Raw genomic sequence first — 144179 nt, 5'->3', positions numbered from 1 at the left:
ACAGTAAATAATTGCAGGAATTTTGGCAGGTTTGTAGACCTTCTCCCTCACACATGCTTTTTCAGTTTAACCCATAAATCTTCTACAGTATTGAGGTCAGGGCTTTGTCATGGTCACTCCAGTACCTTTATTTTGTTGTGCTTAAGCCTTAAGCCACACTATGATTGGGCTCATTGTCCATTTGAAAAACCCATTTGTGCTCAAGCTTTAACTTTCTGGTTGATGTTCTGAGATGTTGCTTTAGAATCTTCACATATTTTTCCTTCCTCATAATGCCATCTATTTTTTTAAATTGCATCGGTTCATACATAATGATGGACATTATGACCAAACAGTTTCATTTTTCATTTTATCAGACCAGAGGATTTTTTTTTCCTAAAAAGTAAGATCTTTGTCCCCATGTGCAGCTGCAAATTGTAACCTGGCTTTTTATGGTGGTTTTGGAAGAGTGGCTTTCGCCTTGCTGCAGTTGATACAGATACACTTTCTGTACGGCCAGTCAAGTTCTTCCACACCAATCTCACCCAACCATGCCTGTATCGACCTTACTTTGTACACTGGGGCACAGCCATGCCTGTATGGACCTTGCTTTGTGCACTGGGGCACAGTCAAGCTGGGGCACAGACAAAGCTGAAAGCATACAATTGTTCAAAATGTTCCGGTATGATAAAGCATTAATATTTTACTGACCTTAACAGTCACCACATTTAAACATCATTAAAGCTTTGTATAAAGTTTGTCATGTATAGTAAATGTGTACCCTTGAATGGACAATTTAATTTTTTTTCCAATGGTGCTCTTCATTTAGGATCCATACGGATTAAAGCTGTTCTAGAGGCCTTAACCCTTATTAGCTGAGCTGATCCTCAACTGACAGAACCAAACACTCAACACCCTTGAAGCCACATCTCATTCTGTACCACTGTTATTAATTTAGCGCATCCAACATATCCAACTGAGAGTCATAATAAGAGCTCTGTGCAGGGTCAGAAGATGGTCAGGAGAGTATCTTATTCTAACATTTGTAATAAGAATAGCACTTTTTTTTCTCAGAGAAATGGAAATGGCTGTTTATGCCTTTGCCAGAAAAAAAACAAGAATATTAGTTTTCACAAACAAAGTCTGAAGATGAACAAACACTGGCTCTCAGACGCCCTGTTCTTATTCAGCTGGTCTGAACTTGTTGGCCAAAACTGTGTTTCCATTTGCAGGTTATTCAAATGTAAATAAAGCCCTCTCAGAAGAGCAGTGTAGATACATTATTCATTGGATTTTGTTTAAAAAAAATACTAATAGCTTTGCTTTTGGAAATAGTCAAAATGGCTTTATTTTATGTTATGTTTTCAACTACTAAAAATGTACTTTATCCTACAGGTAGTTATGACCATGCAATCTGTTAGCTGTTCGTTTGATTGAAACGCTTTTCCGCCAAATAAGGTAGTCAAAACTACCTGCAGTATGACACACATTAACATAATACCGTGTGACAGTTGCAAACTTTATTTATTTATTTTACCAAATATTACATTAGTAATGGTAATGACATTTGCGGCTTTACAGTGGAACCATCTATTTAGCAGTACAACTTGCAGTGTCAAAAAACATTTTGGCAGGCTACAGTACAGGCTACAGTCTTGTTTTTTTTGCATTTTTCCCAATTTTCCTCCCAATCTACTGTAGTCGTATCCAATTACCCAATTGCATTATGCTTCCTCTCTACTGATGCTGATCCCCACTTCTGATTAAGGTGAGCGAGACTGTCACACACCCCTCTGACACGTGTGCAGTAGCCGACTGCTTTTTTTTACCTGCACGAGGCGAGTTCATATGCGGATCAGCTTTGTGTACAGAGAGCCACACCCTGCATTATCCGGCATTATCCCTCAACTCTGTGCAGGCGCCATCAATCAGCCAGCAGAGGTCATAATTGCATCAGTTATGAGGAGTCTCTATCCGGCTTCCCACCCTGTATGAACAACAGCGAATCGTTGTTCATGTAGCTGCCCAGCCCAGTTGGATGGCAGAGCAACGACTTCGAAATGTCAGCTCTGGTGTGCTAGCGTGTTTTACCGCTGTGCCACCTGAGTGGCCAGGCTACAGTCTTTTTAGGCCTTTTTTTAAATTTGTAGTTCAGACACTGACCAAAATAATAAGCAATTATTATTAGTAGCAGTTACACACTGTTTTAATGGCTCCATTCAACACAGTGATGCAAAGTGTGTCAAGAATGCAGAGAAAATATCTCAAATAGGCAGAATCAAGGTGGAAAAGCAGGTAGTCTTTGCTACCTTGGTACTGCCTATTTGAGATATTTTCTCTGCATTCTTGACACACTTTGCATCACTGTGTTAAATGAAGCCATGATTTGTATGGTTGCACACGGAGACTTTTTATTACTCTCTGGAACCTCTGCACAAGTCAGCACTGTTTTATAATAGAAAAGTCCTAAACATTCACACTAGCTGACTTGCATAAAAGTTTAGTAAGGCCGGGGTAAGGAAATCCCATTAGCAGTTGTAGAATTTTTTTTACAAAGCATTTCTACTAAACCTGGCAAATCTGCTTTCAACAGTTGGCACAGGTAAAGTAATAATTTGGCAAAGCCAGAAATGATAATAAGCAATCATCTCGTATTTGCCTGTAACTAAATGAATTTTATACAGTGGCAAGGTAAAAAAGGGAAGCTGCCAGAATACTGACGCTGTCTAATTAAAAACAAACCCTATATGTGGGATTAACAGAGTTGGGATTAGGATCCTCAGTCCAAGGGTTTTTCTTCCTGTTCCTGTCCACCTGATATCCTTTTGCGGCTCAAACCACACTTCTGGAAAAGTAAGCACATTTTGTAAAATGCATTAAAAACAAAAATGTTTGATTTGTTCATTCTTTTGAGCATTTATTTACATGACAAAAGTACAAATAATATATTTCCACTGTTGTCACTGACCAACTTAATTCTATTTTGCAAATATAAACAAATTAAGAATGCGATGCCTGCAACACTAAAAATGAGTGAAATTGCCGCACAGGTTGCGCAGCGGTAATTACGCTAGCACACCAGAGCTGGGATTTTAAATACAACATATCGAATCTCAGCTCTGCCATCTGACTGGGCTGGGCAGCTACATGAACAAGACTGATCCGCATATGAACCTCGTGCAGGTAAAAAGATGCAGTCGGTACTGCACATGTGTCGGAGGGGGTGTGTGTCAGTTGCAAAGCTCCTCAGTCAGTAGTGGAGGGTTGTACTGGTAGAGGTGAAGCGTAACACAATCAGGGTAATTGGTTACGACTAGATTAGGGGAGAAAATTGGGGGGAAAAATTCAAGTGAAACAAAATATTTAAGTTGCTCTATTTTGGTAAATGAATTGTGATTTGGTAACAGGTGAGGGTGTCATGATGGGTATACAAAAAATCCAGTAAAAATTCACTTCTTGCAAGCAAAGATGGAAAGACGTTTTTGAGAGAACTGCCAATCAACTCAAACATTTCTTAATGCAAGACTGCAAATAATTGAATTCCTTCACCATACATAATATTGTAAAAAGATTCAGGCCAAAAACCTTAAAGTACTCAGATGGCATCACATAAAAACTGTCAAGCTTCAGTGTTTAATATTGCCACATGGTCTCAGAAGGGTTTTGGAAAACCGTTGTTAATTAACTTTACCGCCACATTAAAAAAAATGCAACCTGAAACCCTATTACACAAAGTCATACATCAATTCTATGCAGAAACTCTGGGGCCAAGCTAATCTCAGATGGTATGCAAGATAGTGAATTGTGGTCAGATGAGTCCAGATTTCAGCTTGTTTCAGGAAAATTGGACTATCCATACTGTTATAAGCAAAAGTTGCAAAAGCCAGTATCTGTCATGGTATGGGGTGGAAATCTGAGGGTTATTTTTTAGTTAAATGGGGCTCAAATTTACAGATTCTTGTTTTTCTAACTTTTCTGAAACTGGGGACTTAATATTCGTAATTGTATTTGACCCCTTCTGATTTCTTTGTTATCGCATAGCTTTCATAGTAATTTATACCAGCATGTTCATACTGTAGAAAGCCATGTTGCTGAGTTTGCTCTAGATTTCTGCTGCAGTGCAATGCCAGCACACTTACCTCTTTCTGGGAACTCACCCAGTGTTGCTGTGTTTTGGGCCACCCTGGGGGTGCAAATAGCCCCATAGACAACGTGACACAGGTGTGGACCCTGTTGGTAAATCCACATTATAAGGAGGGTTCACCAGTTCCCTGTGTTTCTTTTTTCCAATAACTGAGTAGTCAGAGATAGCTAGAGCAGCCTGTTATATTATGACAACAGATCTGCACTGTCCCTGTTCTGTCCACTTTCTCTGATTTTAGCACGTCCAATTTCCCAATTAATAACCCAATTGCGTTATGCTTCCTCTCTACTGGTGCTGACCCCCACCCCGATTAAGGAGAACGAACTGATACACACCCCCTCCGACACATGCGCAGTAGCCGACTGCATCTATACACCTGCACGAGGCGAGTTCATATGCGGATCAGCCTTGTGCGCGGAGAGCCACACCCTGATCGCATTATTCCTCTACTCTGTGCAGACGGCATCAATCAGCCAGCAGAGGTCATAATTGCATCAGTTATGAGATCCCTATCCGGCTCCCTTCCTGGATGAAAAACAGCCAAACGTTGTTCATATAGCCACCCAGCCCAGCCGGATGGCAGAGCTGAGATTCCATACGATGTATTCGAAATCCCAGCTCTGGTGTGCTAGCGTATTTTACCGCTGCGCCTCCTGAGCGGCTTGTTAGTGGCTTTTAAACTACAGTTTTGTTTTACCTTGGTTAAATAATCTGCAGATTTTTTCCATTTCTGCAGGAGTGGGGCTTCATCTTGCCCTTTCACTCATGAGGCACAACCCACCTCGTTACAAGTTTTACAGATTACATTACGAACACAAGCTTTATAGGTGTTAAATTCATATTAAAATACACTACAGTAATCCTACAGTATTTTTAAGTTTTTGTTTTTTTTAAAGCTTTTATCTTACATTTTTTCTCATTTTTTATATATTTGAAGATAACGTGTTAATGATTGTTTTATTCTAATTTTTATTTACCACTCCATCCTTTAAAATGGTTTTATTATTGTTATTATTATTATAAATAATTATAATAAACACATCACCCTGAATGTTTGAATCTAATTTGGGTAATTAAATCTAAAAGCTAGGTAAAGATAAATTCAAATGAATGTACTAAATAAGCATTTGATTTTAAGAAATGAGCCGCTCGTCCTAAAGAAACTGATTTAAGATATTACCTTGTTCTGTATTTTTGTCCCCCGGTTAGATTTTGTTAAGTACAGTGCCTGGCGTAGATGATTACTTAAAGGTCTGTGCTGACACAAGCGAGGTGTACCCATCCGCATCTGTACATTAGAGACTCTCCCCCTGTTTTCCCCCCACAGTAAATTATTAAGGTAGGGGGGGTAGGGGTAGGGGTTGGACGACACAGAAGGATGTGTCAGTATAAAGAGAGCTGAGCAACAGCATCCTCTTCAAATCCAAGCAGGAGAAGAGAAACAGAGTTCTGCCAGTTTTCATTTCACACATTATCTCAGGACAGGTGCCTGATCTGCACTCAGCACAGGTACGTGTGGGGTACAGCAGGGAGGCCAAAAGTGGCTGATTTAGTTCTGGTTATATCCAAAAAAAAAAGCATGTAACAATGTAATTCTAATTAATTTATATTTATAGAATATTTGACTTTAGGTGTTTATTTAATAAAATGTGATAGCTGTTCTGTGATTTTTACACCTGTTATTTGAAAAGTCTTTTCATAACATGGTTCAGATGATAAGCAGACTTGCTTAAGGTCTTCTTAATTATGATACTTTTATTATCATTTTAATGAATTTGTTCATGTGAATTTTAAGTGGATTCATGCATGGCTCATTACCTCTTCATTTACCTCATTTGGTGCCTTTATTTACTTTCTGCCAGTAATTTCTGATCTATCGATTGTTTCAAACTGAGGAGAAAAACATTACTGCTTATTGTCTTTCCTATATTGCCTTTATGCCTACATTAGATTTTTAGGAATGTGCACCAGTTAGTTTAAATAACGCATCATTATTTAATGACTGATGCACACTTTCAAAAGAACCATTTCAATTTGGTATGCACAGGATAAATTTTAGTTTAATACCAATTACTGCCTAGTTGTCATTAACGCTATTGTGTTTTGGGTTTTTTAAGCTGATCATGATTTACTAGTTCATTTTTCTTTGTGTATTCATCACTGACATCTAAACAGACTTTTGCCAAGTCAAACAATATAATGCTTTTGCTGGTCAAGTGAGAGCCGTAAAACAGCATGGGTCAAAGGGAAGTCAGTTTGTCGCTGAGCTTTATTTTTGCATATTCTCCATTTCTGCATGGTTTCCTCCGGATACCTTAGTTTCCTCCCACCTCCCCAAAACATGCAGAAGGTAGATTGGCTGCTCTAAATCATCTGTGTGTATAAGTGAAGGTCAGTGCAAGTTGTTCTGCAATGGATTGGCATACTGTACAGGGTGTATTCCTGCCTTGCATCCACTGTTTTTTGGTGGCACTTGACTGGACTGGAGCCACATGAAGCAGTAAAAAATCACACTGATGTAAAACAGCAAACTCTTAAACTTCTCAGATGTAACCATATTTATTGTAAATTAAGTTATAATAGATGCATAAGCCAACATTGCAAACAACAATGTTCTTTAGTGTGCTGACAGAAAAAATCAACTTTTAAATACTTTCACTTATAAGGCTTTTTGTTGTCTAGTACCATGATTCTAACATTTGTAATAATGGTACAATTAGCAAAATGGTAGGAGTGAAAAATTAAATATAGTCTGATAGTGTCACTAATCAGCCTGAGGCTAATTGTTTTCATGCTAATCCAGTACAGCTGTGGGAGCTGAGGAATAATTGTTGTTGAGCTGTGCAAACAGAAATACTGGCGGATTTATCAAGTGAATCTAAATGAATGCTTTTGTAATTAACGCTATTTGTACTAAACGTCTGCAGTGTGTATATACTGTATGTTGCAGGCTGTGTTACTAAGCTAGCAAAAAGCACTATAAACTAAAACTAAAAACACTACAAAAAAATACAAAATACAAAATTAGACATTAGACAAAAATACATTGTTCATACAATTGAGCACATTGTTTATGAAAACTATTCATACTGTTAAAAGCAAAAGGTGCAAAAGCCAACATCGGTCATGATATGGGGTGGAAAATGATTCAGTTAAATGATGGTTCAAAATCAAAGATTCTTGTTTTTTTGCAAAAGCAACTTTTCTGGAATTGGGGTTGTATTTAACCCCTTCTGATTTCTTTGTTATTGCATAGCTTTCATAGCATAGTGACCATGTCACTAAAATGTTTATCAGAATAATGTCTAACATGTACAGTATGTTAAAGCAGTCCTAGGATTTTAATGATTCCTGCAAGCATTAATTTTCCATTTCTGATAAATAGGTCACATATTTATTTGTCAAACAGAAAGAAATTGCTTTTAATTGTTTTAAGTACTTTCAGTAATTTGTTAGAGGTTTTACATAAACAACTTGGGTCAAAAATATACATATTAACTTATTATTATTATTATTTTGGTGGTCTCAAAAGTTTAATATCAGTAAACTTTATGGCAGTCTCATATTTCTTAAGAGAACAGGTTGTACATTCCCTGTGTCCATATCACTAAGAACTGTATTGATAAAAATTTTGACTGCACAGGACAAATCAGCCAAAGATAGAAAAAAGGAGGAAAAAGTTTTGTATGGTTAGGCATGATACAAAAAAAATTCACAATTAAATTTTCATTGGCTAAAACGGGGATTTTTTTCTTCCAAAGCAGCTTTAAAGCTAATGCAGGACTAAAGCTCGCTGGTTTCATAGCAGACCTGCATTTTGGTGGTTCTTGGAATACATCTCACAATCTAGACAATTTTTTTCTTAGCCTAAGGTCACAGTTTGGATTTTCTTCCAGGCCTTAGCAGGAGACAACTATATCTATTCAGAGAATCAATCATAATTACTAACAAGGAAGGTAGGAGGTAATTTCGCCATTGCAAAACTTTTCCCCCAAACAGTAATCTTTGCTTCTGTTTGTAAAATGTTAGACTCATCATATAAAAAACAATAAACTTCTGAAATCATGAAAAGTTACAATCATTTACTAGCACAGGTCACATGGCTTTGTTGGCTGCTTATTTTGGTTAATGGTGCTTCATCAAGCCAGTACTGACAAATGTCCTTTTATACTTGCATCACCACAACACTCATTACTATGTCACCACCACTCATATAACATGTGTTCAGTGGTGATTCTGTGGTGATTCATTATAAATGACAGCATAGAGTGGGCTGACCAATTATGCAATAGGAACAGATAAGCCAGTAAGTATAGGTTCCACGCAGATGAATTTATTATACTGGCAATTAACTGATTAGTGGTAAAAAATCAAACAGCAGCAGGATTTGAGACAATGTCAATTGTAAAAGTAATATACAAATAAATAAACTTGACAATATGAAACATAAAATAATCCAGCAGTGTGCAGACCAAAATCATTCATTAAATTACCTTTTCTTTGTTTTACATCTGTTTCAAAATTAACCTGCTCCAGTCCAAGTAGTTCTGGACAAGGCTGTGGTGGGCCGAGTGCCACTACAAAACACCATGCAGAAACCCATGCAGACACAAAAAAACATGCAATACTCAAAATTAACAGATGCAAGAATTTGTGCATGTTTCCTTTGTGGCACCAATTTTAACACTTTAACTGGGCGGCATGGTGGCTCAGTGTGTGGCACTGTCGCCTCACAGCAAGAAGGTCCTGGGTTCAATCCCCAGGTGGGGCGGTCCAGGTCCTTTCTGTGTGGAGTTTGTATGTTCTCCCCATGTCTGTGAGGGTTTCCTCTTGGAAATAATGCATTATCTATATGAAAAAAGGTTGCAAAATGAAAACGTTTATAAGCTTATATAAAATAAGGAGTGAACGTAAGACATACAGTGTATCACAAAAGTGAGTACACCCCTCACTTTTCTGCAAATATTTCATTATATCTTTTCATGGGACAACACTATAGACATGAAACTTGGATATAACTTAGAGTAGTCAGTGTACAGCTTGTATAGCAGTGTAGATTTACTGTCTTCTGATAATAACTCAACACACAGCCATTAATGTCTAAATAGCTGGCAACATAAGTGAGTACACCCCACAGTGAACATGTCCAAATTGTGCCCAAATGTGTCGTTGTCCCTCCCTGGTGTCATGTGTCAAGGTCCCAGGTGTAAATGGGGAGCAGGGCTGTTAAATTTGGTGTTTTGGGTACAATTCTCTCATACTGGCCACTGGATATTCAACATGGCACCTCATGGCAAATAACTCTCTGAGGATGTGAGAAATAGAATTGTTGCTCTCCACAAAGATGGCCTGGGCTATAAGAAGATTGCTAACACCCTGAAACTGAGCTACAGCATGGTGGCCAAGGTCATACAGCGGTTTTCCAGGACAGGTTCCACTCGGAACAGGCTTCGCCAGGGTCGACCAAAGAAGTTGAGTCCACGTGTTCGGTGTCATATCCAGAGGTTGGCTTTAAAAAATAGACACATGAGTGCTGCCAGCATTGCTGCAGAGGTTGAAGACGTGGGAGGTCAGCCGGTCAGTGCTCAGACCATACGCCGCACACTGCATCGACTCGGTCTGCATGGTCGTCATCCCAGAAGGAAGCTGACGCACAAGAAAGCCCGCAAACAGTTTGCTGAAGACAAGCAGTCCAAGAACATGGATTACTGGAATGCCCTGTGGTCTGACGAGACCAAGATAAACTTTTTTGGCTCAGATGGTGTCCAGCATGTGTGGCGGCGCCCTGGTGAGAAGTACCAAGACAACTGTATCTTGCCTACCGTCATGCATGGTGGTAGTAGCATCATGGTCTTGGGCTGCATGAGTGTTGCTGGCACTGGGGAGCTGCAGTTCATTGAGGGAAACATGAATTCCAACATGTACTGGGACATTCTGAAACAGAGCATGATCCCCCCCCCTTTCCAACAGGATAACGACCCCAAACACAACCTCCAAGATGACAACTGCCTTGCTGAGGAAGCTGAAGGTAAAGGTGATGGACTAAACCCAATTGAGCACCTGTGGCGCATCCTCAAGTGGAAGGTGGAGTTCAAGGTGTCTAACATCCACCAGCTCCGTGATGTCATCATGGAGGAGTGGAAGAGGATTCCAGTAGCAACCTGTGCAGCTCTGGTGAATTCCATGCCCAGGAGGGTTAAGGCAGTGCTGGATAATAATGGTGGTCACACAAAATATTGACACTTTGGGCACAATTTGCACATGTTCACTGTGGGGTGTACTCACTTATGTTGCCAGCCATTTAGACATTAATGGCTGTGTGTTGAGTTATTTTCAGAAGACAGTAAATCTACACTGCTATACAAGTTGTACACTGACTACTCTAAGTTATATCCAAGTTTTAGTTCTATAGTGTTGTCCCATGAAAAGATATAATAAAATATTTGCAGAAATGTGAGGGGTGTACTCACTTTTGTGATACACTGTACATGATACTTTGAAGTTAACAAGTAAAAACAGTTATGATAAAAAAATAGATTTTTATTATTATTCCTAAATTTGACTGTTTATTAGTTTATTAAAACTGAAAAGTGAATAAGCTTTTTCAGAGCTTTTTTATACTGCTTCAAAATGCATATGTACTCCTCAATATTTATGATGTCTTCACAGATGTGTAATTTACCCTTGCAGTTGGAACTCACATATACTAACCATACCATGACAGGTGATAGATTTTGAACTTTGCATTGATAACACCTGGGATGGTCCTTTAACCGTTTGACCTGCAGAGTTGACAACGTTCATTATTTCTAAAAGTAATGTGATAGGTGGACATGTTGGACCACTGCCCACATGCATCAGTCTATCGTAGTCCAGCTTGGACCCAGATACATCAGTGATGTTTCTATGTGTTGTTGATATATGGTCTTCACTCTGTGTAGTACAGTTTTAATTTGCATTTGTAGATGCAGAGATGAAGTGTGTTTACTGACAAGAGTTTTCCAAAATATTCCTTAGCCCATGTGGTTATATTTATTACAGAGCTATGTCAGTTTTTATTGATGTGCAATATGAGGGATCAATGGTCATAGACATTCAACATTGGTTTTCGGCCCTGACCTTTATGCACTGAAATTTTGCTGAATTCTATGAATCTATTGATAATTGTATGGACTGTAGATGGTGAAATCCTCAAATTCTGTGCAAGTATGTTCCTAAATTTTGGTGAATCTCTGCCCATTCCTGATCAAAAACGACTGACCCTATTCTTAATATTCCTTTGACAGTCAATCGTGAAAGCATCATACGTGATTATTCAACAAACTATTGCTCCTGTCTGAACTTTTTTGGAATTTATTCCAGCATTACATTTACGGCAGTTAGATGACATTTTTCATAGAAAAAAAAAACTTGACTGTCTACAACAGTCAAAATTAACCTGCTTGCTCAGTGGAAATTTGGAAGTGATGGAACTTGAACCAGCAATTTTTTTTGTAATTGGGGTGATACATAAACTATATAGTCAAGTGTGTTTCCTAATTAATACGTTTGTGTATTTCAGCAAGAGCCATTGCAAAGAGCTGTATAAAATCAATACATAAAATAATTTATATCATTTCAACTTTGTGGCAACAGTTTGGGGAAGGGCCTTACCTGCTCCAGCGTGACTGTCCCCCTGTGCACAAAACATAAACACCGTCAGGCCTGCACAGCCCTGACCTTAAACCCGCCATGTTTTAAAATTTGCAACACATGTCTTTTTGTCAAACATCAGAGTCTGACTTTACAAATGTCCTATATGTAAATGGGCACAAATTCTGATAGAGAGACTCCAAAATTCAGGGGAAAGCTTTTTAAGAAAAATAGATGCTGTTGTAGTTGCATAGGTGGGGCCTACATTGAAAGTCTATGTAGCTTGTGGCTTGTCCACATACTTTTGGCATTATAACATACACTTTGCATGACTAAGTGAAAATCACATAAAAAATGTGATATTCATGTCAGAAATAAAATTCTTTGTTTACGTCTACGTGCATCACAGGTATGTGAAAGACCGAAGCCCTTTCTAATGCGATGGATGTAATTTATTTCTCAATTTCACCTGCTTATTACAGTCCTCCAAAGCTTTTCTTTTTAAAAGGTCAGGAACATTTAAAGTGTACGAGGTCATTTTTGATACTGTTCAAGGCATCTATAAGTGAACGTGTGTTTGACCTTAATAAAATGATGTGAGGTGAGGGTGGTCACCACAGTTCACTACACAGCCCATTTCCTCATCGGTTTCATGTATGACTTTACCCCCTGCCTGGACGAATTTATCCGAATCAGTTTTGTCACGTCCCTCGTCCGTGACGCATGCAGTGACGCATATACACCTCATTACACTACAAAACGACCTGCAGTGATTTCAGTTATATTATCGATCACATGCAGAAAGCATGTTTACAGCCAACATTAATGGTGAATATAAATCATAGGGTAAAGCGGTCAGTGTTGCTACATAGCTGACAGTGACTTTCATTGATTGATTTTTTTTTTTTTTTGCTATTATCTAATGTGAGGTAATGATTGGTTTGGGACAGAGGACCCGGGCCGGGGACATCCTACATCTTTTACAACACTCCTTTTCTCTATATGCCTCCATAAGAACCTTTCACCTTGAAAGTGTAAAATAATCAAACTGCAAAAATCTGATTTTCTCAGTTATTTAATCACTGCATTTCCATGCACTCTACTCAGATGATGAAAAGGAGTTTACATGTATTTTTTATTCATTTATCATTCATTTTTAGTCTGTCCACTGCCTACTCAGAAACCCTGGACAGGGTGTTTTACACACCTACCTATCCACTCACTCACGAGAGTAAATCGTTATGACAATACACTTACAATCATCTTTATAACATAAGAAAGGAAACAAGACCTCTTTTTCTTTCTTTTGCTCCCATTTATAAGGGTTGCTACAGCAATTCTGGTCTGCATACTTTTCCAGTTTTTACGCCGAATGCCCTTTCTGACAAAACCCTCCTGTTTCTATCCGGGCTTGGAACCGGCATTAAGAGCGCACCAATGAGTATTTCTAAGATAGCATTTCTGAAAGCTCCTGGCTCATCATGATCAATTTTGATGTCATTTTGATGACAAAAAGGTAGTCTCTATTTAACAGCAAAGGATTCCCGACTAGTCAGATTTATTATGTTGGGGAAGAAATTTGAAAGTCTCATTATCAGTCACTGAGAATCAATTAGGTATTTCTGATTGATTATTAAATCGTTACAATAAATGTTATATTTAACTGTTATGATTCTTGATTTAAAATTCTTTGAGAACAATCATAATTTTCTCTGTGATCAGTTTCTAGGGCTATGTGAACCCTTAGTTATGTGAACCTTTAGTTCTTCTCTTAGTGTCACACGGACTTAGGTCTATGTGATTCATACCCCTTTCTCTTCACTATGGACAGTGGTAGCCTAGTGGCTATGCAGCCACTGTTGGGTGCTTGAGCAAGGCCCTTAACCCTGTACGATGGCTGACCCTGCGCTCTGACCCCAGCTTCCCAACTAACTGGGATATGCGAAGAAAGAATTTCATTTTATTGTACAACTGTATATCTATATATGACAAATAAAGTATATCTTCTTCTTCTATATATTTGCATGTTTGTCTAATAAACTTTAAATCATTTAAAAAAAGACAACATGTTTGTCCCTTCTTATGATCTCCTGGTACCAGACAGAGGGAATCACGACGGATGACATCATTTAAAACTACTTAATCAGGATTTGAACCTAACGATCTGGGGGCTCAACCAGTCGTCCACAGGTGAGTTCAATTTTTTTAAATGAATTCTCTTACCTGTTGACGATCCTGATAGTTATGGTACAACAGCCTTGCACAAAAAAGTCTTGTCTGCACTTATTGTATTGGTTACCTGTGAGAACTTAGGTCTCACAAAGGTGATCTGTGGGTAGAGCTAGATCCTCTATTTTGACACAGACAAGTGGTTAGAGGTGGAGAGCCCATCATTTCTGATTATCTTGTGGATAGGGTAAAACCCCTATTTTGACTCGGCCACAAACATCTGACAGGTCAATTTCTTGCAACTATACAAGCGCAGATACAGATCCGTCTTGGTTCCCTCCCAATTAAAATCAAAAAGTGGTAGAAAACGTCCTATCCTAAGCCACTAGCAGACAAAATTTTGAAAAACTGGATATATAGATGTGGTTTTGGACCTAATACAGATCCATCTTTGGAGAATCTGGCTGGTTGTCTGATGCTTTAGGACTTATATTCTAAATGTCCTAGAAAAGGTTATGCTTTTATAAAATGGATCTGTATTAGACTCAAAACCACATCTGTATACCCAATTTTCCAACATCTTATCTTTTTTACCATTTTATCTTCTTCTTGTTTCTACACTCACTGTCCATTTTATCAGCTCCACTTACCATATAGAAGCACTGTCTAGTTCTACAATTACTGACTGTAGTCCATCTGTTTCTCTACATATTTTTTAACCTGGTTTCACCCTGTTCTTCAATGGTCAGGGCCCCCACAGGACCACCACATAGCAGGTATTATTTAGGTGGTGGATCATTCTCAGCACTGCAGTGACACTGACATGGTGGTGGTGTGTTAGTGTGTGTTTATGCGTGGATCAGACACAGCAGCACTGCTGGAGTTTTTAAATACCATGTCCACTCACTGTCCACTCTATTAAGACACTCCCACCTGGTTGGTCCACCTTGTAGATGTAAAGTCATAGACGATCGCTCATCTATTGCTGCTGTTTGAGTTGGTCATTTTCTAGTCCTTTATCAGTGGTCACAGGACGCTGCCCACGGGGCGCTGTTGGCTGGATATTTTATTGGTTGGTGGACTATTCTCAGTACAGCAGTGACAGTGAGGTGTTTAAAAACTCCATCAGCATTGCTGTGTCTGATCCACTCATACCAGCACAACACACACTAACACACCACCACCATGTCAGTGTCACTGCAGTGCTGAGAATGATCCACCACCTAAATAATACCTTCTCTGTGGTGGTCCTGGGAGAGTCCTGACCATTGAAGAACAGCATGAAAGGGGGCTAACAAAGCATGCAGAGAAACAGATGGACTACAGTCAGTAATTGTAGAACTACAAAGTGCTTCTATATGGTAAGTGGAGCTGATAAAATGGACAGTGAGTGTAGAAACAAGGAGGTGGTTTTAATGTTATGGCTGATCGGTGTATACTCCAGTTGCTTCGTTTTTGTCCTACCCCCTAAAACACGCCTGTGGGCGGATACACTACTCAAAAGAGCATGCCTCGTGATGGATTTATGTCCTGTTAAGGCTGTATTTACTTAGTGTTATTTTTCATGTGTTTCAAGAAAGTTATTGATTAATAAATTATGGATAGAAGAATGAATGATTATCGTTTATGCATTAATCTCTCTTCTAAAGGTTCAGAGGGAAATTCAAGGAATTTATGCTTGGATAGGCTCAAATAGATTTCCTTGGACATGCAGTTTTATCTTTTAAGGCTGAAAGTCGTGCACGTAGGCCTGTGTGTGAGAGGCCATGTAAGCACATAATCTATGAGTGGGATGAAAGTGGAATCTCCAAGAAAATCAATAAAATTTAATCAGGTGACTGAAATTACAGCACCAATGATTAGCTGCCCTCACCTACACTTGCAGTTCATTTTCACAGTTCATGTTTTGTGGATAGTGTGTCTGGAATTAACTTAGCTGCCTTATAATTACTCACCTGGCTTTGCCTTGGATGTTGCATTGGCTGTTTCAGAGAAGTATTGATTATCAATAAATTACATAATTACTTTTGTTTTTGCTTGAAGAAAAAAACTGTCTGCAAGTTCATAGATTTACAGTGATCGTTATCTGTCCTCAAAGATCCAGCCTTTTTTTTACCATTTTATCTTTTAGATCGACCTACAGCTTAAGTGACTTTGGCTTTGCTATAGTAGTCAATGTCATTAAGCCATGAATCTAAAAGTCTATTTTCAATTCAGGTCAATCCTGCCACCAGAACTAATGTATTGCTTTATATATAAACCATGATGAGTTTTGTTAATGTCGTGTTTGCCAGTTGTTAATTTTTTCATATGCATGTATACACTCAGGTATTTCAGGCCTCCTTGATCATAAACTCAAGTCAATAGTTTTTTTTTTGTTTTTATTTACTTTTCTGCTTCTTAGATGGCGCATGGGTAAAACGTGATAGCACACCAGAGCTGGGATTTCGAATACATCATACATCGGGCTGGGCGGCTGCATGAACAACGATTGGCTGTTGTTCATAGGGTAGGATGAGCCGGACCGGGTTTCTCATAACTGAGCGAATTATGACCTCTGCTGGCTGATTGATGGCGCCTGATCAATAATGCTGATCATGGCTCTCCGTGCACAAAGCTGATCCGCATATAAACTTGCCTCATGCAGGTGAAAAAATGCATGCAAATGTCTCACTCTCCTCAGTCGGGGCGGGGGACAGCTACAGTAGAGAGGAAGCATAACGCAATTCGGTAAAAATTGGACGTGCCAAAATCAGGAGAAATAGGGAGAAAATGCATAAAAAAAACTTTTATAGAACTAAGCAACTAATAGACACTCACTACCTTTAAATTGGACTACACAGCTGATTGTATGAATTTTCGCTAGTTCACAATGCTGAAGCCTTTATTAATTTTTATTTAGCTATCTATTCTGACTACAAAGTCAATTTAATTCCATATAACAGCATATCTTACTGATCTCCTGAGTCAGTACAGCCTATAATAAGGCCCTCTCTTAATAACTAGAATAACTCACAGCAAAGCAGGTGAAGAAAATGTTTTCTCTTCTGCATCCTAACTCTGTGTATATTTTTAGGTGACATTAGGAATGTATATGGTTGTTACATGTAATAATTTGGTAGATTCTCTGTTCAAACTGTAACACACTTAAACTGAGAGGTTTATGGTTAATGCATTTGCTGAAGTACAAAACAGCAGCAGTTTAGAACAGCTATGGTGCAACTTACTGATTACTAGTCCAGAGCCTAACCGAAGATATTTATTTATTATTTATTATTACTTTTATTGATTAATCTTGGAATATCCAAACTGATATTAATCAGTGATCATACGTCAAGTAACATTTTATTCTTGTTTCTGGTTTGGTAAGTCATATTAATTTGAATGATAAAATCAGCATTTAATTTTAATTGCATCCGTTTTGTCTCCCTGGCTTGTGTGTCCAGCATTACAGCAATCAGATCAGTGTATAATGAAGACGCCACTGTGGACTCTGCTGCTGATGGGACTGTGTGTCCCCGGGCGCAGTGACTGTCAGGGAGACTGTCTCACCTGCAGTCAAATTCTGCCTAAAGACTACGGCTTTGATACTCTGGTGAGATGCTTAATCTTTCACGTTCACTCCATAGTAATGACCATTGGTTGTGAAATAGAAAGTCATTTACATCATTTAACAGACACTTTTATCCAAAGCTATTTACAATTGTGACTCAATACAATACAAGCAATTGGGGGTTAAGGGCTTTACTCAGGCGCCCTAACGTTCTGCTAAAGTTAGAGTGCAACTTTGATTTATTTGTTGTGTGTGACCTACTGGGAAATGTAAAACAGAAAAATATCAGATGTGCCATGAATTGTGAGCACTCGGGTGGTGCGGTGGTCTGATGCAGAGCCCACCAACTGGATGAGTCTGAAAGACAGTCAGATGGGGTATCACCCCCTTGCAATTGCAACAGCAACCACTATGGTCTGGGCCAGGTGCTGGCATGAGAGGCGGAGGAATACGGATGGAGTAGCGTGGTCCTCTGTATGTTCTTTGTATGAATTCGCTGGAGGCTTTACACGTTTCTAAGAAGGCATATGCTAGCCTACAGCCATCCTCAGTCTGCAAGGGTGCCAACTGTTTGCATATGCACTCATCTGACTTAAAATTCCATAAAATGGTTTAACAAAGACAAGTTTTAATTAGTTAATGCAAAACCAGTAGCAACCTGGCAGTGGTGGGGCTTGAACTTGCAACCTTCTGATCATCAGTCATATACCTTCACCACTGAGCTTCCACTAACCAATGCTGACCAAGCTAATGGTTGTGAATTCCCAAACTTTTGTCAAAAGGGTGTATTTATGATAAAACATTGATTGATTCATTCATTGTCTGTTTTACCTCTGCGTTATCCTGGTCAGGGTAGCTGTAGGTTTGACTCATTAGGTAAAAGGCAGGAAACAACACAGACAAGTCTCACAGACAGCCAGACAGCCAGACAGCCAGAAAGCCAGAAAGCCAGACAACTCACTCACTCACTCACTCACTCACTCACTCACTCACTCACTCACTCACTCACTCACTCACTCACTCACTCACTCACTCACTCACTCACTCACTCACTCACTCACTCACTCACTCACTCACTCACTCACTCACTCACTCACTCACTCACTCACTCACTCACTCACTCACTCACTCGGCAATTTGTAGTAGGTTGGTTGACCAGACTGCATGTCTTTGGACTTGTGGGAGGAAACCGGATCACCCAGAGAAAACCCACACAAGGACAGGAAGAACATGCAAACTCCACACAAAAAGAACCATGGCCACTTGGCCAGGGAATCAAACCCAGGCCCTTTTTGCTAGGAGGCAACAGAGATACCCACTGCGCCACCATGCTGCCTTTATTAAAATATGAATTAGTGAAAACTTTTATAATGTCTTGGGGCAGTTGTAGCCTAGTGGTTTAAGGTTTTGGACTAGTAATCGAAAGGATGCTGGTTCAAGCCCCACCACTGCCAGGTTGCCACTGTTGGACAATTCAGCAAGGCCCTTAACCCTTGATTGCTTAGACTGTATTGTGCCATAGTACTGTAAGTTGCTTTGGATAAAAGTGTCTGCTAAATGCCAAAAAAGGAAATGTAAATGTTACCACTGGTTGGTACACATGTAATGGAGCAGTGGGATTTTGTCTGGTTCAAAACTTGATGGCTGGCTAAAACCCCACTAAGCACTCAGAACGATTTGACAACTACTTTGTGCAATGACATTTTTGGCTTTCCATAATCCACACTTGCAACCCAGTCCAGTGAATATCAAACTTTAACATGAAAATGTAAAAAGCTGGAAACATCCAAAGGCATATGGTAAGTAAACTTGCATGAGGTGTGTGTGTGTGTGTGTGTGTGTGTGTGTGTGTGTGTGTGTGTGTGTGTGTGTGTGTGTGTGTGTGTGCAACGTAGTGCAAACTATCACTATCACTGTCCATAAACATGCACAACAATTTTGTATAATGACCATATACTGTAGACTTACAAACCAGCAATATAAGACATAAGAGTTTGTTTAACCACTAATAATTACAGTCACAGAATAAACATAATCACTTCTATAAACACAAACATCTGCAAACAAATAACAATATGTAATTAATTCACAGAAAACGAGAATAAATAAAATACTCTGCAAAACAAACTGCACTAACAACAGAAAACTTCAACTACTTTTTTACAAAAGAAGTAAGAAATTAAGTTACTCACTTATTGATGGGCGAACACACACAAGCTCCATCTTTTATTTAAACTTCTTATTTACAAACCAGTTCCAGTCCGCTCCCCACCACAACAAACCCAGTGTGTCCTGGATGACGTCACTTCCCACATTTAGCCTTTTGTACAGGTGCAGTAGCCTTTAAGGGGGTAACACTGTTCCTGTCTAAAAAAGGGCTCACTTAATGTCATTGTTTGCCATCAAACTATTGGGTCACGTTCAAACATAAAAAGGTATCATGTTTTATTTAAAACACTTTTGTAACATGTGATGACCAATTGCTCTTTATTATAAAGAATTCACATCTCTGGAAAAAAAAGCAATAGTAGAGATTTTAGTCCTTATAACTTTCACCAGATCACCACATCAGCATTATGGTTGGCGTCAAAGGGCCGGTTGTAAATGTAAGACTGTATAAATGTAACTACTCCTTAACATATTGTTAAATATCCTAGAAACCAAATCACACACGATCATCATCTATTCATCATTTTCTGAAAATAACAACAAACCCAAAGTAAAATGCAAGCTCAAGGATTAAATTGCACACATAATAAACTGTTCTTATTTTGTTTTCTGGCTGGATGTCTGACACCGTTTTACCGGCCATGAAAATTGCGTGAAATTATCCATTTTCCATGTAATATGTAATTTAAGGATTGTGTTTAGCGATTTATCATTTTTCATTTGTGTAGCGTATGCAATATGAGGCCGTCCTAGCAATCATATGGCAATTAAGTAACTTTTCTGCGATATAGTGTGCTGACAATGTTTGCTGTATGTGTTTACATGTTGAGTGCATTTTGTCCTTTTGAGGATTCTATCATCAACATAAAAGTGTGCTTCTCTACACACATGATCATCTCTCTGTAGTCTGTGCTGTGCCTCAAAAGAACAAGCCAGTAAAGTATTATGCTCCCGATAGTTTGTCTATGTACAGTTTATTTCTTATAGTAAAAACTCTAAAGATGCTCGACCTTGAGTTTGACACATGTGCTCTACAGGGAATGGACAAAAATATGTCACTTTCTGCTAGCATTAGAGCACAAATTCCATTTATTTAATATGTGTAACCTGCTGGGAAATGTAAAACAGAAAAATATTAAATGAACTATAAATTTTAAGTGCTCAGGTGGAGCAGCGGTCTGATGCACTAGCCCACCAATTGGATGTGTCTGAAAGACAACCGAAAAGGAGGTGGAGGAATACGGAGGGAGTAGCGTGGCCCTATGTATGTTTTTTGTATGAATTCGCTTGAGACTTCACACGTTTTTGAGAAAGCATATGCTAGCCTATGACCCTCCTTAGCCTGCAAGCTCATTTGACTTAAAAATTCATAAAACAGTTTAACAAAAACAAATTTTATTTAGTTAATGCAACACCAGCAATTAGAACCCCACTAAAGTAAAGCTTAAGTAAATGGGGTTTCATGGTTTTTTGGGTTTTTTTTTGGGGGGGGGGGGGGGGGGGGGGGGGTTAAAGTAGTTACTCAAGCAGTGCTTATCTTTACACCTCTTCTTGATTTTAATAGGAAGTGTTAGAGGGGACAGAATGCTAATTTGTCATTTGACTTCTAACAGATGTAGACATTCAATTAAATCGATGCATAATTGAATAGGAACAAAACAACATCATCTGGCAAAGCTGGTGGCACAATGCCTGATGGGGTCTAGTTCTCTCATTTTAAGTTTAGTGGAATCTCCCTGGGCTCTTCTTGATTACTTTGCAGCATGAGTGAGCAGAATAGGGCATATCCCTCTCTTCTAAACCTCCACCCTTCTCTACTGATGAGTCAGAAGCTTCCCCGGCACCCCACATTTAATTTATATTTGCTAATTGATTTTTTCAGATGAAGAGAAATGAAAGGGTTTCCCACTTCCAATTCTTAACGCACCATTTGATGCGTCGTGACTTTAAACTTGAACCTCCTAACAAAAGCCATCATTAAACTCTGTGCATGCTAATTAAAAGGAAATGCTTTAGGAGTACAGAATTGTACACGGAAACTTTAATCCCTAGTATGTCATGTCAAAACATGACATAGCATGTCATGTCATATGTACTGACATAACGAGCTGTGCCTCCATGCTACCCATGAAAAAAAAAAAAAGTAGTCTTAAATATTCACACCCCCCCCCCCCCCCCCCCCCCCCACACACAAAAAGGATATAAGCTATAGACCTTTCTGCTGAGACAGATTTTTTTGTAAATCAAGTCTTTATTAGTTGAATGATACAGCAGATCAACAAAAAAGAATACTGTCCCCTCTTTAATTCATTAGTATTACCAGATGCTACAACCAGATGCTCTTCCTTAATCTATTAGCCCCAGTGCAATTGTGCCCTGACATAACCAATAGTATCAAAATAATTGTGTATGCAAAAACAATACAATTATAGAACTATAGAATGCTTGTTAATGGACTGACCATAACCCAGTTTTAATTCATAGACAAGCATCAGCTGGTTGCAGGTCTAAGCTGGTGTCTACTGGTTTATGCCAGACTGTTTGGTGTGTGGGCTCTAGTTTATGCAGGTTAGTCATGGGATAGCAATGTAGGCTTGGTGCCCTAATTACATTTATTAACATAATAATAATAATAATTTTCAATATTTTAGTATTTTCTCAGGATGGTACCCCCATTTAAAAAGTCATCATAGGTAACCCTATGCTGCTAATGACAAGGGCTGTAACCATTGTGGCTGCAGCTTTTAACAGCAAATAGACAAATGTTTCACCAATTGATGAGTAGTTTGAAAATTAACTGATTACATGAGAAGACTCCATTGTAACTACACCGATCAGCCATAACATTAAAACCACCTCCTTGTTTCTACACACTGTCCATTTTATCAGCTCCACTTTGCACTTTGTACTTCTACAATTACTGACTGTAGTCCATCTGTTTCTTTGCATGCTTTGTTTTCCCCCTTTCATGCTGTTCTTCAATGGTCAGGACCCCCACAGGACCACCACAGAGTAGGTATTATTTAGGTGGTGGATGATTCTCAGCACTGCAGTGATACTGACATGGTGGTGGTGAGGTTCTATGTAGTAAGTGGAGCTGATAAAATGGACAGTGTGTGTAGAAACAAGGAGGTGGTTTTAATGTTATGGCTGATCAATGTATGTTGGATTGGTATAAAGCTGTAGCTTAATTAGCCCATTGTTAAAAAGATTTAGTACCATGGCTGTAGGGCATGAACAAACAGCATAACATAGGTAACCTGCTTTTATTTATATTTTTGTATAATCACAGGTCTGCATGGTTGAATGTCACAGCAAAGTTTCTTTGGGCCTCACATGGGAGATGTGCCAGTCCACCATAAAAGAAGCACCCTTGACCACCCTCTTAATAGGAAACTCAATGCTAAGGAGAGCAGAGGAGGAGGTGGAAACCATTCTGCCTGTGGATCAGTCTGATGGAGGCCTGATGTATTCTGGAGCACTGCAGAGGTTTGACCATGTGGCAAGGGATTTGGGTCTGGATGAACTGGACCAGGAGAGCCAAACTACCCAGGTTAGCACAGCCTACCGGTCCCAGCAGTCTCAGTCTGGACTGGAAGACAAGGAAGACCTGGACAGAGACAGGGCGTTGAAGAGCAATCAAGGTGGCACTCCAGTCAACCTATCCAAACGCTTTGGAGGGTTTCTCAAGAGCAAGTATGGCTACAGGAAGTTCGTTGATCCTGGTAGGCCTTTTCAGAAGAGATATGGTGGCTTTATAGGGGTTCGAAAGGCTGCCCGCAAGTGGAACAATCAGAAACGTTTCAGTGAAATTCTGAAGCAGTACTTGGGCATGACCAATCGAGCAAGTGAGTTCAACAGTGTGTCAACTGATATTGCACAGCAGAATGAGGTGTGAACCTCCTCAGTAGTGGAGCATTTACCCAGCAAGCCTTCATCTGCAACATATACTAGATTATTAGTTCATCTCAACTTTCTTTAACTTGACTATAGAAAAGCATCTACAATAAGGATTAAATGTCCAAGTTCTCTACCTAGAACCATTTATTCTGTCATTTTCACAAAGTGCTTCATCTTAGTCGGGGCTGCAAATGGTGCCAGACAAAAACACTGGATGCAAAACGATACACCCTGTACAGGGCACCAGTCCATTGCAAAGGAACATACACTTAAACATTCGCTTACCCACTCACATTTAGGGGCATTTTAGAGTGGTTTTTGGGAGGTTAGAAGAAAGTTGGAGTACCAGGAGGAAACACAAACGAAACAAAACACACAAAACTTCCAACAGACAGTGAGCAGAGGCAAGGACTGAACCCAGGTCCCCACATTCCAAATTACTGTGCACCACACATCATGCCACCTTCTACCTAGAACATTTTATATTATTTTATTAGTCATTATCCATTAAATGATTAATATGTTTGTTCGTTTATTTTTGTATCTGCTATCCTGGTCAGGGCTGCAATGGTTCTAGAGCTATGCCACAAATACTAGGCATATATAGGGGCATCTCACAAATACCCAGTTACCCAGTTAGAAGATGAAAGGAGTATACAGCACCATCATGTAGGTTTTTCTCTGGGTACTCCAAGTCTTCTTCTACCTTCCAAAAAAACATGTTAATAGGTGATCTGGCTATTTTAACCTGCACCTATGTGAATACCAATAACTAAGTAAATATGTAAGCCCTGAAACCTTGTGTATTTCCAGCTTTTGCCCACTATTTCTAAAATAGCTTCCATATTAACAGTGACTCTGACAGGATAAAGTGGTGACTTGAATGAAGAACTGAAAGTGAAAGAAAGAGAAGGGGCAACCACAATTCCAAGATTCCTGAGTAGATGCCTGAGGAGTGGAGAAGAAGCGTAATGGTTCAGAATTTTAAGAGTAAGGATGGTGTTCAGGGCTGCAGCAACCAGAGAGACATAAAGTTGATCAGCCACAGCATGAAGGTCAGGAAAAGAGCAGTGGAAGCTAGAATTTGTGAGCAGCAATATGGTTTTATGCTGGCAAAGTGCACCACAGATGCAATGTTTGCTTTGAGAATGTTGATGGAAAAGTATAAGGAAGGCCAGAAAGTGTTGCATTATGTGTTTGTAGATCAAGAGAAAGCTTATGATAGGGTGCAGAGAGAAGAGCAGTTGTAGTGTGTGAGGAAATTGGGAGTGGCAGAGAAGTATGTGAGGGTAGTGCAAGATATGTATGAGGACAGTGTGACAGTGATGACGTGCAATAGGAATGACAGACGGATTTAAAGTGGATGTGGGACTGCATCGAGGATCAGCTCTGAGTATTTTCTTGTTTGCAATGGTCTTGGTCAGGGTGACGGAGAAGGTTACGTACGAGTTTCCATAGAATATGTTGAGTGGGGAGCAGTCTGGAGAGACTGAGGTATATATTGGTGAGAGGAGGAATAAAGATTAGAAGGGGAAAAACTGAGTACTTGAGTGACTAAAGGTTAAGTTGCAAGGAGCTGAGTTGATAAAAATGGACAAGTTCAAAAACTTGGGGTTGTTTGTACAAAGTAATGGAGAATGAGGTAGAAAGGTGAAGGAGAGAGTGTAGTGTGTCAGGGGTCAGGGTTCCAGGAGAGATCCTTCAATAACCTCTTGTGTCAAAGGAAAAACAGCAGAGTGATAGGGGCTCATACCTGCAACCCCCAATTTCTGTTGCATATGATCAAGGAGAATAACGTGACACGCTGTGTCGAATGCAGCAGATAAATCTAATAAAACTAAAGCGAAATCTGGCCAGAATCAGCAGCACATAGCAAGTCATCAACCACGTTTGCTAATGCTGTTTCCGTACTATGAAGAGCACAAAAACCAGACTAAAACGACGGTTCAACTACTTCGTCCGATCACCTGGAGCCAGCCTAATCAGCACACAAAACCCCGGGTAAACCTTTAAACCAGGCCAACCTGATCAGCTGAGAATGTTGCCAGTTAAAATCTAATTTGTTTGCCCAAGTTGTTGATTTCAGAATGATGCATTTAGAGAAGTATACCACACTGACATCAAGAGATCAATAAAACATAATGTAATTAATTATGTATTGAAGTAAGTAACCATAAATAAACAATACTATTACTTACAATAAGCAGGCAAAAGAACACATGCATTCATGCCTTATGTAGATGTAAAAACATCTACATTGCAGCATTGACTCTTTAAAAAAAAAATTTCATTATAACAATAGAAAACCAAATGCTTGTAATTTAAATAAAAATAATAAGGAAATGTATTTATGTAAATGGCCATTTACACTTATTTTGATTTTTGTAATAAACCATTATATTGCTAACATTATAAAATGTACATAGAAAAAAATTATCTATCAATAAAAAGTTTGTTATTTCTTTTGTGGCTTGTCATGAAGCAAATAATTGTGTTGTGATGTATTTTTTTCTCTATCTGGTCATTCAGCGGCCATTTATTGGTCATTTATTCAAATAAAATAAATTGTTATTTAAGCATAAAACAGAAATGTTAAAAAGTAATGGAATTAAATACTATTTAATGAAACCATCAAACAACCATTTAACCACATAGTGGAAGGCCTTGGTTTGTTTGTTTATTAGGATTTTAACGTCATGTTTTACACTTTGGTTACATTCATAACAGGAATGGTAGTTACTCATTACACAAGATTCATCAGTTCACAAGGTTATACTGAACACAGTCATGGACAATTTACTATCTCCAGTTCACCTCACTTGCATGTCTTTGGACTGTGGGAGGAAACCGAAGCACCCGAAGTAAACCCATGCAGACACGGGGAGAACATGCAAACTCCACACAGAAAGGACCTGGACCGCCCCACCTGGGGATCGAACCCAGGACCGGAAGGCCTTGTTTTAGCTTAAGTCCATCTTTAGATCACATTACATCGCATTAGTAGTGATTACCATTTTTTTCATTTCTTCATTTTTCATTCCTTCATTTTCCAACTTGAATTTGTAGTGTAGCAGTTGATACGGAGCCACCAAGAAACCCTGTGTGCAAGGCAGGAAAACACCTTGAACAAAGCGCAAGTTCGTCTTACGTTATAATTTTGTTTACTTACCCGCACCTAAAGGCAATACAGAGCAGCCAATCCACCAGCGCCCCCTGGCGACAATCGGTCCAAAGCACAGATCCTTCTGATTCATAAACCAGTGGTGGATATACCGTAAGTACAACACACATACACCGATGAGGCATAACATTATGACCACTTTCCTAATATTGTGTTGGTCCCTCTTTTGCTGCCAAAACATCCCTGTAACTGTGCTGCACTGTGTATTCTGACACCTTTCTATCAGAACCAGCATTAACTTCTTCAGCAATTTGAGCTACAGTAGCTCGTCTGTTGGATTGGACCACAAGGGCCAGACTTCACTCCCCACATGCATCAGTGAGGCTTGGTCGCCCATGACCCTGTCACCAGTTAACCACTGTTCCTTCCTTGGACCACTTTTGACTGACCACTGCAGACCGGGAACACCCCACAAGAGCTGCAGTTTTGGAGATGCTCTGATCCTGTCGTCTAGCCATCACAATTTGGCCCTTGTCAAACTCGCTCAAATCCTTACACTCACCCATTTGTCCTGCTTCTCACACATCAACTTTGAGGATAAAATGTTCACTTGCTGCCTAATATATCCCACCCCTAACAGGTGTCGTGATGAAGAGATAATCAGTGTTATTCACTTCACCTGTCAGTGGTCATAACAATATGCCTGGTCTACATTCAGATGTAAATGATCGCTGTCATACAGAAACTGTTCAGCCATCTAATGACATCACAAACAAAGCAGCACTTTATGTGATGTGAAACTATGAGCTCAAAATTAATAAAACAGCACATTTAAAGCTTGGAAACATCAATTTAACTAATCATCAAGAGTGTAAGAGTGCTGCTTTTAACTGAGGTTCTCTACAGATAGAATCCAGACTTCACATACTAGGATAGATATATGGGTCAATGACAAAATAGATCTAATCCAAATTAATTTGCCTTTTAAAGCCCAAAAATGTATTTAGTCCTTGTTCCATTGTTGTAAAATAATATAGTTTTCTTATAAACAGAACATATTTGCCTTAAATAAAAATTATAAGATTACTAGTTCAGTAGATTTGTGTCCCTACTGAATAAATATTTAAACTAATCCAAATAGTATAACATTGTGTGCCTACATTGCAAAAATTGTTTCTAATATTTCACAACTCCAAAATGTTCAATATTGGAGAAGTGAAAAGAGCCACTGACCTTTTTCACTGCACCACACTGGTCACGTTTTTTTTATATATGAGACTATAGCTTTTAACTGTACTCTCTGCTTTATTCTGCTTTTTTCTCTTTTTAATCTACAAAGCATATCAAAATTATTGTCTCCTGCCAGTCATGGGGGAATGAAGCAAGGATTCAATCTTTTCTTCCAATTACTATCTGTAAGGAGTTAACATTATAATATAGGAAGCCTTAAACTACCTTTAGTTGTAAGCAAGTTAAATGAGTCCTGTGGTTTCAGTCGTCTCAGACCCACAGCAGACCTAACCTGTCTCAAGTGGTTGAAATTGAATGAATAATATGAATAAATGAATAAATAAAAACAAAAGCATGCGGTCATCTGTGTGCTTTTGTGTGTCATCAGTTTTTTTGGATTGGAATATTTTTAAAGCTGCCATAGTCTGCACCATAAAAACATAAGGAGGCATATTATGCATATAATCATTTTTATAAAACATTTCTTTTTAGAATTATATTTATCCAACTAAATTGCAATTAATAGTTTATTTTATTTTTATCTGCATAGGTGGTCAGATGTAGTGCTATAAAAATGAATACATGTAATAAAGTAAATTCCTTTTTAATGTAGAATAACAGAATTAACAATGCACATTGTCAATTACCAATAATCTATGCTAGTAAAAGTGGTTAAATGAGGTCTAGAGCAAAATTAAAAAACTGAATGTAAAAAATAAATGAAAGCAGTTGTTACATTTTCAGCATATGATAAAAATTCATTAGTGTTCTTGTAAGCTACAAAAACCTTTATTGGTTCCCAGTCAGGCTGCAATATAATTGGTCACATTTTAAAAGCCTGTTATACCAGAACATAAAAGGAAAAGATCTCTTGCACACAAATAAGATGTGATAAAAATACTTGGATCATGTTAATAAAACGATGCACGTTAATGAACATCTTAATACAAAAACTTTTTTTGCTCTTGTTCTCATTATAAAGCACCTACGTAACAGCACATTTGCTGGTATACATGGCATACATATACATAAAGAACTGGATGATTTTAAAGCATTTACATAAACACTTACCAAAAAGCTGCCGTTTATTTTTTCCCCTGAAAACGTGTTTTTGTCTCATGTTACTACAACTTCACTTTTCTGGAATGACAGTCATCTTTGTCACAAAGTAAAAACATCATCTGTTTGATCATCTGGAGTGCCTTATTAAATCAGAGACTTAACAAAACATATGGCTGTTTATTAAAAGTAAGTAACTTCAAAAAACAAAAGGCCATACTTCATGATGATGAATGGCCAAGGAAGACCAAAAAACAGAAGTCCTCTTCCAGTTATAAATCTCTGACGAGGCTTTTTAATGCGCTGCACCTTTTAATAAAACGTTATATTGTTTAAAAAAGCTGAATAAAAATCTTGTTCATCTGTTGTTTTCTTCTCCGTCACAGTTCCAGCTATTGTCATTTGAGTCTCTGTCTCATTTTTGGCTGGTGTGCTTTATCCTGGTCAGCAATGTTTCAGTCCAAGAATCTCTGACAGGCTTTTTTCCAGCGGCAGGCCGTGCACCACATGTCCCGATGTTCGATGCCGTACACCTTCCGACACTTCTTAGCCTCCCCTCGAATCCTCCTGTCAAAGCAAAGAATGACAGATTAAGGTAACACTCAGGTATTTAATATTATAGTAAACAGGCTTCAAACTGTGGACAAAACATTATACATGCATTTGTATTTTTCTCATTCTAGGCATAACACTGACATCTGAATTAATACAGACAGTAAGTAAGTCACCATTCTACACGTTTGTGTGGCCAAACTATGGAAAATATCAAAAGCACGATGGTGTCAGGCTTTTTTAGTGTTATGTCAGCAAACTCAACACAGGTTCACTGTGCAACAATTTTATTTACACAGTTTTCACTGGCCAACACTGTGCTCACAAACATGTCAAGTTGCCCATTTTGTTCCAGATCTGTCTCTTAAGGGTTAAAGAGGTGTTACTATCATCAATTCAAGTCAAATTTATTTGTATAGCACTTTTTACAATGGACATTGTCCCAAAGCAAGGGACCTCCATCCTTCTTGGGTGAAAGGGTGATGCTTATGGCCAAATATGTACCAATTACCCTTAATTACCTTCAGGATTAATAAAGTACCTACCTACAGTGGTGTTCAAAAAAATAGCAGTGATTTAAAAAAAGCAAATAAAGCACAAAATCATTATAATAACTTTTATTTCCATAAATGCAAATGTACTGAAAATACTACACTTTCAATTCTAAATCAAAACATTAACAACATTTAGTCAGTTTGTGTTAATCCTTTACAGAAAATTAAGAAAAATGAATATTAGGCTGTTCAAAATATTAAATTGTGTTAATCCTTTACAGAAAATTAAGAAAAATGAATATTAGGCTGTTCAAAATAATAGCAGTGCCAGCATTTTTCTTTAAAAACTCAAAAAATGTATCTATACCATGAAAAAATGTTCGAGGTTTCACTTTACTTCAAATTACTGAACTAATATTTAGTGGCAGAACAATTGTTTCCGAGATCTGTGTTGCATGGAGTCGACCAACTTCTGGCACCTCTGAACAGGTATTCCAGTCCAGGATGATTAGACGACATTCCACAGTTCTTCTGCAATTTTGGGTTTTGCCTCAAAAAAACACGTTTCAGATATCAGAACACAAGTTCTCTATGGGATTGAAGTCAGGGGATTGTGCTGGCCACTCTATTACCTCAATCTTGTTTGTCTGTAACCAAGATGTTTTGGGTCATTGTCATGTTGAAACACCCATTTTAAGGACATTTCTTCTTCAACATAGAGCAACATGATCTGCTCAAGTATTCTGATATATTTAAACTGATCCATGATCCCTCGTATGCGATAAATAGGCGTAACACCATGGTATGATAAACATCCCCATATCATCATTTTGTACCACCGTGCTTTACTACCTTCACAGTGAACTTTGGCTTGAATTCAGTCATCGAGGGTCGTCTGACATACTGTCTACGGCCACTAGACCCAAATAGAACAATTTTGCTTTCACCAGTCCACAAAATGTTGAGCCATTTCTCTTTGGACCAGTCAATGTGTTCCTTGGCAAATTTGAACCCATTCAGGACACGTCTTTTTCTTAACAACGGGACTTTGCAAGGAGTTCTTGCTGGTAAATTGGCTTCATTTAATCATCTTCTGTACTCACTGATAAATTTAGATGTTCCTTGATCTTTCTGGAGGTGATCACTGACTGAGTATTTGCTATTTTGGCTAATCTTCGATCCAATTGAACAGTAGTTCCACGCTTCCTTCCGTATCTTTCAGGTTTTGGTTGTCACTTCAAGGCATTTGAGATCATTTTAGCTGAGCAGGCTATAATTTGCTGCACTTCTCTGTATGTTTTTTCTCTCTACAATCAACTTTTTTAATAAAAGTACGCTGTTCATCAGAACAATGTCTGGAACAACTCATTTTCCCCAGTATTTCAAAAGGAAATGTGCTATGACCAACCTGTGCAACATTTGCCCTCACCCTCCTACCTTAAATAAGGGCCAAAACTGACACCCGTTCTTCTGCAGAATGAATGACTTCACCAATTGAACTCCTCACTGCTATTATTTTGAACAACCCCCTTTCAATCAATGCTTCGATTACTCAGAATGAGTGGGATGTATGTCCTAATTGTTGGGTTTGTTTTGTTTTCATTACTCTACTACACTTTCAAGTCAATTTTTTGCTATGTAGAAATATCATTTCTACTAAAAACAGTGATTTATCAGGTTAATGGTGTTGGACTGCTATTATTTTGAACACTACTGAACCTACCTACCTACCTATATATCTATCTATCTATCTATCTACTATTATACACTATGACCGCTTACCATCAGCCCAATATTTTTCTGACAGTGACATGCATGATTAGTATGAAACAGGTGTTTCCATTTACATTTTAAGAGGGTGGTTATAATGTTACAAATCATCAGTGTATAATTCTTATGGAACAGACTAGAGCCAGTAAGTGAAATATGTCATTTTACCATACCAAATTACATAAAAATTAAGAAAACCTTAACCTAATGCAAAAGTCAACGCTTGTCTCTTTGTTACATGCTGCTATTGCACAAATTAATGCTTTAAGTTGTGCATTTACCCACAAAATAAATGGTCATCTGGCGTTCATTACTTTCTAGTGTAAAGACGGGGTACATCTGTAATTTATACAAGATCTACAAATCAAAGGCTGAAGGCTCAAGCAACATCACCAAGCAGATTAACATGCCTGTAGAAAAGAACCCACTGTAGGAAACAGCCCCCTACTGCACATATGAGCTTAGAGATGAACACCATGCCTCTTTGAGAGCAGGGCCAGATATGATCTACAGGGCCCCCAGTCAGGGGTGATTATAGCATGGTTGCTCAACAATAAAAGTGAGAATAAGTACCAACCGTGTGACACAGTGGCTTCTTGGAGGTGAAACACTGCCAAGTTGAGGCTTGGACTGGACACTGTGGTTCTGGAGCCACTGTTCTCCTACACTGACTGAGCGCCGACGGAAAGGTGTGACCTGCAGAGGAACGGATTATCATTAGATATAAACTGTGGAAATGAATTGGGGTAAAATCAACCATTTGCTTTCAAAAGTCTAGTGAAGTCAAAGCAGAGGTTGTCAAAAAAAATAAACAATCACAGAAAGATATACTAAAGTGCAATAATAAAGTGTATACTTAATAACTATACACAACTGTACAGTACAAATAATAAATACATAGCAGCATGTTTACGCAAAATGCCTGTAATTCTCCTCTTTAATCACTAGATGGCCCTGCTGCACTACATTCACTGAGGAACCGCACAAGGGTAAAAGCAAAACATATGTAAGTCTGTGGATAACAAAGCTTTGTCTCTATTGACCCAATTATTATATTTATATAAAACTAATAGCGTCATAAACCAGTTTGTGGTCTATACTGCACCTCACCAGCCGAAACACAAAAATAAACCCCTTTCACACACCTGGACTATAAATAAAATGGACATATTCTATAAAATAGTAAGATAATGTGTTATAACCAGACCTGTTTGCTCTGGTGCACAGTGACGGGCGGAGTCCAGCGAGAGGTGACAGGAACACACACAGACTTACACTGGGGTAACACAACTGGAGTGGGAGCCTGAACCAAAAACACAAATCAACAATCAGGAAAAATGTATTTACTGCTTTAAAGCCTGCCATGTAACATGATCAATCACAGTCGTCAGGGTAAACCTGTAATCCTTTACATGCATTCTACCTGGTATGAGTGCTCCGAGTGGACCTGCCAGAAGCTGCTGGGGGCCGACTGGCTGAGCTCGCTGGGCTGAAGGGGCTCCGGTGTGGGAGGAGACGATCTCTGATGGATGGGACTGGAAGGATTAGCGGTCATAACGGCTGATGACTGCTCCAGATCCTGGTAAATTTCTGTGTAGTAGAAATCTTCTTCTCTTTGGCAGCGCTCCTGTTCGTTTTGTCTGCTAATAAAGACATGACGTACAGTGAGATCAATTACTGAATTTCAAGGGGCTCTGAATAAGTAATCAATAGTTGTTTAGCAGCTTTTAATTTATGGCCACTTGTGGTAGAACTGTTTTCTAACAGTTCTATTTCAGTTCACACTTAATCATTAGACAAAAAGCTCTTTAGGATACAGTGACATTTTGGGTTTCCATTATAAACTTTGCAAATTTGGCTAAGTAAGAAACAACTGATCTGTGTAGTATGTAATGAGTGCAAACTAGCGATGTGTTAATGAGCACAGGAACCACCAACTGTAGTCAACTATGAACACTAACAAGGAATTCGGAGGCCATTCCTTAAATTTAAATAATATGGAAATCACGTAGAACTTTTTACATCACCAATTTAATCTAAGTATGTTTTGACCCAGCAAAACTTTGATAAAAAAATCTAACTTTAAAACTTAACATTCAATAACAATAAAACACAGTACAGAAATCATTGAAGTGCCAAGACTGCCATGAAGTATACGTCAACTCTTTTTTTATTTAAATATTTACAAGACACACTATTTCATTCAGATTACTTCTCCTACTGATGATTTTGTAATGACTAAGCAGGTGTAAATTTGCCAATTAGCAAATTTATTTATTGATTAGGATTTTAACGTCATGTTTTACACACTTTGGTTACATTCATGACAGGACAGGTAGTTACAGGTTACACAAGATTCATCAGTTCACAAGTTTAATGTCAAACACAGTCATGGACAATTTTGTATCTCCAATTCACCTCACTTGCACGTCTTTGGACTGTCGGAAGAAAGCGGACCTTCCGGAGGAAACCCACACAGACACGGGGAGAACATGCAAACTCCACACCAAAGGACCCGGACCGCCCCACCTGGTAATCAAACCCAGGACCTTCTTGCTGTGAGACGACAGTGCTACCCATCAAGCCACCTACTTAGCTCGTACCAGCAGATGGAATTATGTTTTAAAACTAATAAACATGCTTTTCTAGGACATACAAATTTACTTTTTGAGTTTGCCATCTATGGTTTATATACATAGACATTTTCTCAACCTACATAAATTAAACCACTGACCTGAGCCACAAATATAGGGAAGGGGGAACTTTTTGATTGCCACTCTAGATTTTACACCATTTGGCCACCAGTCATGAACTAAAGCCAACTAACTTTATGTGCTGACAGCGCTTGCATTTCGCCTGGGTATTTTCTATTTGTCAAATTGTGCTATTCTGGAACTAATTTTCATTGGCCAATTCTTAAATCTCTTAATCAACAAGCTTTTTAAAAAAAAAAAAAAAAAAAAAAACCCAAATGTCATTTTAAGAAATCATGTAAATTTAAGCTCTTTCTTCATAATAACATTTTCTTCCATGACGTTTTCCTTTCGTGCAGTATTTTACTATCAAGGTACTTACCCCAGGTGAAGTGTGCGAATGTGACGTTTCATGCCTACAATGGTGGTAAGAATCTTGCCACAGTTTGGCCACAAGCATCTGTATGCCAGCTTTACCGAGTTCTGTTTAAAATAAAGCAGAAAGCATGAATAAGATTGAGCCTGAATAGAAATCGAAAGACCAGACTTCAGACCAACTCAAACCGTCACAACATGGTTTCATGCTCACCTTGCGTTTTCTTGGTGCTGGTTCATCAAACAACACATGCTCCATTTCCATGTCAAGACCATCATCACCAACGGGAGTCCTGTCTTCCTGTCCACTAGGTGGAGATGGTGCTGGGCTTCCATTTCCATGATCACAACTCCAGTAACCTCCATCAGACACTTCACTACCACCACAATCTGTCCCAGTCAACACTGTCAACAGAGCAATGTGATTATTAGAAACATGTCTGATAAAGGGTGGAATGATCTTTACACAGAATAGATTTTAGGCAGCTTACCTGGTCCTGGTTCCCCTTGAATGGGGCTTTGAATCATAGGGCTGCAGGACAGACTACTCAGGACCATTGCAGCCATCATTTCATCCATGTCCACACTTACAGCACTCCTACAGAAGAAACAAGGACAGTCAGATAAAAAGAAAAACCCAGCAGATCACTTAATTATCAATAGTTAACCAGTAAACTAGTGGTAATTAATGACACTAGACACCTTTGTGTTCAGTCCATTATATTATTAGTCACTATGTTAGTAAATTGTCATCATAAATAATTGTAATAAATATGTGTGCTTTATGTCACGTATACATCTTCTGTCATGTCAAATCTGTAGTGTTGATATAATAAGTAATACTGTTCTGGTAGACTACCTCTTTGGCACATCGATGGAGGAGGAAATCGAGTGAGGGACGTTGGCTGTGGGTGTCATCCACACATCTTCCAGTTTACGATGAACCTGCTGATTGAGCTGTGGCAAGAATATAGACACCTCGTTGTCCACGTGGTTATGCTGCTCCACTACACCACTACACTCTTTTCCTCCACAATGCACATAAACCTGAGACATAGCCCAAACATTCAAATTAGATCAAGCATACAACAATATCAAATCCCACATACATTTAAGTCAAAAATTCCCTGTTCATGCTTACCCTCTGTCCTGGGTACAGCTTAACCCTGTGGGTACTGTGGACTCCTACTCCAGTCACATGAGCTCCGTTGGCGACTCCAAGTGCTCCAACATCCACGGGACCCTCTGCAAAAGAGCTGCAGACCAAAGCTCCCAGAGGAGAGCGCTTCCCTAACCTGCTTCTGGGTAGCATCGTGGTTGCCAGGACTTTCTCCATTTTCACCCTTACAGGAGATTCGCAGCACTAACCAAAGTACAGAGCGAAAAGCTGTGAAGCGAAAACACAAGATTCAATTAGTGGCTGTAGTTGCTATAATTATATACTTATAAGCCTTGACCGTTTATTAAAGCGCTGATATCTTGATATACTTGTATCTGTAGCATTCAAAAGCAGTGCAATTACTTAACCACATTATTTATGCTATTTAACCAAACATATGTGAGCACCCCTCCTAATTAGTTTAATGTTCAGTTACACCTACCCAGGTGTACATAATATAAATTATACGCCTCCTGTCTGCGCATGACTGTGCCTCAGTAACAAAACAAGATCAATAACGACAAGGTTCTTCAAATGACTTTTTTTTTTTCTACCCATTACTGTTTTAATGATTGCAAAGTTTACCCTGGTTTAAATTCACTGTACTTATCAAGAAACTCAAGAAATGATCTTGGCGAGTAGTCGAAACTCCACACAATGTCCTAATTACAGACTACCTGTACACCACCCCAACACATCGACCTGCCCTGCCTATTATTACAATCTGATGTAACAGAGCATAGCGATTAGACATGCCACCATTTAATGACCAAGTTTAGACATCCATGATGACAGCGAATGATGCAAAACCCTGAAACACCAAGAATGTAGCAGTGATTCATCCAAATCAAACCAGTTGAAACTGCCTAAAGTCACAACTACAGATTGAGTAAAATTCAAACCATGACTTTTAACAGTGGTTAAAATAGTATAAAAAAGCTATTTTCTTCACTTTTATTTTTATTGCTCAAAACATGCAGATTTTCTGCTGCAAAAGTGTCATAATGCCCAACAGACTAAGATAAGTAAATCCTGCAGCTGTCTGGCTAGAACTATATTCAGACAAACAGCTTAAATCTGATTACATTGGAGCTAGACAGATTTTCTGCAGTCTAAACTGCCAAGAAACAAATAAACTATTTTTCCCAATCTAATTTTAACCAAAATTCTGTGGTTTTAAATCTTAAATCAGAAGAGCATTAAGTGGTCAAATATAAATCCATGTGGCTTTTGCTATTGTATAGCTTTTGAAAACACCTATATGACGTGTCACTCACTTCAACCCTCTTTTTTTCTCAACTATTCGCTTCATATATGTTTGTTTGTTTGTTTATTAGGATTTTAACGTCATGTTTTACACTTTGGTTACATTAATGACAGGAACGGTAGTTATTCATTACACAAGTTTCATCAGTTCACAAGGTTATATCGAACACAGTCATGGACAATTTAGTGTCTCCAATTGACCTCACTTGCATGTCTTTGGACTGTGGGAGTAAACCCACACAGACACGGGGAGTACATGCAAACTCCACACAGAAAGGACCCGGACCGCCCCACCTGGGGATCAAACCCAGGACCTTCTTGCTGTGAGGCGACAGTGCTACCCACTTGGCCACCGTGCCCGCTTCATATATGTAAAATAAACATACTGAAATCTAGGGGTAAGGTTTTGGGCATATGCATGGACAAAAAAATTACACCAATGTACCTTGAAAAATCCAAATTATTACAGCTTCTGAGTTTATGGTTATCTCCAATGTCATTCCAATTACGTAGACAAGCTCACCTATATGCAATGCTGGAAGCAAAACCTTTCAAATTGACATGACTATAGGAACGTTTCATTTTCTGACTAAAAGTATGTTGTCAACATCATATTTTTTCAATCTAAGGGTGCTTGGGTGACGCTGTGCACGATATGGATCCCCATATGAACCCGCCTCGTACGGGTCATAAGAAGCAGCCGGCTACTGCACGTGTGGCCATCTCTATGTCTTGGGCACAAAAAAGCAGTGAGCATATATTATGTACAGACAGCTGGTTAAATGTAAAGAGAATTGTTTTTGCTTAAAACACCTGTCCACACAGTTAAGACTCATTTAGACTTTTTGCATCACAAGTGAACATTATGTTTACACATTAAGGAACAGCTGAAATATCAAAACAGTTCAATGTGCCAGTAAAATCATACACAACCTAAACAGATTACATTAGAAAAAAAACTTACAAAAACTGGCCTAAATGCTGAACAGTAAAAATAAAGAAATGCATTTTATATTTCTATATTTCTAAAAATGCCAATTTTCTCTTACTGACAGAACATAAACAACTTCAACAACTAATCAAGAAGATTAATCAAAACTGGCAAATAGAATAATTGGTAATTAATTTCATTGGTGATACATTTAAGGACAACCAACAACAGCTTAAACATCAAAACCATCTAATTAATTCATTCATTCTTCAGATAGATTTCAAATCAGCAGTAACATTAAGCTGTAACAATAAATTACACTATAAAATGTAACTATTAGACAGCGCCCAGTTCTATCATGTAAGATTTAAGGAAAGATAAAGATTTCCCTGATTGCTTGGCCTTTTACAACAGCTGAACATGCCCAGACTTGTGGCCACTTATCGGCCAAGTATTTAGATATGATGACACAAAATCATGCAAACTCCTGAAAGACCAAGCATGGGATACTGACTCACCATACCAATACAAACCAGTCAAAACCACCATAATTGCAAAGTCAGGGGAATTCACATGAGATGACTTGCGCATTAACCTTTAAATGTAAGTCAATGAACAGGGTTAGGAGACTTGCTTTTTTGTATTACTATATTTGTTTATTTGAGTATTTTTTATTTGTGTCAATCACTTTATCCTGATCAGGATCGTGGCGAGTCGGTTCCACTGGGCGCAAGGTAGAAATACATTGTATAGTGCGCCAATCCATTACAGAGCTTCGGCCATCCGCCCACCCAACACACATTAACACACGTTGTCTCAAAGCTTGTTGCCATCACATGTGAAATTTTTACATAACTTGGCAAGTAAAGCTTGCAGAAAGCCCACTTGTTTGTATGTTATGTATCTAATATTGGCACATAACTTTAATATCAGAGTTGAATCGCAAAAGATTAAGTGGATCATACTATGTATTAATTTTCCTTAAAAAACAGGCTGCAAGTTGCTCATCCTCATTCCATGCCTTGTGTGGTGTGGGTCTTTTTATAGTCAGTATGGGCACAGAAATAATGTTTACCCTGAAAAAACTTTATAAAAAATGCACTGGTCAAACCATGATGAGAGGCTGGATTTAAGTTTCCGAAATTCCAGTAAACGCTGATTCAAAAGTAAAAGTAATTGGAGTAGGACTTTCCAATTCTTTTCAATCTTCACATTTCTGCTTTTGCACCAGTTAAGCCCAGTGGTTCCCCGTCCTAGTTTTAAATTACCCATACAGTGTACATTTTTATTTTCGTAATCTAGTACACCCATGTCAATTTAAGGGTATTATACTGCGCTGGGTCATTAAATATGGTAAATTAGAGCAAAAAAATATATAATGCAGTAGCATAATTGTGAACAACTAATTTAAACAGTGGGTTTGAATGATTTTACTAGGGCCGGGCAATATGACAACATGATCGTTTACTGCACAAAACAATTTCTGTGTGGAAATCGTCTACTATAGCAAGATTGTATTGTGCTCCACTGATCTTACAGAGATTTACCTTCACACATGTACATGTTTAATATTCATTTATACTTCTTTTGCATTATACCTTCCCCTCATACCACATCTCTAAATGAATACATTTTTGTCTTTATTTTTGTATTTTTTCTCTATTTTTGTATGTTTTATATTCTAGTAATATGTTTCTGTAAAAGTCTAAACGCTATTACTCTACTTATTTTGTTTTTTATGGAAATAAATTTCTTAGTGTTTTATTTTTTAACTGAGGCACTATTCTTTTGCGAGTGCATTGAAAGCAAACTAAATACTGGAGAAAATCATATTGTGTACTATAAATTTGCCTCCAGATAACAATTTATTTTCCCTCATGTTACCCAAACATTGATTACATATAACTTCTGACAACGTGTCTTAGTCCTATTTACAATTAATTTGAATGAATTATGATGCCATATTATTTTTTTGTTAAACAGAAAGACTCGTTCTTAGGACATGGGGTTATCACTTATATTAACCATGATAGGGTCAGAGTATATATATATTTAATGATCTTTTGGGATGCAGATTTTCTGCATCATAAAATTCTGATGATTGTTTTGTCAAAGACGTTCTTTTTCCATTCTGTCCATTTTTATGGTACCATATCGAACACATGATTGTCAGATGATCTGAACTTATCATGTGATCACATAATCTCAAATATTTTGTCTGTGGTGTGCTTTAGGATTCACAGAGATGATCATTATACATCTAGCATTTTATATATTTTCAGCATCATGCTCATAATAAAGACTTACATAACATAAAGTGCTTCATATGTATGCTTTAAGGCATTACATTCATCAGAGGATTAATGTTGCAGTTCACTAAAAAATAAGAGATTTAGACAAGGATCAACCATAATAGCAGTTAGGGCTGGGCGATATGGATTAAAAATAATATCTCGATATTTTTTGCTGAACGGCGATATACGATATATATCTCGATATTTTTTTTATCCCATAAGGTATTAACAAAAAGACACTTCTGAGACAAAGCTACATGTTCCAATTTTTTTACAGGCACTTTTATTAATATTCATGCTGGGGAAGCTTTACACAAGAACTATTTTTCCTTAAAAAAAAGAAAAAAAGAACTATTCTAAGAAAAACAAAGTTGTTTTCTAAGACATCTCCTGTTGTATAATGTGAATTACAAATATATTGTCTGGCCCTTTAAGAATGTTAAGTGTACTATAGGCTGCAGGGAGCGAGTGTGTAGGGAAGATGTCGGAATGACGGTTTCCGGCTTAGCTTGTGTGACATTAAAAGTAAAACCCCGTTAAAGTAAACCCCTCGTTAACCCCCCACCCCCACATGTTTGGACTTTATACATTATTTTATGTATATGTCGCCATAACATTTACATTAATATTTTTTTACCGTATAGAACTCAGTTCTGTAATCCAGGCAGAACTAATCGTTCATGTTACTGTGTAACTATTACAACATTTAATGCATTTTAATCAGCGTTCTGCTTCATGCACTTTATTATTATTTAACAGCTTTATTTGTTGTTTAATTGCTGTTTGCTCCTTGTTTACTGCAGAGTTAGTTCATGCAATTTAATAATGTTTGGTTGTTTATTGGCCGACAACAAGAAATACTATAATAGAAGATAAATAAATAAATGACGTGTCGGACGTCGGGCGATCATCCAGTATAAACTAACACAACCACGTACAACATCCAGTACAAAAATCCCCATAATGTTTGTATTTACAGATAGAGCAAGTACAGTATATGCACATCACATATACAAACACAAGAGTCAGAACAACAGGAGACGCACCGTTACGTTATTATTACTTTCTCAACACTTAATGTGAAGTAAATACGTGCATGTCAGCGCGTGCATGCCCTTGTGTTGGTTTTTGAAACGAATAACGACTCGTTTTCTTGTTTTTTAACTTTGGGATTTGAAGTGAAAAACGAATGAAGGTACACGGAGCTGGAACCTTTTGTCTGGACTTGTTTTCGGCGTTCTCTACAGAATACATTATTCTGCTGCTCATCTGACTCTTTGAATTCGAACCATCTCCAAATAATTCCAAAAAGAGTCATTATTTTTCTTTTTAGTAAGCAGCTCCTCTTCGATAGCTTCTGTCATGTCTTGATCCGTCTCCATGCTATCGCTGCCTGCAGGACTTACTGGTGAAGCGGTGGGGAGGGGCGAGTTGTGTTCAGTGAGGGAGAGGGGCGGGGCAGGTGAACATGTGCAGAGACAAACTGGGAGAAGAGAAAGACGAACTGTCTGATCTAACTGGAACGCAACATCTATATCGATATATGCGATATTGTCTTATCTTATATCGCGTATGAAAATATATCGATATTTTATAAAATCTCGATATATCGCCCAGCCCTAATAGCAGTACTTCAGATTGGGTGTGTACACTCAATATCACTCAATGGTGAAAAATTAAATAGATTATAATTCAATAATGGATACTGTACCTATACATTTGACAAATATTTCACAAATACAGAAGGTAATAAGTTATATGCTAAGAGTATTTTATGCTGCTTCATCCTAGTTGGGTACCCGGTGGGTCACCTAAATCACTGGGTGCAATACATTGACACACCCAAGCCACAGGGTCTCTGCTATCCCCATCCCAAGCCAATCATGTTTATATGTAGATGCCCGACCGGCCAATATCACTGTGGTTATAGTGGGCTAGCGTACTTTATGACTGTGTCACCTGAGCGCTCCGCTAAGATTAATAAAAAATTTAAACATTAGATGGATTCTATACATTCCCTCTGTATTATGAGAATGGTTAGTGTTAAATATCATAGAATGGTAAAACAACATCAGCTGTGTGTTTGTTTGGATTTTTGAATGTTTAACACATTTGAGTTTAACACATTTTATGGCATTATCAGTATCATGTTTGAATCTGCTTATTGTATCTTGTCTTTATATTTTGGGTCAATTTCATATTTTTCATCAGCGTTTTATGTGCGTACTTCAGTTCATTTGATTGTTATTCCTGGTGGCGTCATCCATATGCAGGTGACAGCAGCCCAAGTGCCTCTAATCAAGCAGCCAACTAAGATTAATGACCATACTTTGAGATTATTTTTACACTTCTACCATTTATTTCTCATTATAACACAATGGCATTATTACATAATTACATCATTCGTGTATCCTCTAGTAACAATTCCATCATGATCTGGCTTGTTATGGCTTCAGAGCCTACCCAGAAACACTGGGTTCAAGGGTACACCTATTAATTCACTCACGCCTAGGGGTAGCCAGTAGTAGCCTATCTACCGACAGGCATTGGAAGGTTGGCAGTCGGGGAACATGCCAATGTACGCACAAATAGCAACCAGAGCAGAGGATCGGACCCAGGTTACTAATACGCCGTAGCTGTGCAGTATAGACATCTCCTTGCTTATATCACCAACATAAGGCTTTGACACCACTCTTATTTCCAACTTATTTTAAAGAATTGGGGATTTCCAATCCAATCTTTGGTATTTAGACATTTTCTGGCTGAAATTACTGTCCATCTTTTGAACCATTTAACATGTCATTATCACCTCTTCAACTTTTTGCTTGCAGTAAAACAGCTTTGTTACTGTGAGGCTATTAGTATTGTATCAATATTAATATGAGTCAGTACTCACAGCTTTAATGCTTAGTTTTAGTATTGAGAATGAAAATAATGGGACCAGAACATCACTATTAATAACAGCAAACTATGTGTGTGTTATTTACAGTTATTAGTAACAAATTCCATTATAAATGTTACCTATGCACAATTTTAAGCTATGTGATTTATTTGGAGGTGCATAACAGACTGAACTTGGTTTGATTGAATCAAACAGCAGATTTAACTGTTTACTGCATAAAAAGCATGACTACTGTTCTGATACAAAAGAGTTTTAATCTCTCTTCTCTTTACATAAAACATTATATTACTGCCATGAATCTGGACTACTACATAGCCCTCTATCGACCATAGTTTAATTAAGGAGTTGCTCACTATTTATTCAGCACATTTTGTATCTGTACAGAAGTTGCTGTTCTGTCTCTTAGTGAGGAAAGTTTACTGTATCAGTCTTCTGATATATTGGTCTTCTTTGGTGTTTGTATATACAAACATACAAATGATCCATTTTTCACAAAGTATTTTAAAGTGCTATGCACGGCCCCCTTGGAAACGTTTAGTTTAGCCATGATTCAACGACGAGAAAGCCCTTCACTGACTTCTGACACATTCTCTTAATTTCGTTGCCATATTTCCCACGGTAACAATGCTACTTAGTATTCAATTTCATAAACTTAACCAATTCTGATGACAATCAAAGATTTGATTGTCAGGCAGTGATAGCTCAGTGGTTAAGATACTGGACTAGTAATCAGAAAGTTGCCGGTTTAAGCCCAATGGCTGCAAAGTTGCCACTGTTGGGCCCTGAGCAAGGCCCTTAATCCTCAATTGCTCAAAACTGTGTTCAGTCGTAATTGTAAATCGCTTTGGATAAAAGCGTGTGCTAAATGCCGAAAATGTAAAATTACATGATTTTTGAGCATGTGCTTCAATAGATATAATATGTCTGAGCTTGGTACAAATGAACTGACATGAGCATACTCGCTTTCAGTAGTGCTAAATACTAAATTCCAAAATCCATGTTTTTGTTTTTTTTTCAAATAATAAATCAAATTGTTATGCTATTTATTTTGCTTGTATAATAACTGTATTAAAATCAAGACAAATGCATAAAAGAAACCTTCTCACTAGTGGTCTCATACTGCTGGCTCTCTCTCAAATCAATTCAATCTGATTTGATTCGATGAGCTTTATTAGCATGACTGTTGTAGTAGTTACAGTTTTGCCAAAGCATTAAATATAAAGAAAAATAATTTTAGAGACAGTATAATGTATAATAACGAAAACAGATGTATATATGGAACACTGTCTCTGTGTAGGTCCACCAGGGCTGCAATCCACCAATGCAACATCACCGGCTTTGTTGACCATGCACTGAAATGTTATCCTTGGTGACGTCGTGTGTGCATGCATGACGTCAGCCAGTATGGACAAGCCCCCAGTGCAGCAGCAAACACATGCATAACCCTGGATTAAAGTTTCACTCCAAATTTCACCCCATCTCGTTTATTTTCTTAATAACAGAACTCCAGTACAATCATTATCTCGATGTTATGTTTAGGTTTTGCAAAACAGTTGCGAAAAAGTTTTTTTTTTTTAAACATCAATATAAAATGTCTCTTTTTTGAATGGGCTATAAATATAACATGTAAACTACATGTTTCCAACCTAATTACTAAACAAATGCGCTTGTTTGCGTTTGCTTAGTCTCATAGAAATGTACAGATCATCGCGGATCAACATGAAGCCAAACCCACCATGCCGAGTCGCGCAAACAACCCAGCAAATCGCATTTGTTATTTAACGCTTTAGATTAAAATAAATACACACGTGTACAAACACGCACTCTTCCACAATCAAACACTGCACTGTCGAGTGCACAGTAACTGCTTACAATTAATGAATGAAAGATTTTGAATGAACACAGCATACCTGTATCTGCTCCAGTCTGCTTCACTAACGCTCCCCCTTCTCTCAGAACTTGCTCTGACCGGCTTCGACTCACAAATCTCTCCAAACGCGCACTGGGAACGCGCAAAAACCCGAACTGGAGCCACTACAGCAAATCAGGATTACAGGGGGTTGTGGCCAGAGGATAGCCTCGCACATGCGCGTTTAGACTCGAAACTTTGGAGCTTTGGGGGGGAAAAGTGCTTAAGTGGCAGGCGTGTTAGGTTGACACCGTGTCCTCATGACCTGGATTCGTGACCAGGGGTTCACACTGGGTAAGCGGTTAGGCAATACACGGGTTCCTTTAGGATACTTCTTCCAGAAACATACAGAGGGTGGACTGGCAACTTTACATTACCTCTTAGTGTAGGTGAAAAAATATATAAGTGCAGTGTGCCCTGTGATCTTATTTATTTATTTATTTTATAAGGATTTTTAGGATGTTTTACACACTTTGGTTACATTCATGACAGCAGGTAGTTACAGGTTACACAAGATTCATCAGTTTAAGTCTTTAATGTCAAACACAGTCAGACAACTTTGTATCCCCAAATCACCTCACTTGCACATCTTTGGACTGTGGGAGGAAACCCACACAGACACGGGGAGAACACGCAAACTCCACACAGAAAGGACCCGGACCACCCCACCTGGGGATCAAATTCAGGACCTTCTTGCTGTGAGGCGACAGTGCTACAAACTGAGCCACTCACCCTGTGATCAACTGGCACCCTCTGTCCAGAGTGCACTCCTTGCTTTCAGTGTTTTAGCTTGGCAACCCTAATCATAACAAAGCAGTAACTGACAATGAATAAATACAGATAAAAAAAGCCCAGGGGTTTGAGCTTGATTAGACATGTAAAAAAAAAAAAAAAAACACACACAAGCCTTTAAAACAGCTTCACTGTGTCTCTGGAACTGACGGAGGTGATAGAACTTTATTCATTTGATGAAAATGGTGGTGGATCGAGTTGATTTTTAAATGGGTTAAGATACAATGATTGGAAAAGCCACTGCGTACATTTTACATTATGTTTGCATTCATTAAATGTCTTAAGCTATGGAAAAGAAAATGATTTCATATCTCATCAGGACAGAATTGTTCTATCACCAGTAAAAACTTATTTCTGGTTTGCAGCAACAGTTTTCTCTAGGACCTCCAAACATCACCCACTATAACTGCAAACAAAACCATGAATGATTTTCATTTACCTTGATGTGGTTGTTGCAGGTTGAACTTTCTGTAGCCCTGTTTAAGTTTATTATGTTTTCCACAACACCAATATTTTAATAAAGCGGTGACATAACATTTTTAATTATTATAATGTAGTATTAAATATAAAGAAAATACTAGATGCTTAAGTCTGGGGCCGCAGGTCTAGTGTTATTGTGCAGTACAGCGACTTTGTTACATGGTAGGAAAAGTAAAATAGGGAGTGTATACAGTATACTGTATAAGAAGCCGTAAGTAAGTGACATTTCTGGTGTAATTCTTCTAGTTCAACTTCTGTTGCTACATAACCCATTAATATTCTGATGCAAATCCAAAAACTTTGGGGCCCACCAACCTGGGTTTGATCCTTGCCTTTGATCACTGTGTGTGTTTTCTCAGGTTACACCAGCCCCCCAAACAAACTGTTCTCGAATGCTTTTTGCTGCTTTAAATTGCCCCTAGATTTGAGTGAATGAGTGTTGATGTAAATGTTGAATTTCAATTGATTCTCATAAAGTCAGAGGGTGTATTCACCCAGTGTTACACCCAAAACATGAATATTTCAATATCTATTTTTATTTAATTATTGGTTAATTTTATGTAAAATTGCATGAATTAATTCACTTCTCTGTGGCAATGCAAAAATTCAGAAGCTCATTCATGTATCCTCTAGTAACAATTTCATCCTGATCTGGCTTGTTATGGCTTCAGCAACTTACCCAGAGTTCAAGGGTACACACCTAAGATAGGGCACCGGTCTATTGTAGACTCACCTATTAATTTACTCACGCCTAGGAATAGCCAGTAGTAGCCTATCCACCTACAGGCATTGGAAGGTTGGCTGTGGGGGAACATGCCAAAGTACGCACAAATAGTAACCAGAGCAGAGCATCAGACCCAGGTCACTAACACCCTGTAGCTGTACAGTACAGACATTTCCTTGCCAACCCTCTGTATTATGACATTTTCTGGCTGAAATTACTGTCCATCTTTTGAATCCTACAACATGCCATTATCACTTGACTATTTGCCTGCAGTGAAACAGCTTAATTACTGTGAGGCTTTTAGTATTGTATCAATATTAATATGAGTCAGTACTCACAGCTTTAATGCTTAGCTTTTGTATTGAAAATGAAAATAATGGGACCAGAACATCACTATTAATAACAGCAAACTATTATACTATCTTTGTGTTATTTACAGATATTAATCATGAATTTTATTATTAATGTCAAATATGCACATTTTTAAGCTATGTGAATTATTGGGAGGTGCATAACAGACTTAACTGTAATATACTTTTATATTTTAAGCATTAATTTTATGTAAAATTGCATGAATTAATTCACTTTTCTGTGGCTAAAGTACGTTTAGCAATAGGTACTAGTGAAGTCTAGATCAGTCTGAGTCAGTGCCGGGGTTTAACTGAAGCTCACTGTAGCTTTTGTAGTAAACAACCAGGCCATGTGGGCAGGATGTTGGTTCTGATTGGCCTTCTAACGCACACGCCCTACAATCCAGACCTGTTTACACCACAGTACAGCCTATGGTTGCCAGATTGGGCTTGCCCAAAATGTCTATTTTGAGCATTTTGGCACCCGGATCATGTGAAATCGAATTTCGCCTGTTGATTGTTGATCGACCTGACAAGCATTGTGAAAGATTAAAGTCCAACTTGGTGTGGTTTGGAGCGGATATTTAAAAAAAATATATGTTTCAATAATCCAACCATGCAATGTGGCAACCCAGCTGCATGCACGCGCACAGTGGGACACGATTAAAGTGGGCATTTTGGGATTGTTCTTAAAAACAGCATTTCCTAATATAATGTGTAACTTTCTGCAGACCTCAGAGTAATGTGCATATTTAATTGCACCAGTAATTCGAGGCATGGAGATCCACTTTCAAGCCAAAAAAGCCATTCTGCTATTTTTTGTAACTTTTGCATTTTTTAACTTCTGCAAAAAATGTGGGTTAAATGGGTTAAATTGGGTCTGTTTTGAGCAAATGTGTACACAGTAGATACATGGCCTGCACTGCACTGTACACAGCAGCAAACTTCCTGAGTGAAAGTGATTACATAATAACAGCTTCCATATCTCACACAGTTAGCTGATACTGCTGCAGAGGCTTTTAATTGTATACACAACATGTAACACCCATAATAACAGCAACCCCAAAATGTACCTGCTCAAACAGATATCCTTTAAAGGAAATTGTATCTAGAGTGATTATACAATGGAGCAATATAATTATTTAGATTTTTAGATTTTTAAATGCCATGCATTTGTTTACTTTAATTTTCTTTTACATTCTTTATAGTGCAGTGTTTGTTGTTTTGTGTTTGTTTTATACACACGTCTTTATATTGCTCACTTGTAGGCACTTTTTATTTTGTAAGAAATGCAGTCAAACTAGCCCTATTTAAAAAGTGAGGAGCAGTGGTCAGTCTTAACGCTAATGATGAATAAGCTATCCAGCTTACTTACTATACCACTAAATTAATATAACGAATTAATAATAATTAAGAATACATTCCTGTAGCCTCATATTATTCAGTCACAGAAAATAATAGTTGCAGAAACAAGTAAATGGCCATTCATGACAATTTCCAGTGTAAACTTAGTATAGCTAAGTTTTAACTTAGTATAGCTTATATCAAGACAGCACACAGTCACTAGATTATATTTTATGTTTTTATCCTAGTGTTTACCAGGTTTAGTCCATATGAAGTATGCAACGCAGAATTGACACCTACTTTAAATGCATCAGTGAATCATTTTTCAGTATTTAAAACATACAAACTAAACCAACCTGTAACCTGAACTGTACCAAGTAAGGGCAGTTGTAGCCTAGTGGTTAAGGTACTGGACTAGTAATCAAAAGGTCGCTGGTTCAAGCCCTGCCACTGCCAGGTTGCGACTGTTGGGCCCTTGAGCAAGGTCCTTAACCCTTAATTGCTTAGACAATATACTGTCACAGTACTGTAAGTCGCTTTGGATAAAAAAGTGTCTGCTAAATGCCGAAAATGTAAATGTAAGTAATATTTGTATGCATTGTATACAATTTTAGGAACTGCAATACAATCAGATTTTTTATATATTCAGGTTGGTTTTTCTTTAGTGTTTATGTGTAACTTATAGATGTAATATATGTTTTAGAGCATCCAGCAAAGACTACTAATAGCCTGGAAATGTTTTAAAAGGCGGTTAAGGTACTAGACTAGTAATTAAAAGGTGTCTGGTTCAAGCCCCACCACTACCAGGTTGCTGTCGTTGGGGCCTTGAGCAAAGCCCTTAACCCTCATTTGCTCATACTGTATACTGTCACAGTACTGTAAGTTGCTTTGGATAAAGGTATCTGCTAAATGCAGAAAATGTAAATGCATCTCTTTATTCATTCTCATGCATGCATTTCTTCATTTTCATTTCTTTCTCATATCTGGTGATATGCACACACCCAGTTCTTGTAGTGTACGTGCATACTGATGAATAAGTCCAGAGGCCGTGAATGTGTAATGCAATGTGTTTAAATGTGAGTAAATAAGCAACATGCAGTGCACTCAGCGTGCTGGTGATTCAGGACTAGAGGCTCTACGTGAGTGCGTACGTGCGCTGGAACACGTGGCTCGCGCTGCCTCTCTAAGCTCGTGCTGCACGTCGCCCCACAACCCCTCCGTCGGTTTCGCGCATGCGCGCTACATACCGGCTTTTACTTCACACTTGCTAAAACCGTCTGTTTGAAAAAGGTTAGCTAGTGCTAAAGCATACATATCACTTTATAATCTCTCTAAAAGTCCATCTACAAAATTAATTAAGCAAAAGCTCTTCTAAGAGATGTCATTTAATACGTTATTATGCTTTCACACAAATTTAGGCTGTATTTAAATTAACTTTCATTGGGCTGTCGTGTTTCATACCTGTTGTAACAGTGTTTATCTAAAATAATTAACATTTTTAATTAAGTTTTGTTATGATTGAGAAAACTGTAGCACAAATATAATAAACATGCCATAAAGTCATGATGCAAAGCATTACGTGACCAACTGAAAAAAAAAACCCAGAATATTAAGATTAGTTACTTATTGCTAACATTAATCAGCATTAATAAAGTGGTGCAGAAGCGTATTAGTTTATAAAAGTCAGTTTGTTGTTTAACTTTCCTCTGCAATCATTCATTTGCCTCACCCTGAAACACTGGACGCAATGCAGGACAACACCCTGGACAATGTTCCAAACCGTTGCATGGCGTCACACACATTCATTCACTAATACACAGCCAGGGGCAAAGTAGTGCAGTCAATTCACATTTTGCACTTTTCATTGGAGGTAGGAGTTGAAACCCTTATTTACACAGGGAGAAAGTGCACAACCCCCATACACACTGACCACAGAAGCAAGGATTGATGTTGCTTTGGTGCACCCACTTTGCTCGCTGCACTATCATGTTGCTAAGTAGTATAACTAGCTCTTAAATCTATTTGATTTGTAGGAATTGTATGAAAAAGCTGTGTGGGTATCCAACAACTTGTAACTGACATCATGGGGTGTATTCAGTTCTGGTAAATTTCCATTAAAATGCTTATGTTGGATACCCTTACAGCTTTTTCATGCAATTCCTACAAATCAAATGGATTTACGAGCTAGTTATATTACTAATCACACCAGCACAACAATAATGTATATATTGTATATTATCTGCTATACTTATATAAACGATTCATTTTCATTCATTTAGCCACTGTAGTTACTGTAACTATATACTAGTCTATACACTGGACAATCATTGTCTGTTTACTGTTTTTAATATATTTTTACTTATCTGGTCACTACTGCACTTTAACTGTAATATATGTAAATAATCTCTATCTTGCACTTCTGGTTAGATGCTACTGCATTTCGTTGGCTCTGTACTTGTACTCTGCACAATGAGAATAAAGTTGAATCTAAGCAAATCTAATTTTATGTACAAGGTGTTACAATAAGTGTTTAATTCCTGAAACCTCTAACTTTGAGTTAAATTACGGTACCAACTTGTAAAACAAGGCTTTACTATTCCAGTCTTTACACAAAAGTGCACTGGTTCATATTCAGTTTATTGTAATATCCTATTACAAATAAGATCACACTAGCTGGATGAAACAAAATTGTCAAAATTATATAACCAAAGCAAGTGTATTAAAGGACTCAGTAGATGGCCTCTGAAAAAATACAGAGCTAGACTATCTTGTTACATTTCTCCTGCTTTTTCTGTCACAGAAATATCCCAAATGCCTTCACACAATCTTTAATGGAGTTATAAAATAACTATGTTACTTGAAGAGAAAGGACACAGCTGAAACTCCTTACCCACCATTTCCTTCTTCCTTTCTTTATGGATCCCTGCACTAACCTCTTATTCATTTCCTACACAGCTCTTCACTTTCTTGTTTTCCTAAATTAAAGGGGAAGGGGGGTTTGTTCAGCTGCCCAGTACAAAGAGTGAGCCACCCTGATCTTCTGCCCAACACTCTAATACCCCTTTTCCACCAAAAAAAACCATGGTTCTTGAACCAGTTCTGTTCAGGTTTCTCAGAACCTTGGTGTTCTGTAGAGAATCGACGCGCGTTTCCACCAGTTTTTAAGAACCAAGCTGCGTCATCAATGGTGGGCATTTCTTAACGAAAGTTTGGAGTAGTAATATCATGGCGGAGTGTGTAGATTATGTGCGAGCATTTGTGCTGCTGTTACAGATGTTTGTTTTTATGTAAAAAGCATCGATCTAACAATCGGTGATAAGAAGACATGACGTGTTTGTCGCAGTTGTTGTTTTCCTTAGTTCATTGACGTGAGAAGCGTTTTGCGCTTCGCTTTCACCGCGACTCTCGGCTCAAATAGCCGATTTACTCAGCGCTCGACTCGAGCGGTGAAACATCACTAAAGTTCCACGACACGAACATCCATCTGTGTGAAATAACCATCAAATCTACTCTAAAATACAACATGTATCTGTGTTTAGCTGGATTTAATTCACGTGTGGTGTTGATGCAGCTCGGGGAGTTGAAAAAGCTTCGCGCTTTATTTTTCACGTTAAGCATTTTCCGTTCTGTCCGGGTCACTTTTATCACATAATATCACACAATTCACCTTTTTAAAGGCGCTTTTAAAATATCAGCGGCAAACTGGCTCAAAATGTAATCAGGTGAACTTTAAAAGATAAAAATGCAGCATTAAGCTCCATACGAGACACCAGCTGACGCCATTGTTGCTAACGCTATGCTGTACAACATGACATGCCCACAGGTTACGTCGCGGTTCGGGCTGAAAAACCAAGTATTCTGTGGTGCCAGATTGACCCGCTAGTTCGCTGTCTGGAACCTCTTTTTTTCGGTGGAAACACGTGGAACCGGTTCAAAGTCAAGTTCGGGAACCAGAACAGGCTCCGTGCTGCGTCGGTGGAAAAGGGGTATAAGAGTCTGCCCCTCTCACCCCTGTTTCCCTCACTGTCTTATAATCACTTCTTATCCATTACAGTGGAAGGCGTGGCCTGCACTCGTAAACTGCTCTTAAATAAAAACATGACAGTTTCCATTGCCTAATAGCTAGCATTTTATGATACTGTGGTTGTGGGGGGATAATGCAAGAAGAACTGTCTTAATTTAGTTTGCACTGCCAAACCAGCTTTCCCTCTGCAAGATTTCAGTGAAACTGCTCTGCACTGACAAACAAAATAAACACACACACACACACACACACAAGCATAAAAGACATACAGCTGCTACCGTGTGCTACAAAACATTATCTAACAGAACAATCAGTTTTCAATCCAAGCAGTTGAGGGTTAACAGTGGCAATCTGGCAGTTTGGGGCTTGAACCAGTTATGTTGCAATCACTAGGCACTAATGCAGAACTTTAACCACAAAGCTACTTGTGTAGCTAGAAGAGTTTGCCTTTTTATATTTGTTTGTTCCTAACCTATATGTAAGACTCACAGCCCATGCAAGTGTCTTGATATTCCAAAATTTGGACTCTTGACCATGAGCATGTTGGACATCCCATTTCAAAAACAAATAGTATTAAACTAGAGTGACCTCTGTGTGATATTTTCAGCTATAACAACAGCCACTCTTCTGAAAACGCTTCTCACAAGAAGTATGTCTCTGGAAATTTGTGCCTATACAGTTAAAAGAGCATTCGTATAGCTGGACAATGATATTAGTCAAGGATACCTCAATTAATGTTTCAGTTCATTCCAAAGCTGTTCAGTGGGGCGGAGATCAGGGCACTGTGCAGGTCACTAGAGTTCTGTTATGTCTTTATAGAAAACATATAATTTCCTTCATGTAATTGATTCATTACATGTTAGCAATTGTTGTGTCTGAAACACATGAATGCAAAATTGGGGTGGCCCAGTGCTTTTGTCCATGTAGTGTATGTTGTCAGTTGTCAGGAATCACACTGATGCAGGCGGCTGGTGTGTTTGAGTTTATATTTTCACATCACTGAAAAATACTACATAATAGATATGAGACTAATGCGGGTTACTAATTTGTTATGTAGTTAATACATGTTTAGGATGAGCTACCTGCTTTTCTTTATACAGGATATCTTGAAATATAAAATATATGCAAAACATTAAAACTGATTTACCTGGATTGGGCAGTTTTGAAAAAGAGCTATGTATAATTACGCTAGCCCACAACCACTGGAATCCAAGGTCCAAATCCCCAGTGATACTATCAGCCGGATGGACATCTATAAACAGACACAATTGGCTATATCTAAAGAGGGGGTAACACATACAAATAAACTGGAAATGGAATTAATGTACAGTGCTGGATTGGGCCGTTTGTTTCTTTTTTACAGGTGTGAATGAGTTTGGTTTGATTGATAGGTGCACAAGTACGTCAAGATGTGTTCTGTCAAAAGATGTCAAAAGATCTGGTGAACTTTTTTAACAGATGACAGAAAGTTATCTTGACACATGTCCATGTGTCAATGCTTATTGTCTGTTTAAATTTATAGCAGCTGTGTGTTTTTGATGGATTAAAAAATGTCTAAGTGCTAAATTTTATTTATTGCAATTTAAAATCCTTTTTGTTCTGTACTGAACTCATGCAAGTTAATACCAAAAACAAATGGTCCAGAGTTCAGGGACATATGACACTGAAACAGCTGTGACCCCAGGACAAGCATTTGACTCCTGAGCCAAGGGCTACTAAGTGTGCATTACTGCTTCCCAAACTGGTCCTGAGGGACCACCAGACTATCCACATTTTTTCAAGCTTTCACCACACCTAAAACAAGCAACCAAGAATGCCAAGTACCGGTATTATCATGTTACTGTCCTATGTCAGTATACCTATCATACATGACACTCTGCTGTTACTTAAATCTAACAGATTATTTAGGAAGTCACACACACCACTGCATTTTCCTCTACATAAAATGTATATGACTAATGCACTCATTACTGCACTCGTAGGGGAGACTGGGTTCAAGGCATGCTTATTCAATTCTGTTGCTATTTTGGTGGTTGCGCTTTTCGTCGAAGCTTTGTTGCTTGTATTTTTTGCTTACAGTTTCATGTTTCTAGTTTATTTGTCATTTGTACAAGTGTTAGGAGCAATTGTACAGTACATTAAAATGTGTGTTTGAAGGCTTGGGAACTCTACAAATGTACAAACCAAAGTGAGAAAAGAAAGAGAATAGAGAGAATAAAATGGGGGATAGGGTAATTAAAAATAATAATAAATAAAAAGTTATAACTATATACATACATTTAAACATTGTAAAGTTCAGAGATGATTATTATTAAATGTCAACAATCACTAAGAATTAAACAGCTATTTGTGCAATTATTTCTCTAGTGTGACTGATGAATAATACTGCAGAAGAGGTTATAGTCCAACTGTAGTCTGAAGTGATATGATAATGATATTGCACCGCTGTTAACTCGCTGGAGGGCCTTGTGATTGTGGAGAGAGCAGCTGCCAAACCAGACAGTCATGCAGCCTGTCAGTATACTCTCAATGGTACACTTATAGAAGCTTAGCAGAATTGTGGATGGGAGCCAGACTTTCTAAGCCTGTGCAGGAAGTATAGTGGCTGATGAGCAGATTTCAGTACTGCCTTGGTGGGAAGGGACCAGGTCAGATCTTTAGTGAGGTGCACCCCGAGGAATGTTGTAGACCTAACTCAGTCAAGTACAATGGACCATTTACTTACTTTAAGTCTTGTGGTTAACATTTAGTCCCATAGATATTTGTTATGCATGTAAAAACTCAGGTTAAACCACTATGTCCTAAAAGGTTTGCTTTTCACTTACATTTCACACTATATATAAGACATTTCATTGTGGGGTTCTCGTGCTGCAGAGGTTAAATAGAATGCGATTTGAGATCAAGATTAAATTACTGTGTCTAATTAGCACATGTTGAAAATAATGAACTAGTAATTAGTAACTACTTTCTAAATATTTATTTATAATTTTGATGGCCTTGGATAAATATTAATTGAAGCATAACCTTTTCTTATTAGTTTTGGCTATAAAGTAGATTAACAGCAACACACTAAATCAGAAAATCACAAGAATTGTTTCAGGTAATACTATGAGATTTAAGTAATAATTCATTTTTAATGGTTTACTAAAGCATATTGTTTATTATGCAGCACAAACTTAAATGTCCCATTAACGCAAGACACACCATTTATAAACATCTACCAAAACCAGTGGTTAATTGTAACACATTAAAATTGTGCTATTAACCGGGCAGATGCCCACACACAGACATGATTTGCTGTGACTGTATGAAGGGAATTTTTTTCCACTGTACAATAGCGGCCTCTGCTGTCTTGTTGAGGCACTTGCACTAGCAATGAACGATCTGGAGAACTCGGTGAGTTCATTGTGTGCAGAGGAACAGTTTAGGAGAATGCTGTAGGATGCAGAAACTGTATCAAAGAGAAGAAGTCAACCATCAAGAATCAAGATTTTGGCATAAACCATAACAGATGCAAAGGCAGTCTGGAAAGTTAAGAAAATAACATATTGCACTTATTTATATTAATTGTTATTGTCTTTAAATTATTAGCTGTCAATTTTAACATACAGTTGAAATATAAACATAAACAAAATACAAAACGTTTCGAAATAAAAAAAAAACCCCATTGTAATTACATTTTAAAATGTGCAGCTTTATGTTTTATGCAGCTTAGTAAACTTAAATAACTGAAAACACTGGGTGCAGGGCAGAACACCATAAACATGGCACCAATCCACTGAAGATCTTCAGCCATCCACATTTCATGTCTGGTGTGTGTGTGTGTATGTGTGTGTGTATGTGTGTGTGTGTGTGTGTGTGTGTGTGTGTGTGTGTGAGTGTGTGAGTGTGTGTGTGAGCGTTTGCTCTGTGATGGATCAGACCCACCGAGACCCGTGGGGGTTCTCTAATTAGCACATGTTAAAATAATTTACTAGTAATGTCACATACTGGTTTGTTTTTCTAAATATTTATTTATGATACGTTATGGTCTTTTATTAGTTTTCACTATAAAATACAGTAACAGCAACACAATAAATCAGACTGAAGCAGAAAATCTTAAAAGATTTACGTAATACTATGAGATTTAAGTAATCATTCATTTTTAATGGTTTACAATTGTGTATTGTTTATTGTGTAGCACAGACTTAAATTTCCCATTAACCAAGACACAACTTCTGATAGGATGTATCTTTTATTTATACATTCTACATAATCAAACACACCATTTAAAAAGCTTTACCAAAACCAGTGGTTAATTCTTACACATTAAAATTGTAATCTTATTTGTGCTATTAACCGGACAGGCGCCCACACACAGGCATGATTGGCTGTGAGTGTATGAAGGGAATTTTTTTCGCTGTACAATAGCGGCCTCTGCTGTCATGTTGAGGCACTTGCAAGTCATCAACCATTAAGAATCAACACTTGGGCATAAACCAAAACAGATGCAAAGACAGTCTAAAAAATTAAGAAAGTAGCATATTGTAATTATTAATCGTTATTGTAAATTATTAAAATTCATACAAAAACAAAATACAAAACTTCAAAATAAAAAAAACAACACATTATTACATTTTAAATGTGCAGCTTCTTTTAAAAGTACTTTTAGTGCACAGAATTATTCTTAGTAAACTTCAAATAACTGGGAAACACTGGGTGCAGGGCAGGAACCCTGTATACAGGGCGCCAATTCAAGCTATTCAGCTACCCACACAATCAATCATGATCCAGATAAGTTTCTTCTGGGAGCTTCAGTCCAAATACATGCACATTGCCCTGTGTGTGTGCCCTGTGATGGACTGGCAACCTTTTAGAGGTATTTTCTACCCCTTTCATTCAATGAATCAGACCCAACGAAAGAATAAATACATATACTAATAGGCACAATTACCGAAGTAATAAAGAACTTGGCCGGTCTCTTTGACTTGATTTTGACTATTTCTACTTGAGGGTGTAAAATATTAAGCTACCAAGCAGTGTAACTTTTTTATTTTCATTTCATCAACTGCTTTATCATGATCAGGGTGTTTAAAAATTCTCTTTACAGAGTTTTTATTGCATTCATCAAAATGACCAAACTTCTGGAAGTTCCTCTATAGCTTATTGTAATATTTGGATTTTTGTCTGTTCTTGATTCACAATTTATTTTCCAAATGTGTGAATGATTACGTGGAAAACTAAGAAAATCCATTCTAGTAACAAAGTCTTAGTTACTAATCATTCAGTAAATGTCATATATTTTACCTAAGCCTGCAGATTAAAACATATTATCCAAGCTTTGACTGGTTGCTAGGGTAACTGAAATAATATATAAATTAGTTATATGATTGATAAAACAACCATTTTTACTTAAAATAGTCAATATTAAAAAAAAGTGTTAGCAGTTTGCACGCAGGCTATATTTGAACTCGCCGAGGGCTATTAAAAACAAATCAATAAAATGTCATGTACAAACTGGTTTTACATTTTTTGCATGTGTGTTGTGCTCTGGTTGTCAAAGTTAGATGCTCCTGACAAACTAAACGTTGTAAATAATGGTTGTAATAAATGTATTACAATTAATATTAATGACTAATTAAAAGAATGGATGCAGAAGCAGACTAGAGTCTTTCAGCTGTTTAGCTTCTTTCTGGCAAAGGTGGAGCCAGTTCCTCTATGTCGTCCTCACAAGGCACATCCAATGGTGCATCAGAACCCTTGATCTTGTAGACTGTTGCATATGTGGCATTGATGTTAGTACCACCAAGCCCATCACCCAGTTCTTCTGCTAAAATTGCTGGTGTCTGTACATTTAACACATTCCGCTCTGGGTTGCTGGCCAAAATGGACTGATATGTAGTAAATTGATTCATCTGTATCGTAGTTTGATCATTACTTACAAACATTTCTCGCCCTTTATTATCTCTAAAGGTTTCATACAGGTGCTCAGTAGGTATATATGGTAACACCAAATTGTGAGATCCATTATTGATGTCTGTTGTCTGAGTTTCCAGAGAAATGGGAAGAGAATCAGGTGATTGTGAGTAGGAAAAGGTTTGGTCTGTTTTTAAGAAAACATTCTGAGAGTATGCAGACAAAGTTGAAGACTCAGGCTGACTTGATTCCAGGACTGAAGGTGTCACTACTGCTGGGTTGGAGTTAAACTTGTGGATCATGATACTATTTAGGTCACCTGTTGGAAACAAAAGCATTTTATAATGTTGTTGGAACCTGGCAATAAAATGGAAGTACTTATTAAGTGTTATTATGAGTTGCAAATTGTTGTTAGAGATTATTGATATATATATATTATTGTTAGAGTGTTAGAGATAATTGTTATATATACATCGATCAGCCATAACATTAAAACCACCTCCTTGTTTCTACACTCATTGTCTATTTTATCAGCTTCACTTACCATATAGAAGCACTTTGAAGTTCTACAATTATTGACTGTAGTTCATCCATTTCTCTACATACCTTTTTAACCTGCTTTCACCCTGTTCTTCAATGGTCAGGGCCCCCACAGGACCCCCACAGAGCCACCACAGAGCAGGTATTATTTAGGTGGTGGATCATTCTCAGCACTGCAGTGACACTGACATGGTGGTGGTGTGTTAGTGTGTGTTGTGCTGGTATGAGTGGATCAGACACAGCAGCACTGCTGGAGTTTTTAAATACCGTGTCCACTTACTGCCCACTCTATTAGACACTCCTACCTAGTTGGTCCACCTTGTAGATGTAAAGTCAGAGACGATTGCTCATCTATTGCTGCTGTTTGAGTTGGTCATCTTCTAGACCTTCATCAGTGGTCACAGGACGCTGCTGGATATATTTTTGGTTGGTGGACTATTCTCAGTCCAGCAGTGACAGTGATGTGTTTAAAACTCCAGCAGCACTGCTGTGTCTGATCCACTCATACCAGCACAACACACACTAACACACCACCACCATGTCAGTGTCACTGCAGTGCTGCGAATGATCCACCACCTAAATAATACCTACTCTGTGGTGGTCCTGGGAGAGTCCTGACCATTGAAGAACAGCATGAAAGTGAGCTAACAAAGCCTGCAGAGAAACAGATGGACTACAGTCAGTAATTGTAGAACTACAAAGTGCTTCTATATGGTAAGTGAGGCTGATAAAATGGACAGTGAGTGTAGAAACAAGGAGGTGGTTTTAATGTTATGGCTGATCGATGTATATACTGTATATACAGTATATATACTGTATATATATATATATATATATATATATATATATATATATATATATATATATATATATATATATATATATATATAATTGTTAGTGCTGTTATACATATGACTGTTACAGATTGTTGTTAGATTGCTGTTACAGATTATTGTTACAAACTGTTTAATACATTTTGTTAAATTGTTTACAAATAATTTTCACAGACAGTCTAGTCTGTCAGACTGCTTACAGATTGTTGTTACTGGTTGGTTTGGTAACTTGGCTAATTTAAAGATAAAGTTGCATTCCTTCTGCATTTAGTACTGAATTGTAATGATATCATTGCTAACTTATTCAGTACAGTTGTGTGCAGTATAGGAGGCAGCCAAAATGATGGATGTTCTGGTTTATTTTAGCACTTCTGTATGTCCTAATTAGATGGTTTATTTATATTAAGAACTATAAATATAAATGTATTTTGACATTTTTGACTACTATCAAACTACTATGAATATTACAGTAAATACTTGAATACTAAAATCTCACTTAGTTTCCACCTAGTATACTTGTTTCTCTGATAAATGTGAGGCAGCCAGAGAGCCTGCTGTTATGGGATGGTAGCAGGACATTTCCAATAAAATATTTATTTATATTATTAGATTTTAGTATTTTATTGTGGGTAAAGATGGAGGGATTTTTGGTTAAGTTATTTATTGTTTAAAGGAGAGTTATTAATGTACTTCTATACAATGACTAGTTCAGATGTAATTAATTCCATGACCATAAGTAATAAACTGAGGCATCTGAGGCAACCGAGTTCTATAGTTAGTAATTTCTGTTTTCCAGTAATTCCAGGCATTTTCATATCATTTGGAAGTATATAAGATTTAGAAGTACTGTATATGCACTTAGAGACAGAAAACAGCAAAAAAAAAGGTAAAATTTTATTTTTGTTTGAAACACTGCGATACAATGCAGCCAATATTTTTATTTCTGTCATAGTATTCTATAATAAAGTTTCCTATATTATAGCAAAATCAGTGTTTTGCTAGCTGACTGCAGTTTAGCTAGTTTAAAATGCTTCAGCTTGTACGTGATTTCTGTTCGTTTGGGGTATTGTAGTTATCATTTGGGACTGTAGGTATCAGTATTGTAGTTAGTATTTTGGTATTGTGACAATCCTACTGTAGATGGAAATTAATTGTATCAATTGTTTTAGCTTTTTACAATTTTTACAATTCTATTAAATGTAAAGAATTGATGTAGAATAAAAAAATCAAAGCATGTCCAGTGTGCATACACTATGTCAAACCCCCTAAGGAATCGCCGGCGCTGTACCATTTGTCATCCTCTCAGGGTTGCGCTCTGCAGAGTACAAAGAAATATATTAATATTACATAGCATATATTATAGATTTTTGCATCACATCAGATCTAAAGTAATTAGTTGTTAATTAGCTGGGCATTACTAATTGCTATATGACTGTATGTCTCTATTAGCTTTGTGAAGCTCACTAAATCAATCAATTATTTTATTTTTTTATCCATGGTACTTGTATCATGGGGTGATTTGTCTTGACATGTTTCCCTGCACTGAGAAAATAACAGAAAATGTATTAACTTAAAATTGTTGGGGCAGCTGATAAGTGTTTATGTAAAACATATACAGTGGTACCTTGTAACTCCACGTCCCCTAAACTCAAAATCTTTGAAGCTCGACGCCCTCCGCCAAGAAATCTGTATCCTTAAACTCAGCGTTTCCCTTAAACTCGACGTGTGTGCGACTGCCACTTTGCTCAGTGCTTGACTGGAGCGGTGTGGTAAAACGTCATTAAAGTGAGACAAATATGCATTTGTGTGGAGTAACCATCAAATTCACTCTGAAAGCTCCACATGTATCTGTGTTTAGATGGATTTTTCTCCTGTTTCACTTCAAAACTTGTGTTATAGCTTAAGGTTCTGAGAAATTGTAAGAGTCAGCTTTTCCTAATGAGTCTAAAGCGCTTATTGGTAAAAAAGCTTAATGTGACTTAATGACTTAATGTTTTTAGTACAATAAGTCACGTTAAGCTCCATAGAAAAAATTGCACAGTCAGCGCAAAAAGGATTTTGCCGCTTCTCATGTGAATGTGTTCTTACTGAACTCGCTAGGGAAAACGGTATTCCAGGATCAAGCATCTCCACGATAAGAAGCATTAGGAAAAAATAAAGAAGTAAAGGTAAAGTGCAAGTTTTATTGTATTGAACTGTTTTTCGATTGTATTTCAGTGTTTTATATTATATTTGTGTTATTTTTAGTGTATACAGTGCCTTGCAAAAGTATTCAGCCCCCTTGAACTTTTCAACCTTTTGCCACATTTCAGGCTTCAAACATAACGATATGAAATTGTAATTTTTTGTGAAGAATCAACAACAAGTGGGACACAATCGTGAAGTGGAACGAAATTTATTGGATATTTTAAACTTTTTTTAGAAATAAAAAACTGAAAAGTGGGGCGTGCAATATTATTCAGCCCCCTTGCGTTAATACTTTGTAGCGCCACCTTTTGCTGCGATTACAGCTGCAAGTCGCTTGGGGTATGTCTCTATCAGTTTTGCACATCGAGAGACAGAAATTTTTGCCCATTCTTCCTTGCAAAACAGCTCGAGCTCAGTGAGGTTGGATGGAGAGCGTTTGTGAACAGCAGTTTTCAGCTCTTTCCACAGATTCTCGATGGGATTCAGGTCTGGACTTTGACTTGGCCATTCTAACACCTGGATACGTTTATTTGTGAACCATTCCATTGTAGATTTTGCTTTATGTTTTGGATCATTGTCTTGTTGGAAGATAAATCTCCGTCCCAGTCTCAGGTCTTTTGCAGACTGCAACAGGTTTTCTTCCAGAATGGTCCTGTATTTGGCTCCATCCATCTTCCCATCAATTTTAACCATCTTCCCTGTCCCTGCTGAAGAAAAGCAGGCCCAAACCATGATGCTGCCACCATCATGTTTGACAGTGGGGATGGTGTGTTCAGGGTGATGAGCTGTGTTGCTTTTACGCCAAACATAACGTTTTGCATTGTGGCCAAAAAGTTCGATTTTGGTTTCATCTGACCAGAGCACCTTCTTTCACATGTTTGGTGTGTCTCCCAGGTGACTTTTTATAGATATCTTTGAGAAATGACTTTCTTCTTGCCACTCTTCCATAAAGGCCAGATTTGTGCAGTGTACGACTGATTGTGTCCTATGGACAGAGTCTCCCACCTCAGCTGTAGATCTCTGCAGTTCATTCAGAGTGATCATGGGCCTCTTGGCTGCATCTCTGATCAGTCTTCTCCTTGTTTGAGCTGAAAGTTTAGAGGGACGGCCGGGTCTTGGTAGATTTGCAGTGGTCTGATACTCCTTCCATTTCAATATGATCGCTTGCACAGTGCTCCTTGAGATGTTTAAAGCTTGGGAAATCTTTTTGTATCCAAATCCGGCTTTAAACTTCTCCACAACAGTATCTCGGACCTGCCTGGTGTGTTCCTTGGTCTTCATGATGCTCTCTGCGCTTTAAACAGAACTCTGAGACTGTCACAGAGCAGGTGCATTTATACGGAGACTTGATTACACACAGGTGGATTCTATTTATCACCATCAGTCATTTAGGTCAACATTGGATCATTCAGAGATCCTCACTGAACTTCTGGAGTGAGTTTGCTGCACTGAAAGTAAAGGGGCTGAATAATATTGCACGCCCCACTTTTTAGTTTTTTATTTCTAAAAAAAGTTTAAAATATCCAATAAATTTCGTTCTACTTCACGATTGTGTCCCACTTGTTGTTGATTCTTCACAAAAAATTACAATTTCATATCGTTATGTTTGAAGCCTGAAATGTGGCAAAAGGTTGAAAAGTTCAAGGGGGCTGAATACTTTTGCAAGGCACTGTAAATGTCAAAAACACCCCCATTATTTTACATTAGCCTAAAATACATGCAGTTCCACAGGACCATGGAACACATGAACAGGTTTACCATACATCCTCATACCTTGAAACTCAACGCCTTTTAAACTCGACACCACTCCCAGAACTAAGTAACGTCGAGTTTAAAGGTACCACTGTATATGTACAACCCTTTTAAATTTTTAAATATAAAAGTATTTGTAAATCTGTTTATCCGTTCAGACATGACAGGTTTTAGGCTACAACAATTCTAGTCCTCTGTCCCCACTCCAGTACACTAAGCACATGGGCTCATAGTTTTTGTTATTGTCACACACCCCCTCTGCCTCCGCCCCTTCCTTATGAATAGAATTCATATTAATTAGCCATACACTACAATCTATATGTTCACATTCTGTAAGATTTGAATTTTTTCTTATTGTGCTTTGTTTTAAAAGGAAAAAGAAATCTACCTAGCGTGTGACTCCTCCAGGGTCTAAGCTCTTGATTAGGGCCGAGCACCGCAGCCAAATCCTCAGGTGTAATGACATCTGGTTAGATAAGGAATAAAGAGTTTGGTGAGTTGTTGTTTAGTGTGGTAAGGAGTGATAGAATTACATTAAGGATTGTACAGCTCTAATATGTGTAATCATCACATAGCTCACTCGTTTCGTTTTTGTTCATGGTAGCAGCAGTGGGGTTATCTGAGCCTAGTCCAGCTTTCTCCAGTGGTACCTGTTTAGAATGGAGTTAAACGTTTACAAATGTTTTGTTAACTGCATACTGCATGTGATTTTAAAATAAGAATGAAAAAAACTATTTGCTTACAACTCGGACTAGGGTGGATGTACTTCTTTCCACTGGAGCACTCTGATTCATATCAAATGAGTGTCTATAAAACATAGAAGAGCTTCTATTAACTTAAAGTCAAGTAAGACACCATCAGGAATGCAACTGTTGGCTAGTTGACTGTAGCCAGTGTTCAGTTATCAAACAATCTAAAATCCATTAAAGTGTCAAAAGTATTTGTTTCTACTGAATTTATCTCCAAAGACAGAGCAATGAAGCAAATGCATCTGTGGACAGATTTCAACTGATTCACATGTTTCACTCCTGGAAACACTTGTAGGTGACCCACAATAATTATTTATTTATATATGGCTCTCCTGTAAATTCTGTAGAGTTAAATAATCTTATTAAGAGAAGATATATTTCATTTGTACATATACAAATGTACAGTACAATGAAATTCTTTCTTCGCATATCCCAGCTTGTTTGGAAGCTTTGGTCAGAGTGCAGGGTCAGCCATTGTACGGCACCCCTGGAGCAGACAGGGTTAAGGGCCTTGCTTAAGGACCCAACAGTGGCTGCATAGCAGATTCTGGATTTGAACCGCCAATCTTCCGGTTGATAGCCCAAAGCTCTACCCACTAGGCCACCACTGTCCCACTACCACCGTCCCACTATTAAGAAGGAGCGCTACCGCAGGTCCTTCATTCCTGCAGCCATCAGGGCTTACAATAATAATATGTAATATATACACTTACATGTCTATAGTGCAATAAAAAAGTGCAATATGGAATATATTATATTTTAATGTATATATTATATTTCACAATAATAAATGTACATCACTTTTTTCCCCTTTTTTTCTCCCGATTTTAGCGCGTCTGGTGCTGACCCCCACCCCGACTAAGGAGAGCGAACTGACATACCCTCCCTTTGTATTTTTTCTGTTTCTACCTCCTTTTTCATACTGCTGTAACAAGTTAATTTTCCCAAGGGGATCAATAAAGTCTTATCTTATAAACTAAACACAAAGGCTACTAGTTTAACCTAGTTTAGTAGCTGTGTTTAATCATTTAGAAGCAAAAGTTTACATAGCAAACAGTGACGTAACATGTTTTTATTGCTAGGTGTGGCATTGCTAGTTTTAATCAATAATGTTCAAAATCAAATGTTTTTTTTTTTTTTTTTTTTTTTTTACAAAGATATGATATACAGTATTTGTTTTTGCCCGAAAGACTTTGACACCTTTTCCTTGATGTTTTAAAATGAATGCAGTTATTAATAACAATCACATACAAACTAAAGGGCGTCTACTCTATCTCAGTAAAAACCAAATCAATATTTACATGAACATTCATTTATCTTATCTATGTAGTGCAAGGCAATGAAAATATAAGCAGCATTTCACTGAGCACATTCACACACCTAATGTTTTTCCCCATCCTAACAACAGTTGCGATGTAAAACTGGCATTTTATTGTATGTAAGTGTCAAATATTTACAGAATTCTTTTACAACTGTGTTTGATAAGTTGCTGCCCTGTATGGGGTGTGGAACTAGTACTGTGTGGTGATATTAATCATTTCAATTCATAGTGATTAAATTAATTAACTATTAGATCAGAATAGCCGTCTCATTATTTACAAACCAAATATTATTCTGTTTAAAGATACAACATTCACAATGACTGCCATCTATTAGTTAAAATGATCATCTTTGTTTTCAGGCATAGATTGAAAATGGCAATATGTAGGCTTTAGCTAAATTTTTTTTAATGCATTTTCTCCCCATTTTCCGCCCGATTTAGCACTCAATTTGTCTTCCGCTGCTGAGAGATACCCGATTGCACCCGAGGAGAGCACGTCGCTGTACACGCCTCTTCTGACATGTGCACAGCCCTCCTCTTCTCGCCAGTGCTTTCTGCACAGGTGTCTCTTTCGCCAATCAGGGTCCTTACACAGCGTATGAAGACCCACCCACGATGGCCAATTAGTATCTGCTGCAGGCACTGCCAATTATGCCCGCCAGATGGCACCCAGCCAACCAGTGGCAACGGCAAGTTTTGAACCGGGGAGTTCAGAATCTCTGCGTACAATTAGACTTAATTTGTAGATAAAAAATGACAAACATTGGATTTTTCTGTTACTCTAAACCTTTAAAAAAGGTTTGCTACTCGTTTGCTAATTTGGATCCCCCCCTTTTTTCTATTTATTTATGCATTTTCCCCCCATTTTCTCCCAATTTAGCGTAGCCAATCTGTCTTCCGGTGCTGGGGATCCCTGATTGCACTCGAGGAGGGTATGTTGCTGCTCATGCCTCTTCCAACACGTGCGCAGTCCTAGTGGACCCCTTCTTTTCGCCCATGCATTCTGCACTAGATGGCGCCCAGCTGACCATGGGAACGCCGAGTTACGAACCGAGGAGTTCAGAATTTCGGCGCTGGTGTGCTAGCGGTATATCCTGCTGCGCCACCTGGGCGCCTGGATCCCCTTTAAAAACATTTCTAATTTAAAATAATAATTTTAATCAACAAAAGACCTACAAATCATTAGGAAAGTGTGTCAAAAAGTCATTTTGTTCTTTAAAATGCCTTACTGGTGCCTGGATCCAGGTTCTCTAATTGGATGGGTTAAAAATAGAGCTTTTTGGGACAAATACTTAAAGTATGTTTGGTGTCAAAAGAAAGATGAAGGATGTGATATCTTTTGGGCTGTTTATTCTTCAATATCCTCCGGGACTCATTTAAAGTCAAATGACATGAAAAACTATTATAAAGTACCAGAATATTTTAAATGTGGCTGTCTCTGCTAATACGTCAAAAGTGGGTTGTGGTTTGATCTTTCTGCAGAACAATGAGTTCAAATATACTTTCTTATGTACATAATAAGGTTAGATGACCACAGAATCAAAGACTTTGCTCTGGCCATTCCAAACCCCTGACCTAAGCCTGATTGAAATGTTAAAGAAGAGAGTCCACAAAAAAGGACCTAGTGGACCTGGTAAATCTGAAGAAATTCTGTATAGAGTAGGGATTTTTAGATTTCTTCTTTTCAAATTATTTAGCCTCATCAAGCATTCTAGAAGAAGACTGATGTTATGTTGGCAAAGAGCGGTTGCACAGTGCATTAAATGCGAAGATGCCAGTAGTTGTGACACATGATTTTGTTTCTAGTGATCATCTGTGATCTGATTAAGACAGAATTCTTGAAAATACATTGTCCTTAGTGTATTGAATAGTGTGTGAACATACAAATCCCATGTCCAAAATAAGAGTAAAAAATATAGAAAATATTTAGGTTACACAATTACACAATTACATTACACAATAAGCAGGTGAGGGAATCATGATTAGGTCTTTTACTACAGACTGTGCAGGCATTTGGGTGGTGCAGCATTGAATCATGCAAGCCCACTAGGGGGTCCAGGGTTCGAATTGGGCATTTATGTATAAACGTGCTTGTCCATGTCAGATTAGAATTTAGAAATTAGTGGAAAACTATTAGACTGAATAGAAATTGCACAATAGCAATGAACAAATTAGGATTTACTTTAGAAGTCAATTAAATTATAAATCATGCCATTATTATAATTTGTAGAAACTCCCACGTTCCAGCCAATACCCATGTGTGTAGTTTACAGGTCCTGCCTACAACAAAAAGTCACCCTTTGTTATTTTGTCATGTTCTTTTGTTTAAAGGATTACAACTAACCCTACCTAGTCATCCAAACAATACTACAGCTAATTATTCAGCTACTACTATCAGGCGGGTCCTTAAATAAACTAAAAGTATTTTTTCTGTTTCACTGTGAGCAGTTACTGATTTCTGTCGTGTTACAAGATTTTAGGTTTAATTAATACATTTATTTTGTTTAAATAGGTGACAGGTTGCAGAAGTTTGTTCATGACTCTCTATGCACTCTTGTCTGACTGGGTGACGCCTAATTCATGTCAGATTCCTGTAGTGGACAAACTCGACTGTGCTGTCTTGGAATGCTGTGTAGTGAATGAATGAAAGAAAAATCCCCCAAGCATTTAGGAACTGAGAAGTGTAACAGGTTGGTATACTTTACCAGCTGACATTTCTGGAATTAAAGACATGTTAATTATAGTGCAATCTCACTTGTGGCAGGTTGTACAGAGAGCGAGGAGTGTGATGGAGAGGACGAAAAGGATGACCACAGAGACAACTGCAAGCACCGGTAGATCTGCTGCCTCCCAGGCCGCCAAGTCAATGTAGATCGGTGCCATTATCTTATTTCTAAAATGATATAGAAAGACTGAAACATCATTTCCAGGACATACAATTCAGCATTGATATTTTCAGACTGTAAAAAATCTGCAAAGACCCTGTCCAGTATATTCATGCTCTGAGCCTAACCCACAGCAATCGTAACCACGACACAATGGTTAATGAAACAATATTTTCACCTTTAATAAATCTAATCTATTTATGCATATAACCAGTTTTTTTACTCATTCACACCTAAAACACAGGCCCATGTAGTGCTGTATATCTGACTAGTTTTGTAGATGTGGTAGCGCATGGATTTGCTTATTGCTAATGTCACTAATAAATGATTTGTGTTAAATATATGTATTGGGTTTTAAGTACTTTAGTTTGTACTGTTAGAGGAGATTTTAGAAAGAAGTTTGCTTCAACTTGGCATAGAGAAATTAGATGAATAGCGGGCTCTGACAAAAGGTCGAAGGATCGAATACAACTGGTAGGAACAATAACACCCCCATTGGAAAGTGTAGACTTTTCAAAGTCCTTGAAGCAGCCACACCCAACTTACAATCACTGTGTCAAACTATGGCTGGATGGTGTAAAGCACATTGCCTGTGCACTGCAAAAGTTTAGTCATTAACCATTCCTCACTATTTGCCTGTCTAATAGGTGAATTTGGAGTGTGCTAGGAGAATGACATCGACCTGAATGCATAGTTTAAATTGTACATTTACATTTTCGCATTTAGCAGATGCTTTTATCCCAGAGGTCACTAACAGGCGGACCGCGGTCCGGGTCCGGACCCAGAAGCTGTCCCATACGGACCCGGACCTACAGCCAAAACAGAAAGTTATGATTTGAAACCTGACGGAGCGCTTCTATTTTAACCGGCGCAGCTTTTGTAATCTTTACGGTAGCGGTTTAGCGGATGAGAAAACGCACAGACCAATCACGTGACACCACTCAGCCAATCAAGTCTGTGCATTCCAGCCGGTAAACACTGCGACTCTATACAGTGCAGACAGATGAGAGAGTTAGAGGCGAGTTACATGTGAAAAGACGGTGGAAAGAAAAAGAAAGATAGCGAACGTAGAAAAAACGAAGGGAGAGATACAGACGACTGTGCAGGAGAAAGTTGAGAAAAAGACGAGTGAGACAGGAGACAAATGGCGCTCTCCAAAAAAGAAACGTGTACAGCGAAAATACAGCATTTAATCCGTGATGGAGAGACTCATTTCTGTTCTTACTTCCCACTGGAGCACAATTTATTTTTATTTTCTCTTAATTTGATAAGAGAAAGGTTTGATAAGGTGGGGCGGCCTGGGTCCTCTCTGTGTGGAGTTTGCATGTTCTCCCCGTGTCCGCGTGGGTTTCCTTCGGTGCTCCGGTTTCCTCCCACAGTACAAAGACGTACAAGTGAGGTGAATTGGAGACACTAAATTGTCCATGACTGTGTTCAATACAAACTTGTGACCTGATGAACCTTGTGTAATGAGTAACTACCGTTTCTGTCATGATGTAACCAAAGTGTAAAACATGACGTTAAAATCCTAATAAATAAACAGACATCTGATTTGACAGTCAGTTATTGATTACATGCAGATGTTGATACAACTACTAGGCTACTTATATATAATATATATCAATATATATGTTATATATATGTTATAATATATATATATAGCAGTGATAGCTCAGTGGTTAATGTACTGGACTATTAAACAGAATAGTTCAAGCCCCGCCACCACCAAGTTGCCACTGTTGGGTCCCTGAGCAAGGTCCTTAACCCTCAGTTGCTCATCGTGTTCAGCTCATTGCGTAAGACGCTTTGGATAAAAGCGTCTGCTGAAAATGTAAATATATATATATATATATAACATTCCGGACCTTTGCTTCAAGAAATTTTCTCTAACTGGACCTCTTTAAATTGTAGTTGAATACCCCTGTTTTATCCAAAGCGACTTACAGTATACAGTCTGAGCAATTGAGGGTTAAGGGCCTTGCTCAAGGGCCCAACAGTGGAAACCTGGCAGTGGTGGGGTTTTAAACAGCAACCTTCTGCTTACTAGTCCAGTACCTTAACTGCTAGGCAACAATATGTAGATTTGGTAAAGGAGGATTAATGGTCTAGGGCTGCTTTTGATAAACTGGGCTCTTTATTTCTAGTGAAAGTAGATCTTAATAATACAGCTTACAGGGATTAACAGGAAATGTATGTACTACTCATTTGTGGCATTTGAGACGGTCCTTTTCTGTTTTAGCATAATAAAGCCACAAATAACAAAGTAAGTGAGATTTTGAAGTATTTTTGTTGGAGTCCCTTTCAGCCAGAAAAACATTTGCGTGGTCAGATGTTAATTTTGGACAATGTGTTAAATAGGGTTAAGGTTCTGGAGTTGCTCCACACCAAACCTTACTTTGTGCAAAGGGAACTTGATATTTTCGTTTTTGTAGACACACATTTGCTAACAGCTTAAAATAAAGACGTGAAGATATATTTACATTAAAACAAGGGTCTAAAAATGACAACCAATCTGATGTGTTTATTTTAAATAGCATACAATCCCTAAGTGATGTTAATAATGCAGTGTATATTTATCCTTTTTCTTTTACAGAATGCAAATATAGTATATAAAATATAACTGCAGTGCAAACATTCATACTCTTCTGTTGATCTGCTCTCTTTTAATGTGAATTAATCTGATTTACTTTTAAGCAGTGTTCACACCTGATTACACCTGAACTACTGATCAAAGCTTACTAATATGGGTCAGATGAGCTAATTAGGAAATGTAACTTCATCAGTTAAAAGCGAAAGTGTCTGCAACAATAGTCTGTGTTGAATGTAAAGCTTACACTTAATTACACTTAAGTATGTCCAGTCACATCTGATTATATAACTGATTTAACACAATCTACTTAACACTTTTTAAAATGAAACTTTATTGAAAAGATAGGAACAAACAATGTTAAAAAATCCAAATGAAGAGTAAAAATAATTCTTAAGACTTGTGCTAGTTTTACTGGGAACACAATGTGATAAAGCAAATCACACCATCAGGCAGCAGATGTAGGTTATACAGTATTTGCTGATCTTGAATGCTATTGTTTGTATGATTTATTATTATTGCTGGATAAGTCATATTATAAAATTGATCAGATTGCAATGTGTTCTGAAAGTTACTGTTTATATTTTGGGTGTGCTGTTTCAGCCCCACCTGAAAACTATAATTAAAACTAGGAACTGGTTCCTACAGCCACTGAGATTAGATGATCTTTATCTTTCATCAGGGTGACTTTACTCAGTAGGGCAGAGAGAGGGTTTACCAATGAGCTTTTAAAAATACAGGTACCATGTCATTTGTCAAGTTTGCATGCCATTAAACGTACATTAAAAAGCCCAAAAATCAAACAAAGGTGTGATTACTAACTCCTGGGAACTCAGGCACTGAAACTAGGCGTCAAAGCAATGACATTAGATCCACAGGTCCAAAAAGCCTTTTTTTCAACCGTGATGTTGCCAGACACATGCACAAAAGACCAAGAAGCACTGTGATACGATCCACCTTATATCCACCCTTTTCCATGGTTTTAGTTACTTGTGGTAAACTGAGATTATTACATTATACATTCAATATCTCCTTATACATTAAATACAATACTACATTAAATATCTCTGTAAAAAAGAAGTTGTAATAAGTTTTAAATTGCACTCTGTTTTGAGTAGCACGCTGAAATCAACTCATGTTTAGTGTATTTATGCTTTATATGCCAGTCACATAGTAACTGTCTCTGCATTCAGATTTACTGTTACAGAATTGCAGTGGTGTTCAAATAAGCTTTTTTTTTTTTTTTTACTAAAAATCATTCTAAATCACAAAAGAAGCTATATGCTAGAAATTCGGCTAAGCCAAAGAGAGGCTGTGAAATGCTTACATTAAGTGAAGATAAAAATTTCATACAGTTCATACAGAAAGAAACAAAATTTGCAGTATGCTGCATAGGAAAAACATTTATATAGGGTTAGAGTATTATCTGTAGTTTCAGGTTTCTGCAGGGGGTCTGGGAACCTTTGCCCTGTGGATTAGGGGGGACTACTGTATTAAATGTTCTTTTTTAATTTCTGTATTTTAGTTTAATATGAGTCCCTGTATTGTACTTTGATGGCATTTTTTAATATACAAGTTTTACCATTAGTGTAAAAGTTACTACTAAATATTTGTTACACAACAAACCTTTCAAAGAGTTCTAACCCTAATAGAAAAAAGTAAAGTTAAAATATAATAGCACATTGTTTATATAAATAACATAATGAATAATCACATTTATATAAAACATGATTGTAAAAGCTAATAGTTAATCGTACTTGTGATTAGACAATATTGTAATAATTGTGACAGGTCTACCAGTATAAAATTGTATACACTTATATACACACACAAAAAAAATCTATGCATAAATGACGATGTAGATAAGACAACTTTTAACTAAGCTGTAAGCAAAATCTCTTCAATCAACACAAAAACAGCAAAGAAAAACAGAGTTGTACTTACATATTTTTAGTAAAGACTTCACCACTGTTCACTGCTGTTCTTCCTGACCTCCTAACCTCTGAAGATAGTTACAAGCAGTCACTAATCAGTTTCCTCTCCATGTGTGAATTCTACTCAGAGACCCAGCAACCTCTGCTACCTGACCCCGTCTATCCAGTATCAGTATATATTTCACTCAGGTGCACCACACATACAGATTACTGACAGTAATAACTTCCTCATTCTCTCTCTCTCCCTCACTCTCTCTCTCTCTCAAAAGTGCTTTGTTCAGTGGATTTGCATGCCTGCATAGATGTTAAAAGTATTTTCGCCATCTTGCAACAAGGTTTGTATAACAAGATATGCAGCAATAAATGTAAATAAAAAATGACAGTCATAAAATTTTAACCCGAGCGGCTACGCTGGCATTCTTTATTTTTTTCTGGGGAACTCAGCTTTAGGCGCAGCACCCATTTTGGTTATGTCCTATTTTGCTGTCTGGGGTATTTCCTACCTTTTGCCCAATAAACCAAACCTGGATAAAACAGTAGTAAAACAGACAATAAATGGATGAGTGAATGAATGGTGGATCGAGTAGCTGGCATTTAGATGACAACTTTTGTATCACTTCTGTTCTTTCCCCAATTCGGGATGCGGTTCATGTTTCTTTTTGGTTGATTTATTTTGGCCCTTTTGTATATTGTTATTAGTGTTTCCTGTTTGAGTCTCTTTAGCTACAGTATTGTTCTACGTTGGTTAGGTGACCTGCGATAGATTTCTTTGCATTTCTTTCATCCTGTCAGGTGCAGGGCAATGCCTGATGCTTCTATGGTCAGGTGAGTTCTGCCCCCTATTTTTTGAGTGAATGTTTGTGGTTGGGTGCCACACTAAACATTTTTTTTCTAAACCCATGCTATCAACCAATCAGCATTTCTAGTGTGGTGAATCAAATAATATTTTGACTCAGGTCATTGGCTCAAATTATGTTGCTTTAATATAAGAGCCTAGTTTACTAAAGATAGTGACACCCAGGACTTCCAGACTGACAGTACACCAGTGAACAAATCCTACTGTAATAAACAGAGACTAGTGCTAATGCTAGTTTACCTTTTCTGCTCTTATATTACACATCAATGGTAGCATCCTATTAGAATCATCACCTAGTGGGAGTTTGGAAAAAGTAGCTTTGAACTCTGTAGTAGGGCATCACAGGATGGGTAAATTAGAACCTCTAACCCCCTCCCATTTATTGACTCAGCTGGTCAATGTCATGCCAACACACTGACACACTTCTCTGCCCCTTTACTTCTTACTGTTGCTCTAGCAACCCAGGTCCTGAGGCTGCTCTCAATGTGTCTGATCTGTGCTTCCTGCCACCATAATCCAATGACGTAAAAATGATGAGGATGCCTACAGTAGTGCTAAATCTTAAAGGGATACAGAAACCCCAAAACAGTCTGAATGACACTGCTCTCTAGTAAGCTTAGCTTCTTCATTAGATATACCATGTATTGTGTTATCAGTGGGTGATCAGTTACGTAGAGCCCTATCAGCTGAGCAGGAATGGGACACAGCCTTGCTTGCAGCGAATCAGCTGCTCTTTCTGGAATGATGAATCCCCCCCTCCAGCTCCCTCTTTGCCAGCCTTCCTCTCTGTTAGAGATGCACAGCTGAGTGGTTAGCTGGAGTAGAAGCTAGCTGCACCGTTAACACACAAAGCCAGAAGCAGATACGACATATTCATTGGTGAGGGCACACACTCAAGCTGGAGGCGAATCTGCATTCAGGCTTCCTAGAAAAATGCCAGCTCCATGTATGAGTGTGGCATTGCAACAGAGAAAGTGGAGGCAAGCTGGCAAGGTTGCAAACCCAAATCTCATCCTTCAAGAGGAGGGCAAGATTAAGATGACCAGGAAAGGTTGGTGTTCAGATAAAGTGTAATTATTGTCGGATGTTATCTCTTTTTGTTTTGCACAGTATTTTGTATTTATTTATGTGAATATCAGATACAACTAAATGTATTTCTATGATAGAATTGTACAGTCCATATAAATATATATAATATGTGCTGGATACATTGTAAACATGTTAGATTTCCATTTCCATTTATGATTATCAGTATTAATAATGTTAGATTTTTCTGTCAAGGCTAAAGGTACTGATTCTCTGTAGATGTTTATGAGTCACATGGTTTTCTGTTATGCAATGTTTGCCCAAGATAGATGCGTTCAAACAAAACCACTTCCAAACACATTCACACACGTTATACTCTTTAAATTCAAGCTTAGGAGAATGTTGTTGTTAATATTTTATTCACACTGTAGCTGTCATGACACCAACAACTTTAGTAGCCAGTGCGAGTAACACTTTAAGATTCTTAGTACCAATGTGATATCATTGCAAATGCAAGATTCTATTTACCACAATTGTTTAAAGTTGCAAGAAAAAAGGAGTGAATTCTTTGGAATAACCTGGATTGCTAATAAATTGTTGTCTGTTGTTATCTATAACACAATTAAGACAAAATCTAATTCAGCTAATAACATGATAACAATAGTATTGTTTGTGTCTTTTACTAAGCATGTGATGAGTGAAAATCCCCAGGGCAGGGAGACATTTTTTTATTTTTTATTTTATTTTATTTAACCAGGAAATTAATCTCACTGAGATTTACAATCTCATTTGCAGGAGAGTCCTGGCCAAGATAATAGTAAGCAAACCTTTTTTGTTCATGACTTCTCTAAAAGCTAATTGGCAAAAGGTGCTTCAATTAAGGAGTTGAAAGTGTGAGTTTCATAGTTGCTTTGCCAATTAGAGAAAAGACAAAAAAGACAAATCTGTTCCTCTCAAGAAAGATTGGTTCGTGTAAACCATGCAAACAACTTTCAAATGACCCCAGAAGATGTATTATAAAGACATATGGAGCTGAGAACAATGTTGCTAAAGACTTGGCAATCCACACTTAGACAAGTTGTGTAAAAATAAAGAAAAATCAAGGCTGTTTCTGCTTATAGGAGTGACCATCCTGTTATGATTACTTCAGTAACACAATTGGAAAAGTCCTGAAAGTGGGGCACCAAGAACCCAAGGGTAACAGCAAAAGATCTACTGGAAACTTTACAAGCTGCAAAAGCTTTTCTTAGGTGTTCATTTTTAGAAAAACAAACATTGATCAAGAATGGTGTTCATGGAAGTACACCACAAAAGTCTGTCTCAACTTTGCCCGGGACCACATGGATGTTCTACTATGAGAAAAAGTGGAACTTCTTAGCACTAATGTTATGTTTGGAAGAAAAAGAACACTGCGCATCAACCGTAAAACCCAACTGTAAAATATAGTGGAGGTAGCATCATGGTTTAGGGCTCTTCATTGAGGGAACAATGAATTTAAAGGTGTATCAAAACAGTTTACAGGGGAATGTGAGAGAATCAGTCCATGACCTTAAGCTGAAAAGACATCACGTGATTCAACAAGACAAAGTAAATCAGCTAAAGAATGGTTTAAAAAGAAGAAGATTCCTCAAAGTTCTTACGTAACCCTACTTAAGACACTGTAGAATGGCCTGAAGAGGTCTATGCATGGAAGGCATCTTAGACATTTTGATGAACGGAAATACATTTCCAAGAAGGAATGGTTCAAAATTCCTTTTCAGCATTGTACAAATTCTATTTGCAGTTACAGGAAACATTTGCTGGAAGTGTTTGTTTGCTTATACCTTTAGTATAGCATACTCAGACATCCCAAGTTGCAAAAACTCATTTCAGGGAGGTACCCCCGGACCTCGACCCCGACCCCCTAAGCCCAAAAAAAGCTAAAAAAAGCTAAAAAACCTCTCTCTCACAACAAAGGATATGGGTGATAACAGAACTTTTAGGAGCTGCTAACTGAGCTACTAAGCTAACTGTTCGCGTCACAAACACATTAATGTGTACTACATATTGCACGAGATAGTGTGAAAGATAATAGATTTATGTTCCCTACATAGTGCACTAGATTGTATATTAGAAAAGGAGTTATGTTCCTTACTTAGTGCACTAGATATTGTACTAGATAATAGACTTATGTTTCTTACATAATGCTTTAGGTAGCATGTTAGTTACGGATTTAGGTTCCCTACATAGTGCACTAAATTGTATATCAGATAACGGATTTATGTTCTCTACATAGTGCACTAGATAGTATTTTAGATATGAATGTATGTTCCCTATGTAGTGCACTAGATAGTGAATTAGACAATTGGTTTATGTTCCCTACACAGTGCACTAGATTGTATATCAGATAACGTAATTATGTTCCCTACATAGTGCACTAGATAGTGTATTAGATAATGCATTCATGTTCACTACATAGTGCACTAGAAAGTATAACTAGATGATGATTTGTGTTCCCTACATAGTGCACTAGATAGTGTATTACATAATTAATTATGTTCCCTACATAGTGCACTAAATTGTATATCAGATAACGGATTTATGTTCCCTACATAGTGCACTAGACAATATATTAGACAATTGATTTATGTTCCCTACACAGTGCGCTAGATTGTATATCAGATAACGGATTTAATATGCGATCAGGGAAAAAATTCTGTGTCGCCTGCGTGCACGCGTGTGTGTGCGCGCGCTCTTGGCCGCTCGTTCTAGATTCCAGGAGATTTTATCTGACTTGCGGGCATCAGGGAGCCGCTATGTATATACGGGAGACTCCCCGAACTTCCCGGAGACTTGGGATGTCTGCATACTAGCATATCATAGCACAGTAAAAAAAAAAATTTTAAGAGTAATTTCGCTGTCAAAACTACAGTTTTATGCTCAGTGACTTGCTCATTCTCATATCTCAGGCATCAAATGAAACATCCCAGTGGTGCATTCTACAACCACAAGACATAGTTGATACATTTTTAATCCTAGTATTTATATTTTGATGCCATGTTAATACTTGTTGCATCCCTTTCCGCATTTTAATAAGATATAGGTAATATAAATAACATAAATGATGTCTATAAAGAAAAGCTCAGTTTAACTGTCTCAAAATCTAAAATAAAACCAAATTTTACTGTGTAGCTAAACATTATACAGCAGTCATTACAGACTAGCAGAATCACCTTTTTTCTAGCACAAAGTTTTGGTGTAATCCTGTGTAATAAGATACAAGTGGTTTTGTTTGATGGGTGATAATATAGTTTATTTTTTAACAATTTATTTTTGACTGCAGAATGTTTCTTTTAAATGCTTTTTTTTTTATCAGTTTCTTTATTGTAAAATTATAGCAAAATGTCATTTGCAATTCTATAGTTTTACCAGCATGTGGCGCCAGAGAGTCACTAGTTATTTGTTTGGTTCTGGTTTGTTTGCAGGTCTGTAAAATAGTTTGTAAATAGTGTCAATTAATTGCTTTTACCTGCTGAATACATGCCACATACACACAAAACATTTACTACAGCCTATTAACAAAAAATGTGCATCAGTACATATTTAAAAACATGCCAGTCATGGACTTTACTGAGTGTAATAAAATGTGTATTTTTTTTGTAAATGATTTCTTTAATAATTTGTGGGATGCCTATAAGCCACACATTTCCTGTAATGCTTTGATCTCTTTTCTCACCATGTTTGTTGCTGGTGGGAAGTCAGGCGCTCTGGAGCTGTTATCTCTTTCTGTTGTTTAGAACAGTCTCAGTGTAACAAACATTATCTTTGTGGATTTTACAGGCTTTAGGCTGTGCTGATGCACAACACAAACTCTGAGCCAACATGAGACAGGCCGCTCTTATGTTTGAGTCACAAAAACTCTTTGTGGTTTCTTACCCAAACTGAACTGACCCAAAGAATGTGCATAATACTGCAAATCTAAATCGGTTTCAAATAGTAATAATAGTTTTTTTTTTTTATTATTTGTCTTTAATTTATCAGTTAAAAGCTTAACAGAATTGGTAAATCGATGCAATCATGGTATTTAATTTTGCATAGATTCAGAATGTAATATGTGACTATCATTTAGAAAAGCTGTTATGTAAAACAAACTTAAGTTTACTTGTGAACCCACTTAACTAGTCAGCTAAGGTAAACTGGTGGTTACCCGTAATGCTTGCGTTAAATTGTCTGTACTATTACCATGGTATTTACATGTATACCGATCAAGGATAACATTATGACCACCTTCCTAACTGACTGGTCGGCAGTTATGCAGCTCCATACGCAACAAACTGTGATGCACTGTGTATTCTGACTCCTTTCTATCAGAACCAGCCTTCGCTCCCCACGTGCATCAGTGAGCCTTGGCCACCCATGACCCTGTCACCAGTTTACCACTGTTTCTTCCTTGGACCACTTTTGGTAGATACTGACCACTGCAGACCGGGAACACCCCACAAGAGCTGCAGTTTTGGAGATGCTCTGACCCAGTCATCTAGCCATCACAATTTGGCCCTTGTCAAACTCGCTCAAATCCTTACGCTCGCCAATTTTTCCTGCGTCTAAAGGATCAACTTTGAGTAAAAAATGTTCACTTGCTGCCTAATATATGCCACCCACTAACAGGTGATAATCAGTGTTATTCACTTCACCTGTCAGTGGTCATAATGTTATGGCTGGTCGGTGTATATAGTTTCTGTAGATTTTTTTAATTAAAAATTTTACATAAAATTATAAGTCAATTTTATGTCAGCTTTTTATTCATGACCAGTTTAAATTTCATTAAATTGTACATTAAATTAGCAAACAATTAAATAAAGACATTTTGTTTTACATAAAAATTTACAAAGTTCCCAGTGCTGAGATCTTAAGCTTTCAAGTTTGGTTATGTGTCAGTAGGCATGAATAATAAACTGAAAAAGCCATGCTGTCTGAATCAGAAAATAAAAGTCACAGCAGCGATCACAGGTACTAAATCTAATCTGATGCTGTCTTTGCAGGGACTGGGATGGATGTAAAGTCTAAACAGGAACAAAATCGACCAAGCTATAACTCATCTGTGGAAACACCACCAAACATCATTAACCACAGAAAAAATGAAAACCCTGCTGGTATGAATCTTTTTTTGATCTTTTTTTACTATATTGACGTTGTCTTTGATATGGCAAAGTAGCTTTGTTTAATAGTTTAATAGTTTTTGGACTATTCGAATAAATTGTAGAGTACACGCTAGTTTTACCAAAAAGCTTTATCTCTACCATGAGTCAAGTGAGAAATGAAAGGGTTGAGTTAAAAGGGTTTCCATGCCTGGTATGCATAACAGTTATGCTGTGGATGTGAAATACATGAGTAACCAAAAGATAAAAAGTCATCAATTAAAGCATGAACACCAATATTTCTTATCATTACATTTATAAGAGGAAATGTTAAATGTTAAGAGATGCAGAAACAGATCAAGCTATCTGTTTATCAAAATATGGTATATCATGTAGATGGTGTCAACATACATGTTAACAACATACATGTTAAAGAAATTAACAATTTTTTATTTGTATAATTGTGGATTTCTGGTCTAAATATTGTTTTAGAATCAAACATGCTAAAGGTGGATGAGAGATTGCGACTGGCTCGTGAACGGAGAGAGGAGAACCTCAGGCAGCTTGGTATTTGCTTTATATTCCATTTTCTGCACCTCATAATGCTTGAATGATTGATTACCACTGACCATTCACTGAGTATTAATATACTCATACCAATTACTACAGAATACCCTGGACATGGTGTCAATCTATCATAGGGCTGTGTATATATACATATTTGGGGATCAGCCAGATTATTTGCAGGAAAATATAACATATTATAATCTGACAGATCTGTTTTTCATTGTTTTTAGCATTACGGGAGCGAGGCTGGCTGGCCCGAGACGAGAGAGCCAGGAGGTACTATGAAAAGCACCTGGAGGAACGTCGGAAAAAGCTGGAGGAGCAGAGACAGAGGGAGGAGAGGAGGAGAATGGCGGTGGAGGAAAAACGCAAACAAAGGCTCAAAGAGGAGAAAGTGAGTTTTTTGTTCTGTTTTACATTTACATTTACATTTTCAGCATTTAGCAGACGCTCTTATCCAGAGCGACTTACAGAAGTGCTTCCATAGTGAACATTTCATTCCTTAAGTTTAGATAGACAACAGTCGAAGAACACAACTCTGCTAAAACCTGTTAGAACCAAAGTGCCTTTTTTTTTTTTTTTTTTTTTTTTTTTTTTATGGAAAAGATTGGCATTAGATTGGCGTTTTAATCCCACATTACTGGGACCTGCACTTGTATTTTTTATTAACCACTTTATCACAGCAGGTCCGGTTTCACCTGAAAACACTGGGCACAAGGCAAAAATACCCTGGACAGGATGCCAGTACATTGCAGGTCTTTGGCCATCCCTCCCAGCCCGGCTGGCTGATAGCACCACTGAGACTTGATGCCAGATCTTGTTGGTGATGAGCTAGCGTAACAGACCACTGAAGTGCACAATTATTGATATCATATCATTATGCCATCATGTCTTTGCAGTGGTTGGCTACAAAAATGGGTCAGATTTCTCGTGACGCCGGCAGCAGACTAGCCCCTGATATGCAATCAACATCATGATGTTATCAATCCAGCTTGTTCTTAATCTTCTGAGTCCTTCCACAGGTTCCATCATAACACTACCTTCAATGTTGTCATGTGGGTGCTTCATCACACTCTCAAAGTAACTTCACTTGCAAGGCTTAATGTGGTTCAGTAGATCCTTTTGTGTTCTGGCCATCTTGTAAACTTGCTCAGTGGTCATCATCTTCCTTCAAGAGATTTTCAGCAGTTTTCTGATGCCAGAATGCATATTTCTTGCTCTTTCTTCACTGCCCAGGCTGTGTGTCCATATGTATCTACTGGCCAGACCAAAGCTTTCATCAGTCATAGATTGGTGATGGTGCTATCTGACTTGTTTTTCCATATGCTTGTCAGTTTGACCTTTCCCGCCATGCCCATTGCCATTCTTGTCTTCACCAGATCATGTGTTATGTTGTAGGTATACTCTACCTCATAAATATAAAAAGTCCACTTTTTCCAATCTTCTACCTTCCACCATACCTTCCATCACTTTTGTTTTTGCTGCATTTCTCAGTTATATATAGTCTTAAATCAAACAAGAATGGAGAAATTACACTTGCAAAACATCAACAATTAGTGTCCTCAGTTCCCAAAATCTGATTACTATCTGATTGATAGGAAAGGTGATGGAACACAGGGTTAAACACGCCACTGTCCCAACTTTGCTGTGGGCATCAAATTCTAAATGTGTTTCTAGTTATAAAATACTATGAAGTTGATCAGTGAAAACATTGGAAATCTTTTCTTTCTACTTTTGTCAGTTAAATAATAATTCAGGAAAACTAACAAATCACAAATTCATCTTTTTATTGCATTTACAAGACATCCCAACTTTTTCAGGAATGGGGTGTGTAATATTTGGTCAATGTGAAGGCCTGTGCAGGTCCATTTTAATTAATAAATGTACAGGGGTGATAAAGTGTAAAGAGCAATGAATGACCAACAGAAAGTAATTGTATACCCATCTAGGATGGTAAGTGGGGCCTTATAAAATAATCAATAGATGTAAGTACCAGACATGTACTTAATAAAGTGCTCAATGAGTGAATATAGAGTAGAGTGTAGTCAACTGAGAGAACAAATACATTCTTAATAGTATTTATTAAGAATTAGTATTGTATTACAAATAATCAACTTTAATTGTGTAATTGTGACAGGCCTACAGATTAATTGCTTATCTGAAGACTGTGTGATATTAGTTATTTTGAGGAGCACCAGTCTACAAAATCATGTCTTATATTTGCTTTAGGAGCGCTTTGTATCGGTGGTACAGAAAACCATGGCGAGGAGCCAGAAAACAAAACCGAAAACAGCCCGTTCGTCACAGAGAGGAGCAAGCAGTGGTAAAAACAACATTATAAATGGTAAATAACTATGTATGTGTCTATGTAAATGTCTCTATGTAATGTAAATTTGATTGACTAAAATTCTCTTCTGGACTTCCTTTTCTGCATCCTAACATTATTTTCACCTCTGTGCTTTAAGTGGATGTGATTTGCTCTTCTTTAGCTAAACGCCGCTCTCTTAGTCAGTGGGAGATAAACCTGGTTAGTCGGCTTCAGACTCCCACAATCTCTTATCTAGCCAGAAGCAGAAGTGCAGTGTGTCTGTCCCAATCAGAAGGTAACCAGGGAGAAGTTATTAAAGGACTGCTCCAGCATTTCTATCCAAATCGCTGTCTGTAGCATCTGTAAATCGTAGTTTTATTACACCCATATTTCTCTTGTGAAAAACTGATTGCACTACCTTTAGCAGCAATGACCAACAGTGTCCTCAATGTTTTTATAATAAAAAGTGAAATTAATTCCTTTCTCAGCAAATTGACAATTTAATGATGCAGTAAAATACCCTCACAATATCACATTACCAACACCACTATGTTTCACTGTTGGTATAATGTTACAATGTTTACATGCTGTACTTGCTTTATGACAAATATTTACATTTTCAGCATTTAGCAGACGCTTTTATCCAAAGCGACATACAGTACTGTGACAGCATACTGTCTTAAGCAATTAAGGGTGCAATTAAGGCAATTAACTGCCCATAGACCTTCATTATAAGTACATTTGACAACTTTCCTTTGTATAAAATCGCATGTTTTTTGTTTAAGCTAGATAGTACGTAGATACATTTGCTGGAGTTTTCCTTTCAGTTATCAAATTCTTTATCATTTTAAATGTAAAAAAGCAAACAAAGCAACTGTGATGATGCTGGTCTGCTTGCTTTTTCTCAACTTTTTCTTAATCTTTCATTTTCTCACATCTCCATCTGAATTCACAATTCTTTTAAATCAAAAATCCATGGTTTAGTCATTCATATCTGTCGACGTTCAGTTTCATGCCACTCTATGAACAATACCAGCGCACAGAAATCCGTACAGAGCCCTGCCACATCTACACACCGCAATGTTATCAGACCTGGGCTGATCAGAGGCAAGCATCAGACCTCCAGTAAAGAAGCGGTGAGCTTTCTGTTCTCATATTTTTTAAAAGTGGATAATAATGGGTTTTTTTAGGAAATTAATGGCAGACAATTATTTTGTTTTATTCTGGTGTAGTAAACCACATTGTTTTTAACTGTTACTTTGGTTGCATTATATGGCATCTTGTGGTGAGATCTGAGAAGCTGAGACCTCAAGCCGGAGACCTACACTGACACACAATTGGCTGTAGTGTCTGTAGGAGGAGGGACAATGGGGCAATTAATTGTTCAGGCATCTCTCCAGGCCAGTTGAGGAGTCTGAACAAGGATGGGGGGGGGGTTTCTCCATATGCGATTCTGAGATCTCAGTGCACTGCACGTCTCAGAGGGGTTTGTAATAGCCAAGCCCTCCATAATCACAGGTTTTTGTTTGTACTGCATTTTACAAAATGTCTCAACTTTTCTGGAAATGGGGTTTGTACAAAGAATAATTTTATAGTGAAGTTAAGCGTGTTTTTTTATCTGTGAACATGCAATCCTAATGTTTCAATGTATTGTGATTTATTAGAAGTGTATTGTTGGTTGGCTTTATAAAAGTGTATATTTTCTTCTCTCTGATTATCTATTTTTGTTTTGCTGGATTCATGGGTGACATGGTATCCATCAGAAATCGGAAAAAAATAAGCTGCAGTCACTTACTGACACTGCTAGAGTCAATTCTACACCTGGAAGAGTCAAGCAGAACAAGCCAGTATCCTTATTAACAGGGTACGTAATGTTAAGCTATGTTGGCAACACAAATATTATGCTCCAAAATTATTGGCATCTGAGATAAAGATGGGTAAAAGAAGACCATGAATGAATGTATGCATGGTTATTAAGTCACAACTGTGTTCTTTAAAAGAAAGCTTGAGATTTGCAAACAAATTAACCACATAGACATTATTTATTATCTTTTTACCCATCTTTTGCAGGGGTGACAGTAATTCTATGGTGAACGTTATTATGAATAACTGCTTAGAATGACTAATTGCCGATAACATGTTAATAATTATAATAAATTCTTTATTCAATGTTACTGCCTTTTCTTAGACTGCCAGTGAGACAAATGTCACCCAGACAGGAGTGTTTGCCAGCCCTGACTGAGGAAGAGGATTTAAAACTAGAGACTATACCTTCCTACCATCAGCCTCAGAAGTGTGAAGCAGCTCCTTCGAATGTACATGAGGTTGGATGTAAAGGACCAGCCTGGAAAAACATTGATTCTACTGGATCCCTGGTACCACCGGCCTGCCCCTATACTGCTACTGGTGGGACATTTTCTACACCACAATAAAAAGTTGCTTAATGTTTATTTTGATACAGCAGATTTTCAAATACTGTACTTTTAAAGAACACACACATTTGACTCTTAAATCTCTGGTTTTCAGAGCCCAGCATTCATAGTGCTGGAGTTCAGAGCAGACCCCAAGCGGGAACCACAGACCCTGAGAAGGCGTCTCGTCTGCTATCAGAGAAGAGACGACAAGCCCGAATGCAGAGGGAGAGAGAAGAAGAGGAATGCCGGCTGAAGGAAGAAAGGTTTATTTTCACCTAATTCCATTTAGTTAAATTTGTGAAATGGTTTTGCAATGGAGTATCTTCATAGAAATCTGTGTGAGAAGCCCATCTGTGATGGCATTGGGACAGAACCATGAAAAGAGCCGGATAAACCCATCAGTCTCTGAGGGACAGAAAAAAGTTATGAGAACTGATAAAACAAAAGTGACATCAGAAAAGAGAATAAATGATTCATTATTAACAAATCTATGTCATAAATTAACTTTATGAACTGTGACTCTTTAAAGTAATATTGGGCCAGAGCTTTAAATATTTTGGTATCTTCATAATACTGTGGAAAAACTCAACTTAAAAGAATAAGCCAAATCTAGGAGGTGCATGATTTAGAAGTGAAAAGACATTCTGAGAAAACATTTTGTCCTTGCTTGACATGATAAAATGCTGCTCAGGTGGCGCAGCAGTGAAAACACACACTAGCGCACCAGAGCTGGGATTTCAAATACATTGTATCGAATCTTAGCTCTGCCATCCGGCTGGGCTGAGTGGCCACATGAACAACGATTGGCCTGTTGTTCATTTAGCGGTGGGGTATAAAGCCGGATAGGGACTCCTCATAACTGATGTGCGTAACTCACAGTGTGGGTGACAAAATGCGTACGGCTGCTGCCCACGTGTCGGAGGGGGTGTGGGTTAGCTTCATTCTCCTCAAATCAGAGTGTGGGTCGGCATTAGTGAAGAGGAAGCATGACGCAATCGGGCAATTGGATGTGCTAAAAGGGAGAAAAGGGGAGAAAATGCATAAACAAAATATATAAATAAAAAAAGACACGATAAAATAATTTGGCTATTTTTAAAGAAGCATATTAAAGGTACATACTGTTTTTAAGCACATCCCTCCTTGGCACTAAAAAATAGCCGCACCTCACTGATCCTCTTCAACCATATTTAATATAAAATGTTTTATAAAATGTTTTACTTATTCACATTGCCATGTATGTAAGTAAATTAATAGTATTAGTTTTAAAAATAAAATGTATATGCACTGGAACAGTGGTAGACAAGTGGACAGAGCTGTGGATTACTAACTAGAAGGTTGTGGGATCAGATGCAGTCACTGTTGGGCCCTTGAGCAAGGCCCTTAACCATATCGACTCCAGGGCTGCCCCTGTGCTCTGACCCCAGCTTCCAAACAAGCTCGGGTATATGAGTACTGTATATGTACAGTATATATGACAAATAAATGTGTTTTATCTGCCCTAGCTTATCCTCATTCATTTGTCCCCACCCCAAATGTACAGTAGCTGGTGCACCAAAACATGATTGGTGTTTGACGTTGGCATTTTTTGTTCAAAATTTAAAAAGTGTTCTGACTTTTGTTTATTACAGTGCATGACATAGTGTAATAAACAAAAAACATAAGCATGTGTGTGATTTATTAAGAACTCATTGTGGTTTCTGTAGACAGGCACTTTGCGCAATGCTAATCTGTTGGCTATATGCTTATTACTTATGTAGCTTAGTACAAAACTAAGAAGCACACTTTAGACACCAGCTGTATCTTTCCTCTTTACCTCAAGTGCATATGAGGTAAGAGGGGGAATTGTTTAAAATTGACCTTTGATTATTGCTTCAACTATAGTTGGAATTAGAGGTAAAATAATGGATTTTGTTATTACAAAGCTTAACCCCACTGACCATACAGACCATACAGATCCCTACAAGCGGTTCACATGCATTGTATTGTTCCTGTGTGTGTTCAGACGAGAGAGAGAGGGGCTGGGTTGTCAGAAAGCTCATGAATGGGTTAGGCAGGAGGCTGAGACACTCGAACTGCAGGAGCAGAAGAGGATAAGAGAAGAAGAAAAACAAATAAATGCAGAAAATGAAAACACTCAGCAGCAGGAGGAGGAGAAACAAAAACTTCAGCATCAGGTCAATGATCACACATCGTGATCTTACAATTAAAAGATTTTACAGAAAGTAAAACTGCTTAACTAGCTTAACAATATCTCCACTTTAAGCTTATTCCTACTCTTTTTTTACATTAAACTTTATAAGTAATCAAACCCCATTACTCCTAAAACTAAAGTACTTTGTGCAGAAGGAAGAGGAGGATGCTCAGCAGAGGCAGGTAGCGGAGCAGCGGAGGATTGAGAGAGAGAGTCGATTTCAGAGAGAAGAGACTGAACGACAGGAAAGGAAGAAGGTAAAGCAGCTATGAGAGCAGTGTAGTACGTCCTGAATCTGGGTCATCCAGGATACAAGAGCACTGAGAATGAGAGCAACTCTCATAAAAAATCTTTACACCTCATATCAAAATAATACAATCCAAACAAGACAAGATTTAGCACGAGATATTTCCTGTTTACTTTATACAGCTACTATAAGCCAAAACAAATTGTCTATCGAAAGTCAACTTTTTGTAATTTTATTACTTTTTCCCACTAAACGCTTTATCCTAAGTGCCAAATCCTGTGTGGTCTGGTTCCACTGGGAGACACTTGGCACAAGGCAGGAATACCCAGTACATTGCAGGACTTTGCTCCCTATTTATTGAATTAATTATTGTGCTCGTTTATTTGGATTAGTTAATATTAGTACATTTTTAGCTTAAATACATTACAAAGTAACACCAATGTAAGGTTATATTTTTCACTGTCCCTGCAACAGGACAGTGATCTAAAAATGGTGTTAATTTGTTAACGATTAATGCTTAAGTACTGTTATTGATTAGCAGTAGCTCCAGTTGGTCTGACTGCATGTTTTTGAACTTGTGGGAACAAACTGGAGCACCCAGAGAAAACCTACATGGACAAAGGGAGAACATGCAAACTCCACACAGAAAGAACCCTGGCTGCCAGGAAGGGGATTCAAAGCCAGATCCTTTGTGCTGTAAGGTGGCATAGCTACCCACTGTGCCATTGTACTGCCCATAATTAAATTACATTTATAATAAATTATTTTAAATTGACAATCCAAATACAGAAAAAAATTGCTAACACATTTTCTTAAAGCCCACACTACTTTTACAACTGTGTGTTTAATTATTTGTTAGCTGATAAGCATGTTCATAATTTCTAATAATAAATCTCATAAAGATCTAACAATAAATGTAAGTTTGAATTAACAAGTATAACATTAATGCAGATCTCTTCGATTATCAGGGGCTCCTGTATAATGCTCATACAGAAACTATTGCTTGCATGAAATTTAATGTTTTTAATTTGAGTGTTGCATGTGAAATAATGTATATGTATTATTTTAATCATATTTATTAATTACAAATACAGTACAATTAAGTATTTGTACTTATAAAGAACAAATAAAGTACTATTACTTTAAAAAGCTTGTTGCAGTGATATTTTCTACCTGCCTTAATAGATGTGGTTTATGTGCCAGCCTCAAGTATATGAACAAAGTTATAATATTTACTTTATCTCCACAGCGACTAGAAGAAATTATGAAAAGAACTAGAAAAACAGATGCTGCTGAGAAGGTAATAACAATAATGTAATTCGTCTCTATCCTTCAGTTGTGTAATCTTAAGAACAATTTGTACTAATGTATTACTTCTTTTCAATAGAAAGTTGTTTCATCTAATTTGATAATAAAAGAAACCCTGCCGGATGAGATCATGAAGCCCATTCACAGCCTTCCCTTAGAGGAAGTGATCAGGCTGCCTGGCACTGCCAGTGTCTCAAAAATGGGCTTAGACAATGAGGAGGATATTCTTCCTGTAGTGGCCTTCAAGGAGCGTCGGTCCATCCGGACAATCACAGGCCTAGAGGAGATCCAGTCTCATCAAAGAGCGGGTAAGAGAGACTAAAGCTGAGATGAAACTTTTTGTATTAAATAGTGTGTTTGGATGATGGAATACATCCAATAATTTAAAAAACAGACAAGAAGTTAAATGCAAACAAACAGAATAAACAAATCGTCTAAAATGAACAGTAAAATCACAGAAAGCAGTGATTTGCAAACTTCATTTATTTTATTGAATACAGAGCAAAGAAGAGATTTCATTCATTCATTCATCCGCTTATCCAATTAGCTATCCCAGCTTTTCAATGGGCGCAGGGCACACAGTAACACCCTGAACGGGACGCCAGTCCATTGCAGGGCAGACACACATACATACACACACACACACACACACACACACACACATACACTCATTCACTTATAGGGCAATTAACCTGACTGCATGTTTTTGGACTGTAAGAGGAAACCGGAGCTCCCTGAGGAAACCCATGCAGACACGGGGAGAACATGCAAACTCCGCACAGAAAGGACCCGGATTGCCCTGCCCGTTTTAATTTTACTGATTTTTGTAAATAATTTGATGCATGTAACACATTCCAAAAATGGAAGGAACAGTGCACAGTAAGAATGAAAGATCGTTGTTTTTAAACCTTCTAAAGTTGTTGCTATTTTGATTAGGTATAAAATAAATATTAAGTAATGGTTTAGTTGTTTACAAGAAAGGATTGACTAAAGCCATGTTGCAAAAACTGTGTGAGAAAATAGTCCAACAATAGTCTGTAATTCCTTATCGGGCTGAGCGGCCGCAAGAACAACGATTGGCCTGTTGTTTAGATAGGGGTGGGATATTAAAAGCCGGATAAGGACTCTCTCATCTCTTAGCTTCGTTCTCCTCAATCGGAGCGGGGATTGGCATTGGTGTGGAGGAAGCATGACGCAATCTAGCAAATGGACACGCTAAAAGGGAGAAAAGGAGGAGAAAATGCATAAACAAAATAAATAAATAAAAAAACCTTTGTATGAAGTTGTAAGCATTGAAAGATCCTCTGCTGTTTTATTGATTCCTTTTCTGTTTGTTTTTCTCATTTTCAGAAGTAATCTGAGAATAAACGCTGACACGCTCTGTAATGAATCTGCACCCTTATGCTTAATGTATCAAACAGAATCGCTTCACCTGCACTTTAAGAAACCCTGTATGACACTTTAAGGTAATACAGAAGTATTTGACCCCTGCTGCTCTTCTGAAACACTGATTATTGCTTTTCATGTTTATAGACCACACAGTTTGCTCAGTTTGGAACTGTGGGTAAATGGCTTTCTGGTGTTTTACAGTACAAATAACCTTACTTACTGATGCTTGAGACTTTGTACAATGTTTGTTACATACAGCGATGTGAAAAAGTAATTGCCTCATTTTAAATTCTCCTTTTAATTGCATATTTATCACAATAGTTTTATATAAAGAAATCATTTTTCATTTGTTTTGTCATGTCTGATTACCCAATTGCATTATGCTTCCTCTCTACTGATGCCAATCCCTGCCCTGATTGAGGAGAGCGAGACTGACACATGCCTCCTCCGACACGTGTGCAGCAGCTGACTGCATCTTTTCACCTACATGAGGCGAGTTCATATGCGGATCTGCTTTGTGTACAGAGAGCCACACCCTGATCAACGCATTATCCCTCGACTCTGTGCAGGCGCCATCAATCAGCCAGCAGAGGTCATAATTGCATCAGTTATGAGGTCCATATCTGGCTCCCACTCTGTATGAACAACAGCCAATCATTGTTCATGTAGGCGCCCAGCCGGATGGCAGAGCTGAGTTTCAAACCAACGAGTTGCACCACCTGAGCGCCCCCGTTTTATGCTTTTGTAAAACATGCTTTTGTAAAAACTGCCATTACAGCTTTGTGAAAAAGTAAGTGACCCTCCAATTTAATTCCTTGCACCACCATGAGCAGCAACAACTGCAACTAAATATTTTTTCATACTTTGATTATAGTCTTTAACATCACTGTAGAGCAGAAAAACTACTTGACAAAACTCCTTAAAATCACACTCTGCTAGTTTTTTGGCTGCTAACTTATACTTTTAACTGCTCATTTTATGTCTTGCTATAGGTCAGCACATGAGGTGTCACACAAAATCTTGAGTCCTGAGGACCTGAGGTTGATCCTCACCTCTGTTAAATGAATCATTTAGTGTTACAAGTATGCAAAAAAAGTGATCCAAAAAGGGGGCAATTACATTTTCAGTTAATAGTAATGTATTCAGTACCTGTACTAACCTATAGGAACTGTATCTGTAAAGCTGCTGTTTTCTCTGATTTATAACATTAAAATACATAAGCTGTGCAGAACATCTGCGTGAGAGCTGAGCTCAGCTCTTTTTGCATTGCTGCTATTAAGCAAATAAGATGTAGACTGTTTTAAACAAGCTGGTTTTTTTCCTTTTTTGCTTTTTCTACAGTTGTGGTCAACAATATTGGCACTCTTGATTGTTTAATAAAAGCCAGTGTCCTAAAAAAAACCCAATATGGGTATATGTAAAATTGACCTGTTGACATACATGCACTTATTTAAAAAAAATAAAAAAAACATCATAAATGACATGGACAGGATTAAAGGCATCCTAATACTTGGTTGCACAGCCCTTTGCAACAGAGACAGCCTCCAAATGTTTTTGTAGCCATCTGTGAGCTTCTTACGCCTGTCAGTTGGTAGTTTCTTACACTCTTCCACTGCAATTCTCTCAAGCTCTTGAACGTTTGCAAAGTTCCTTTTCCCAATAACATAAATTTGCTCTTTTAAAATAATTCAGTTGGATTGAGATCAGGACTCACTGCTGGCTATTTTTTTCCTTCCTAACTATTTTCCCAGAGGCAGCAAAGCAACCCCACAACATTATGGATCATACACCATTTTTTACTTCAGGTAGGGCAGACTTTTCTGTATAGGCTTAATTTTATTGTTTATGAACATAACGCTGGTGTGCATTGCCAAAGAGCTCTAGTTTGGCTTTATCTGCCTATTTGGGTTTGTCTCTGTAAGTATTGGCAAAGATCAAATAATGCATTTATTTAAAAAAAAAGAACAGACATTTTTTTTTTACCAAACATGTCATTTTAGGAGGTATTCAGGGGTTCCAATAATGTTGACCACAACTGTACAATACTAGTCCAGCCCTGAGATGTGCAATGCCTTGAACAAAGCTTAAGCATAAATAAAATTATCAATACAGTGTGCACTAACCAATTCAGTGTTTTATTAGCATAAATAAACACACTTTGAACCAAACCATGTTTGTGTTTGAAAATTGCTAATTTATATTCTTAAACAGACTTAATCTTACTTTATAAGACAAGCTGGCTGACTCACAACGCTGGATTAGTGCAAACCACACATGGTTTGGATAAGCAGTCTCTTAAAGTAACCAGTATAAACTTACTCACTTACCTTCCACACCTGGCTATGACATCAAGTGTAATAGTTTTGTTTACTTCAGCATTAAAACAACTGTTGTTTGAGGACTCCATCATGAGTAATGTATGGTAACACAAAAATGTACCATGGTTGGAAATGTGCTTTACCTGGCCCTCTTAGTAACGTACATATAATTTAAAGACAGTACACAATATATAGAGTGTACACGATATACAAGCAACATACAGATGATATAGGGACAATGTGTATACGTAAGTGTGTGTGGTAGCGCAAACAACAGTAGTGTACATCATGTATGGGAATGATGTAGTATACAATGTTATGGATGGGAAGCAGGGTGTAAGAAGTATCTGGACAAAACAGGAGTAGTGATGGTCTAGCAGATAATTTAAGAGAAAGCTTCACATAATGTATGCAAAGATAGAAGAAATCAGAAACTGGCAAATACTTTTCAAGGCACTGTAAAACAGATGTACTTTGTGTTAAAAGGTTATGTATGGGGGTTTTTCAAAAAGTTTTCGCATTTTTAAATATATTTGTTTTCTATATATTTATGCATTTTCTCCCATTTTTCTCCAGATTTAGTGTAGTCAATTTGTCTTCCGCTGCTGGGGATCCCCGATTGCATTCGAGAAGGGTATATTGCTGCTTACACCTCCTAGCAAACCACTTCTGTTTACCCATGCATTCAGCACAGGTGCCCCTATCTGCTAACCCAGGTCCTTATACAGCATTCGAAGACCCCACCCACATAGTCCGGCTATCCCACCCTAGCAGACACTGTGGCCAATTAGGCACTGCCAATTATGCCTGCTAGACGGCGCCCAGCCAACCGGTGGCAATGCCAATTTTCGAATTGAAGGGTTCAGAATCTCTGCGCTGGTGTGCTAGCGGAATATCCTGCTGTGCCACCTGGGTGCCTTAACTCATAAACAAAAAAAATTCATAAACAAACTACATATTATTTCTAAATAGTCACCTTCCGATGCATTTTTCCCCACGTCATACCATATTTTTAATGCCATTAGCAAAAAATTTTTTTGGTTGAGTGTGTAGCCACGACTTTCACAAGTCACATCATCATCACATGAAATTCTTCTTCCCCTTAAAGCTTCTTTGAGTGTCCAAAGAGGTGGAAATCATTCATTCTTTTTCTTATTCGCTTATCCAGTTAGGGTCGTTGGGGGGCAGGTGCTGCAGCCTATCCCAGCTTTTCAATGGGCGCAAGGCACACAGTAACACCCTGGCTGGATGCCAGTCCATCGCAGGGCAGACACACACACACACACATACACCCACCCATTCACCTATAGGGCAATTCAGTGTCTCCAATTAACCTGACTGCATGTTTTTGGACTGTGGGAGGAAACCGGAGCTCCCGGAGGAACCCACGCAGACCCTTGGAGAACATGCAAACTCCGCACAGAAAGGGCCTGGACCGCCCCGCCTGGTGATCGAACCCAGGACCTTCTTGCTATGAGGCGACAGTGCTACCCACCGAGCCACCATGCCGCCTGAGGTCTCTCAAACACAACTAATTACTACTCCTCCCGCCCTCACCGTTTCCAAATGTAAAATTTCAAATTTGAAAATGATAAATCAAGATATTAATAACGTAAGATTTAGTAAAATGAGTTAACGTCTTCTGTGGGGCGGCACGGTGGCTAAGTGGGTAGCACTGTCGCCTCACAGCAAAGAAGGTCCTGGGTTCGATCCCCAGGTGGGGCGGTCCGGGTCCTTTCTGTGTGGAGTTTGCATGTTCTCCCCGTGTCCTCGTGGGTTTACTCCGGGAGCTCCGGTTTCCTCCCACAGTCCAAAGACGTGGAAGTGAGGTGAATTGGAGATACTAAATTGTCCAGGACTGTGTTTGATATAACCTTATGAACTCATGAACCTTGTGTAATGAGTGGCTACCGTTCCTGTCATGGATGTGACCAAGGTGTAAAACATGACGTTGAAATCCTAATAAACAAACAGACATCTTGTGTGAGAGACTGTGGCGCTCTCTGTCGGTTTACTCGGTGCATGTATGCTTGTGTGTCAGCCATATTAACATCAGCTCAGTCTCCTCCATCTCAGCCGCTATTACTGAGTCTGAGCAGAGCCATGCACACTCACATACACCCACCGGCTCTGAACACAGGAGATAAAGCCTGATAAATACTCTCTCTCATACAGAAGAACATCTAACCGAGCACCATGGAGGCCGTTAAAGCGTTTAATGGCGAGGTTTGTTCTCTATTACTGTAGAATAAAGTGCCATTTTTAGTTGATATTGTATTGATCCCGTGGATGCAGGCCGGGTTTGCATCCGTTAGCCGCTTTGAGCTAACACATACATTTCAGCTCATATACAGAAAATGTACGTGGGCTTATCCTGAAGTAATAATAATAATAATAATAAAAGTATTCTTATTTTGCATTTACTCTAAACTTCCGTGGACTTTAGAGGGCTTAGCTACTGCCGTAACGGTTAAACACACCTACTAAGCTAAGCTAACACCAGCTAGCACAAAAGCCGTATAACACAGCTAGCGAAACTAGCTTGCTTGGTTAGCGTGCTATTTTGTTTCACGCAGAGCCAGTCGTAAACTTTAACCTCAACCAGCTTACAAATGAATAAACAATTTCGCCACACCAATGGTCTGTATGTTATACCGAATTAAGGACAAAAGAGCAGCGTATGCATTCGGTTCTCAGTCGTTTATTTTAGGATGCTGTTTATCAGGTTAGCCTGGTTAGCATTAGCTAGATGCAAGGGTTACGTCACGGTGTTCCGTGCACTTGTGCACACATTTTTTGTAAACATTCACGAGTGAAATGACAAAGCAGCCGGACCATCGATCTGAAACGCTGGTCAATTGTCCTGACTGCATTTTAACCATGGTTTGTTTCATTCTGACCTAAAAGATTCGGTATAAATCTCGTTATATGGGACACCGTATAACAGAACATTATGGTAGAAAACAGAAGCACGGTAATCCGTACACCTCATTTGGAAGCAAATATAGAAACTGCAGCTTGGTACAGTGGTGCATTTGGGTGTGTTACTGCAGCACGCCACCATGGTCCCATCTGGGAATGTTTTTTATTTTTCAGTATCTATTAAAACATGAAGTGTGAATCAGTGGAGCAATTGATGGACGAATAGGTGATGGTGTGATGATGGGCAAGCCGTAGCCTAGTGGTTAGGGTACTGGACTAGTAATCAAAAGGCCTCACCACTGCCAGGTTGCTGCTGATGGGCCCTTGAGCAAGGCCCTTAACCCTCAATTGCTCAGATTGTATACTGTACTGTAAGTCGCTTTGGATAAAGGTGTCTGCTAAATGCTGAAAATGTAAATGTGATGTCCATTGCGACCAGTATTTGTAAGGTTGCTTTCCTAGTGTTCTCAATGTTCCAGATTTAGAATAGAATGGAACGCCTTTATTTGTCATATATACATATACAGTGTACAGTACAACGAAATTCTTTCTTCGCATATCCCAGCTTGTTTGGAAGCTGGGGTCAGAGCGCAGGGTCAGCCATTGCATAGCGCCCCTGGAGCAGAGAGGTTTAAGGGCCTTGCTCAAGGACCCAACAGTGGCTGCATGGCAGAGCTGGGATTCAGACTCTCAGCCTTTCAGTTGATAGCCCAAAGCTCTACCCACTAGGCTACCTCTGTCCCAGTCCGCTGTCCCATTTAGACTGTAGTCCTGATGCACCCCAACCAGAACTAAGCACTAATTAAAGATTATTGAGGCTAGCTACTGTAATCTCATACATGCCTTTTTTACATCAGCATTAAACTCTAATCCCCCGCAGCCATTAAATAGTCAAAAGTCATATTTACTACATACTTAAAAGAGCAAAATTGTGTAGATTCATTTTTTGTCTGACTTATAATTCTTATAGTAAAATTACTAGACTTGTAGCACAAATTAAATGAATCTAATTAAGAAGACCATCTAATATGAGACACTTTAATCTTGCAGTGGTTCATTGCTCATTGAATAACAATCATTTTTTGTAAATGTCTGTAAATACTAAAATGAAACACTGCCTTTCATTGTTAGATCAGAATTCAGCTGTATAGCATATTTGTGTCTCATTTATACAGCATAAAACATTAAGCTCAAACCTCTTGCTGCCATTAAATAGTAAAAAGTCCTATTTACTACATACCTAACTAAATTTGAAAGAGCAAAACTAGATTTTTTTGTCTGACTTATAATTCTTATAGTAAAATTACTAGACTTGTAGCATAATTTGTTGTTATACACTGTACTTTTTTATTGTCTATTTTTTGTACTGAGTGCTTTACTGTCCCTTCACTGCTGCAACACTGTGAATTTCCCCACTGTGGGACTAATAAAGGTTTATCTTATTTAAAGGAATCTAATTTTAAAAAACGACTATCTAATATGAGACACTGTAATCTTGTATTAGTTCATTGTTCATGGATCAATAATTTTTTGTAAATGTCTGTAAATACTAAAATGAAACGCTGCCTTTCATTGTTGGATCAGAATTCAGCTGTACAGCATATTTGTGTCATATTTATATGGCATTCAACTAGAGGTGCACCAGTCATGAATTATTATGGAAATGCAGACTAATTTATTTTTAGCAGATGTGAACCTGTGCACATCTTTGTACTCCATTTTTCATTCAAGAGGGACCCCCATAGACCCCACATCGACCAAGTGTTATTTGTGTGCTGGACTGTTTTTCAGTTCTATTCTGCTACTCTATATTCAGTCACAGAGCACTTTATTAGGTACACCACTCTGGAACTTACATTCAGTGGTTATTGTATAAGCTACACCTGCCAACCTTGACTGATATACAGTTACTTTTTGTATCCCATCTATTGCTCAGTACACTTTGTAACTCTCTGTAATCCATTTTTCATTTAAAAGTGACCCACGCAGTCCCCCTGCTGACCAAAAGTTTTCATGTCTTTAAACACTTCAGTGTTAGTGCTAGGAGGAGAACGGTCCTCCAACCAAAAATATGAAGTCTGCTGTGTTCTGTGATTAGAAGGAGTTTACTGATAAAAGGCTACGCTAAAAATGATTCAAACACTTTGGATTTGGATAGCTGACGTTTAAGGCTTGACTGATCAACCACTGTGAATTAGAGCTGTCAGTCAGGCTCCTCATTGTACCTAAAATATATATTTGATATGATCAGATTTTGGTTTCTTATTTTGGTGTACTTTGTGTTAATTAGTTTTATCAATTAAAATAGGACAGTATTTTTTAGATGTATTAAATAAAATTGCCCGCATTACTGTCGTCTACCCTAACCAGTCCTGTGGCCTGTAATTTAAATGCACAGATTGCAGTTATGAGCCCTACCAGGGTGTATCAATAATATCCAGAAGCCACTTGGGCTTCTTAGGGATTCTGGATGGGACTGGACCCCACACCAAGCCAGAAAATGATAAACCGTTTGATAAAAATGAAATGAAAAATTTATTTTACCACATTTGTAAAATGTATTAAGAATGTCAATAATTATCCATGATATTACGTTATTGTTGAATGTGTCTTTCTTCTCTTTGTGCAGCTGTACTCTCTGAATGAATACAAGCCTCCTATCTCCAAAGCAAAGATGACCCAGATCACCAAGTCAGCAATTAAAGCCATAAAGGTAAGTATTTAGTTAACACAAGAAAGGAAAGTACGATTTAGGATTATGCACCTTGCCCTTCCCACCCAATTTTGTACCATGACATTAATGTACCTTCTGTTCTAGATACCTTCAAGCACAAGATTAGTTTAAGTCATGACTCAAACTCTCTCTAAAGTAGAGAATCTGATGTTTGTAAAGTGACTCATTGTCAGAAAGAAAAAGTGTATAGAACTATATACAAGACCTGATTTGTACAACAAATCAAAAACAACAAAAATGACTGGTGTTAAGTGTCCACTCTGTGATAATTAAGTCTATATTTAATAGAATATGACTTGTGTCCTTATAGATTAAAAAACAGCATCACACATGATTCTAACATTTATAGTACTGATTGAACTACTAAGCAGGGAAGACTACGACCACAATTATATTTATTTTTTATTTGTTATTAAAGTATTTTGTATCACAGCACATATTCATGTGGACATGAATCCACAAATATGGTTTGCCAAAACATCGTACGAGTTAAAAATCAATGTTAGACATTTTAAAAAATACAGCGTCTTAATATTTTTTTATTTATCGAATCGATTTTATAATCTAACCATGTTAAAGACTGTTTAGATTTAAAGTTTGCATACATAATTTGGGATTGAACTGAGACCTTGGTGTGGTACCCATTGTGCTTCACTACCCTGTTTACTGATTTTTTGTACTGGCTGGTGTGTGTTAGTGCCTGTGTGTTTGTGGGTTTTGCTGTATAAATCTAGGGTTAGGAATGTCAAAAATAATGACAAAATATGTATATTAAGTTTTAAAAAATTTAGCAGTTAATTTATTTCCACACAAAGCAAGTAAAGTAACCCCTGCCATTTAGGAACCACCAGTTACAAGTTTCTTTTTCTAAAACTCTCTGTGCATGACTTAAGCCTGTGATACTCAGTTAGGAGGCATAAGAATAAGTTGAAGATAAGTAGTCTAGATAACACTAGATCTTATTAGTAGTATTAAAGATCAGCTAAATACAGCCAACATTCACAAGCAACAATTACAAAATTGCACATTTCTTACTATTTAGAGCGTTGTACTATAAAGGCTATATAGGGTATATGTTCAGTTGGGTAATATTTACAATTAATACAATTAACAATTTTTATACTAATATTTAACGTATTTGATGTTCTACTTGCACATCATACATTATGACATGATTCTTTAAAACCTAGGTCAGTGATGAAGGGCTGCCATTAGGGTTGGGCGGTATGACGATATTACCGTATACCGCGGTATTCAAAAATGGTGACGGTATTTTTTAAATGTGAAGCGCCAAATTTCTGCTTCAGGGTTACCTTGCAAACTGAGACTTTAGGACATGCGCGCATCCACAGTGAGGGAGGGGTGGGAGGGGTAGGCGGTTGGAGCTCGCTGATTGGCTGTGGGGTGCTCACTGGTGATAACACAGAGAGACGAGTGAAGAGCCACACTGGCTAGCGTTAGCTGTGAGCTAACAAGCAGAAACTGAAAAACGGCTCGTCTTTAAATTTTTCAAAATCAAAATTTTTTATCAGTTCGACCGGAAATGAACACGAGCGCGTGCATGCGCGGACATGTACTTATTTACTAAATATATCTTCAGTGTAAATCGAGCACAAGTGTTGAGAAAAAGGAGCAAACAGTAATAATAACGTTACGCCCAATCCGCTGTTCTGACTTTTGTCTGCCATAGATTTTCCTGCCTATGTAAGAACTATTTTTTCCTAAATAAAAGCGCTATATTAAGAAAAAAAGAACGTCTCACCTGTCGTGTAATGTGAATTATAAAATATATTGTCTGGCCCTTTAAGAATGTTATATGCACTATAGGGCGTAGGGAGCGAGTGTGTAGGGAAGAGATCGGATTTGTACCGTTTCCGTGCTCGTGTTTTGCACTGAGCTTGTGTGACATGTAAAGTAGCGTTCTCGTTAACCACTGAAATGTTTGGACTTTGAATTATTTTAACACTATTTTACATCACCGTCATCGCAACATGAACATTTACATTCATATTTTTTGTTACGGTATAGAACTTAATTCTGGATTACAGGCATAACTAATCGTACACGTTCATACACTTTTAAGAAATATCTGTAACTATAAAGTAAGCAGTTAACTTTTGAAATATATTGAAGTGTGTAGCTGCTATTATTCTGTTTTGTGTGGGCAGAGAGAGATTACAATGCCAAAATGTTATGTGTTAATGTTTGTGTTAAAGTGTAATTGATACACATGCATTTATACTTATGCATATTTATTATAGATCAGATAAGATAAGCAATGTTTGACGTTCAGATTGTTAAATCTTTTTATAATAAATCATTGAAATATTGTAATTACACTCAAGTGTGTACACTGTAAAGTTTGTCCGCGACACCCCCCTTTCCTGAAGACGGTATGAAAATCGGCAATATCGCCCAACCCTAACTGCCATCACTACTTTAATGGTTTACATTCCTTACAGTTAGTTTTACATTTTTGGCATTTAGGAGACACTTCTATTCAGAGTGACTTACAGCAGTGCTTACACAGTAGACATTTCTGTACTCTAGTTCAAGTACACAACAGTCCAGGGAAACAAATGTTGGTATTTTTCCCTTGATAGATAATAGAGAAGATTAGTCTGTACGTGTTAGTTTTCAGTTTAAGTGCTTAGTAAAGAGATGATGGTCTTTATTCATTTTTTGAAGATGGTAGGAGACTCGGATGTTGGCAGGTTGTGTTCGTGATTTAGATCTTCTGTTGTCTGCTGGTTTATTCTTGCCTTCACAAAGCAGTGTTGACCTTGTAAAACTGTTTAGTCTTGCTTTCCACCTGTCCTCAGCTAATCTCGCCACACTAAAATAAAAATAAAAAACACGGTGGTGTTACATTTAAGCCACCTGAGTGAGCATATACAATATCGTACAATTTAATATAAAAAAAATTATAATATTATATTTTTACCTTCAAACTTGTTGTTCTGCTATTTATTTTCAACAGTGGTCCTGTGATGTGGTGAGCTGTAGACTTCATTAGCGTGACTTTACCACATGTTGAAATGGACTTTTTAGACCTCGACATTTAAGATACAGCGTTACTGACTGTGTTACCAAGTGTTACAGTCCTTTTGATCATTACAAATATTGAACTCTTTGCAGTTTGGTAGGCGGTTGTTACTCGAAACTTATTTTTACATGAAGTTGTAACAATCAAAGCGTAAATGCTGTAGCTGAGGATTGAAAGGAGTTGTGTGTAACTCCTATTGATGTGGAGCCCTTTTGTTAGCTTTTCGTGTGATGTTTTGTAATGCAAGTTGTGATGCACATGACTTCTGTACAAATGAATAGGAAGCTTACAAGTGGCTTGTTAATACACATGGAGCATTTAAACATTGCCTGAGACTGCAGTGTCAATAGGTGTCAACTGTAGGCAAACAATTGTACACAACTGTGTAACAATACCATGTTTTAAAGCAGCAAGTTTATCTGCCTGGAAAGTTTGTGGGCGACACACAGGCAGTTTTTTTTTTGCTGCTCCTGCATGTGGGTCGCCACAGTGGATCTGATCTGCTTACCAGACTTGGCACAGTTTTCACGCCGGTTGCCCTGCCTGACGCTGCCCTCCTATTTCTAGCTGGGCTTGTGACCGGCACTGAGAGTGCACTGACAAGTGCGCTTCCCAAAGGCTAGACTGTTTCGACTTAGTATTGAGTCTGACTGCATGTTGAATTCTTCACTACACCCCCCCCCCCTCCCCCAATTGATGTGGATCTTTTGCATCATGTCCCAGTATAACAGTAGAACTATGTGGTCAGGAAAAGCTGTAAGATACAGGTTGCATTTTTCCTCTTATTAATCTATGGAATTGCCATGTTTGATATGTTAAGCTGAAAGAAAGCTTGTAGGTTGAAGATTAACCATCAACTAATTATGGATGGTTATTAGTTAAAAATAGCTAGTAAAGTTTGTCATACTGTCTGTGATCGTCATTGAGACGACATTCTTCTTCGCACCAGTGCACGTCTGTGAAACATGAATCCATTCATCAAAATAAAGACGGTTAATGGCAATAGGATATTTAGAATATTAAAGGTATCCAGTGTTTACTAGTATGAACAAAATCAGTCATGTTCAGATTCACATTTTACTTAACATGTCTGGCATTTCCTTTATTTATTGATTTTTTTCACCTACACGAGACGAGTTCATATGGGCCTCAGTCTTGTGCATGTAGAATCAGATCACGCCATCACTCAACCAGGCGAACCTAACCCTGACGAACAAGCCAATCACTGTTCATGTAGGCGCCCAGCCTGCCGGTAGCAGAGCTGAGATTTGAATTCACGAGTTTGAGATGTCAGTTCTGGTGTGCTAGTGTGTTTTACTGCTGCGCCGCCTACAGTATTACTAAGGGCTTAAAAGGTCCATTAAGATATTTTGGTAGTTGTCAACTGGTTTGCATCTTGTCGTTGTTGGTAACTAGCCTAGGTTTTCAGTGTTGATTATGTTCTCTGGCGGCAGCACGGTGGCTCGGTGGGTAGCACTGTCACCTCACAGCAAGAAGGTCCTGGGTTTGATCCCCAGGTGGGGCGGTCCAGGTCCGTTCTGTGTGGGGTTTGCATGTTCTCCCCGTGTCCGTGTGGGTTTCCTCTGGGTGCTCAGGTTTCCTCCCACAGTCCAAAGACATGCAAGTGAGATGAATTGGAGACACTAAATTGTCCATGACTGTTTGATATAACCTTGTGAACTGATGAGTCTTGTGTAATGAGTAACTACCGTTCCTGTCATGAATGTAACCAAGGTGTAAAACATGACGTTAAAATCCTAATAAACAAACAAACAAACAAGCAATGTTCGCTGGCAATTTTGATTGTAAAAAAAACCTTAAAGAATTCTTTCACACTTTTAACTCCAGTAGGTGGCTTTATTTACCGTGGTAAAGATCAGTATTGCAGTGTTTTAATCATTATTGGCTGTACAGTCACCCAACAAGCAAACTGTCATGCGGAATCATACCTTGTCTATGTCACACCAACACACTGTACCTGTACATCTGATCACTGACGCTGACCAACAAAGTAGATCTGTATGTAACAGAGTTACTGTTATCTGATTCCTTTAATCCTGCAATGTGAGTGTTTATTTCTGTGAATAACACCTCTTTCCCCTTCCCTCAGCAGCTCTCCCTGCACCCCAAAGCACTGAAAGTGAAGCAGGACGATGGGGCGTGCGAGAGTTTCACAGATAAGGGAACCTGTATCCAGCTTAGGTAGGAGATGGGCTGTTTTAAAAGGAAGATGGAAAAAGCCAATAAAAAAAAAAAATAACTGTCATGTGGACTCGACATCTTTTGGGTTATCTGCTGTCTTTTATGCAGCAGTTTTGCTTAGTTTTATGGACAATTCTCTGTGTCTACATTTTCTAGGAGTCATCTGTTGTGTAGTTGTTTCTTGTTGTCGGCTTTACTCTTAATGTTCTTGGTAGATTCATGGAGACGTTTGTTCAAGTACCTTGCTTTGATCTCGTCTTATTGTTCAAACATAGATTCTAGGCCAGTTTGGTGTTTCTTGATGGAATAAGCTCCTGATGTTTTAGGTCAGTACAGATGATATTGCTTATTTAAAATGCCATTCTAGAAGTTAAGATTTTTGTCTAATTTGGTCTGGTGTGGAATGGTTTGTTTTGGGGTGAAATGAAACTTTTTTTGCTGTTGATTTGAGGTTTTTTTTGTAATTTTGTAATCTTGACTTTAAAGATGCATTTTGGCTGGTTAGCATTAGAAGTGTAATTTAGTTTTTGCTGTACTGTCACATAACTAGTGATGTGGGCCCCAAGTGAATATTCTGTCTTTTAAAGACTTGTAAATACTATAATTGGTTGTGTTTTGCTAGTACAGTTGACTGTACTATACTGACCCTTTCAGCAGTTTCAGTTCATTTGTATTTGTAATTGTGGTCTGGAGTTTTACTTTAAGTAAATATTCCTTTGCCCTTGAGTATGTTGTTTGGCAGATATAGCTAAACTCTTGTCAGATGGCTGAAGATGGAAACGAATGTTAAAGGTTTTTTGAACCAGTAAGTGCTGCTTTCAGCGTAGTGTTAGCCAGTCATTAATCTCATCAAAAAGTAATTGCTTTTTTTCCGATTAATTTGGCTATTGAATTTTTGTCACACCAAAGCATTTCAGATCTTTAAACAAACTAACGACTATTTTTCTATCGATTAATCTATAGACTATTTTATCGATTAGTCGATTAATCTAAACAATTAATTTTCCTCCAAAAATTTAATTCAGAATCTCGTTTAAGCTTCTTTTATTTTAACAACAAACTGTATGGCATAATAATATGGCACAAAACTAAATGTACACAGGGTTTATGTCCATATTATCAAATTCTCAAGTGCTCCATATTAAACAAAGTGCAACACGGGTTTATGGCATTCCGTACACAAAGTAAAGTGCTTAAACTTATAGCAGAAATAAAATGGAGGTGGGCACGTCTCATTAAGTCCAACGTACAGTAACGACAGAATGAGCCCAGATTCTAACCTACACATTCACTCAAAAGTGATGTAAACACAGCGGTAAGTGTTTCACATGAGAAGCTTTTTGCGCTTTAATCGCCCTAACTGAACTCGCTAAGGAATACGGTATTTCAAGATCTCCACGATTAAGAAGCGTAATAAAACAATATAGATGTGCAACATGGCGCTAGTGCTGCTGTGGTACCATCAAAGCTTTGCACAGTGTTTTATGCCAGTTTGAAGTATCACCAAACTTTTGGGTCTTGGAAAACTTTGAGCTTTTCTTTGAAAGCTCTACAATCGGCCTTTGACTGCTGCAGACGGCATTTTTTAGGACTGCGCTTAATCCCGCCAACCAGTGACTGGACCAAATACGACTTAGGTCATGCACGCAGCAAGTAGTGCTGAGGGAAATCATATGAACGCTTATATAAATGGAAACGTTGTAGAAATTAAAAAGGATAATTTATAAACATAGTTTTAAAAATGAAAATATTGACATAGGTCGACCAATTGCGGCAGCCCTACAAAATATAAACTTATATAAAATATAAACTAAATGCTTCATAAAGGAAATATTTTTTAAGTAATAGCTTGAAAACATAACATCCTAGTAAAAAAGTAACTACCTGCTTAGTTACTTAATCATTCAGTTAACTGAGTTTCATTGGTAAGCTTACCTAATCGAACAATGCCAGATTTCATTTAATTTAGCCTTGCAAAATATAAAACTGCTAATCCTGAACCTTACCATCAAAGTTAAGCAGTCATTGTAAAGTGTCTACAGGGACAACATGCCGCAAAATTCCAGAAGACCTAAGGAAAAAAAGTTAAAATATTTTAGTCTAGAAGCAGTTGCAAACTGTTTCTGCTGTGGAACTCCACCGAACTACAGTGAAATCCCTAATTTCCAAATATAGGAATCTTGTAGGTATCTAGACAGAAGTATCTGCTTTACCAAGGGCTCAGGGTAGTCTAGGTAGTCACAGAAGAACCCAGAAACCATTTAAAAACTGCAAAAATAAACTCTAGTATCTAAGTTTAATATTTTACAGTAAATAAGTCTATTATAAGTCTTTAATAAGTCTAAAATTAGAATGAAAAAATAATATCAAGGAGGCACCCACTTCTTACTGGTCAAATGCACATTTGTGCTCAAATACACATGCTTTAACAATGTAGCCGTCATTTGGATTATACAGTTTTTAAGATCATGTTTTTGAACGTACAAATAAAATAAGGGCCTCATGTCTGGCAAGAAGTACATACAACATTTTATAGTAAGAACATTATACCAGCAAAAATATGCTGTGAAATGATGCAGTAACCGGTGGAAGGAGAGCAATTTATTGTTATACAGCACTGTAAGCCCATTTTTACATTTGAAATGCTATTCCAGACCCTAGTGTGTTTGGACTTTGAATTCGGTAATTTCGACCATGTGAAATATTCTGATAGTCCTGAAAACAATGGTAAACTTTTAAGTAATAATAAACACAAGTAAACTTATTAAAACACTACATTTATTTATACTTTTTTATAAGTGCCTAATTTAAATGTAATGCTTTACCATGAAAGTCGATTGCCGGTAAGCAGTGTAAAACCGCATTAGGTAAACATCACGTATCATCGTAAATATACGGTAATATAAATAATAATTAGTGGCGTTGCCACTGGTCGGCTGGGTGCTAGCTGGCGGGCATAATTGGCAGTGCCTGCAGCAGACACGTTTCTGCTAGGGCGGGATGACCGGACTATGTGGGTGGGGTCTTCAAACGCTGTGTAAGGACCCTGATTAGCAGATAGAGAGGCAGAATTCATAGGTGAAAAAGGTTTCTGCTGAGGGCTGCGTGTGGGTCGGAGGAGGCGTGAGCAGTAATATACCCACCTCGACTGCAATCAGGGATCCCCCAGCAGCAGAAGACAAATTGACTACACTAAATTGGAAGTAAATGGGAGAAAATGCATAAATAAAATAGGACGGTTTGATTATGTCTTCCCCCATACAAGCCTAGAATTAATCCTGGGTACTGACCCAAGTACTCAAGCAAAGTGAAAAACATACAATTGAATCTGATTATCTTGGCTGTAAGTGTGCCACTTAAGTAATTACAAGTAATTATTAAGTAATTACTAACAAGCGTTAGACACTTGCTTGTGATCATTTTCCTGGTTTGTTTCCTGGTCCTAAATGAGAGAGCTTTAGTTTGGCTATCTGGACTTTGAGGTAGAGGTTTGGTTTGCAGCTTTGTTTAGGAAACTGAGGTGACAGTGGTGCAAGGCTGATTTTGGGATTGGATTCTTGTGTTAACATGAAATAAATGTTTTGTTTCTGTGTTCTGCTGGAATATCCAGTGACGACACACATGCTGGTATTTCATGGAGTCTATAATGTCATGTACCCTAACAAAGCCTTTGGCCCCACATCACAGACCCTCCACCATATGTTATTGTGTGCACCAGGATGTTTTCAGTGTAGTTATCCTTCTCCTGACGCCAAACCCAGCTTGAGTGTTTGTTGTCAGAAGGTGCAATTCTGGTTTTATCTGACCAATGTGGTTCTGGTCAAACTCCAGACACTTACATTTGTGGTTAGATGTACTGACTAGCTGATCGATACTAAAGTGCTGGAGAACACTCGCACGCCTTGCATATGGTCTGTGGTGCATCCACACTAAAAGCGTGTCAGGATTCAGCGCACCACCTTTTCTGTCACTTGAATTTAATCACTGCATACAGCAATACCACGTCTACTTATTTTGTAACCTACTAACTTCTCATTTCAATCTGTATACTAATATGCCGGTGAACACTTGCAAGTGGTCTATGGTGCATCCAGACTAAAGGGTGTCAGGATTCGGAGCACCAGCTTTTCTGTCACTTCTCTCAATTTAAATATTAGTAGTTGCCTTTCAAGTATGAATTTAAGTAAACTTTTTTTAAACCGATTGAACCAATGTATAGTTTTTAACTTGTTGGTCGTTAATTAATCTGTTAATTATGTGTGACGTGTCCACCACAATGAAAACAATTGTTCACATGGTCAATATATAAGACCCAATCATTCAAATTTTTTTTTTTTTTTTTTTTTTTTTTTTTTTTTTTTTTTTTTTTACATTTGACTTATAGATATCTTAAAATATCTGTAGCATATATTTATGAATATCTAAGTACAAAACTGCATGATATGCTGCTTTTCCATCCGTTTTTAGCTTGCTGAGCTCACTAATGTTGGGTTTTGATGCTGCCACATGGTTGATGGTGGAGTCAGAAATGTTTCTAATTTGATTTTATATTTGCTGCATTTTGCTACAGCCGAGGGTTAGAAGCCTTGCTCAGGAGCCCAGTAGTGGCAATCTGGCAGTGGTGGGGATTTAACCATCAATATTGTAATTATTGATCCAGTACTTTCACCACTGAGCCACCACTGCACCTTTAACATAAATTAGCATACAAGACAGCAACAACATAAAGAGACGAAGGTGTTAAAATCTAAAGTTTTTAGCTTCATGTAAGATGTGCATGAACAGTACAAAAAAATGTTGATACTCTGTACAAAGTTTAGGTGCTTAGACATTAAATGCCCCCCAAAGTAGACATTCTAAAATAAAGGATTACCAGAAGCTGAAAGAAATCCCACCCAAGTGTATGTACTGGTGTGTGGAGATTTACTCTTTCTAAAAGGTTCAGGGGAGTTAGAATCCCAGTGAATAACTAGAACGTATCCTCTTACTGAGGCTGAGGGAACTTTTATCCAGGAAGGTTAGTGAGGCTGGCTTGCTGTTAAGCTCCAGCACTGATGAGGATGCGGCTCCAGGGCATGAGGCTGTGCTGGCCAATGGTCGGTTTCCATTCTGTTGGTGTTTCTTTACTCTCAGTTTTTTATGCAATAGCAAGTTGCTTACAAGTTGCAGTCACAAACACTTCTTCTTAATTAGGCATGTTAATATATCAATTCCTGCAAGCCTGTCTGAAATTTTCACTGATGATTGTTATTAAATTAAGGCTGTGAGGATATAACACCCATTACTGTTGGTGCAGATCAACCATGAACAACGAAAAGTTAAAACAGGACCATCATTTTTTTTATTTGGAGAAATGCTGTTGATTCTTTTTGTTGTTGTTGATGGATTAAGAGTTTGTCTGCCTGGTTTGGCAAATTTGACAGTAAAACCAGTACAAATTGCCCTGTCATTAAACATAGACAAAGATTTAGCGATAGGGCACACCTTTTGCTCTGTGGTTATAATTTGTTTAGTCATGATGTATTATTAAACCTTACCTTATGATTTGGGTTTTTGCCCAGGGGGGCAACTTGATGATGTTGGGAACCAAGAACCTTCTGATCAATAATACATTACCTTAACCACTGAGCTACCATTGTCCTACACCACAAACATCCCACACTTCCATATACACATGACGCTCAAAAATAGCCTGAAGTGGCTGCCCTGAAGCTTTCCGAATAAATGGTTAAAATGTTTTACTATTTTTCTACCCAAGTTTATTAGTAAATGACTTGCTTACTTGTGATTGTTGCACTAATCAATTTCTCACTGCATACAGCAATACCACTTTTACTTATTTTGTAACCCATCGCTTTCTCATTCAAGTCTTTTGGCAAATTAATTAGTGGACGTATATTCTGATACAGTTTGAAGGATAAATATGCTAATAAATTAGCTGTATTATTTTCTATAACATTCCTGTGCATCTTGCATGCATCTGACAAACCTTCTCTTTGTGTTCATGCTTTTGTGTGGGGTCTGATGTGAAATGTTTTCATGCTACTGAGAGCACCAGATTCTCAATTGTATGCAGTGCATGTAATACAATTCATCAGCTGTTTATTATTCAATAATCGGTGGACCAGCTAAACGATAATAAAATTCCTTGCCTAGTTGTTAGTCCTGCTGTGTAGTTCATAACAAGTTGTTTTAGAATTTTCCTACTGGCTAGGTGTATTAGCACACATGACAACAGAGTTTTTTACGGGTTTTTTCTACTACAGTGCTTAAACATTCATACTGGTCAAGTTGACCATATGAGTGGTATACATAATTACATACAATATTTAATACATAATTTAATAATTTACTCTTATTGTTTTAGACCGCACCACAGCAATATCCTGTTAGACAAAATAAATACAGAGATAATAAAAAATAAAGAGATTTGTCATAAAACACAGTTCTGCTGTTCCTAAACTGGATGGTCTGATTTATTTAGAGTCCTAAATAAATGTCGTCTCTCTCGCTGTCTTCTGCCATGTTTTATTTCTGCTAAATATAAATTATATAATTTAGCTCTGTACAGACTTTCTAAAGCATGGCTGTTTAACCCAGTCCTCATCGTACAGTAAAAATGGAAATGCCAAAGTAAAATTTGAGCTCCTTTCCCTGATTGATCACCCACCATGATTAAGCAAGCCTCTGTTTAACTGTGTGCATGTATATTTATTCTTCTACTGAACCACCTGAAAATACATGGCTGTAATATTTAGGTAAAAACGTGCACTCTGCAAAACCTACTTTGCCTCATTCACATGTAACAGCTTTGTGTAAATGAGATGTATTCATTTTGTCACTCACTACAGTGCAGGGTGTTTTAAAAATGAAATTGTTAGTTTCAACTCTAGGTGTCACTATAGTATAAAACCAACCTAAAACGCTCCCCATTTTTACTGATTTCAGAGGGAAGCGTGTATGTTCAATTAGTCTGGAAACAGTTGCTGTAATGAAAAATATAATAAAGTCACATTAGGATTATAAACTGGTGAGTGCAATTTGCAAAATCTTAGTTTACACAACACTGTCAAAGACAGGTCATTATTATATCATCTGTGGCCCTTGTTTGCAATTTTTTTTTACTCTATCTGGCCCCCAGCCAAAAAAAGCTTGGACACCCCACTTTTGGGTTTTTGATGCATCCATACTATGCAGAATCCTTTTTGTCTGAGGGGCTGTTAGTATGCTACACACACACACACCGCATCACCAGTGTTAGTCCAGTCCTAAGGTGAAGCTTTTTTTGAAGCTGCAGGTTTTTTTTTTTAGGATTCTGTTTTCAGGCATTGTAAAAATATAAACCACTTCAGTACTGAATCAGATTGGTGGTGGGTGTAATGCTCTATTTCTTTATTGTTATTCCTACAGCCAGTCAGACTCACTCTATAATCTTTATGATGCTGGATACACCATTACGCTTTTAGGTTTTTTCCTTTTTTTAAAAACTTTCTTAATATATCTTTTGGTTGCACTGTGTTATGCTGATGAACTTTCTTTCTTACATTCAACCATTCCAGACTGAAAATTCATGCCATTTTTTTTTCTTATTTGCTTTTAATGGTGCACAAAATATTAGGTCAGGTTTAAAATCTGTTTTGTTACATTTACAATGGATTCAGAAAGTGTCCAAATTTCTTTTATTATTTTTGTTTCAGAGTTGTGGATTTGATTTTGAATTGATATAATTGCTCTAATTACCCATCAACCTACAATTAATTCCTTACAATGAATTGAAAACATGTTTTTATATATTTATTTATTTTTTAGGATTTTAATGTTTAATTGTTTTACACTCTTTGGTTACATTCATGACAGAACATGTAGTTACTGGTTACACAAGATTCATCAGTTCAAGTTTAATATGAAACACAGTCATGGACAATTTTGTATCTCCAATTCACCTCACTTGCACTTCTTTGGACTGTGGGAGGAAACCGGAGATCCCGGAGGAAACCCATGCAGACAACATGCAAACTCCACACAGAAAGGACCCGGACCACCCTTCCTAGGGATCGAACCCCGGACCTTGCTGTAAGGCAGAAGTGCTACACACGGAGCCACCTTGCCGCCCAAAAACACGTTTTTGGAGTGTTTAAAAATGGAGTTAAAAGTTCTTTTTAAAAAAACTTCTTTTTAACAAAACACTTTGCAGCAGCACTCCATTTATGGTTAAGTGCTTCTTTTTGCTTTAATTAACATTTTCCTCTGCATTTTCAGGACAAAAACTAACCATGAAGTTCAAAGAACTGTTTGTGGATGTAAATGGAAGAAGCTTGACCAAATCTTAAAGCTCTGACCAAACAGGGCTCTACCATGTTTGCATCACAAAGTGTGCAAACAAAGTCGTTGGTTGGGGGCTTAGTGGTTAAGGTACTGGTCAGCAGTTAAGGTACTGGACTAGTAATCAGGAGGTCACTGTATCAAGTCTCAATGCAACCAAGTTGCCACTGTTGGGCCCCTCCGGTAATTAGCTACAATTGTAAGTCAATTTGGATTAAAGTGTCTGCCAAATGTAAATGGTCCAGCCCTAATATTTACTCAGTAGGGCTGTGTAAGCTATGGAACAATAGCAACAATAATCTGTACAGGTGAAAGATCCTTGGATTGGTTATCTTGGGTCGGGAAAGGTACCGTTAGATTGATCCTCATACCTTTGGAAAATGAATTGTCATGCAGCCATTTACATTGCTATTGTATTTAAAACTTGTTTCCATCACTCTTACAGAAAAAGGGTAGGGGTCCAATTAATGTCCAAAAATGACAAAAGATAGAACTTGGTGTTCTGTTACAGCTTTTTTGCTGTCTGCATGGTATTGAGACAACTAGCACCGGGTGATGTTTATTATATGGAACGTAATTCATCAGTTCGAGATGGGTGAAGGTGCCAAACTATTTAAAAGCAAGTAATATGGTTTTATAGGAAATCTTAGGGAGACAGTAGGGCTGTGTGATTTTGCTTGCTGGTTGACATTTGCTGTAGTTGTAGGAAGGCATGTGTGTAATGCATTACAATACTGAAAGCGAGAGGGACAAAAGAACAAAGGCATGGATTAATTTCTTGGCCTCTTGCTACAGGTTTTAGGTTTTCAACAAAAGCTTTTGCAAAAATCCTGCAGTTTTATTAATGTTTCATAACACCAGTATTTCTTACATTGGTTCTTTTTTTTTTTTTTTTTTTTAAGATAAATTCTAACTTTGTGTTAAACACCTTTATTACCAATTACACATTTCTTCATGCCTTCATTACATTTTTAAACAACTGCTTAGTAGACATGCTACTATCTTATCCAGAGTAATATCATCCAGCACCTGCATAGCTTAAATGTACTCCATGCCTTTTTAATAATTGGATATAGTAACAGCATCATGGTATGGAATCCTCTAGCTATTAGTTGGGGGAAAATAATACATAGTAATAATTTTTTCATTTTTGTCAACCACTACCTTGGTCAGGGTTGTGGCAGGGCAAGTTTTAGTGGGAAAGCCGTGGGTGCAAGACAGACATGATGTATGCCACTATGTCTGGGGAAAAGAAGGGATCTGAGGTCCTGCTACGAGTTTGCACCCTGTCCAGGGTGGGACAGGATGCAAACTCGTAGCAGGACCTCAGATCCCTTCTTTTCCCCAGACATAGTGGCATACATCATGTCTGTGTAGACACCTGGCTGACTGATAGCACTGTTGAGATGAACACCCATAATAGTCAGCTGCATCACATGAGCACCTTAATATGTAATAATTGTAGTATTATTTTTTATATGTTTTTTATATATAAACATCTTAATTTTGTTTTGTATTCCTTAAATCTAGCATGTATGTTGTGTCAACAATTTCCTATCATGTCTGTTAACATTTGTCCTTTTAAAAGCTAATTTAGTCTGCTTTTTCTCTTTCAGTTTTACAAACATGTGGTCCAGAGTGTGGAGAAATTCGTTCAGAAGGTGAGCATTCTCATGTTGCCTCCAAGTCAAAACTGTATTATTTACATTTTTGTTTACTGTATTTGAATCTGTTCTTAATCTCATTCGTTTGTGATGATTTCACTTTCTGTAGTGCAAACCTGAGTACAAAGTCCCTGGTCTGTACGTCATCGATTCAATCGTCCGTCAGTCTCGGCACCAGTTTGGCCAGGAAAAGGACGTGTTTGCACCACGCTTTAGCAAGAACATTATTGCCACCTTTCTAAATCTCTACCGATGCCCCTCTGATGACAAGGTTAGTTGACCATAATGCGCATATGTTCTGCAAAAGTTAGCTGATGTTTAATATTTTTTTATTAAAGTCAGAAATTCTAGCACATTTACATGCTGGTTTGACTCACAAATTGTTTCTGTTACAGAGCAAAATTGTCCGTGTCCTCAATCTATGGCAGAAGAACAATGTGTTTAAAAGCGATATCATCCAGCCTCTCTTGGATATGGCAGCAGGGCTACCACCACCAAGTGTCACGCCAGTTACCGCCTCCACTGCTCTGCCGGTTAACAATGCCACTCCTGGTTAGTAACTATCTCACACACAATGCTGTATGAATTCTGTTTCGCAGTATTTTATGGCTTTGGCTTGGATCACATGTGCTTCTCAGGTACAGTCCTAATTTTGTATATTTGTTCCTGTGTTACAGGAACTCCAGCAACGCCTGCCACCCCAGCCAACATGGTGCCCAGTTTACCAGACTGGGCCTCTCAGATTTCCAACTCGGACACAGTGGCGGCTGTAGCACAGATTTTACAAAGCCCTCAAGGGCAGCAGGTCAGCCACTTATCTCTCATTTATAATGACTTTATTAATTGTGTGTACAGTACCCAGGTCCCAGGGCATAGTGAGTAATGTTAGAATAGTTAAGAACATGGAAATCTTTACATTTCCCAGTTGTTGTTTGATACTAAACCTGTCAGTTAATCTCTTAAGCAAGTGTTCTATTTGTTGATGCCCTGAGAGTCATTTAGTTTCACTGTATATTTGGTGAGCTGGAGTGGCCGTAGCCCTGCGATGGATTGGCGCCATGTCCAGGCAAAACATTCCATATAGGTTGCCAGTCCATCACAAGGAAGACAATCACAGACACATTCTCTCTCTCTCTCTCTCTCTCTCTCTCTCTCTCTCTCTCTCTCTCTCTCTCTCTCTCTCTCTCTCACACACACACACACACACATTGAAAGGGCCTTGGCCAACTCGCTGGCAAACAATGTGGAATGTACAATGTACACCCACTGTGTAACTGCCGTCTCTGCTCAGTCCAATCCTCAAATTCTTGAAAAAAAATTGGTCTCTAATTGTGCATATAAAACAACATACTAAAACTATGCTTGACAAGGGCTATAGACTGATATAACAATTACCTACCCTTTCCTGCAGTGAATATAACCATTATGTAAACATGGCGTAAAACATCTAAATAAATAAATCTTTGCTCAGTGTCTGGGTACCCGGCTAGGTTCATGCAACACATTAAGGGGGGGACAGACATCAGTGCACCATTTAGTGCCGATCCCAAGCCTGGATAAATAGTAGGGTTGTTTTAGGAAGGGCATCTAATGTAACAACTGTGCCAAATCTAATATGCGGAGGAAAGATCTGCTGTGGCTCCCCTAACGGAATCAACGAAAAGAAATCAGTCATTCACTCAGATTTACAGAGATACTAGCTTAATAATGGTTAGAAGTGTTTGTCAGTGCTCCCTAATGAAGTTCTTTGTCTCTGTTTGCAGTTGCAGCAGCTGGTTCAGAGTCTGCAGTTACAGCAGCAGAAACCTCAGCCGTCTCTTCTTCAGGCTCTGGATGCCGGTCTGGTGGTCCAGCTTCAGGCTCTGACCGCTCAGCTCACCGCTGCTGCAGCCAACACACTCAACCCACTTGAGCAAAGGGTTTCTGCCTTTAATAAGGTAAAACCCACACAAGGCATGCCAGTGTTAAGTTTTTAAGTTTTAGGGATAAAATGGCTGAATTATGGGCGCGCTGATGGTAAAGCAGTGATGGCTATGTCTGAGGAGGGGCGGGACAAATTACGGCCTCTGCTGGCTGGATGATGGTGCCTGCTCAGAGGCGGGATCAGCGAGTGACTCTCCGTGCATGATACTGATCTCTGTGTGAACCCATCTCGAAGAGGTTGATTACTACATGCGTTGGTGGGGTCAGGTGTTAGTTATATGCCCACCTCGGTTAGGTAGCGGTCAGCCACAGAGGAGATACAACTGGGTAACTGGATATGACTAGATGTATGAAAAATGCAGAAATACAATAATCATTTAAAAGATTATGATTTGCGATTAACCAAGTGCGTTACATAAAATGTGTTTTTGCTCAGTGACACACAAGGCCAACTTTGACTTTTTTCTTGCAGAAACTTTTGGGACAGTTTGATTTTGGCAGCGAGTCAGAACCCAGTGAAGATTCTAAAAAGGACACATCTCAACTGTATGTTCTACAACTCAAATACGTCTTTTATTTTATTTTTATTCTTTTAATTTGAACCTTTTACTGAATGTTTATCAAAGCCATCTGACCTCATACAGGTCTTCTAATATCAGAAAATTCATAAGTTGTTGGATTGAGAAATTAACTTCTTACATGCTGAAGGTCTTACATGTTGCTTTTTTCCTAGGCCCTTGGTTTCTGAGTCCCTTAATACTTCACTGTTCCACCAGTTGGCTGAGCAGCTACAGCAGCAGAACCTTGAACAATTTCAGAAACAAATTCTGGAGCACCAGCAGCAGCAAAAGGTACAGGTTAAGGTGGTTAACACTACATTTATTATCCGGGAATGTCTGTAATTTCTACCTTCTTGCTTTTATTTTGAGGGTGGGGTTGGGGTGGTGTTCACTTTAAAATCCAGTGTGAATTCGGAGTCATTTTCCTTAAACAGTCCCACAAATGAGGCTGTGAGCAACAGTCTCAGTGTTGTTACTCTAGTTTAGACGTGTTTTTATTCTAAATATGTTGTAATAAATTATATTGCCCACGAGGGATGCACATTTTGCCAATTTCTTTTAACTGACAACAGAACATCATTTGTTGATGCTTTTCTGATAACTGGCTAGCTTATAGTACCCCTTGCTAATTAAAAACTCATCAAGAAGTTTCATATCAAGTTACTCATGCTTTATGCCAAATACAATGTTGAAATTTTTAAACCTAAGCAGAGACCCTGATAATTTTTTTTTTTGAAAAACACAAGACTGATAGTACACATCTAGAACTAAACACAGAAAGGACACTAGACAAAGAACATGAATAAATAACCTGTACAAAATCTAGGTACCTATCTTGCCATGAGAATGACCAATGTGTAAACATGGCGTTAAACAACAAACAAACACATGCTTTATGAATTGACAAACTTAATGTAATGAACATGACAGTAATGCAGAACAAAAAGATAAACAAGCATTATGACTAAGGCCCTACTAAATTCATGGGAAAATTTCATGAAGCTCATTTTCAAAAATTACAGATTTTACGGATTTTTGAAGAAAAGTGCCACATTTTACAACAGTCATTAAATAACACTCATAAATTGAATGCTGTTCGTGTTTTGACACCCCACTTCTCTACATCCACAGAATTGTTAGGGAGTTTTCTGAACTCAGTTACCCGAGTTGTGTTTTTAGCTGCTTTAGACTTCGACATCTTGGACATTTTGTCTAACCGATTGCTAATGTAACCAAACGTCTTTACAGTTTGCTGAGTTTATAAAGAAAGAACTAAACTGAATTCTTTTTCTGAGTTGGTTATTTGGTAAATCATTGATCTCCCAACTGCACACCTTGGTTTTGTTAATTGTAAGAAGAAACAAGTATAGGTAATAATGACAATTGAAACAGTTCCTTATCAATGTGGTTTGATTTTTTTATATATATATACGTAACCTTGTAAACGTGGTAGCATTGCATGATGCTCTGAAGTATGTATATTGGAAAGAGATCTTATCATCCTGAAATCATTCACATGGCATGGATGCAGCACTGGTTGTTCCAATTCATTAATTTCATGTAATATTTTGTCATGTACATGTAATTAATTAGTTAAACCAAATGAATGCAGTTAATGCATCAATGTATGTATTACAAATAACTGGACTTCAAATCAGTTTAAAAAGCTATATACGAGCGCTCTCTGAATTTCAATCTTTAGGTTCTACCATAGTCTAAAAATCCAATATTAAAGATTGATTTGCAGTTCAGCCAGTTATCTAATTTACTTTGTTCCACCTTTAAAGAGTAAGTGGTGCTGTCAAGTAACATTTTAAGTAAAATGGATCTTTTCTTAACTGTCCTCTTTTTCTGGACCAAAGAAACTAAACTAAAGCATTCATATAGATTTTAGGCATGCTGTCCAAATAAGCTATTTTTATTTTCATTCATTTTATTCTTTAAGTGTGTGCGTGTGTGGTTTTATGTCAGAAACGAAATATTTAATTTCTAAAGCAATGTGTGTAATAAGTGCAATCTGTAAAATACTTTATTTAACTTGCTAATAATTATGACTCAGATGCCCATTATACCATTTCTACTCTTTGGGACTTCAGCATAACTTACACATCAGTTTTTGTTTTATTAATATTTTTTGCTTGTTTGTTTTCCAGGCCTTGGAGAGTCAGGATAAAATATTTGGCTCTGAGAACTTGGCTTCTTCAGCACAGAGCAATGTACATCCAAAGCTCCCAGAGCAGGAATGTAAACTGGATGACTCCATTGATAACCAACAAGAGGCAAGAATAAATGTCCAGATATATTAACTGTAAATCATTAACCTACTGGAAAAGCCAACTGTGAATAAATATTGTATTTGTGGTTGATACAGGACATGGAGCTTGACGAGGGACAAGACACAGTGGACGAGGAGATCTTTGAGTCTGAGAAGAAGACTAATGATGCTCGTTCAAGAACACGCTCAAGATCTCGCTCCAGGTGGGATAGCCTTTCAGGAACAAGTAATATGTGTCTCACTAAGTTAACAGGGTGTCATCACATGCATTAAATTTCCATTTCAGGTCCCCCAAGAGAAGACGGTCCAGGTCACGCTCAGGATCTCGGAAGAGGAAGCACAGAAAGCGTTCTCGCTCACGATCTAGGGACCGGAAGAGGAAGTCTTCTCGATCGTACTCTGGTGAACGACGAGCACGGGAGAGGGAAAAGGACAGGCAAAAGAAAGGTCTTCCACCCATTCGTTCTAGGGTTCTCAGTGGTAAGTTCAAACCCGGAACTCACACTTAGGGCTGTCGCGGTGAAAGAATTTCCCCCTTTCGGTATTTAACGTGGCTCAACACCGCGGTATGCGGTATTATCGCAATTTTTTTGTTTTTAAAAATTACTTAATTTATCTGGATTTTAGAGCTATATAAACAAGCTTTATTGTTAGGCTATAATTCGGTATGTTATTGCGTGTTATTGTTAAATACAGAACAGAGCAGGGATGCGCAATAAGAGTGCACGTCTTTTCTCTATTAAAAGAAGGTTTAAATTTAGCTTCTAGCCTAGGCTAGATATACACTGTGAAACGAAAAAAAAGCAAACTGTTTAGGCTAAATATTTTAAATGCACATCTAATCAAAATAAGGTAAAAAAAAAAAAAAACGAAACCTTTCGTTTAGAATAAAGAATAAAGTCTGTAAGACATTAAACCTGCGTTATCATGCGCGCTAGAAAAACCAACATGTTCACCTGATGTGCTTTCAGAGAGGATCCGAGTGGGGTAGCGATGTTCCCGACGGCACTAAAAACTCTCTCTGATTGTGCTCGTAGCACTAATACACATGTACTGTACCTGCGTGTGACTTTAGAGAGCAGAGGAAATCTAGCCTTGTTGTCGCGCCACTATTAACTATCTATTTAGTAGGTATAATTAACATAACAATATATACTACATTTTAAGTTATTATTCGTTTCAATACATTTTTATTCAATGAAAAAATACATTTAAATCATTCCAGCAAGCCAGCAAGAGAATATTTGCAGGCTGCAATGCCATATTAACCGTCATTAACTGTTTTAGTACGCCAGGGCTGTTTGAATATAGTCTAAATTACAAGTATTTACTGAGTGTGAACTCAATTTGATCATTAATAAACTTGCCTATAATTCCTGTTGCCATTGTTTCCATCTTAAAACACAAAGCCTGACACGGATGCGAACATGTGGTGGGAAAATGACACTCTTACCTCATTTTCATTATGAATTTATTTAACATTTATTACGCTCGAATGTAAAGCGTAAAACAAGATGGACCCTGCAACAACAACAAAACAAAAAAAAAGAAAGAAAAAACCGTGAACATTGCGGTGTGGCGGTTGCTTGGCATGCCCTGCGGTTGGCTGGTTAGCGCGACAGCCCTAGTCACACTTAAAGTTAAATACAAAATAATGGTCAGGATTTACACGTATTAAAAAATTCTATAGTAAATGTTTTCTGTTAGAAATGATTACACTAGCTTTTAAATCCTGCACCTGTTAAATAAGAGCGAAAAATAATATCTATAATGTGGTGTTTTAGTTTGAATGTTCCATGTATTGGAATTACAGAAGTTGTGGAATTAAACAGCACAGATCCCACTGTGGAATTTTCTGCAATATGTTGGTCTGTGTCTGGAGTTGTTGTACATAGTTAATTTGTTTTTGTTTCATTTTTTTCCACATCTGTAGTTTGTAGCACTACGTTGTGGGTGGGCCAGGTGGACAAGAAGGCCACCCAGCAAGACCTTACCAACCTTTTTGAAGAGTTTGGCCAGGTTGAATCAATCAATGTAAGTGTATGCTCTCTCAATATTCCTCCTGCATCATCTGTATTTATTCTCCATCCTCCTCTTTGAAAGGCAACATAAGTTTTGTGAACGCTGTATAATGAACTGAGTTCTCATAGATAAGGTAGATAACTTTGTTTTACATTGTTTCTGACAGTCTGTCTTCTCTTTCTGTGTATTTAGATGATTCCTCCAAGAGGCTGTGCCTACATCTGCATGATGCACCGGCAGGATGCGTATCGTGCTCGACAGAAATTAAGCAACGGCTCTTATAAAATTGGCTCCAAGGTTATCAAGGTTTGTAATCTGCTTTTGCGTAATTAATATTGGTGCTTCATTTTGGGGTTAGTGCTGGGGACAAACTAGTCAACATCATTGGTTTGGTTTTTAAGGCTGCATTCACATGCTAAGCAATAAAACAGTTTTGCGCTGACTGTGCCATCGTTCACTATGGAGTGAGGTGGGGCGGCTTTACCACTGGGCCATGGTAGCTCAGCTGTTAAGGTACTGGCCTAGGAATTGGAAGGGCCGGCACAGTGGGTAGCACTGTTGCCTCACAGCTTGAAGGTCCTGGGTTTGATTTCAAGGTGGAGCGGTCTGGGTCCTTTCTGTGTGGAGTTTGCATGTTCTCCCCGTGTCTGCGGGGGTTTCCTGCGAGAGCTCCGGTTTTCTTCCCACAATCCAAAGACATGCAGTCGGGTTAATTAGAGATACAAAATTGTCCATGACTGTCCACGTGTAACCAATAACTGTCCTGTCATGAATGTAACCAGAGTGTGTAAAAACATGATGTCAAAATCCTGATAAATAAATAGAAATTGGAAGGTCACTGCCAGGTTGCTATTGTTGGGCCATTGTTCAGGGCCCTTAATCCTCAAGTGCTTGCATTGTATACTATCTCAATTGTACGTTGCTTTGGACAGAAAGCGTAGTGGGCAGTGCTAGCTCAGCGGTTAAGGTACTGGACTAGCAATCAGAAGATTGCCTGTTCAGGCCCTACCGCCAAGTTGCCACTGTTGGGCCCCTGAGCAAAAGCCCTTAACCCTTAATTGCTGAATCCTGTTCAGTCATAACTGTAAGTCGCTTTGGATAAAAGCATCTGCTAAATGCTGAAAATGCTTTAATTGTATATGTACCACTTTGACATTTTTGCTGCTGCTGTCAAAGTTCAGTCCGATTAAACTTTGACCCAGTTTGGTGCTGACCTTTTTAAAACTTTGCCAATGCGAAATAGTTTTTTATGATGTAGTCAGAAGCGAAGCAGAGACATGGTGGAGACAAACTGATTAACAAAACCCTGAACTGGTTAATTCAACCTTAACTGTAGCATGACATTCTGAGAAAAACACTACATGGTGACTAGTGAGCTGTGAAATAGGGAAACTGGGTTTGCCTTACAGATAGCAAGTTTCTTAATCCTGTATTCGCTTGTCATGGCTTCATGGCTTTTCAATATGATTTCATTTGCTCCCAGATTAACAAAAAGTAAAGTTTCTTGAGGCCACAAAGTTTCTTTTTTTTGCTGGGTTTTCTCACGTCTTATTCCTTGTGTACAGTACAGTTTAAAGAGAAAATTTTTGATTTGCAAAACACATCAAAAATAAATCAAATACTTTTAAAATGTGTACAGGCAACCTAAAACTATAGGGATAAATAATAATAAACAATAATACATAAACATAAGCCTTTGATTTGTGCAACTTTTAGAACTAAAAGTTTCCGCTACAGCTCACGCAGAACATAAAGCTTTAATACTTTGTCGGGAGGCTTTGTGGCATTCGTAGGATGCAAAAAAAAGTTCTGTCAGGATTGTATCCCCTAGATGAGATGGATTTGGCGTTTGTGTGTGTGTACATGTGTGTTTGCCTAAGTCTTCAAAAAAGCCTGTGGTGGTTGCATTGAAGAAAAGTAAACGTATCAACAAGACGCTCTGATGGTGTGGATGTTATTCTGAGTTTTCGGGGTTTTTTTCAGCTTAAATGATCTCAAACTTTGTGATTTTCTCTGTCCAGTCTCCTCTGTTCGCCCCTCGCTATTTTCTCTCTCTCTCTCTCCATTTTACAGTCCGTGCTATCAAATCTCGGCTGTGTTTCAAATCGCACACTTTCATACTGAACAGTATGCAGGAGCAGCGAGCGTGTCCAAAAAACGTAGTATTCATTGAACTTTACGCGAAAAGTACCTGGATTAAGTCCTGTTAAGCACTGTTCAAGTTAGGGTTGGGCGATATTGCCGATTTTCATACCGTCTTCATAAAATACCGCGGTATACGGTATTACCTAGAGATGTGCCGATCGGGGTTTTTGGCACCGATTCCGATCTGCGATCTCCTTTCAGGGACATCGGCCGATAGCCGATTGCGATCGGGGGGAGGGGGGTTTGGGGGGGGTTTAGCAGTAAATAAAATAAATAAACTTAAAAAGAGCCTCACAGTGAAGATAAACCGGAGCAGCGCGCGCACGCGTGTGTGTGTGTTTGTGTGTGTGTGTGTGTGCCCTTAGAAGAGACGCTTTGTTCACAGTATCGCTATAAGTGATTCATTGATTCATGAGTCGATTCATTTTTCGCCAAGCGTAAGTTTCTCTTCTCAGTTATCTCTCCGTGTTTACTGTTATTAATTAAATGTCGTGGTTTTAAATAAACACCAGCTACTACAGAACATTTTGTGTGACTCTCTTACATTAAAAAGCTTCATTAAAAAGCTTAATTAAACTGCTATTACCACAGATCTGTAACCGACCGTCAGACTCGTTCCGTCTAAGGAGCTAAAAGTTCAGCAGATGATCCTGAACTAATGAATTTGGTAATAAATAAACTTTTGCCTCTGATTGGCTCTGTAACGTTTTCTGTTCTCATCTACATCGCAAGTAAGAACCGCTTACGATTTACCAAAGTGAACCAGGAGTTTATATAACGTGCTGATAGAATCGACTCAGATGTGACCGGGTTGAATTATCTTTTTAAAGTAAATATTACAATCAGCAAAATTACATCGTATGTATGATGCACAAAGTTAATGATGTTATTTTAGGTCATGAAGAGCTTTCACTGTGGTTTCTGTACGATGGTTGATGAATGGTGATGTGATGGTTGGCGTCTGGATCAATCCACTGAGCTGTTAACTTAACATGATCTTTATATATCACACGATCGGATCGGCTACTTTTAGGAGATATCAGCCGATCGCCGATAGCATATTTTGATTAAAAATCGGCCGATACCGATTCATAGCCGATCGATCGTCCCATCTCTAGTATTACCGGGTGGGGTGCGGACGTCTCTCTGTTAATAATGGGTCGTTCGCGAGCGATCCGATTCTATTGAACGGCTCTTTCAAATGAACCGAGTCGCATCTCTGGGAACCGTTGTATATACAGTGTATCACAAAAGTGAGTACACCCCTCACATTTCTGCAGATATTTAAGTATATCTTTTCATGGGACAACACTGACAAAATGACACTTTGACACAATGAAAAGTAGTCTGTGTGCAGCTTATATAACAGTGTAAATTTATTCTTCCCTCAAAATAACTCAATATACAGCCATTAATGTCTAAACCACCGGCAACAAAAGTGAGTACACCCCTTAGTGAAAGTTCCTGAAGTGTCAATATTTTGTGTGGCCACCATTATTTCCCAGAACTGCCTTAACTCTCCTGGGCATGGAGTTTACCAGAGCTTCACAGGTTGCCACTGGAATGCTTTTCCACTCCTCCATGACGACATCACGGAGCTGGCGGATATTCGAGACTTTGTGCTCCTCCACCTTCCGCTTGAGGATGCCCCAAAGATGTTCTATTGGGTTTAGGTCTGGAGACATGCTTGGCCAGTCCATCACCTTTACCCTCAGCCTCTTCAATAAAGCAGTGGTCGTCTTAGAGGTGTGTTTGGGGTCATTATCATGCTGGAACACTTCCCTGCGACCCAGTTTCCGGAGGGAGGGGATCATGCTCTGCTTCAGTATTTCACAGTACATATTGGAGTTCATGTGTCCCTCAATGAAATGTAACTCCCCAACACCTGCTGCACTCATGCAGCCCCAGACCATGGCATTCCCACCACCATGCTTGACTGTAGGCATGACACACTTATCTTTGTACTCCTCACCTGATTGCCGCCACACATGCTTGAGACCATCTGAACCAAACAAATTAATCTTGGTCTCATCAGACCATAGGACATGGTTCCAGTAATCCATGTCCTTTGTTGACATGTCTTCAGCAAACTGTTTGCGGGCTTTCTTGTGTAGAGACTTCAGAAGAGGCTTCCTTCTGGGGTGACAGCCATGCAGACCAATTTGATGTAGTGTGCGGCGTATGGTCTGAGCACTGACCGGCTGACCCCCCACCTTTTCAATCTCTGCAGCAATGCTGACAGCACTCCTGCGCCTATCTTTCAAAAACAGCAGTTGGATGTGACGCTGAGCACGTGCACTCTGCTTCTTTGGACGACCAACGCGAGGTCTGTTCTGAGTGGACCCTGCTCTTTTAAAACGCTGGATGATCTTGTCCACTGTGCTGCATCTCAGTTTCAGGGTGTTGGCAATCTTCTTGTAGCCTTGGCCATCTTCATGTAGCGCAACAATTCGTCTTTTAAGATCCTCAGAGAGTTCTTTGCCATGAGGTGCCATGTTGGAACTTTCAGTGACCAGTATGAGAGAGTGTGAGAGCTGTACTACTAAATTGAACACACCTGCTCCCTATGCACACCTGAGACCTAGTAACACTAACAAATCACATGACATTTTGGAGGGAAAATTACAAGCAGTGCTCAATTTGGACATTTAGGGGTGTAGTCTCTTAGGGGTGTACTCAATTTTGTTGCCGGTGGTTTAGACATTAATGGCTGTATATTGAGTTATTTTGAGGGAAGAATAAATTTACACTGTTATATAAGCTGCACACAGACTACTTTTCATTGTGTCAAAGTGTCATTTTGTCAGTGTTGTCCCATGAAAAGATATACTTAAATATCTGCAGAAATGTGAGGGGTGTACTCACTTTTGTGATACACTGTATGTTTTATGTGTTCTTTTCATTTTTGCGCCGTTCTTATTGGCTGTAATACGCCCATTCTGCTTCACATGAGCGCGACACACACACACAGAGATAATATTATATTGTATAAACTTGCACAAGTGTGTTTTTTTGCAAGTTCGGGCTTGTCGGTGAATGTAACTGTATTCGGTACACGATGTTATAGTGACATGCTAGCACGTTGTGCCACCTAGAGATGGGACGATCGATCGGCTACGAATCGGTATCGGCCGATTTTTAATCAAAATATGCGATCGGCGATATTTCCTAAAAGTAGCCGATCGTGTGATATACAAAGACCATGTTAAGTTAACAGCTCAGTGGATTGATCCAGACTTTGAGCTACGAAGCACCAACCATCACATCACCATTCATCAACCATCGTACAGAAACCATCGTGAAAGCTCTTACGATGTAATTTTGCTGATTGTAATATTTACTTTAAAAAGATAATTCAACCCGGTCACATCTGAGTCGATTCTATCAGCACGTTATATAAACTCCTGGTTCACTTTGGTAAATCGTGAGCGGTTCTTACTTGTGATGTAGATGAGAACAGAAAACGTTACAGAGCCAATCAGAGGCAAAAGTTTATTCATTACCAAATTCATTAGTTCAGGATCATCTGCTGAACTTTTAGAAAACTTTTAGCTCCTTAGACGGAACGAGTCTGACTCGGTTACAGATCTGTGGTAATAGCAGTTTAATGAAGCTTTTTAATGAAGCTTTTTAATGTAAGAGAGTCACACAAAATGTTCTGTAGTAGCTGGTGTTTATTTAAAACCATGACATTTAATTAATAACAGTAAACACGGAGAGATAACTGAGAAGAGAAACTTACGCTTCACATAAAAACGAATCAACTCATGAATCAATGAATCACTTATAGCGATACTGTGAACTCTGCGTCTCTGTAACTCTGTAACTGCGTCTCTTCTAAAGGCACAAACACACACACACGCGCTGCTCCGGTTTATCTTTACTGTGAGGCTCTTTTTAAGTTTATTTACTGCTAATCCCCCCCCCCCCCCCCCCCCCCCGATCGGAATCGGCTATCGGCCGATGTCCCTGAAAGGAGATCGGAATCGGTGCCAAAAACCCCGATCGGTCCATCTCTAGTGCCACCCCATCCCATGGTTTTGAATGGCAAGATGCTAACTGTTAGCTTAGCAAGCAAAACCCGATGGAATCGCTGTCTAAGTAGCGCGTTCGAATAACCTGCCTTATAATAAGTCATTGACTTATTAGAATCCTCTCTACTGAGGCAGCTGCAGCTGGCAGTAAGACAGCAAGGCAGCTCCCTAGGTGTTTGAACACACCCTATGCAGAGCGCTCCCTAGCTTTTGTGTCATCACCTCAAACAGTGAGCACCTCCACAACCAATCAGTGAGCTCCAACCACCTACAACTCCCGCCCCTCCCTTATTGTGGATGCGCGCAGGTCTTAAAGTCTCCGTTATCAAGGTGGACCTTAAGCAGAAATATGGCGCTTCACATTTTTTAAATACCGTCAACATTTTTAAATACCGCGGTATATCGTAATACCGTCATACCGCCCAACCCTAGTTTAAGTATGAGATTTCGGATGCTGCCCTCGGCTTATTCACGTCACCTGCTCACAGCGTGAACATGTTGTGCAAAAGTGCGAAACACCCGTGAGCTGTATATAGTTGCATGGATTAAACGACGCCTCGATGCGAAAAATTTGAATCAATGATTTTTAGTAATAAAATTACTGGAATTTTTTGAGGAATCGTTTCAGCCCTACTTCACATCGTGAAAAATGTCAACACTGTGCCCAGCCTCACTGTGTTAGCAGCAGTGGTGGCTCAGTGGTTAATTTACTGGACTAGTAATCAGAAGGATGCAGGCTCGAGCTTCACCACCGCCAAGTTTTCACTGTTTGCAGTCCACATCTCAGCGGCTCAGAGCTTTTTGACATCATGTTAGGCAGGAGGTCCTGATGTTTTGGCTTATTGCTGTTAATGCATTTTATTATTCTGTTGTCTGCAGATTGCCTGGGCTTTGAACAAGGGTGTAAAACAAGAGTACAAGCAGTTCTGGGATGCGGACCTTGGCGTGACCTATATCCCCTGGGAGAAAGTCAAACTGGATGATCTTGACGGCTTTGCTGAAGGAGGCATTATAGACCAGGAAACTGTAGACAGTGGTAAGGATTTACTTTATTTTATTTAGGCAGATATTGGAAACAGTTGCCTGTTTGTGAGGTTTGAGTAGCACCTTTAAATTAAGGGGGAAATTTGTTTACTTGACGCACATTACATTCTGACACTGCTGGATGTTCTTTGGCAGAATGGGAGGCTCAGAAGAACACGGAGGCAGCAAAGGAAACCCCAGTTCAGCCTGCAGCAACCGAGACCACTACAGTCAGCACCTCACAAAGCGAGACCTTCACACAGCCTGTTGCCATGATGCCTGTGCAGGTACATTTAAATGTTGTTTATACTGTACAAGAGACTAATAAAACTAGCATAAAACACAGATATCACCAATGTGATAACATGGCATTATAAAAACAAACAAACAAGGTACTGTACAAGACCAAATGTTAGATATCACTTTTTTTTCTCTTGTAGTTTCTTTTTTAATAAAAGAGATATGTCTGTTCGAAAACCTAGTGAGCTGCCTACTGCCTACTGCCTACCTGCCTCAGTAGAGAGGATTCTGATAACACATCAAACTCATAGGGCAGATCATTTAGACGCACAAATTAGACAGCATAGTAAGTTTTAGCTTTAGTTTTAGCCATTCAAACCGAAAGGCTGATGCGGCACAACTCACTAGCATGCCAGCTAACATCTCCCTTTGTGTACCGAAAATAGTTAAACTGTCACTGACATCCCGAAATAAATGCAAATAAATGACACTTGTACACCTTTTATACAAATTAAAAATCCATCAGAATTTATTTACATTTGAAAAGAACAGAAATGCTCAGCATTTGTTTAGCGTATTTGTAATTTTTCTGTGAGAAAAGTTGTGCCACACTGAATGCTGAGTTTGTCTTTACCGCTAAGGATGTATTAGATGCTCCCTCGTTATTCAGTCAGAGTATCACTTCGAAATAAGACACTTTAGTAGGAGCATTTTTAATCACCTAAGAATTCAGACAGCCTTCTTCCTGGAAGAGTGCATAGGATGACATAAATGCATCTACAGTGTATCACAAAAGTGAGTACACCCCTCACATTTCTGCAGATATTTAAGTATATCTTTTCATGGGACAACACTGACAAAATGACACTTTAACACAATGAAAAGTAGTCTGTGTGCAGCTTATATAACAGTGTAAATTTATTCTTCCCTCAAAATAACTCAATATACAGCCATTAATGTCTAAACCACCGGCAACAAAAGTGAGTACACCCCTTAGTGAAAGTTCCTGAAGTGTCCATATTTTGTGTGGCCACCATTATTTCCCAAAACTGCCTTAACTGTCCTGGGCATGGAGTTTACCAGAGCTTCACAGGTTGCCACTGGAATGCTTTTCCATGACGACATCACGGAGCTGACGGATATTCGAGACTTTGCGCTCCTCCACCTTCCGCTTGAGGATGCCCCAAAGATGTTCTATTGGGTTTAGGTCTGGAGACATGCTTGGCCAGTCCATCACCTTTACCCTCAGCCTCTTCAATAAAGCAGTGGTCGTCTTAGAGGTGTGTTTGGGGTCATTATCATGCTGGAACACTGCCCTGCGACCCAGTTTCCGGAGGGAGGGGGTCATGCTCTGCTTCAGTATTTCACAGTACATATTGGAGTTCATGTGTCCCTCAATGAAATGTAACTCCCCAACACCTGCTGCACTCATGCAGCCCCAGACCATGGCATTCCCACCACCATGCTTGACTGTAGGCATGACACACTTATCTTTGTACTCCTCACCTGATTGCCGCCACACATGCTTGAGACCATCTGAACCAAACAAATTAATCTTGGTCTCATCAGACCATAGGACATGGTTCCAGTAATCCATGTCCTTTGTTGACATGTCTTCAGCAAACTGTTTGCGGGCTTTCTTGTGTAGAGACTTCAGAAGAGGCTTCCTTCTGGGGTGACAGCCATGCAGACCAATTTGATGTAGTGTGCGGCGTATGGTCCGAGCACTGACAGGCTGACCCCCCACCTTTTCAATCTCTGCAGCAATGCTGACAGCACTCCTGCGCCTATCTTTCAAAGACAGCAGTATGATGTGACGCTGAGCACGTGCACTCAGCTTCTTTGGACGACCAACGCGAGGTCTGTTCTGAGTGGACCCTGCTCTTTTAAAACGCTGGATGATCTTGGCCACTGTGCTGCAGCTCAGTTTCAGGGTGTTGGCAATCTTCTTGTAGCCTTGGCCATCTTCATGTAGCGCAACAATTCGTCTTTTAAGATCTTCAGAGAGTTCTTTGCCATGAGGTGCCATGTTGGAACTTTCAGTGACCAGTATGAGAGAGTGTGAGAGCTGTACTACTAAATTGAACACACCTGCTCCCTATGCACACCTGAGACCTAGTAACACTAACAAATCACATGACATTTTGGAGGGAAAATGACAAGCAGTGCTCAATTTGGACATTTAGGGGTGTAGTCTCTTAGGGGTGTACTCACTTTTGTTGCCGGTGGTTTAGACATTAATGGCTGTATATTGAGTTATTTTGAGGGAAGAATAAATTTACACTGTTATATAAGCTGCACACAGACTACTTTTCATTGTGTCAAAGTGTCATTTTGTCAGTGTTGTCCCATGAAAAGATATACTTAAATATCTGCAGAAATGTGAGGGGTGTACTCACTTTTGTGATACACTGTATGTAGAGAGATCACTAGGTTTTTGGACAGACCCATAATCAGCAGAAGGTGGGTCCAAATAGGACTAATTTAAAAAAATGTAGTCTACTCAGTACAGTACAGTGCATTGGTAGCTGAGCAGGTAAGGTACAGGACTAGCAATCTAAAAACCACTGGTTCAAGCCCCATTGTTGGGTCCTTAAGCAAGCCCTTAATAAAAGTGGAAAAGTTTACCTCTTGTCTTTTTTAGCGTTGTTTCTCTGTAAGATGTGTTATTCAATACAAATAGTTTTTCTTTTTTGTCTCCTGAAGATTCCAGTGGCACAGACGGTCTCTGCCATGGGCTTGGTACCACCCACCTTTCCTGTCACCATGGCTATGCCGCCACCAGGCTTTGGTCCTCCACCTCCTTTTCTAAGAGCTGGATTCAACGCTGCACAGCCTCCACCAGGTAGGGTCTGATTTTCTGCTTCGCCTGTAAGCAAACTAGTAATACATTATTTGAACTGATGTGTTAATCACTGTGTTCATTCTTAGGTTTTATGACCACTCCTGGGGTCGCTCAGTCAGCCGTTGCAGCGGGCCTCGCCTCTGCACAGACGAGTACGTTAAACATCACCTGACACAGCTGCCATGAACAAGCTTGTTCTTTACATGTACTTCCATTTTTTTGGTCGATTAGCTATTTCTTTTATTGGGTTTGCTTACTTGCACATTGCACCCCAGAATTATGGGCCCGTTACCATCACATTCCACAAATAATTATTAAAAATACTTTAGTACAAGCCTCAACTTTATTAGAGTTAGGGCAGGATGTGAAATGCTAATATAACAGTGCTTATTTATAAATTGTGTACATTGGTAATAATGCCTTCACCTGTGTGCATGTTACCAATGTTGCACTATCCATGCCAGGACAGCTACTGGCTCTTAAATCTTACACTGCTAACAGTCTAGATGTTTTTTTCCCTCTTTGGTTTGGAGAACATCACAAATATTTAATCTATAAGCAACATTAAGGACCATTGTCTCGTTAGACCACAATACATGTTTCCACTGTTTATTAGCTCAAGCCCAGCGAGATCAGCAACATTTCTGGATGTTGTTGGCGTGGCTACTGTTTTGCAAAGCATTTGTGGATGCACTGACGACTGTGTTTGACAACAGTTTATGAATGTACTCCTGAGCCTGTGTGGTGATATTCAACACTAAAGCATATGGATTTAATAAGGAGGCATCTGTGATGGTTTTCAGATTGCATCATCATATGTTTCAGGTGTGGGGGGATAAAGCGTTAAAACCCAAACAAATGAATAAATAAATAAATCGCCCGGTCCCATTTTTTTAATTACCGCATTGTTTACCTTTTTATTATTTTTGTTTGAACACAGGTCAAATCTGTTTTCCGAATGACTGATTTCTCTTTTTATTTGCATCTTATCTGTGTTTTTATGTTTTTGTTGAAGCAACAATTTCCTGATCTATTTCATCCCATTACTCTTAAGTAACCATCAGTTTTTATTTTCTTTGTAACAGATCTGGTGCAGGCTTCAATGTCCGGTACTCAAGACACCAACAAGGACTCTACATTTGGAGGAATAATTCCTCAGACCAGTACTATTTCTGCAGGCTTCATGTCCTCAGCAATGCCTGGAGCTGGAGTCTTCAACGCTGTGGCAGGACAACCCCAGCAGGCCAACACAGACAAGACTTCATCTGCAGAGAGATTAGAAGCAGCTAATGAAATAACACTACAGGGTAAGGCTTAGTTTTTTGAAGGTTTGTTTCACAATAATATTAATTCCTTGAATTAATAACTTGTAATAGCATGTAAGCACACACAACATTCATGCCCACCTCCGCATATACAAAGCAAAAGACTGCAAGTTATATAAACGGTGTGTGTGTGTGTTTTTAGCTAGAACAAACACTGGGATATTACTATTAATATTGTCCAAGTAGGTCTTTAAACACAGTGTAAATGTAAATATAAAAGCATGATGATCTTGCTAACCTATGGCTTAAATATTGGTACTAAGTTTGTGGTTTCAGTTTTTTTTTATTAATCAAAGCATGGACCTATAATAGCAGATAAAGGACATGCTATTTCACTACTTTACTAACAGATCACACCAGACCAATCAATGTGTAAGCTACTGTCTCTGTTGGCATATTCTATTAAATTAGTGAAATTAATTACTTAGTTAAATTGCAATAAACTGAATTAAATTTTGCACATTTCTGCAAAACTTTTCCATCTATGATTGTGGTTAAAAGAGTTTCAGAAGTTAGAAAGATCGAATGCCTGTATTAAAGTATATTATAAGTTTTGCATCCTTTTGCTTTGGATTGACCCCTTACATTTGTTTTTCCCCCCACAGGAATGCAGAATGCAGTGCGTAGTGGAATGGGTTTACTGGGCATGCACCCCTCTGCTTCTTTGACTCACCCTCTCGCTGCCCAGAGGATGCCCGGTCTGGTACCTCTTGACCTGCGGCCCAACCTGCTTCAGGGAGCCGGAGCACGTTTCCCCATGTTCATGCAGCAAGGACTGGCTCAGCAGACCAACAGCCTCCTGGATGCCTCACTTCAAGCCCAGGCTCGTGTTCGAACACCATTCTCTCAGATGGAGCATTTCAACCGTACTGAAGGAGCCTTTGCAAGAATTCCCAACCCCTTACCTGCTGGAACAGGAAACCAGGACAAAGCAAACACTGAGACACCAGCCAGTTCCAACGGTGGAGAGCAACAAGAGAAAGATCAGGACTATCGCTTCCCACCTCCTGAGAAACCGAGCACAGGGCTGCTGAAGACCCCCCCTCAAGAGATGCGTAATGAACATACACCTGTCAGACCCCCGTTGCTGGATAGACCCCCCAGAGTAGGCATGCAGGTGGATGGATCTGGGAGAAGGGATTCTGTGCCTGGTCCTTTTAGAGGGGAGAGTCGGTGGGGTGTATCACGAGGGGACTTGGACGAGAGAGACACGAGAGGGATGCCTACAGGAGCCCCAAAGGGCTTTCAGGATGATCGGCCAAATCCTAATTTCCAGAATCGCTTTGCTTTGGGTGGAGCTGGGTCTCCCTGGAATCGAGGAGTAGGGGGAGGAGGTGCCCCATTCAATGCTAACATTCACCAGGACTTTGACGACCGGCGTCGTCCCTGGGAGAGGCAGAAAGACCGAGATGACCGTGACTTCCATCGAGAAATGAACGACAGCCGGCACACCCGTGACAGGGACAGGGAGTGGGAGCGAGAAAGGGAACGAGACCGTGACCGTGCAAGAGATCGGAATCGGGAGCGAGAGAGGGACCGCGATCGAGATCGAGATCGGGATAGCGAGAAAGATCAGAACAGAGACAGGGAGCGCTCCAGTGGCTGGACACCCCTCAATTCACAATCTCAGCCCCTTCTTCCTCTACCCAAGCCATCATCACAGCCGCTGCTTCCTCTACCAACCCCCCTGCTGAACCTGCCTCAAGTTAAGCCCGAGTCCCAGCCTAAACCACATCTAAAGCAGGAACCAGAGCAGGAATCAAAAAGCCTTGAGCTGCAGCATCAGCCAAGACGAGTCGAACCACAGCCAGAAGTAAAACCCCTTCTGCAGCCTCAGCCCCCCTCACCCATGGTCCCAATGGAGAACGCAGGTATCCAAGAGCGAACGGAAGCCACTGACTGCAAGCCTGAAATGAGCCTGATCCAGCTCAAACCAGACCCTGCAACCGAGCCTCTTCAAATCCCCTCTTCTGCTCCCACAGCAGCTCCCCCAAAATCACCAGAAAGGTCCGCTCCCACGACTCCGGCTTCAAGCAGTGGAGAGACTGGGCTGAAGGCAGAAGCAGAGACTGAGCCTGAGCTAGTGAAAACAGACACTGAAGAATCATAGTCATCACTCAGTAGGTAAAAAGATCATTTTGTAAAGCTGTCGTCTATGTACTTATTTCAAAGGCTTCCACAGGACCTGCCCAGTTCATTCTGTTGCCTGACACCTACACAAAACTGGTTTTATCTTTCATGCTAATGATGTATGTCATAGATGGCTCACAATAGATGATTTTAATGGTAGGTGGTATTTTAATGTTTTGTTTTATTTCATGTTTTAGTCATTCGATGCAACTTCACTGTTCAAAGTCCCATGGAACTTGCTTGCCAAATCAATGTCTAGCCTAATTGTAATTTGGGAATAGCAGGAGCTGTGACCTTCCTGTGGAAGAGTTTAAGGATCCTGACTTGTCTAAAGGATTGAATGCAATGCTGAAAACTGCGCTCATGGCCTGTTGTCTTTTTTTTTTCCAAACAGCGGCTGAAAAGTTTAAAATGAATGCCTTTGTGGTGTCCTATGCTTGTTGTCTTTTAAGCAAAATTTTCAGCCAGTACAATGAGAACAGTAATGAGATTTAGTTGCTTTGAAAAGAAACCAAAACAGATTAAATATGATGTCATTTCCCCATCTTAAATGTCTGATTTTTCTTCGTCATACTGCAGTCAATACAGTAGTTCACATCTTATATCACACACCAAGCTGGAAGAGCTCACTAATAGCCAATGGAAATTAAGAGCACTGTTTGGTTTATAAATAAAAAATGCTTTCATTATTCAAATGCGTTAGGTTTGTATTTTATGTGAAGTTACTGTGAACCATCTGCAAAAAGCCCAAATGTGCTAATTGTTTCTTAAGTTGGGACCAATCAGAAAAAATACATCTAAATAAACGACTTTCATTATAAACCTGCAATCACAGCAAAATCCACCAGTCACTTGTTTTGTGGAATTAGCATTGTCAGACTGGAAGGCTGAAGATGGAAATAGTCAGGCATTACGGTGCAGTTAACATTTTAGCTGTGTCATTTCAGTGATGTCAAATTTGCAGAATGAACATTAATTTGGTTTTTGATTTTCTTAGGGTTACTAAATCAACTCTTATTTTATTTAAGGCCTTAAACTCTAAGTTTAATTAAGCTTCGCTTGGGTGGTGCAGCAGTCTTTCACTGAGGAGGGTTTAAATCTCATTAGAGCCACACCAGGCATCCACACAAACACAGTTGGTTGCGTTTAAGGAAAGGAAGGTTGGACGGGGTCTCTTACCATTGCTGCTGTGATATGCCAACTTCAGGACTGGTCTGGGCACCTGGGCAAAGTGTGTGGGGGTTTGGGTCGGGGGGGCTGGGGGTCACACAGAGCCGTATCGCTTTATCGCTTACAAAAAGCCACACTAAGCTCCGTGTGGGAGCCCAACACTGCTAGGTGATGAGAAGCAGCCGCAGATTGGATACGTGTCTGATGGGGTGTGTGGTGATCTCGCTCCTTGATCAGATTGTGCATACGGCAGTGGATAAAGCAAAAAGGACTGTTCTTTTTTTAACTTGCATTGATCCAATAAAAAGTACAATTTTTTGCAAATTGTATTTTTAGCAGACTACAGTTGATTTGTTACTGTGACCTCCCTTTGTTCAGTAAAGACAAAATCTTAAACTCCTTGGTTCAGTTTTGCTCATTTGCACAAGGCAAAAATATGAGACACTGGAGAAGTTAGTATTTGATGAAAATGAAGCTTTTATTCAACAAAGGTGGCCAGTTAAAAAAATCTATCATGATTTATCCCAGTGACTGATGTTAAACCCATTAAAACCTATATGATATGAGTAAATCTACAGTATTTTTAAATAACATTTGTGGTCACTGCATTCAGGACATATAAGAACTACCTGTGACTAGTTTCATTTTTCTAGAGCTTGTGTACAGACATACTGACGTGCACCAGACTGATATTATTGAAAGATTATACAGAAGCACACTAAACCTTTCAAATGTTGACTTTCATTACTTGTTGCACCACTTGTAAGCTCTCTTCAGATTATTTTACTTGTATCTACTTGACTGTGCAGTTTTAATTCTTCTGTCCTTGTACAAACCCACTAGAACCATTTAGCTGATGCAAAGTCTGTCTATCCTCAAAGTGTTTTTTAAGCCACTTTTATTATCTAATATACACTGATCAGCCATAACATTAAAACCACCTCCTTGTTTCTGTACTCACTGTCCATTTTATCAGCTCCACTTACCATATAGAAGCACTTTGTAGTTCTACAATTACTGACTGTAGTCCATCTGTTTCTTTACATACTTTTTTTAGCCTGCTTTTACCCTGTTCTTCAATGGTCAGGGCCACCACAGAGCAGGTATTATTTAGATGATTCTCAGCACTGCTGTGACACTGACATGGATGGTGGTGGTGTGTTAGTGTGTGTTGTGCTGGTGTGAGTGGATCAGACACAGCAGCGCTGCTGGAGTTTTTAAATACTGTGTCCACTCACTGTCCACTCTATTAGACACTCCTACCTAGTTGGTCCACCTTGTAGATGTAAAGTCAGAGACGATCGCTCATCTTTTGCTGCTGTTTGAGTTGGTCATCTTCTAGACCTTCATCAGTGGTCACAGGATGCTGCACACAGGGCGCTGTTGGCTGGATATTTTTGGTTGGTGGACTATTCTCAGTCTTATCCACTCATACCAGCACAACACTCACTAACACACCACCACCATGTCAGTGTCCCTGCAGTGCTGAGAATCATCCACCACCTAAATAATACCTACTCTGTAGTGGTTCTGTGGGGGTCCTGACCATTGAAGAACAGCATGAAAGGGGGATAACAAAGCATGTAGAGAAACAGATGGACTAGTGTCAGTAATTGTAGAACTACAAAGTGCTTCTATATGGTAAGTGGAGCTGATAAAATGGACAGTGAGTGTAGAAACAAGGAGGTGGTTTTAATGTTATGGCTGATCAGTGTAAGTTTACATTTTCACATTGCACGCTGAACTTGATCTTTAATAAACCCAGGATTATTCAGGTAAGCTGAGGAAAACACTCGAAATGAGATTCTTTTAAGCTTTGTGCTGGAAAAGTCTCGAGTCGGTTGTCTGTCTGTGATTTATAACAGTGTTTACATGGTGTACAAAATGGTTGTTCAGTTTCCCGTTTAAATAAACATTTAGATTTTAGTTTGCCCTGTTCTTATCTGAAATAATTGTTAATGAAACTCTCTGCCAAACTGCAAACAAAGTGCAGCGATTAAATTAGTATTAATCTTGCAGGTGGCAATTCAAATGTAGACAATCATGCATTCATTTCTAAATATGACTCGTCTTCAATTTACAACTACATTTACATTTTCGGCATTTAGCAGACGCTTTTATCCAAAGCGACTTACAGTATACAGTTCAAGCAATTGAGGGTTAAGGGCCTTGCTCAAGGACCCAACAGTGGCAACCTGGCAGTGCTGGGATTTGAACCAGCAACCTTCTACTTACGAGTCCAGTACCTTAACCTCTAGGCTACAACTTCCCATAATGGAATAAACTTCTGTATGTGGGAACAACTAAAATGTCTGTTATTAAGTACCAAAGCACTGCACTGAAGAAACTAAACTGAATATAACATTTATTTTAAAATAGACCAACTAAATGGTTTATACACAAGTGGTATAAAGCTTGCAAGAACAGAACTTCCTGAAAGAGTCCATCAGACTCATCAATCTTGTTCCGTGAGCTAAGCTTTGGTCGCGAACTATCTGGAAGACGACCAGAAATTCTATTTCATAGAAATGCTGTTGGGCAGCACGGTGGCTCGGTGGGTAGCACTGTCGCCTCACAGCAAGAAGGTCCTGGGTTCGATCCTCAGGCGGGGCGATCCGGGTCGTTTCTGTGCGGAGTTTGCATGTTCTCCCCGGGTCTGCGTGGGTTTCCTCCCACAATCCAAAAACATGCAGTCAGGTTAATTGGAGACACTGAATTGCCCTATAGGTGAAAGGGTGGGTGTGTGTGTGTCTGCCATGCAATGGACTGGCGCCCCGTCCAGGGTGTTACTGTGTGCCATGCGCCCATTGAAAAGCTGGGATAGGCTCCAGCACAGCCACCCCGCGACCCTAATTGGATAATGTTTTAAATAGCTTATAGGGGAAGAATCCCACAAACTGCTAAACATGACATTTACTCATGCAGTCAATGCAGTCAAAATTGCAATAAAAAAATGAAAGGATCTTTTCCTCAGCAAAGAGACTGACTGTATATTATTACTCTTTAATAGAAGGTCCTCACTGTTTCCATTCTGTTGCATTTTATTACAGGGCTTTGTTAGTTTGGCTCCCGCCTAAACAGACAGGGCACAGAGGCATGAGGTGTTTTTCTATAATTACACTGGCAGTAATTATGCATAATAGCAATTTCTTATCTTTTGCTTACAGTGCAGAAAAGCAATTTGTGTAACGGACACCGCTGTATACTAACCTCTATTTAGAGTAGTACAGTGGAAACTGATAGATTGTTTTTCACCAAAAGCCCATGAATAAAGCTTAAGTGCTTCAAATAATACAAACATGAATGTGTTCAGTTAATTTTGTCCTCAGTTTAGACATATCCAATTTCTTATCACCCTTAGGACATGGGTCACATGCACAGCATCTACACTTGGCAAAGAGGGCAGCAGGCTTTCACAAGCATTCTCTGGATTTATGGAGAATAAACAGAGCAGCCAGCCGCATGTGTTACAAAGCAACAGGCTAAAATATTTATTTATATATATATATATATATATATACACAGTATATATATATACAGTGTATCACAAAAGTGAGTACACCCCTCACATTTCTGCAGATATTTAATCTTTTCATGGGACAACACTGACAAAATGACACTTTGACACAATGAAAAGTAGTCTGTGTGCAGCTTATATAACAGTGTAAATTTATTCTTCCCTTAAAATAACTCAATATACAGCCATTAATGTCTAAACCACCAGCAACAAAAGTGAGTACACCCCTTAGTGAAAGTTCCTGAAGTGTCAATATTTTGTGTGGCCACCATTATTTCCCAGAACTGCCTTAACTCTCCTGGGCATGGAGTTTACCAGAGCTTCACAGGTTGCCACTGGAATGCTTTTCCACTCCTCCATGACGACATCACGGAGCTGGCGGATATTCGAGACTTTGCGCTCCTCCACCTTCCGCTTGAGGATGCCCCAAAGATGTTCTATTGGGTTTAGGTCTGGAGACATGCTTGGCCAGTCCATCACCTTTACCCTCAGCCTCTTCAATAAAGCAGTGGTCGTCTTAGAGGTGTGTTTGGGGTCATTATTATGCTGGAACACTGCCCTGCGACCCAGTTTCCGGAGGGAGGGGATCATGCTCTGCTTCAGTATTTCACAGTACATATTGGAGTTCATGTGTCCCTCAATGAAATGTAACTCCCCAACACCTGCTGCACTCATGCAGCCCCAGACCATGGCATTCCCACCACCATGCTTGACTGTAGGCATGACACACTTATCTTTGTACTCCTCACCTGATTGCCGCCACACATGCTTGAGACCATCTGAACCAAACAAATTAATCTTGGTCTCATCAGACCATAGGACATGGTTCCAGTAATCCATGTCCTTTGTTGACATGTCTTCAGCAAACTGTTTGCGGGCTTTCTTGTGTAGAGACTTCAGAAGAGGCTTCCTTCTGGGGTGACAGCCATGCAGACCAATTTGATGTAGTGTGCGGCGTATGGTCTGAGCACTGACAGGCTGACCCCCCACCTTTTCAATCTCTGCAGCAATGCTGACAGCACTCCTGCGCCTATCTTTCAAAGACAGCAGTTGGATGTGACGCTGAGCACGTGCACTCAGCTTCTTTGGACGACCAACGCGAGGTCTGTTCTGAGTGGACCCTGCTCTTTTAAAACACTGGATGATCTTGGCCACTGTGCTGCAGCTTAGTTTCAGAGTGTTGGCAATCTTCTTGTAGCCTTGGCCATCTTCATGTAGCGCAACAATTCGTCTTTTAAGATCCTCAGAGAGTTCTTTTCCATGAGGTGCCATGTTGGAACTTTCAGTGACCAGTATGAGAGAGAGTGTGAGAGCTGTACTACTAAATTGAACACACCTGCTCCATATGCACACCTGAGACCTAGTAACACTAACAAATCACATGACATTTTGGAGGGAAAATGACAAGCAGTGCTCAATTTGGACATTTAGGGGTGTAGTCTCTTAGGGGTGTACTCACTTTTGTTGCCGGTGGTTTAGACATTAATGGCTGTATATTGAGTTATTTTGAGGGAAGAATAAATTTACACTGTTATATAAGCTGCACACAGACTACTTTTCATTGTGTCAAAGTGTCATTTTGTCAGTGTTGTCCCATGAAAAGATATACTTAAATATCTGCAGAAATGTGAGGGGTGTATTCACTTTTGTGATACACTGTATATTTCCCCCTCTTTTTCCCCACAATTTTTATCCCTCAGTCTAGTCGTGTCCAATTACCCTGATTGCGTCCTCTATACTGATTCGACCCTTCACCGCTGACTGAGGACGCCTCTCAACTGACATGCGCCCCCTCTACACAGAGTCAGTACAGATAGTGCATTTTTCACCTCCACGAGTCGAGTTCATATACTTGACTGGCACTGTGCACAGAGGGCCACACCCCCATCAGCATTATTCCTCAGCCCTGTGCAGGCGCCATCAGTCAGCCAGCAGGGGCCGCAGTCGCACCAGTTATGAGGACCTATGATCCGATTTTCTTACCCTTAAGAACAGCAGCCAATCGTTGTTCATACTGCTGCCCAACCTAGTCGGCAGAGCTGAGGTTCGATATGATGTATTTGAAACCCCAACTCTGGTGAGCTAGCGTACTTTACCGCTGTGCCAACTGAGCGGCCGAACAGGCTAAAATCTTGATATAATTCCATGCCTCATGTTGGCGCAATAAGAGTACACATTCCTGTTGCATTGGCATGGATCTATTTCCCCCATCTGACCTTTCCAGGTGTGTTTGTAAGGTGCCCAAGCAGGCTGGTGGCACCATTCATCATGTCTTGGTAGTAGTGGGCTTTTAAGTAAGACCTCCCAAGCTTAAGCATGTTTCTCTGTTCCACTGGGAAACACTGGCACAAGGCAGGAATGCCATTGACACCAGTCCATCACAGGGCTTCAGCCATAGTAGTAGGGTGTAAAAGTTGGACAATCAAAGTGGTGATTAGTGTTTTGGTATCTCAACAGTGTTGTTTTCCACAAACGCCCTCTTAGCTTTGACTCCACTAAGAATAGCTTAATACACGTGGGGGATTAAGAGCTATTTATTAGTGTTACCACAGCACTGAATGTGTTGCTTTTAACATGATGATAAGTGGCACAGTAGATGCCCTTCCTGACCCAACCCAGCTCATTTTTATCCAGACACTGAGAGCGCACAAACAAGTGCATCTCCCAATGGCTAGGCTGTTCAGCCACCCCCTTAAGACAGAGCCAATCATGTCTGTGTAGACCCCTGACTGGCCGATTGCACAGCTGAGATTCGAACCCCTGGTCTCAGCAGTAGTGGGTTAGCATTTTACCCAGGCGCCAACCATGCCACTCTTTTTTTTTTTTTAGTGACCTAAAATGTGTGCAGTGAAAAGGAAATCAGACATTATATAGATGCAGCCAGAATATTTCTGATTCTACACATACTGTGCCATTAACTTGCATAGGTACTTGATCAGAAATGGTTCCCCCTCTCAAAAAATACATTTTAAGGAATAGGACCGTTGTGTTTTTTTTAAGAGACTCAACATACGGTATAAAAATTAATTAAGAAAATGCACTGATCTTGCACTGGTGACCTGCTTTTGTAAACAGCAGGGATTGGCTGAACTCACAACTACACCTCACACTTTAACAAAGTCTTACAGAGCTTCATTAACAATGGGGTTAATTAGTGATGTGGGACGTAATTAGGCTCTTTTTGGGTGAGCTGTTAAAACCTCGTTATCATTTACACAGCCCGGCTATCACAGTTCTTAAGTACTTGGCATACTTATTGTTGCTGGCATCAACTGTTCGCTGACATTTTGGTCTTGCTGACTCATCTAAACTCAGAGCCTTTTCAGATTCATACTACAGTGTTCATTAATCACTCTGTTCCTGAATAGCATCCATAAGGCCTTTATGCATGCTCTACTGCAAAGCTGCTTCATCAGGAACATTCTGTTAAAGACTTTTCTTAGACTTTTTATGGACGTCCCTGCTGTTGTACTGAATAAATAAAACAGTCTTCGCTGTGCAGAATATGATGCACACAAGACATTAAATAGACCCAACTGCACACCTCAGGTTTGCTGCAGTAGATCTAAGTTAACGAAATGATGGAACACCTTTATTTGTAATACAGTGGTACCTTGTAACTCAACGTTCCCTAAAATCAAAATCTTCGAAACTCAATGCCCTCCGTCGAGAAATTTGTACCCTTAAACTCAACATGTTCAGTTTGTTTTTAAAAAATGTATTTATTTAATTTCAAATTAATAATGAAGTCGCTTTGTTCAGCGTTTGGCTCGAGTGGTGCGGTAAAACATCATCAAAGTGCACATATGAGATGAAACTGCATTTGTGTGGAATAACCATCAGATTCACTCTAAAAGCTCCACATGTATGTGTTTATCTGGATTTTCCTCCTGTTTCACTTTTAAACTTGTGTTATAGCTCTGGGTTCTGATAAATTGTAAGAATCAGCTTTTTATTTCAGTGTTTTTATATTATATTTGTGTTATTTTTAGTGTATAAGTGTCAAAAACATCCCCATTATTTTACATAAGCCTAAAATATATGCAGTTCCACAGGACCATGGAACGCATTAACAGATTTACCAAACATCCTTATCGGGAAAAATACCTTGAAACTCAACGCCTTTTAAACTTAACGCCACTCCCAGAACCGATTGACGTTGAGTTTCAAGGTACCACTGTAAATTAATATACTTATGCACAGTACCATTCTGTTTTGAAGCTGGGTCAGAGCACAGGGTCAGCAGTGGCTGCATGGCAGAGCTAGGGTTTAAACCCACAACCTTCTAATTGGTAAACCACAGCTCTACCCACTAAGCTATCACTGTCCCTAAACTGTTAAAACAGTTTGGTGATTTGCGAACTCACCAAGGTTGTCAGATCAGTAAGTTATTGGTGTTTTAAGGAGCGCTGTGTGAGAATTTCGGTTTATATGTGAATGACCACTGAAACAGTGTTACTGTCGGGTAGCACTGTCGCCTCATAGCAAGAAGGTCCTGGGTTTGATCCCCAGGTGGGGTGGTCTGGGTTCTTTCTGTGTAGAGTTTGCATGTTCTCCCTGTGTCTGCGTGGGTTTACTTCGGGAGCTCTGGTTTCCTCCCACAGTCCAAAGACATGCAAGTGAGATGAACTGGAAATGCTA

General features: G+C 38.6%; 4 protein-coding genes and 1 non-coding gene across 7 annotated transcripts; 4 read left to right on the top strand and 1 right to left on the bottom strand.

Moving 5' to 3' along the window:
• Positions 1–17396: 17396 nt before the first annotated feature.
• Positions 17397–23544, top strand: pnoca (prepronociceptin a). Its single transcript, XM_063008014.1, has 2 exons — positions 17397–17519; positions 22939–23544. Exons 1-2 carry the CDS (start codon positions 17397–17399, stop codon positions 23542–23544), a joined length of 729 nt encoding a protein of 242 aa, XP_062864084.1.
• Positions 23545–29122: 5578 nt separating this feature from the next.
• On the bottom strand, positions 29123–45346 carry znf395a (zinc finger protein 395a). Of its 2 annotated transcripts, none has more exons than XM_063007519.1 (10): positions 45303–45346; positions 35982–36227; positions 35700–35887; positions 35332–35438; positions 35055–35245; positions 34848–34948; positions 33196–33415; positions 32980–33075; positions 32350–32468; positions 29123–29523 (listed from the first exon to the last, which is right to left on the bottom strand). In XM_063007519.1, exons 2-10 carry the CDS (start codon positions 36174–36176, stop codon positions 29412–29414), a joined length of 1329 nt encoding a protein of 442 aa, XP_062863589.1. In that variant the 5' UTR covers positions 36177–36227; positions 45303–45346; the 3' UTR covers positions 29123–29411. The 2 variants fall into 2 exon arrangements, with proteins under 2 accessions (XP_062863589.1, XP_062863590.1); XM_063007520.1 differs by having other exon boundaries at positions 33196–33412.
• A 4027-nt stretch (positions 45347–49373) lies between these two features.
• On the top strand, positions 49374–49447 carry trnat-agu (transfer RNA threonine (anticodon AGU)). Its single transcript has one exon. It is a non-coding gene; the product is annotated as a tRNA-Thr (tRNA).
• A 25930-nt stretch (positions 49448–75377) lies between these two features.
• On the top strand, positions 75378–93289 carry map7a (microtubule-associated protein 7a). The gene is made up of 14 exons (XM_063008033.1): positions 75378–75605; positions 80602–80712; positions 81190–81264; positions 81495–81658; positions 83494–83608; positions 84581–84708; positions 85336–85436; positions 85761–85978; positions 86099–86249; positions 87989–88160; positions 88330–88434; positions 89674–89724; positions 89812–90040; positions 91083–93289. Exons 1-14 carry the CDS (start codon positions 75488–75490, stop codon positions 91091–91093), a joined length of 1749 nt encoding a protein of 582 aa, XP_062864103.1. The 5' UTR covers positions 75378–75487; the 3' UTR covers positions 91094–93289.
• On the top strand, positions 91110–135546 carry scaf8 (SR-related CTD-associated factor 8). 2 transcript variants are annotated; one of them, XM_063008032.1, is made up of 20 exons: positions 91110–91198; positions 98991–99074; positions 114282–114326; positions 114439–114600; positions 114725–114881; positions 115007–115134; positions 116093–116266; positions 116725–116798; positions 116986–117103; positions 118966–119091; positions 119184–119290; positions 119374–119567; positions 121021–121121; positions 121302–121415; positions 128168–128324; positions 128468–128598; positions 131258–131396; positions 131483–131548; positions 132482–132703; positions 133327–135546. In XM_063008032.1, the coding sequence occupies exons 2-20, from the start codon at positions 99036–99038 to the stop codon at positions 134829–134831; spliced, it is 3759 nt and encodes a 1252-aa protein (XP_062864102.1). In that variant the 5' UTR covers positions 91110–91198; positions 98991–99035; the 3' UTR covers positions 134832–135546. The 2 variants fall into 2 exon arrangements, with proteins under 2 accessions (XP_062864102.1, XP_062864101.1); XM_063008031.1 differs by lacking the exon at positions 91110–91198 and adding an exon at positions 95517–95665.
• Positions 135547–144179: the final 8633 nt, after the last annotated feature.

This window comes from Trichomycterus rosablanca, chromosome 13 (genome assembly GCF_030014385.1).
Source record: "Trichomycterus rosablanca isolate fTriRos1 chromosome 13, fTriRos1.hap1, whole genome shotgun sequence".
Classification (NCBI taxonomy): domain Eukaryota; kingdom Metazoa; phylum Chordata; class Actinopteri; order Siluriformes; family Trichomycteridae; genus Trichomycterus; species Trichomycterus rosablanca.
Note: the sequence above shows the minus strand (reverse complement) of the source record. Positions and strands in the feature narration are given on the sequence as shown.

Excerpts from the sequence above, each read along its gene's own strand:
- pnoca (XM_063008014.1), top strand. The coding sequence starts at position 17,397 with ATGAAGACGCCACTGTGGACTCTGCTGCTGATGGGACTGTGTGTCCCC. Across the intron at positions 17,520-22,938 it reads ACTACGGCTTTGATACTCTG|GTCTGCATGGTTGAATGTCA; the intron begins GTGAGATGCTTA and ends GTATAATCACAG.
- znf395a (XM_063007519.1), bottom strand. The coding sequence starts at position 36,176 with ATGGAGAAAGTCCTGGCAACCACGATGCTACCCAGAAGCAGGTTAGGG. Across the intron at positions 35,246-35,331 it reads TCAAGGGGAACCAGGACCAG|TGTTGACTGGGACAGATTGT; the intron begins GTAAGCTGCCTA and ends CTCTGTTGACAG. Across the intron at positions 34,949-35,054 it reads CAGCACCAAGAAAACGCAAG|AACTCGGTAAAGCTGGCATA; the intron begins GTGAGCATGAAA and ends TATTTTAAACAG.
- map7a (XM_063008033.1), top strand. The coding sequence starts at position 75,488 with ATGCCAGCTCCATGTATGAGTGTGGCATTGCAACAGAGAAAGTGGAGG. Across the intron at positions 81,659-83,493 it reads AAAGGCTCAAAGAGGAGAAA|GAGCGCTTTGTATCGGTGGT; the intron begins GTGAGTTTTTTG and ends TATTTGCTTTAG. Across the intron at positions 88,435-89,673 it reads AACGACAGGAAAGGAAGAAG|CGACTAGAAGAAATTATGAA; the intron begins GTAAAGCAGCTA and ends TTATCTCCACAG.
- scaf8 (XM_063008031.1), top strand. The coding sequence starts at position 95,636 with ATGGAGGCCGTTAAAGCGTTTAATGGCGAG. Across the intron at positions 114,327-114,438 it reads TGGAGAAATTCGTTCAGAAG|TGCAAACCTGAGTACAAAGT; the intron begins GTGAGCATTCTC and ends CACTTTCTGTAG. Across the intron at positions 114,601-114,724 it reads GATGCCCCTCTGATGACAAG|AGCAAAATTGTCCGTGTCCT; the intron begins GTTAGTTGACCA and ends TTTCTGTTACAG.